Here is a 144,179-nt window from a genome sequence, read left to right as displayed (position 1 = left end):
AGCAAATCTTTTGTTCTCAATATTGCTTGTTATATTTATTATTTGTTATTATTGTATATAGTTGTATTTGGTTTAGTTCTATCTTATTTAGACAAAAGGGGGAGATGTAGGGATAAGTCCCGCCCCATAGGGGACGTGTTCGCCTCTGGGTAATGTTTACCTATAAATCTGGCAAGCGTGCTTGCAGCGCTTGCTTCTGCTTCCCTGGTCTCTGTGGGAACGGTGGTTCTGTAAGTATATTTCCCCATTAAAGCTGTATATATTTTTACAATCTGTCTGCATTCGTTTACACCGTTGCAATTTATCGAGCTTTACATTTTTCTCTGTTCTCCTCCCTACTTCTGCCCCCCTTCAATCCTCCCCCAAGGTCCCCATGCTCCCAATTTACTCAGGAGATCTTATCTTTCTCTACTTCCAATTTTCCATGTATATTAGATCTATGTAAGTCTCTCTTAGTGTCAGCATTGTTGTCTGAGTTCTCTGGGAAGCCACAATCCCTGGGAAGACCCATTTTTAAGCCAAATCCTTTGAGGATCCTTTCACCTTTAATATGGACCACATCTTGTGATGACAGCCTCTATAAAGGACATGCAAGAAGGAAACTTGCTCTCTTTGTCTACTTGCTCTTGCTCTTTTTGGAACATTTACTTCTTCATAGGCATTTAAAGCCCACTTCTTTTGGATTCTGACATGTACTGAAGACAAGCCTTGTGGACTGCACTACTACAGGATGCTTCGACCTCTTGGTAGTCATTGTTGGAATAGCTGAACCACATGCTGTGAGCCATCTAATAAATCTCTTTTTTCTATTATTTCTTTTCCTCTAGAAAATAGGGCTTTCTGTACTATTTCTTAAAAAGCAAAGCAAAACAAAACAAAAACAATAAAATGGAATTACTCTAAAAAACATAAAAATAGATTTGCCCTTAATTGGAAATAAGCAGGAACTGCTAGTAATGTTGGAGGATGATCGATTTATTTTCACTTTCGTGTCTATTTTCACATTTCTGTTTTAATAGTTAAATAATGAAAAGTAGACATTAAAAATGAGCAAGTTTGCTTTCTTTACATTTTCTCTTCATGGGTTCTGTTGTACTGATCTCTTCCCCAAATCTGGTACTTATAAAACACTGGCAAACCTGTACACCTTTCAGATGCTAATACAGAAAACTACAGTATTAAAAATTAATGCCTTGCTGTCAGACTACCATATCAATTTTATGTCACAGTCTAAGCTGGAACATCTCCAGCAGCAACTGAATGTCAATTCTATTCCATCATATATATGCTATAATATTCTGCTGATAGGATCATGAATATTAAATGAGTTGTATAGGTGAAATAAGTTTTTCTATATGTTTTTGTAGATCAAAAAGTTAATTAAAATTATTAGAATTCTCATGAGGAATATTTTGTAGATAAACAGAGGATATTTGTTATGAAAGAAAAGTAGTGCATTGCTTAACCTTGTTGCCAAAGACCTTTGGATTTTGCCTGGAACTTTTCTCTTCCTACTGATATGAGCATTTGTTGTTACTTTTCTAATGTTATTATTTATAAGGCTTAATTTTTTTTAATGTTCCACTTGCTTTCTTGGAAAAAATATCATGCAGTATGGTGTTTTTTCCTTTCTGTGTGTTACTGGATTCCATTTGCTTGTGTATTGTTGAGAACGGAACATGTAATGACAGTAGAGGTTGTATTTTTATGCAATATTAACATCTTGTTTCAGGATGAGTGTAATACCAGTGTCACAGACCATATTTGAAAATGTTGTTTTTCTTTAATTTCAGGTGTTTGTAAATAATATTGACAACTCTTTAGTTATTTGTAGCAGTGTAGGCATCTGGACATGAGTCCTTTTGGTATTAAATATTTAAATTACTTTAATTGTCACAGGCTTTGATTTTTATCATGAGTTGTATGTCTATTTGGCCTCTTAATTTCTTTTAGGTAGGTTTCAATTGTTTTATCTTTTTGATGCTCATTTTTATATAAGTTTAATTTGGTGATATACAGTTATTCATGCTTCCATTCCCCCTTTTTATTTCTATAATCTTGTTATTGGTGTCCTCTCTTGAATTACTGATTTTAATATTTTAGTCTAAGTATAGGATATTCTAAATAAGGTGCATCTTTGTTTTTTTGCTGTAAAAATGGCCCAAGTTGAGTTTTATTGTTTTGTTGCTATTGTTAGTTTTTCTACTCTCAGTTTCACTATTTTGTTAGTGATTCTGTTATTTCCTTCATATTTAGTTTGCTCTATTTCCTCTACACTTTTCAGTCTTGAGTCCTTTCTTGTTTTTGATATAAGTATAAATACTTATTAAAAAATAGTAACATAATTTTACCCTATCTCTTCTTCCCTTCAAGCCTCTCATATAAGCCTCCTTGCTGCTCTCTTTCAAATTCATGACCTCTTTTTATTAATTCTTTCTCCATACATTAAAGTATAAGTGTACACATATATTAAACCCCCAAAGTCAGTCATATATAAAATACATTTCTGAAAAAATATAACTAAATAATTTCTATGGGTGGAAAATGCAGAAATAGTCAGTGACAATGGGTTCACATTTCTTCTTTCCTTTTCCTCACTTTCTGTATCTTTTTCTACTTCCCAACTCCCTCTTCCTTTTTCTGATTTAAGAATGTAAACCACATATAAGTACTAAAATAAACAAATTTAAGCATGCAGACCCACATAGAGAATTGCATTAAAAATTTGTCATTTGGGTCGTTGGTAACTTATTTTCTGTTTTAACTTTTTGATTTAAATAAATTAAACTTTGATAGTGTGTGTTTATATCCAACCTTGAACTAGTGTTAGCAGAATACACGGTATTCTTAATCACTACCAATTATATTTTATTGCATATCTATAAGTAACACATGTTTGGTGTTGTTTGTTGTTTTAAACTTTTACATATGATACTTCCTTGGTGTCAGCTGTCTTTTCCCTTTTCTCTACATGGATATGTATCAACTGAAATATTTTCTAAGCCCTGCTAATTTCTTTGTACTGTCACATTATATTCCTTTTCCCCTAGGATACTACACTGTAGCATTATTTATTACTGTAGCATACAAGTTTTTATTCTTAAAGTGGTGTCAGACATTCTTCAGGATCTTCCATATGTATACAAGATTTTTTTTTTTGGACAATACTTCTTTTTGCTCTCTCTTTCAAGGTATATATTAATAAATGAGATATTTTGCCTTACCCTAATGTAAGGATACATGACTCATTCCACTCATGTGTGGAGGATTTTGTCTAAGTACCAGCCCATTTGGACATTAGGTGATTGTAGGCTTATGTCTAACACACGAAAGATAAGAAAATGTAGAAATTTGCTGTATGCATGCCAATTATTAAAGCTGTCAACTCCTGTTGGCAGAGGCTGCCCATTTCTTTCCCAGCTGCCCAGACCCAAAATAATCATACAGAAGCTATTTTATTACAACGCCGCTTGGCCTATTAGCTTATACTTCTTTTTGGCAAGCTCTTATATCTTAAATTAATCCATTTCTATTAATCTGTGCATCACCACATAATTGTGACCTACTGGTAAGGTTCTATCTGTCCTCCCATGTCTGTCTCCTATGGAGGCTACATGGCTTCTATCTGACTCTACCTACTTCTCTTCCTCTATCTGTTGGAACTCCCACCTTGCCCTATGGTATTCACAGCATGCAGAGGGGAATCCCACATCAATCTCTTAACATATTCACATATGCAAGTGATCTTAATGAGTTATTATAAAAAGGTAGAGATCTCAACAATAAAAGACAAAGGGCTGGAGGTGTCACCAAATAGGCAACATTTTATGGGCATGCACAAAACCCTGAGATCATCACAAGCTCAGTAAGAGTTATGAAGTGAGTTGTAATAAATTGCTACAAAAATAGTAGATTTGAAAAGACAGTGCATATGTTTATGAAAAACATCATTTAAATGAATTAATTCACCATTTGATATTATTTAGATGTTCATAGACCACATGATAGTATCCAGTCTTTACTTACTTCGCTATTAGTTTCTGATACAGGTGCAAAGAATTGTCATTTGAATTTATCAGCACCTGACTTTAAGTTGTATTACTTTTATTTGACGATTTAATCATGCTTAAAAACTTGTTAAGGTGCCAGTGTTGTGTACTCAACATCTTTTTCCTCCATTTTATAATAATGTTCTCTATCTTTTCTACCATGCTTTTTTTTTCCTTTTCATTTTGTATAGTTTTTGAAGCACCAAGCAGATCATGGTTAAAATTCACACAACTGGATTTCCATTCAGTTTTAAAAAACTTTACTGCATTAAAAATATTATCATATTAGATATCATATCTTTTAAACTGTGAATAAAAGTAGATTTATTACATTCTTATAGATGTAGATTTCTTTTCCCTTAATGCTTTCTTGATTGTTTTTCTTTGTATTCCTGTCTTTGGTTTATTTCATATAGTTTCTCTATTTTCACATTTTCTCTCTTCATTGGTTTGCTGCCAATAGGCCACTTTGTGTGCTTTTTCTTAAATAACACTTGCGATTAATCCTAATAATAAAATTCAGCATTTATATTTTCCCAAAATATTATAAAAATGTTGCAGGTTTAATGAATATCCATCAGACATTTTTACTATTGTACCAGCTGTAAACCTCTGAGCCGTTATAAGAATTTCTTACTTATTCTTCTCTGATGACATTGTGCTTCTCAGAATATGTGCCTCTTTTTGTAAGGCATGTTAATGCTTTCCATAGAAAATATGAAGTAATTTATTTTCCTAAGGGAAAAAAAATAAGCATCCCCTAATTTGAAGTACAGTTGTCATAGTTGGGAATGTATGTCTTAAATTTAATCTTCTCTTTCAATGTTGCAGCGTTTTAAATTTTTATTAATATCTAGAGTTTTAAAATTACCTTATTTTCAAATGTGTCAACTTTTTCATCTGTTTCATTTTTTACACTGGATAAATTTTATTATTAAACTCAATATATAACATTATGCTTCTTGTTAAAAAGAATCCAGGCAATATGCTTTTAAAACTCAAAAAACAGACGTCCTCTGACAAAGTCATTCCACTTCTGGGAGCACATTTTGTGTATAAATGGCTGAGTATAAACGTTTATTGCCACATCATTTATAGATTAAAAATCATAAAACAATGTGGATATTTGTGTGTTGGGAGGCCTGTATTAGAGCATTATACAGGTACTATGCTTAAAGCAGTTGTTTTCTGGTAGTTTGAATAATTTGGGGGCTGTTTGGCAATGAATGGAGACATTTTACATTTTCATAATGTAGAAAAATGGGATGAATGGGCAAAGGTCATTTGGTTAGTACAGAGTAGAGATATTTCAAAGCATTCCACACTCATAACCTAATTCTATGGTGCCCTAAAGAATAGTTCTCCACCCCAAAATGTCAATCTCACTTTTACAGTTTGGCTGTATGTTCCCAAAGGCTTGTACATTTAAGGGTTGGTTTGGAGCTCATGGTAGTTTTTTTTTTTTTTTTTTTTTTTGTTTTGTTTTTTTGTTTTTTTTGTTTTTTTTTTAGGTTAATCAGATAATGAGTACACTAACCTCCTTCCTAGATTATTTTATTGGCAAATTCCAAGGTTAAACTGTCCATAACTGGTGGGTTCACTGTGGAGAAAGTAATTCCTGGCAGGGCATGCTTTGGAGGGTTTTCTTTTCTTGGTCTCTTTTCCCCTCTCCTTTCACCTTTCACGGTTGCCTGTCACAGCCATGGCTCTTTGTCCCATCTCAGGCCACAAAGCAACGGAGTCTGAAAATTCTGATAGAAGGAGCCAAATGAATGTTTCCTTCCTGAAATGTCTTTTCTTTTTTTTCAGCAATGAAAACTGAGCGATATAATCTCTAACATGGAGAAATTCAACCTCAGGATAACAAGCAGGGATTTACGTGGAATTAGAAAATGACGGGAACCAGTAAAATGCTTCTTAAGAGTGTGTAAGCCCTGTAACAACATGGGCATAGTTGATGCTAAAGGATTACTTAGACATTGGAAATGTGGAAAGATAATCCTGGAAGTTTTTAATCTTGGTGTCATTGCCTGGGGAAGAGAGCAGTCAAAAGTCAGGTTTGAAAAAAGAACAAAATAAATTTAAAAGTGTGCACATGGTTGTATTTGTGCTTGATTTTGTGTATGTTTAGATATTGGCAACTTTAAGAATCGGTAATTGCTTTTAGTATTTAATTATATGCTTATCGGGCAGGGGAAATACTGGGATTATGAAGATATCATGATGTTACCCATCTAACTCTGGATGTAATAATAACAAATATTAAATAAAAAAATAATTAAATAAAAAATAAGAAAAATTAAAGTACATAATTTGTGGTGGTCGGGAATTGTGTTTCTCTCTCTCTCTCTCCCTATATATATATATATATATATTTCTTCTTATTGAGTTTATAAGCATTTTTTGTGGCCTATGACTTTTTATGTATACAGTATTTTTTATTTTTATTTTATTTTATTATTTTGGTGGGGGTTCAAGAGAGGGTTTCCCTGTGTACCTTTGGAATCTTTCCTGGCTGTAGGCCAGTCTGTAGACCAGGCTGACCTCAAACTCACAGAGATCCGCCTGCTTCTGCCTTCCAAGTGCTGGGATTAAAGGAATGTGCCACCACCACCTGGCATACAGCACATTTTAATAGCAGAAGTAAATCCTGTAATAATCACTAAAGACTACCCCTTTTAGTAGCTGTTTGTTTAATAACATCTCTTTTTCTCATCTCTCCATTAGTAAAAGCATTGTAGACTGACAAATATTTTGTACTTTAGCATTTTAAATAATTGCTCTTTTGTCATCTGGTGATCACGTGTCACCCACATGAAGGCTTTATAGTTTTACCTAACTAGTCATTTTGGTCAACCTGACACAGACTAGAGTCTATCAGATGGAAGTGTGTTCTTTTGTCCATGGAGCTGCTTCTTGGGGTAGGGGAGGGTAGGTGAGGGTAGGGGAGGGTAGGGGAGGGTCAATGACTCAGGTATTGGGAGACAGGCTGAAGGCAGCAAGCTCTGTTTACCCAGCTTGGGGAGGAAAAGCAACAAACAGCACTGGCACCAGGTCATCTTTTGTGGAGGCTGGAGACTGGTTTAGTTTGTCTTGCCTCATGGCTCGGCAGTTCTAGCTGGGCCCCCTTGGCAGACCTAGGTTGACTCATGAGGAAGTTACCATAGCACATGCTCAGATAGCTGGTTTAGTCTGGTTTAGGCCAGCAAGGGCTTGTTGTCTCTCAGGCCCTTGGTATCTGGCCAAATATCACCTCACAGTAGCGGCTAGATTAGGTGGAGCAGGGGATATATCTGTGAGTGATTATGTGAACGAATTAATAATTGATGTAGGAGGATCCAGTGTGCCCTTTATCTTGCCATGACTTCCCTCAGTGATGGACTGTGATCTGGCAGTATAATCCAAATCATCCCCCCTTTCCCTCAAGTTTATATCCTTAGAACCTTTATGAGTTTCTGTACTTTAAACCTGAACAAAATAGACCTTTGTAAACACTCACAGATGGATTCTTGTATTTACTTTAAGAAGATAGAAAAATATATGTGTACCTTGGAATGTGCTGTATGCATCTATCTCTATCTCTACCTATATCTATATAGTATATGTGTATATGGATCTTGCTTTAAGCAGAAACTCTTGGTCATAAGAACAGTACAAACAATAATAAATGTTAAATACATAGCACACAAGTGACAAGCTCTTTCTGTCATTATTTCAGACATCCCAACTTTATAAAAAGCATTATAATTTTCAGAAACCTTGGATGGAACCTGTTAAATTACTCAGTTAAGTCCCATAGATAATATGTTTCCAAATAGCATTTCACTTGTGAACAATATATCTGAAACCATTTGCATTTTTAATGCTTACTTAGCTATCAGCACTAGTATTTCAGAGCTAAAAGGCTGAAAGGAAATACATTCATGTTTTTATTTATGAAAATGTCATCCTGAAAATTAAGATAAAAAGATAATATCAGAGACCAAGTTAAGGAGCTACAATGGAAGATTATTAAATCAACAATTCTTCTCTATTTCTGTCATTTAAAAATCATATTAGCTTATGGATGGAGGACTTTGGAGAGACTATATACAACCATTCTGTGTCCCTCCCCCAATACCACATTTCTATTCAAAACAAGTAAACTTTTATGTTGCATGGGCAAGCAACAAAACTTTTGTATACAGATATTCTATTTCTGGAAGGAGAGAGGAATGAGAAGGAAAAAAGTTTGTCTAAAATTTGTCTGTCTGTCTTGCGGAATAACTTGTTGGCACAGCCTTCGAATATGCACAAGGCAAAGTTTAAAATTTTGGAGCTCCAATAATGTAATCCTGAAAGCAAAAATATTAGAGTTAATTTTAAAAATTTTATTAGATTTTTTTAAAAATACAAGTTCTCACTCTCTCTCCCCTCCTCCCATTCTCTCCACACACCCTCCCACACCACTCCCACCCAATCCTCAGAGAGGGTAAGGCACATTGCTTTTTGGAAGGCCCAAGGCCCTCCCAACTATATCTAGGCTAAGCAAGGTATCCATCCAAAGACAATAGGATCCCCAAAAGCCAGTACATACAGTAGGGATAAATCCTGGTGCCACTGCTAGTGGCCCCTTAGTTTGCCCCAGCAATTCAAGTAAAATTCTAAATAACCCAATTAAAAAATGGGGTACTGAACTAAATAGAGAATTCTCAACAGAAGAATCTCAAATGGCTATAAGGTACTTAAGGAAACATTCAACATCCTTAGTCATCAGGAAAATGTAAATTAAACAACTCCGAGATACCATCTTACACCTGTCAGAATGGCTAAAATCAAAAACACCAGTAACAGCTTATGCTGGAGAGAATGTGGAGTAAGGGAAACATTCATCCATTGCTGGTATGAATGCATACTTGTACAACCACTTTGGAAATCAGTATGGCAGTTTCTCAGAAAATTGGGAATCAAGCTACCTCAGGATCCAGCAATACTACTCTTGGGCTTATACCCAAAATGTGCTCAATCATACTACAAAAGCATTTGTTCAACTATGTTTATAGCAGCATTATTTGTAATAGTCAGAACCTAGAAACAACTTAGATGCCCCTTAACTGAAGAATTGATGAAGAAAATGTGGCAGATATACACATTAGAGTACTACTCAGCAATTAAAAATCAATGGCATCTTGAATTTTGCATGCAAATGGATAGAATTAGAAAACACTACTCTGAGTGAGGTAACCCAGACCCAAAAAGAGGAATATGGTAAATTTCCACTCATAAGTGAATACTAGCTATAAACAAAGGACATAGAGCCTATAGTTCATGATCCTAGAGAAGCTAAGTAATAAGGTGAATCCAAAGAAAAACATATATAGATCCATCTGGAAATTGGAAACAGACAAGATAACCTGATAAAATTGGGAGCATGGAGTTGGAGAGAAGAAGAGGAGGGGAGAAGGGAAGGGTTGAGGAGAATTTGAGGGAATGGGATACTTGAGATGGAGGAAGGACAGAGATGAGAGCAAGGAAAGAGATATCTTGATTGAGGGAGCCATTTGGGGGTTAGCAAGAAACCTGGCTCTAGAGAAATTCCTAGGAATCCACAAGGATAACTCCAGCTAAGACCCTAAGCAATAGAAGAGAGGGGACCTGATCTTGACTTGCCCTGTAGTCAGACTGATGAATATCTTAAATATCATTATAGAACCTTCATTCAGCAACTGATGGAAACAGAGGCAGAGAATCACATTGCTGCAATGGACTGAGCTCCCAAAGTCCAGTTGAAGAGTGGAAGGAATGAGAATATGAGCAAAAACTTCAAGGCCATGATGGGTTCACCCACTGAAACAGTTTACCTGAGCTAATAGGAGCTCACCAACTTCAGCTAGACTGGGAGGGAACAAGCTTAGGATCAAACTAGTCCCTCTGAATTTAGAGTTCATTTTTAATGGTTGAGTTTCATCCATTCCACAAGAACTCACTTGTTTAGATAAATTTAAATGTTGTTATGTAGTAAATAGCTCAGAGTCTAGCATATAGTAAAGAAAAACATTGCTTATTTCTGTGGAGAATTGCAATGATAAAAATATTTTATGAGTACTGTATCAAACCTGTTTCTTATTCTCAATCTTTGCAGTACAAAGCTAAAATTCTTAGTGCATTTTACCCATTTTTAAATAAATTTAAATACTCAAAAATGCAAAATGTTATCAAAATATCTTCAGTTTTAGAAGCAAACAGTAATAAAAATAACAGTTTTTGGTACTAAAGTGAACTGTCAGAGAGAACATATACAAACTTGTTAAGCCTTGTCATGCTCCATTTATTTGAAAATATTACCATAACCAGAATCTGTTGAAATAATGACACACTAAGCTCCTTTATATTTATCAATAAAATAAGGATTATTTGTTTCTTCATAGTACCCAAACCATTTGCTCCAAAAGAATTATAGTTGGGCATGATAACATTGCTTCTTTTCTAAAACAGCAGCATGTTGGCTTTCCTTAGTTACATATTAGAAATCATGAGAAAGCTTATTCTCCTTTAATCTTTGATCAAATGGACCTAATTATCACTGTGTGCAATACCAATTAGTAGAATCACTGAGACTAACTTCTACCTCTGCAAAATTGTTGGAGTACTGGTATATCTCAATAGTAGAATGAGTTCTGAGCATGTACAAGGTTCTTGGGTTGATGACCAGAAACAAATACACATTGACACACATGTGTGCAAACACATGTGCGTGTGTGCATATGTACACACACATAGCATGCATGTGCATACACACACAATACACACACACACATCCCAGGTTAATGAGAAACTTACCTAACAATAGCATATGCTAACAAGTGCTGTTGTGGATACCAAGCATGGTTTGCTTGAATTATTGCCAAACTGTCAAAAGGTATATGTAAATACATAAAATATGGCAAAACATTAAAAGAAAATGTGGTTTAATGTTTGCTCAGTATTAGCAATGGAATTTTATGTCATGAGACTTTAATGATTACTGGATCGTCTATACGGGTTTTGTTTCGTTATTAAGTTTAGTTCATTTAAAAAAAAACTCCCAGTTTACCACTTTACTAACCTAATATTTTTCAGACCATTCTTTGTTGTAACTGTATTAAATCCATCAGTGTGCTTACATATGGAACTGTCTTGAATGCCACCCAAGTTACATAGCTGCTGCAAATTGTGGACTACTCCAAAGATGCAGGAGAGTCAGCCATACAGTGCCTATCAGTTCAGCTGATAATGTTATAAGGTTTGCTCTTTTTCTTATTTTGTGGGTCTGACCTTTAACCATCCATGAATTGTGGTAGAACAAGTCACCTAAGAGTATAGTAAGAAAAATAAAAAACTACATTTGTAGAAAAAACACAAAAGCAGAGAAAATGGTTAATGCTGTATAAGCATAAGGGCTTGGTTAGATTCTTACACTCTATGTAAAAAGCTGGTCATAGTCACTTATGCCTGTAACCCCAATGCCAGCAGGGAAGTGATGGAGATAGACAGATCCCTGAGCATATTCTCATGCTCATCCAGCTATATCCATATGTTTCAAGTTAACTGAGAAATCCTGTCTTAAAAAAATGTGTGAAGTGTGAACAATGAAAAACACCTACACCTGATGTCAACCTCTGTCTTCATACACATATGAAGACATATGGAGAGAGAGAGAAAGAGAGAGAAAGAGAGAGAGAGAGAGAGAGAGAGAGAGAGAGAGAGAGAGAGAGGGGAGAGAGAGAGAGAGAGAGAGGAGAGAGAGAGAGAGAGTATTGTTTAATTAGAGTGGAATTTTGTAGTTTTTTACTGTTTGAAAGTAAACCAGTCTTTGTTAATCACTGGACCTAGTGAACTCACATGTATACATAACTTCTTTGTGTTGAATTTGGACACATTTCCAAAAATTAAGAAGTGAAATAGTCTTAGTACTATGCAAAGTAGATTTTTATTATGCACATTTTTAATCCATCTTCTATTGTACCAAATTAACTTACTCTCCTAGCCCCATATGGTTTGATGAAACAAAGATTCTTCTTTTAATTAAGTCCAAGGAAAATTTTGCCACATTCTTTGTCTCAAAAAAGAAAATAATACAGTCCTTTAACTTTAATAAGTTCTTTCAACAAATAATTATTAAGCTCCTTCTGATGAATAGGATTCTGAACATCTTGTTGTTGGGAAGATTATAGTAAATCTGTAGATCACAAACAAACTGTGAACAGGTGTGGATATTGCTGGAAAAATGGTCATTATTGCATCCTACTATACTCCATATATCTCAAACATGAAATCCAGTTCTGTGTAGAATATGCTAGTATTGGTAGGCTTAACTAAACTTTCATATTAACCAGAAAAATCACTAAGTACTTCAATTTCATTACTTTATGAGACTTATGAAAGATTCCATTCGTTAGATAATATGTATTTTTCCCATGTTGAACAGTACAAAATAGCTTTGCATATCTTATCTTAAACAAGACACTCAGAGTTAATACATAGTAAATTCTGAAATCAAAATTGGTTTTCAGGGTGTGTGTGTGTGTGTGTGTGTGTGTGTGTAAGAGAGAGAGAGAGAGAGAGAGAGAGAGAGAGAGAGAGAGAGTTCACTGTTACATTTTTATTCTAGAACATAGAAGACCAGACACCAAATGAAGAAGGCACAGCAATAGCACTGAAGTGCTTGTTTGGAAAGCATTCTTAGACACAATAATCCCCAACTGCCTTCAGAGGAGTCGGCGATTTAGATTGAGTTTAAGTGCTTTGCAACAGATTCAAGGTCTCCCCTTTCATCTTTTTAAAAAAGAAGACGAACTTTTTCACAAGCAGTCATCCTATTAGCAGAGGCTATTGTCCTATACTTGTATAAAGACAAACATCTCCCCACGGATAGACAATGAAAAGGAGGCTGGAGTTTGTTTAACCGATTAGTCAGAGTGAGGCCACTACCATTTTCTTCCTCACAGAATACCTTTGGATTATTACTTTTTACCTGATGATTTATCATGGAAAAAACAATGATATTATGGCAGGACAAAGACATAGAGGCTTCTCTGTCCATAACCAGTGTGGCCAGACACCCACTTCGTTTTCATTATTTCACAGCTGCAGTTACAGGGCAGGCAGTGGGAAGCTGGGCCATGTGCTGACTCCCTGAAGGCTTTTAATGTGACTGAGGTGTACTTTCTTCCTCAATCACAAGGGTCCTACTGAAACAGAGGGGTGGCTATTTTTGTCTAATTGGGTTAGAGTTGAGTTCCCTGTAGGTCCATAAAGAGTGGGAATCCAGACCATCAGCTTTTGAGGTAGGTTCAAATCAAAGAACATAAATGCTCGAAGCTTGCAGAGATGTTGAGTTCTTCCCAAAGGAATTAGACTCCTGTGTTTAAGATGCCCTCTTATCAACCTTACTTCACCATTCAGTTTTTCTTTTGTTAACCAATGCAAAGAAAACTGACCTTTTGTTCCTAGTTGTACCATGAGAGTAGGGTTGTCTAGTGTTTCAGATTTGTGAGCACATACTACAATTTTGTACAGTTTTGTACATTATATATTTAGACTCAAACATCACTCTCTACATCCCACTTTTAACACCTTTCTAATCTGGAAGAACCAGTTCATTTAAACTCAATTAATCATACTCTGTCTGAATTAATACTTGTTTGTGTGGATTAAATTAATGGCTACTTGAAGTCTCACTTGCCATCTTCTGTCCTTTCTCTTGCTGTCAAAGCCCAGTAGTAAGTCCTTGTAAAAAGTAAAAGGAAAGGAAAACTAACTTACCCCAGGATTCCTTGTGTGATACTGACATTTTAGGCTAACAAGGTACTGATTGTTTTGTAAGTCAAATATGAAAACTATCTCAAATGGAATTTCTAAGTGAATATGATTGTTTCAATTTTGAGGTTTGAGAAAATGATACATTTAATATTCCAGTTTATGAAGTATAATACTACAAAAGCATTTTTCAACTATGTTCATAGCAGCATTATTTGTGATGGCAAGAACCTGGAAACAACCTAGATGCTCCTCAATGGGAGAATGGATAAAGAAAGTGTGGCACATATACACATACTACTCAGCAGTAAAAAAAAAAAAATGACATCTTGAATTTTGCATGCAAATGGATGGAAATAGAAAACACTATCCTGAGTGAGATAACCCAGACCCAAAAGGATGAATATGGTATGGACTCACTCATTAGTGGACTCTAGCCGTAAACAAAGGACATTGAGCCTATAGTTCACAAGCCTAGAGAAGCCAAATAATAAGGTGAACCCAAAGAAAAACATATATAGATCCTCCTGGAAATTGGAAGCAGACAAGATAGCCAGGCAAAAGTTGGGAGCATGGGGGCAAGTGTGGGTGGGGAGAAGGGGAGAGGGGGAGAGAGAAGGGAGAAGGGAAGGATTGGGCAGAACTTAGGGGAATGGGAGGTTGGAGATGGAGGAAGTGCAGATATAGAAGCAGGGAAGAAAATATCTTCATTAAGGGAGCCATTTTAGGGTTAGCAAGAGACTTGGCTCTAGAGGGGATCTCAAGTGTCCATGGGATGTTCCCTGCTAGGTCCTTGGACAGCAGAGGAGAGGGTGTCTGATCTGGCCTTGTCCCATAGTCACACTGATGAATATCTCAAATATCACCATAGAACCTTCGTCCGGCAATGGATGGAGATAGAGACAGAGACCCATATCAGAACACTGGACTGAGCTCCCAACATCCAATTTAAGAACAGAAGGAGGGAGAAGATAAGCAAGGAAGTCAGGACGGCGAGGAGTGTGTCCACCCACTGAGAAGGTGTGACTGATCTAACGGGAGCTCACCAAGGCCAGCTGGACTGGGACTGAATGAGCATGTGATCAGATTGGACTCTCTGAATGTGGCTGATCATGGGGGCTGACTGAGAAGCCAATGATAATGACACTGGGTTTTAATTCTACTGCAAGTACTGGCTTTATGGGACTCTAGTCTATGTGGATGCACACCTTCCTAGGCCTGGATGGAAAGGGGAGGGCCTTGGACTTCCCACAGGGCAGGGTACCCTGCCCTCTCTTAAGAGGAGGCAGGGAGGGAGGAGGATGAGTAGAGGAGTGGGAGGGGAATTGGAGGAGGGGAGGAAGTAGAAATTTTTGAATGGAAAAAAATGATCAAGATCCATATAAACCAAAGTTCATCATTGTGTGATGATTAGCCCTCAGGATATTTTGTTGTTTAGGTTATATTTAATTTATATTTATATATTCAGTTTTCATCTGGTATGGCACCAGACCAGCTGGTGTATTGCTTGTATTGGTTTTCAGCTCTGTTAAATAATGTCACTCTGTTGATTGTGATAGGCCATAATGGGAACATTGGCACCATTGACACAGGCAATAATTACAAATTAGGGTGTTTATCATTGCCTCCCACCCCTCCCCCTAGAGAGCTTCTTGATGATCATCTAGTAGTTCCCTCTTTGTGGTGTCCTGTCACGTCTTAGCCTGCATCGTTATCAGTTTTCCTTTACAAATAACTTTGATCAGCCACGTTACTGGACATACAACTACATGTTAGATAGGGTTATTTTTTTCAGTGTGTATTTGTTGAGTGAAAAAATCACCATATGAAATAAAACAAAAGAATTATCTGTTTGCATCCATGAAGTTCTTTTCACAAACAGGTGCATCTTTTGTAAACTAATCATAATGTGTTATTTAAAATAACTAAAGTAAAGTTTTATATGATAAAAGAAAACATTTTTAGAGACAGCATTGAAGTCAAGTTCCAGCTGAGATACTGTGAAATTTGTAACAGTGATTGCTATTTTACAAACTTTAGTTTCTCTCTGTTGATAATATTGTCTATGGATCTATTATGAAGATTTGAGTAAATATCTGGCATGCTGTTTATATTTTGAAACAGCAACACTAATCTTCAGTTGTTGTTTTAAATAAATCACTCAAGGCAATCAGAATTTTCTAAATATGAAATGAATACTAGTTGTCAGGAGGACAGAATGTCATTTTCTTCAATGGTGTAGCTATGGATAAGTTGACCATCCTCTAGTAAATAACCTCCCAACCATGATTGACCAAGCAACTCTAATAAAACTCAGTGGGTCACACACAAAAGAAGGCATGAAAGTAGGGAAAAGATGTGGGGGAAAGAGTGAATAAGATGAGACTAGGGAATGGGAGAAAGAAAATAAATAAAAAATCAATTATATAAATATATAAAACAATCAGTCAATAATGGGTACTGTCAAACATTATATAGAGAGTGTTTCTGTTATTATCATTTTTTAAGGATTTTAACATTACATTTCTGTATATTTGAAAACAGTTTTCTGATTTTGTAAGAATCCAAATATTCATATGAGTTGCTGAGCAATTTCAATACTAAACCTGATGAAAATTATATTTGGGGTCTGAAGAAGTGGCTCAGTGGTTAAGATCATTTGTGGCTCTAGCAGAGGACCATGTTTGATTCCCATCACTGACATAGTGGCTCACAAATTTGTAACTCCTGTTTCAGTGGATCCAACACCTTCCTCTGGCCTCCTCAAGCACCTGGCATGCACATGGTACTCATACAAACATCACATATCTACAGGAAGGCAAAACACTCATACACATAAAATTAATAAATCAAAAAATACATTTATACAAAATTATATTTATTGGAGTTTTTTTTTACATTTTTCACTTTATTGGGATACAAGAGAAAATTTTATTAGTACAGATTATACTTAGTATGTTGATCTTTTCCTGGGCATGTAACATGCAGTATACTTCTCAGTGCTACAACACAGTTGCAACTCTCAATGAACCCCAGCTATTGGGAAAAACAATGCCATTGTAGTGTTTTGATCACTCTGCTAAGGTATCTATCTGGTTAGGTGTAATTAATGGATTTTCACCTCCTGATAGCTTCAACCTACAATGTATTTATTCATATGCAACCCATATAAGTAGAGGATTGTATATACTTGCTCAACTTATGACATAATTAAATTGGTTAATTTTATTATATTTACAATTTGTTTCCATTGTTGTTGTTGTTGTGTAATTTATTAGCTCTTATAAAACCTCAATGAATAAAATTTTCAACTAAGAATTAGAAATCTAGTAGATCTAGCCTACATATTTTGCTTAGAAAAATAAGATATCCTTTTAAATGTCTAGCTACAATTCATGATTATATTTTCCAAACACATTTAAACAGTTTAATAAATTTCAAAGAATTTCAAAGAATGTTTCTGTGGAGGACACCAGTAGTTATTTCCCAGCTGCTTAGCCCTGAAATAATCACACAGATTCCTTGAGAGTTTTTCATACTTCTAGTCCTACTTCATTGTTCAATGGTCTTAGGCTCTTCTTTTTTACAGGTTATCCACAGTAATTGACAACCAGACTCCAATACTATTTTAACCAAGTCTCTCGAGTCTCTAGGGATAATTCTATTACAAGTTTACCATGAGTTTAAAATGTGCTTTATTAAAAGTGAATGCACATCATATGAGACTATCACTTCTTTGAATCTTCTTAAATCTAACATTTCCACAACAGGCAATTTAACTCTTGCACAACCTTGGGGATATGTATCATTTGGCAGTTCCTCTAAAGTGACTGGACAAATTGAATTTGGTTGTTTGAAAACCTTAGGCTGTTCCTCTCTAACCATAAAATTTGATGCTGAAATTTATTCTACATTAAATTCCCTGTCTGGGTCTGAAAAAAAAATGAATCACTGCTTGGCCCATTAGCTTTAGCTTCTTATTGGCTAACTCTTATATTTTAATTTAACCTATCTCCATTAATCTGTACATCATCATAATGTTATAGCCTACCAGTAAAGTTTCAGCACATCTGTCTCTGGTGGTGGCTCCAAGACTTCTCCTTACTCCGACCATCTTTCTCCTAGCATTCAGCCTAGCTTTCCACACCTAACTAAGTTCTACCTTGCTATAGACCAAGCCAGTTCTTTTATTAACCAATGGTTTTCACAGCATACAGAGAAGAATTTTACATCATCTCCCTTTTTCTGTTCAAATAAAAAGGAAAGTTTTAACTTTAACACAGTAAAATTACATATAACAAGACACATATCAAGCAAGAATTATAGTTATAATATTTATATATATTTTATATTTTATCATAACTAAGGAAAACTGTATTACTACTATCTATTCTTCAACTCCATCAAAGATTCCAGAAGGATATACTATTACCTAAGTAAACAGATATAACTTTGTAAGCAATTTCCAAATCTCTAGAATTGCTAGAGACATCTTGCTGCCTAGACAGTCACCCAAAGTTCTTCTGTACCATTGGGGCATCCATCTTCAGCCTACAGACCCATAGCATTCAGCAGAATTTTCCATGAAATAGGAAATTTCAAAGACAGTTCCACCTATATTGGCAGTTTGTCAGTCATTTTTTTTCTGTGTCCTGCAGAATGTCTAGCAGACTCTTTCATGAAACAGGAACCCTGAAAGATTGTCTTAACTTTAGGCAAGTTCAGCAGTCATTTCTCTGTGGGTCCTGCATGTCTAGTTCATCTAACAGTCCAGGCAAGAGCAGTTTTTTTGCCCAAATTGCTAACCAGCTCTGTAAGGAGCCTCTTTGATGCCCATCTTCCTTTTGAAGTAGATTGGTGTTGCCAGGAGCAAATGTGTCTCATTGTCATGAAACATTTATAGACAATATTTGGGAATATGGGCAATACTCTCTCCAAACTGCTTCCTGATTTTTGTTGGGTGAAGTATTTTCTTTTTGAGGGGTGTTCAAGGCAACCTTTCAGGGGATCTTGGTCCATCAAACCACATTAGTCTGGAATAAATCCACAGGTAATCATCCTCTGTGGAAAAAAAAAAGAACCTCTTTTCCAAAGTCAAGATACCTTTATAATATATGTGCTGGTTTGGCTTAGCAGCCCATACAATGAAATGTCTTTCTGTACTTAGCTGCTTCACAGTCAAAAAATTCAAAGAAAACACAATAATATACATAATCCAGACTCTCTGTGAATTTTCCATTTCTTCATGGTTTATTTAATTTTATCTTTACCCCTTTAATCTATGATTGTTTGTACTCTTTAAAGACTTTGGTATATATTTATTTATTTGTTTTTTTGAGACAAGATTTCTCTATAGCTGTAGAGCTTGTCCTGGAACTAGCTCTTGTAGACCAGGTTGTCCTCAAACTCACAAAGATTCACCTGCCTCTACCTTCAAGTACTGGGATTAAAGGCATGCACCACCACCACCTAGCTTATTTTATTTTTATTTATTTATTTTTTTTTATTGAAAAAAAATTTTCCCACTTCTTCCTCCCCTCCCATTTCCCTCCCCCTCCTCCCACCCCTCTCCCAGTCCCCCCACTCCTCTTCTCCCCCCTCTCCAGTCCCAAGAGCAGTCAGGGTTCCCTGCCCTGTGGAAAGTCCAAGGTCCACCTCCCTCCATCCAGGTCTAGAAAGGTGACCATCCAAACTGTCTAGGCTCCCACAAAGCCAGAACATGAAGTAGGATCAAAACCCTGTGCCATTCTCCTTGGCCTCTCATCAGCTCTCATTGTCCGCCATGTTCAGAGAGTCCGGTTTTATCCCATGCTTTTTCAGTCACAGTCCAGCTGGCCTTGGTGAGTTCCCAATAGATCGGCCCCACTGTCTCAGTGAGTGGGTGCACCCCTCGTGGTCCTGACTTCCTTGTTCATGTTCTCCCTCCTTCTGCTCCTCATTAGAACCTTGGGAGCTCAGTCTGGTGCTCCAGTGTGGGTCTCTGTCTCTATCTCCATCCATCGCTAGATGAAGGTTCTATGGTGATATGCAAGATATTCATTAGTATGGTTATAGGATAGGTTCATTTCAGGTTCCCTATCCTCAGGTGCCCCAAGGAACTAACTGGGGACATTGCCCTGGGCACCTGGTCGCCATTCCAAGTTCAAGTCTCTTGCCAACCCTTAGGTGGCTCCCTTAACTAAGATATGAGTTTCCCTGCTCCCTTATCCAACCTTCCTTTATTCCCAATCACCCTGATTTCCCCGGTTCCCTTCATCCTCTCATTCACACTTTTCTCTCCCCATCTCCCCTCACCCCCATCCCACCCCACCCACAAGATTCCAATTTTTTGCCCAGCAATCTTGTCTATTTGCCATAGCTGGGAGGATAACTATATGTTTTTCCTTGGGTTTACCCTCTTGTTTAGCTTCTTTAGGATCACAAATTATAGACTCAGTGGCCCCTATCCATGGCTAGAAACCAATTATGAGTGAGTACATCCCATGAACTTCTTTTTGGGTCTGGGTTACCTCACTCAGGATAGTATTTTCTATTTCCATCAATTTGCATGTAAATTTCGAGAAGTCATTTTTTTTTACCGCAGAGTAGTACTCTAATGTGTATATATTCCACACTTTCTTCATCCATTCTTCCATTGAAGGACATCTAGGTTGCTTCCAGGTTCTGGTTATTACAAATAATGCTGCTATGAACATAGTTGGACAAATGCTTTTGTCATATAATAGGGCATCTCTTGGGTATATTCCCAAGAGTGCTATTGCTGGGTCCAGGGGTAGGTTGATCCCAATTTTTCTGAGAAACCGCCACACTGATTTCCAAAGTGGTTACACAAGTTTGCAGTCCCACCAGCAATGGGTGAGGGTACCCCTTTCTCCACAACCTCTCCAGCAAAGGCTATCCTTGGTGTTTTTGATTTTAGCCATTCTGACAGGTGTAAGATGATATCTCAAAGTTGTTTTGATTTGCATTTCTCTGATTGCTAAGGAGGTTGAGCATGACCTTAAGTATCTTTTGGCCATTTGAAGTTCTTCTGTTGAGAATTCTCTGTTCAGTTCAGTGCCCCGTTTTTTAATTGGGTTAATTATCCTTTTAAAGTCTAGTTTCTTGAGTTCTTTATATAGTTTGGAGATCAGACCTTTGTCTGTTGCGGGGTTGGTGAAGATCTTCTCCCAGTCAGTAGGCTGCCTTTTTGTCTTAATGACAGTGTCCTTTGCTTTACAGAAGCTTCTCAGTTTCAGGAGGTCCCATTTATTCAATGTTGCCCTTAGTGTCTGTGCTGCTGGGGTTATACATAGGAAGCGATCTCCTGTGCCCATATGTTGTAGGGTACTTCCCATTTTCTCTTCTATCAGGTTCAGTGTGTTCAGATTGATATTGAGGTCTTTGATCCATTTGGTCTTGAGTTTTGTGCATGGTGATAGATATGGGTCTATTTTCATTCTTCTACAGGTTGACTTCCAATTGTGCCAGCACCATTTGTTGAAGATGCTTTCTTTCTTCCATTGTATACTTTTAGCTCCTTTATCGAAAATCAGTTGTTCATAGGTTTGTAGGTTAAAATCCGGGTCTTCTATACGATTCCATTGGTTGACTTCTCTGTTTTTATGCCAGTACCATGCTGTTTTCATTACTGTAGCTCTGTAATAGGATTTGAAGTCAGGGATGGTAATGCCTCCAGAAGTTCCTTTATTGTAAAAGATTGTTTTGGCTATCCTGGGTTTTTTGTTTTTCCATATAAAGTTGATTATTGTCCTCTCAAGATCTGTGAAAAATTTTGATGGGACCTTGATGGGGATTGCATTGAATCTATAAATTGCCTTTGGTAGAATTGCCATTTTTACTATGTTGATCCTCCCAATCCAAGAGCAAGGGAGATCCTTCCATTTTCTGGTATCCTCTTCAATTTCTTTCTTCAATGCCTTAAAGTTCTTTTTATTTTTATTTTAATAAATAATTTACTTTGTGTTTTGAAGATCATGGGATGTACTCACTCATAATTGGTTTCTAGCTGTGGATAGGGACCAATGAGTCTATAATTTGTGATCCTAAAGAAGCTAAATAAGAGGGTGAGCCCAAGGAAAAACATATAGTTATCCTCCTGGCTATGGGAAGTAGACAAGATTGCCTGGCAAAAAAATGGAATCTTGGAGTGGGGTGGGATGGGGATAAGGGGAGATGGGGAGAGAAAAGTGTGAAGGAGAGGATGGGAGGAACTTGGGGAAATGGGATGATTGGAGATAAAGGAAGGTTGGATAGGTGAGCAGGGAAGAACATATCTTAGTTAAGGGAGCCACCTAAGGGTTGGCAAGAGACTTGAACTTGGAATGGCAACCAGGTGCCCAGGGCAATGTCCCCAGTTAGTTCCTTGGGGCACCTGAGGATAGGGAACCTGAAATGAACCTATCCTATAACCATACTGATGAATATCTTGCATATCACCATAGAACCTTCATCTAGCGATGGATGGAGATAGAGACAGAGACCCACACTGGAGCACCGGACTGAGCTCCCAAGGTCCTAACGAGGAGCAGAAGGAGGGAGAACATGAGCAAGGAAGGCAGGACCACGAGGGGTGCACCCACCCATTGAGACAGTGGGTCTGATCTATTGGGAGCTCACCAAGGCCAGCTGGACTGTGACTGAAAAAGCATGGGATAAAATCGGACTCTCTGAACATGGTGGACAATGAGAGCTGATGAGAGGCCAAGGACAATGGCATGGGGTTTTGATCCTACTTCATGTTATGGCTTTGTGGGAGCCTAGACAGTTTGGATGTTCACCTTCCTAGACCTGGATGGAGTGGGGAGGACCTTGGACTTTCCAAAGGGCAGGGAACCCTGGCTGCTTTTGGGGCTGCAGAGGGGGGAGAAGAGGAGTGGGGGGAGGGGGAGAGGGGCGGGAGGAGGGGGAGGGAAATGGGAGGCGGGGAGGAGGCAGAAATTTTTTTTCAATAAAAAATAAAAAATAAATAAATAAATAATTTACTTAACTTTTATACTCTTTTTCTTCTCTTTCCCCATGTACAATTTTAAAATACACTGTGACCCATTTAGTGGTTTTTTATGTCTGGATTTATCTTTATTGCATATCTGTAATTATTTTCTGACCAGAAAAACTTAAATTGCTAAGCCCTTCTTATGAACTTATTCTGCACCATTGGTAGGGAAAATATGGCACAGCTTGCTTTCCCCACCCAGTCCAGCATTGATGTAGGAGGGTCTTCTATATATCTGTTGCTTTCATTGGTTAATTATTAAAGAAAACTGTTTAACCTGATAGGTCAGAACATAGGTTAGTGGGGAAGACAGAACTGAATTCCGGGAAGAAGAAGGCAGTGATGCAGATGCTATAGCTCTCCTCTCTAAGATGGATGCAGATTAAGAACCTTCCCAGTAACCCACCACCTCGTGGTGCTACACACATTATTAGAAATGGGTTAATCAAGATGTGGGAGTTAGCCAGTAAGAAGCAAGAGCTAATGGGTCAAGCAGTGTTTAAAAAAATACAGTTTCCATGTAATTATTTTGGTAAAGCTAGCTGGTGGTCAGGAGCCAGGCAGTGGGATGTGGCCCACTGTTGCACACTACACAGCATGCTGGAGCTGCTCATTGCTCTGAGAACCATACATAATTCCCCAACTCTTGACACACAGCAAGTCTATGTTTCCACCAAGCAAGCCATAGCACATTGCTCACAAATCTCGTTCAAATGCTTGGTCTCCTGACAGAGCCAGAGATCATGCAAGGAGCATGACCCAGAAAGCCAGCATTTCAAAAAGGCACAGTTTTTATTTCTGCTGCCACTGAGTCAGAAAAACGTCTCTTAAAGGAGCTGCAACACACTGCCAGCAAACAGCAAGAAGCTGTGTTAACCTCTATATTTTTGTGTGGTGGCACACGCCTATAATCCCATTGCCTGGGAGGCAGAGGTAGACAGATCTCTGTGAGCTCAAGTTGTTGTAGCATATACCTATAATCCCATCACTTAAGATGCAGAGGCAGGTGGATATCTTTGAGTTCAAAGACAGCCTTGTCTATAGAAGGAGTTCCAGGATAGCCAAAGATATACAGAGAACCTGTTTCAAAAAGTAAAAGTAAAAATAAAATAGAGGTTAAAATAAAGCCACGTAAAGATGAAAAATACACAAAGAGTCTTGATACTTGTTATTATGCTCTCTTTGAATTGTTTGAATACTGAGGATGGAGCAACAGCTGCTAAAATATATTTGTTTATAAATGCTGCTGAATTAACCCGAGATAGGTATTTAGAAAATACTTTGACTTCAAAATTGAAGAGAAAGTGTATGTTACTATGGAGAAGAGATTTTTGCTTTTGTTTCCTCAGGAAATGAGAGACTTTGGATTCATTCTGAGTTAAGAAAAATCAGGTTTGATCAAGGAAGACCACCTGAGAAATATCCAGTAGGAACAGAGGGTCCATATGTTTGAGTTTTACATCCAGAACAGATTCAAGACCACTGCCTGAGATGATTAAGACTCACAGGATACTCCAGTCAGGATTTGATTATAATTCTAAATTTTCTTTAGATCCTCATAAGATTAACAGTGCCCCCAATCAGCAGGAAGTAACTTGGAAAACTATGCACACATTCCTAAAAAATGGACTATGGATGTTCTTATTAAAAAAAAAAAGAAAGAAAGAGGGGCAAGTGGTGCTGGAAAACTGTCTATATTCTGTCAATTATGTTTTAAATAAATGCTGATTGGCCAATAGTCAGGCAGGAAGTATAGGTGGTACAACCAGACAGGAAGTAAAGGCAGGTCAATGAGAACAGGAGTATTCTGGGAAGGAGCAAGCCCATTCCTCCCTAGTCCTGCCCTGACACGGAAGAAGCAAGATGTAACCTACCCTGCTGAGAAGGGTGGCTAACATAGATAAGAATAATGGGTTAATATAAGTTATAAGAGTTAATAAAAGCCTGAGATAATGTGTCAATCAGTTTCTTATTTACATAGACCTCTGTGTGATTTCTTTGTGACTAAATGGCTGTGGGACCTGGTGGGAAGACAGAAACCAGGCAGGGCAGAAACCCCATGAACATTTTTGTGTCTAAAATTCCTTTCCAAACTCTCTCAGGTTTTAGGTGAATTTTAGTTAACCACATTGGTGTCAATTTGTTGGAGAAGGCTGTTAGTTAGTTTCTGGCTGCTAACCCTAAAATAATCACACAGAAATTGTATTATTTAAATTGTAGCTTGGCCCATTACCTCTAACTTTTTATTGGGTAACTCTTACATCTTAATTTAATCCATTTCTATTAATCTGTGCATCACCATGAGATTGTGGCCTATCAGCAAAGTTTTAGTATACCTGTCTCTGGCAGTGGCTCCATAGCTTCTCCTTACCCCACCCCTTTTTCTCCTAGCATTCAGCCTAGCTTTCCACACCTAACTAAATTCTACCTTGCTATTGGCTAAGCCAGTTCCTTTATTAACCAATGGTTGTCACAGAATACAGAGGGGAATCCCACATCATGGTTCTGCAGAAAAAATATACAAAACAAGTGATAATGTAGCAATTTCATTCCAAAGCAGTTGTTCTTAAACAATAATATAAAAAATAATTACAAGTGAAGCCAGATACGTACGTACAAGTACATGTATGTATATGATACGTATGTATGCATACATTATTAGCACTTCTTCTATCAAGTTAAAATATAGGGAGGAAAAATAGAAAGGAGTAAATAAAGGAAGAGGAAGATGGATAAATGGTGTGCATTAAAAGTGGGAGAAAGAAAATAGAAAAGTATATTTTTGGAAAATTTATACATATTTTGAATGCCATTTGATATTTCAAAGTCCTAGCAGTGTTAAGCTTAACATCTTTTCACCACTTTTTTGCCTCTTGACATTTGAAAGGTAGGCTTGGATACTTAGTTAGATTTAGCTCTTGTGACACATCACCCTTATGGAAATTATGCCATAAGTCAAAATAAAAAGTCAAATCTGATTTTCTCAAGAAGCAATGATACAGTACATAACTACACCAAGTCAGCATCATAAAGCAACAGTTTCAGTGAATCCAACACTTTCTCTGGCCTCCTCAAGTACCTGGCATGCATATGGTATACATACTTACATCATATATCTACATGATGACAAAGAACCCATACATATAAAATTATCAAATCTTCTATCTTTAGTCAGCTACCTCACCTACAAAGGGGTATGAAATGATCAAACACCACAGTCACCAAGTACATGGAAGCACTGTTGGCACACAAGAGTTCCTCACTAGTCCCAAATGGAATATAATAAAGGTTTATTTATCTAGTGGTAAACTAAACAGAAGGACTAGTTATCCACAGTCCTCCATGTGTAATGGGTACTGGAACCAAATCCAGCAGCTAAGAGGCCTGAACACGCTTTACATCTGCATTTATAGTACATAAAACCACACCCGAAGTGGGCCAGTATCTTAAAGGCTATTGACTGAAGGAGTTCCCACAGCAAAGTACCACAGTCAAGTGTACTATAGGTAGTTATTATGACCTTTATTTAATGCTCTGCTATTAGTGAAAGAAGCATAAAGAAAAGTCATTAACATCCTGAGAGGCAAACACACTGAAACTCCTTTTCTTTAGCATGTGTGTCATAATATTTTCATGCATAACTACAGAATGATAAAAATTTTCCAATAGCTGTTTGACTTAAAAATGTATGTAAGATTTTATGGACCAACCTGTCATCAGTAAAGATGCACTTAAAGGTCTTTCTCATTTGTGAACAATTCTTTTTAAAATAACATGATCTTTTATTTAGTTGAAACTTAGTATTTATAGATTTGGTTTTGTTATGTAGCTCTTGCTGGTCTGGAACTTGCAGTGTGGACAAATTTGCCTTGAAATAAGAGAGATCCAACTGCCTTTGCCTCTGCTTGGTGAGTGCTGAGATGAAAAACCTGTGCCACAAATCATGGCATACTGTATGGGAACATAGATTTTTATAGATTTACATTTTTATTTTGTACCTAGATATGCTTCTTATACCTTGGATTAGCACAGCTCATTTAAAAGTACATTATTTAATTTCTGTAAGCTCCCCAAATCTTACATATTTAATTTTGGACATGAAAATTGGGGCCTTAGATATGAGAGCAAAAAGTGACTTGGGCAAGACAAGTACTTTACTTCTGACCTATAACCCCAGCAGTATCTTAACTTAATAGCAACATTTTACCTTGCTTTCTCAACTATGAATGGTGATGTGTGTCTGTAATTCCATCTCTAAAGACGACAGCGAGGAGAGGATACTGAGTTTCAGGAGAGCCAGAACAGCAGAGGGAGACTCGAATGAAGACAAATTCGCAAAACTCTTTCCTTAAACGTGTATATTTAGGAACTACTAAAAAGTTACCATATTGTATGAGTAAACCATCTGTCAATATTTTGAAGATCTAGCTTACTGCATGATTACAAAACAATGCAACCGATATTACAGAAACAAACACATCAGAAACATGTGTCAGTCAAGACATAGCCCTGATGTAGAGAACACTGTAAATATACAATGCAAATAAATATAGGGGTTCAGCAAATCAGACAATGTAAGCACTTACAAAATGAAAAAGAGACCAGAAATAGCCCAGATTGTCTTGTTTTCTTTTGTATGGTTCTAACCAAACTGCTTGGAAATGACTTAGTTTAGATGAAGCACTTATTTTGACTCACAATTTAGGAGGGTTTAGTTTATAACAGCTTGCTTCCACGTGCTTGGGTGGAGCATTGTGATAGTAGGAATGTGTAACCACAAGCAGCTAGCATCCTGACAGACAGGATAGGGATACAGGGGAGGGAGAGACAGACAGATATGGATAAGGTTCTTCCTAATACCTGCTTCCGTGACTCACTCCAGCTAGGCTTTCTCCCAAAGTTTCTATAACCTCTTCAAATAGTGCCATCCCTGGGTACCAAGGATGCAAAACATGAACCTATGGAGGACCTTTGAGGCTTAACTATAACAGATGAGCAGTAGCAAACTCAGCTACCCTACCTAGTCCCTGAGGGAGCTGCAAAAACTCTGGCAGTTAACGATTGTTCATCAGTAGTCCCAAAACAAATTACTGGGAAAGAATGTGGATCCTGTATTTGTTTGGCAATTAATAGAAACCAGAGTTCATAGAAACTCACAGACTCTAAATCAAACTATGTCCTCTGCATGTGGGCTATAGTTGTGCAGCATGGTCTATTTGAGGGGTCCCTGACAGTGGGACCTGGATCTATCCCTGGTGTATGAACTAACTTTTTGGAGCCCATTCCCTATATTGGGATGCCTTGCTCAGTCTTGATGCAGGGGAGAGGGCCTTGATCTTGCCTCAATTTAATGTGCCAGGCTATGCTGACTCCCCATAGGAGGCCTTCCTCTTTCTAAAGAGTGAATGGGATGTGGGTTGGGGAGAGATGGGGGCGATCAGGAGGAGGAAAGGGAGGGGGAACTGTGGTTGGTATGTAAAGTGAAAAAAAAATAGAAAATACTTCTGAGAGTTACATATTCAGAGAAAGTCATAGGTCATATAGATATACATGTATTTATTTATTTATTTTAATGTTGTTCCTAGAGTCAGCAGATATCTCAGTGGATGAAAGTCCTTCTTCAATTTCCTCTGATCTCTACATATACACTTGAAATGGCATGTCTGCACCCAAAAACATGCATGCAGAAGCAAAACCAAAATAAATAGATGCCATATAATGTTTTCCTTTTGAGAAGTTCTACCTTCTCTCAAATGATGGTGTCATTACTCATCATTCCTCTATGATCTATTTTCAGAGTTTTACTACCCAAATAAGAAAAATCTTTCACAGAGCCCATGAATAGCGTGAGTTCATTTATGTTCTGGTTTACAGTCATAATCACTGCACACGATATCATGACTGGAACTGCCTGTGCTGTGAAATGTGAAACCACCAGATGTTGATTGCTAGGAGATGATCTGTCTATGCTAGAGAGTTTCCAGAGTATTTCCATTATATGAGTGAAGGATGGTGTATTTGCGAGTATATGCATAATCAGAGGCTTCAAAGGCTATAACAAGCAAAGAGACATTCATGACTCAATGTTTAGTTGCTAACCCTTTTTGGGCTTTCCTGTAAGGCTATATGAATGTGATATGGAGTGAGAGTTGAGATTTTTGAACTTTTTCCTATGTGCTGGGCACTATGTGGGGATAGTAAATGTGTTCTCTAAGAGTTTATGAGGTACATATATTTAACATGATTTAATGCCTATTTTGTCTTCCTTACAAATGAATATCCCAGGTATTTTCAAACAAAATTACTCATGGCTTTATTTTTGCATTATTATTCTTTGTTTTATCTTTCCCACTTATTGCTGGTTTTATGTGCATATTTTTGTGAGAAACTTTTAAATTTTGGCAGAATAAGACAGAATCTAATGAACAAAATTTGGCTCAGAAGAGCACTGGGGATTGCACGAGATACTGAACACTTTTTGAACATAAAGTATTTCATTAACCTTAGTTCTGATTTAAAGTGCCAGACAGCAAGGACTCTCAGGATATGTTTGTGTAGGCATGCATGCACATGCACATGTACGGTTTCATTTCAGTTAAGCTCATAGAATATGTGTGTCCAGTTATATATCATTAGGACATTTGGATTGTGATCCATTACTTTTCTTCCTTTGAATAATTTATAATTTTTTCTTGCAAACTAGCATGGCTATTCTAAGAGAAACTCTGTATTTTGCATTTGCTCTATTTAGGATCCCCATTCATTTGCATATTATATTTTTACACAGTGAGATATTTACATTTAAAGGACAATTTTTTAGTGACTAAAACTGTATACATTTGTAAGTTCTCTTTACATTTTATATTGATTTCTCTGCACTTGTATTGTGTGTTTTATTATATGACACAATACATAGAAGTTGTAAGACAAGGCAGTCCTCTGAATCGCACAAGAATGTTTTAATTGTAGAAGCTTGACAGTTCTAACAATACAGCCTCTGTACTTTGATTTTTTAAAAAAATAAACGGTTATCTCTAGTTTCAAAGTAATCTTTTTTTCCCTTAGAACAATGACATTGTGGGAGTATCACCGTAGTTTCTCAACAATCCTTATCAGTGAAAAACAAGTTTGTAGGTTGCTGGGGACGGTGTACAACACTCACCGGGGACCAAAGCAGATAACAGTGGTTTCTGTGGCCTTGGAGTCTTAATGATTATTTTGTGTAACTCGAATCTGCTACAAGCTAAGGAACAAACAATGTCTGATACCTACAGGGGGTGGTTGGTAATTTTTAGAGCTGTTATTATCAGTAGAGCAATGTGACTCTAGCAATCACAGAACAATGAGACAGCATGTATAAAGTAAAGCTGATGCCTTGAGGAAATTTTCCTTTGCAAACTCAAAAGTATTTGGTAATCTACCGCTAATGTGTCTCCACGATAATATATTCATGTCTTCAACACTGAAGTTTTTGTTTTCTGCTAACGTATTCCTTCCAGCATTTACGTTTCAACCTAGCACTCAATTATATATGCATGAGTTCATGTTTTAACATCGTGTGTTTTATTCATACCCTTCTCTGCACTTGATGGAGCACTTAACCCCACAGTGTAGTATTTATCTCTGTTGAGCATTGTGTTCATACAGGTACAAGTTTAGCCCAGGACTTTCTTTTTGAACACAACGTAATTATCGGTCAGTCTCCCAGCCAGTACTGAATATATTTAACAAAAGAACCATTTAGTTCAAAGGGAAAACTTATCCAGTAGCTCTCTCTCTCTCTCTCTCTCTCTCTCTCTCTCTCTCTCTCTCCCTCTCTCTCTGTGTGTGTGTGTGTGTGTGTGTGCGTGTGTGTTTGATTACCTTGAGACTGGTGAAAGTAACACTTGAAGTAGGAGAAAGTGGCTTTGGGAGGCAAATACCCTAACATAGTCTTAGTTTAGATGATGGGTTAGCACATTAATTGATATAGTCAAAACAAATCTGTGCTCCTTTAAGTAGACTAGACCAGGATTTTCTATCAATTGATATGCTAACCCAATCCAATAGTATAATGAGTTAACTATCAAGCCTTTGGCAGTCATCCTTGGGGAAACAGTTCAAATCCAAGTTATAGCAGAAGGGTTATTTGCAAACAATTAGCTGCTGATGGTCCTCTTCCCAGACACCAGGAAACTGGGTCCATATTTGGTGAATTAAGTGACTAATATCTTATTCTTGAACTTGTGAACTCTGCCTTTCTAAACGTATGAAGGTCTATACACGTGTGTGGTGTTTTATAGAGTGATGGCGCTTTCTCCTACATGTTTTCTACATTGATCTTTTCTCTAGAAGGCAATCTGTGACACTGTTGCTTAAATTAATTCTGTGACACATGCCACTCATTTGCTCTCTCTTGATCCAAGAAAGCGCCACAGATATCTGCTAAGTTTTTGTTTTCACAGACATTGCAGTGCCAAATCTGTAGATTCTTACATGTTCTTTGACCAAATACATTTTAAACATTTTAACCACAGATTTCTAGAAGAAAACATTTTATATGTCATCACTAAAATGATACAGAAAAAGCAGGTAACCTTCCTGTGTAATTCAGAAGTATTCTCTCTCTTTTTAGTGGGGGATTGAATCTTTTGTAACCTCCTTAAACTTTTGTTACCTTAGTAATTTAAAGCGACAAGTTAAATGCTAATGCAACGGATAGGGGTGAGCAAGTGGTCAATGACTACCCTGCTCTGACTACATAATGCAGTAGAAATTGCTAAAATATGCAGGCCCCATGTAATTTTGACAGAAAACAGTTTTCTGCTGGGCTTTATATCTCCCTGGGTGATATTAAAAAGCAGGGATATTGTAAGTACCACATTTCTTAGGAAGAAACTTAAGAAACCTCAGCAACCTGGATGCACTTAGAGAAATAAAAATTGGAGCATCTGGAAAGTTCATGTTTCTGTTCTCAATGACAAATTTAGTGGTAAAATCTAATATTGAATTTTGATGATACACCACTCCATTTCCATAGTCATAGTAGATAGACACCCAAAATTTCTGTTTAGTCCTGTATCTACTAATGCAAAACCAATCCATAAAGTTTAAGCAGTTATTTATTTATATAATTGTATGCTGTGAGAGAAGAGAGTGAGCATATGCATAGTTAATGTGGCTCTTTAAGAATTCAAGTTAGTATTTGTTTCAGTAAATTTGGTGGAGCCCAAGTTGTCTTATCTGTCAAGGTGTAGTTGAGATACACGAACCTGCCAAAATCTCCCCTTGAAAAGAAATTTTGCCTTTTGATCATGTCCTTTGCATTTTTATGACTTATTCCTCAGTTTTTGAATGTCACAGATATAGCCAGATCACTGTTGAGCTATGCTGTACTTTCCACAAAGAAAAGAAAAGAGCACCTTGTTTTCTGAGTGCATTCACTACACCACATCAGGGCTCAGAGCACATCCACCTGTGTATTTGCACAGCCAATACAAAATGAGTTTTAGGAGTCTTGGTGAAATTGTGGGTGACTGTGTGTGTGTGTGTGTGTGTGAGAGAGAGAGAGAGAGAGAGACAGACAGACAGACAGACAGACAGAGACAGAGAATAGCTACTACCAAGTGTTACAAAGTTTGCAGCAGGGTTCAGAGACATTAAGAAGGCCTATTGGAGACAGAGACAGAGTGGTGATATAGAGAGAGTCACTACAGTTGTTTAAGGAGTTGAGGGTTACAGGACCGAAGTGTAGTGCTAATGCTGTCCTTGGTTTATGTGAATGAGCAAATGGATAGTAAGAAGTTTATTCAAGTAGACTATGGCAGCAGTGGGGACCAAGCAGAACTGAAGCCCTGGGGTCATTCAAAACTTCTGTGCTTGTTGATCCCCTGACAGACTTATCAGGTAATCAGATGACATTTGTTGGGGCCTTCCCTATGTCAGTGTTATATGTCTCCTTTCTTATAGGCTCTTGATGGGGGTTTTGAAATGCTTTTCTATCTAGTGTCATAATGCGGGCTAAGGTGAGTCCAGGTTTTCTAGAATAATTTTAATAATCATATGCACTTTATGATCACAATCTACTTTGCTAAGTTTATTGGTGATTCTATTTCTCTTCTAGAAGTAAGTCATTTGCCAAGTTTATGCCTCCATAGGTGGTGATACGCTTTCATTCATTGTTGAAGAGGCACCCTGCTTCTGTGTTTCCAGCCAAAATGAAACTCATAACTATAAGATGGAAATGGGCAGCACACGAGGTCCAAACACTAGATGAAGAACTCCAGGCCATTAAATGTTAATGGCTACTGAAAGAAAGAGAATCAGTCTTCCCTACGGATGAGTCTTAGGTTATCCAATCCCAAGTGGTCAACCCTAAACATATATATATATATATATATACCCTAGCTACACTAAATATGCTCAACAGGTGAGATATATGTATACATATACAAATAGATAGATAGATACATAGATAGATGATAGATATTTGTGCGTGTACTACTAACACACACATGTTTATTATTTATGTGTTTATATATATGTGTATATATATATAAATGAATGAAAACTTCAATGAGATACCTTGTATTTAAGATTTACTTTGATAGGCAACCATTTCTATATAACTTAAAATCAAGGCATTTATTTTAACAGCCAAGAGTAGTAGTAATTATTATTAGTTGTTGGAAGAGATGTTACAACTTATCACAATTGATGCTATATGTATATGTACATATATATGGTAAAAATTGATAATATATTTGTATAGTAACACAATAATTGATAAATTGAGATGGAGTTGAAGGTGTCATGGGAGGAGTTGAGAGTAAGAGAGAGAGAGTATAAATGATGTAAATACAGTATGCATAGTAAATGCAGACAATTCGCAAATAGAATGTTTTTAAAGACGGGATCATCCAAAATAAGGCAAAGCTGATAGCCATTATTTTATAAAATACGGAGTAACTTAGAGTAGGTAACAGCCTACTCTCATCACTCAACCAGACAATTATTCAGCCTGTGCTATGAATGCTGATATCATTTGTAATCAGATTTGTGGTGTAATGAATAGGGGAGAAGTGGTATAAAGTAGGTTATGCCTAATGAAGGTATACCTGAGTAACACTCTAATCTCTATTATTTCTTGGTTATGCAAACAACTTATTAATATGTTTAATATTTAATTAAATTTGATATTTAATTAAAATAATTTTGTTGTCAAAATTAAGGAAATTCATTGACATAAATTGTACTTAAGGTAAACCAGCAATTCTCTGATAGGCAGTCACTAATATGTATCTTTTTTTATATAGCATAAAATCAGAGCATTTTACCTAATAACCAAGTGTTGTATTAATTACTTTCAGTACTTTGTGGATATATCACAGGTTATCAAAAGTGATGGCAAAATCTCTAAAGCAAACGGATTAATATTCTTTATCAGGAGAGAAGGGAAAATGAAATAAGAACTAAATACAACATGATAATTTTCTTAATGATATTGGAATAGATGCTTATGTGAGCACTACAATCATTCTTTCTCTGTCTGTCTTCCTCTCATTCTACATGTGTGTGTTGTAGAATAATTGTTCTATTATAACTTACTCTCATTTAGGAGGCCAATTATTTAAATAAACACCATAAAGGAAATGAAGAGATTTACCGAGAATGAACACTGAGAAAGTAAATAAGTAGTACTCTGTGGAGAAAAAAAGAGGAATTTAATCTAGAAAAACTTGAGCCTAAGCCAGTTAACATATTTACTTTGTGCAAAACGATTTTCATAGCAATGGGAATTTGGAAGTCTCCAAGCAATTTAATTCTAACATTTTATCTTATTTCCTAATATATTTCATCTTGATAAGAGGCCAGACTTCCTTGTGATATCAAAAGATATAAATATCAATAGATAAAATTTTGCCAGAGAATATATTTTAAGTATAGAAAAAAATGGCATATTGGATATAGCATGGGATTTTGAGCCAAGCAGACTGTTCAAATTCTAGCTACCATTTAATAATAACATTGTAGCTTGGCAAATCATTTAACCTTTGTAACCCTAGATGTTTTATTTTTAAAATTAGGGGGAAATGCTACTTTACAGGAACTAAATGACAAGCAGAGTATAATGTTGTACTTTACCTTTCAATGGCTACTCATTTCCATTGAGGATAAGAGATAACTTTGGCCCTGTAATCACAGTAATGAAATAAGCAGAGCAGTACTATGGAGCTATGCCCATGGTGGCAGTAGTAGAGCCATTAATGTTCTCTAGTAGAAGGGGGCCAAAGAGCTTCCCTTAACTGCAATTCCACTAACTTCTGTCTCCTGCTTCTCAGATGCACCAGGGTAGTCTTGGAAAGTGCTCCATTTCAGAAATGGAGAGTTAGCTGAAGTTGACATAGTAACTTCCAGAAAGTCATCAGCCTTGGTGAATGGGACTTTTCAGTCCTGGGTTTGTTTTTGAGTCACCCACATTTTGCAAGCAACCTTTTCACACATGCTCCTGTAAGGAAGCTAAGTACACTCATTGTTTAAACTTGGTTAGAGTTCATTCATTGTTTCAACTTGGTTAGAGATTTACGGCACTGTAAGCTCTCTGAGTCAGTCACAAAGATCCCTATGGTTGAGGAGTAAACTTATAATGGAAACTCATATATCCTACAAAAATGTATTTTAGTTCATAGCACCTTGTATGGCAGTAGACAGGCTGATGCTATCCATTTCCACAGTATGTCCATAGGTTTCTACAATGTCAAAATGATTCATATATATTCAGATGAGCAATATAAAATAGTATTTGGTATTTTGTTCATTAATATTGAACTTAAATGTTTCTCAGTGTCTTTTTGTCCTTGATATGATTTATATCATGGATGCTAAAACTCTATTTAAAGCGGGGATAACATTTTAAGGTAGAAGTGCAAATTTCCATTTTGTTACAGACAAGGCTTGTGTGCCTAAAAGTTCTGTCATGATGTGAAGTAGAACTATTGAATAGTTTAATGCAGAGAAGTGGGAGAGCAAAATACCAAATCAATTATTGGGAGAGATTTATATGAAGTGCCATTTCTATGAAGTGACTAAAGCATCTGTCTTGAATGCTTGATTTCTAATTAGCAATGAATCTCTAGATGGAGTGAGTTATGCACAAGTTTAGATAGATAAGAGTCTTTACATAAGAAACTTTAGAATGAAAAGTTTGTCCCAGTACTCACTTCTCCATATCTAAATTGTCTTTCTCTTACTGCCAAAGTGAAGTAGACTTCACATTTTTGATCAAATTCTAATATGTAATTTTGAACTTTTATAATTATAAAGCTGTTGTTGAAGTGCTTGAGGAATCCAAGTGGAAACCTGTTAATTTATAAGCTTTTGAAATACAACCCCCCCCCAAACACTTAGTGACATTTCATTTGTATTTTAATAAATAAAGCTTGCCTGGAGATCACAGTGTAAAATAACCCCACTGGTCAGCCCTAAAGACCAGGAAGTGGTCACATACACCTTTAATCCCAGTAGCCACACTAGTTGCTATAGAAACTGGTCAGTGAATGTCTTTAATCCCAGTGGTGCATTCTTTTAATTCCAACCCTAGAGAGGAATATAAGATGGAAGGAGACAGCTCGCAGAAACAGACTTACTCTGAGATCCCTGGAAGCAAGATCACTATGTTCAGACTGAGGTTGAGGTAAGAACCAGTGGCTGGCTGCTTTGCTGGTCTTCAAATTGAACCCCAATATCTATCTCTGAGTTTTTGTTAATTGTGTTCCACACACACATTCTTAAAAAAAGAGTTTAATTGGAGTTACATTACCATTCAAAGAGAATAATGCTATTCCCAGAAACCATAGGTTGAAGGAAGTAAAAATCAATTGCCTCCTGTGGAACACCTCCCTTTAATTTGTTGGTTAGAGGTATCTTCAAGATCCCCAAAGCAGTTGTTTTTGATTGCCCACCACAGCTTGATATAAGATCCTGTTGATAGATATGAAATATTCACTGGTAACAGAGCAGTTATATCAAGTTGTTTCTGAGAAAGAGGAATACTAGCTGGACAGCTTTCGTAGTATTTAAAGGTGCTATGTAAACTGCTGGGGTGGGGGTTCCATCAATAGTCTTACCCAGCTGTAACAATAACAATGACTGACATGGTATAGATGCAATAGTGCCAAAAATGTTAAGGGGATCACAAACCACTTTCTAATTAGCTTTAAGGCCCACTCCACAGGAACAAATGTATGACTGGTAATATAAATCAGATCAAGAACAAATGCTTGGGAATCTGACAGGTTAAAAGGTAAACTTATTGCTATTGTTATGGAAATACTGTCAAACTTCCCACTACATCTTTACTCATAGATTAGTACAACTCTTAGAGATTTTTAGAAAAGTTTCTTTGTGTAGTAAATAGTTGTTAATGCATGAACTTACAACTGCTCAAAGTCTAGGAGTGCTGAGTTATTAATGGGATATAGATTTCAAACCCATGCCAAGACTCAAAGATCATGACATAAATGATAAAAGGAAGATTGTAAGAGTCAGGCGTCAGGGAGAACTGTACTGTAATAGTGTCTTCTGGACATAACAGGACCACCATATGCATGCTCACATCATCTTCAGTTGCCTGAAGAGGACCTGTTCAAGCTAAAGACAGTCAATACTGTAGCACATAGTCTGAAGGTCTTCTGAGCTCCTACTGATACTTGAGGAGCTATTGGCTTCTGAGGATGAGTTTTCATCAAGGGTGTACCCTTTGGTAGGTGGATTAGGCTCCAGCAAATGACATTACACAAACAGTGCAGGGGCAACACAAATAAGGCTCAGCATGGCGCAGCACCTCCAGGCTGCTGTGGCCTTTGTGGAGCAGGGTCACGTCTGCGTCGGCCCTGATGTGGTCACCGATCCCGCCTTTCTCGTCACTCACAGCATGGAGGACTTTGTCACTTGGGTGGACTCGTCCAAGATTAAACGGCACGTGCTGGAGTACAATGAGGAACGCGATGACTTTGATCTGGATGCCTACCTAGCTAGGATTCTCCCCGTGGCAACTACAGGTCACTGACCAGGGGATGGGAGGAATCGCCCTTTGTGTTCCGGGAAATTTTCTTCGAATTTGAACTGATAATTAAATGACTGTCTTAGGAGTCAGTGAGAAGCAGTTTTGTATTGCACTGGGGATTGTTAGCTGCTAGTGCCTTAAACTTGGTGGTGCAGAAGCAGGACGCTACCCCTTTCCTCATTTGCTTTATTGTCTTGAAATAGGACTGAACAGATGGAGAATTGGAGTTAAGTTTTTTGTTGTTTTGTTTTTATATATAAAGTGGTGCAACTTGAATGTTAAGTGTTCACTTTCTCATTTAAAGAAATCTTTAACTTATGCCAATAAATGCTTCTACCACCTTAAAAAAAAAAGAAAATATAGAACACTAAGATGGAAGGTGGGAGAGAGGTAGATGGATCTGGGAGGAGTTGGAGGAAGGATTGGGAATGAATTTGATCAAAACATATTGTAAGAAATTTTCATAGAATTAATAAAGTGTTATATAAAAAATAAAGTTAGGATACGTTGTTAGTAATGAGATGTTACTTTTCTTTCAGAAATTTAAATTCTTTCTCACACATTTATATCACACACATACAGATGCATCCTGAGAAGTGGAGAATAGAGATAATTACATTTGAATAAATATTCTTTAAAATAATTCATTTCCTACTTTAGTTTTACTTTATTAATATTCTTTATGATTCTAAGATGAGTTCTTGAAGTATACAAGGAACAAAATAACTATTAGCAGAGATTCCTATGTGGTGTATGAAACTAAACAATTGTGGAAGCCTTTGGTTCTTCATATTTTTTTCTTGATATTTATTTTCAAGTCATCTTCAACATAGAACAACAAAGTATCCAGACCACTAGCCAACTTTTCCTCAGAAAGGAAATTCCTCACTCCTCATCTTAGCACCCCCTGCCGCCCCAGTAAAGGAATTACATTGTATGTGTATTGCTACCATAACCAAAAGAGAGCATTCAGTGTGTGTGTACATATGTGTTTATATACATATGTATGTGTGTGTTATATATTTATGGTTGCTATTATTCACTGTGGCAAATACATATGATATCTATTACCTTAATTGAGAGTTCATGGCTTCTCATCAACCTTCATTGTCCGCCATGTTCAGAGAGTCCAGTTTCAACCCATGCTTATTCAGTCCCAGTCCAGCTGGCCTTGGAGAGCTCCCAATAGATCAGTTCCATTGTCACAGTGGGTGGGTGCACGCCTCGTGGTCCTGATTTCCTTGCTCATGTTCTCCCTCCTTCTGTTCCTCATTTGGAATTTAAGAGCTCAGACCGTTGCTCCAAATTGGGTCTCTGTTTCTCTCTCGATCCATCGCCAGATGTAGGTTCCCGTGCCATTCTCCTTGGCCTCTTGTCAGCTCTCATTGTCTGCCACATTCAGAGAGTCCGGTTTTATCCCATGTTTTTTCAGTAGCAGTCCAGCTGGCCTTGGTGAGCTCCCAATAGATCGGCCCCACTGTCTCAGTGGTTGGGTGCACCCCTCATGGTCCTGACTTCCTTGTTCATGTTCTCTCTCCTTCTGCTCCTCATTATAACCTTGGGAGCTCAGTCGGGTGGCACTAGGTTTCGATCCTAATACATGAACTGGCTTTGTGGGAGCTTAGCCTGTTTGGATGCTCACCTTCCTGGACCTAGTTAGAAGTGGGAGGACCTTGGTCTTCCTGTAGGGCAGGGAATTTGGACTGCTCTTCAGTATGGAGAGGGAGGGGAAATGGACTGGGGGGAGGAGAAGAGGAGTGGGGATAGGGAGGAGGGGAGCGGGGAGAGAGGGCAATATGTGGGAGGAGGGGGAGGGAAATGGGAAACGGGGAGCAGTTGGAAATTTTAATTAAAAAAGAATAAAAAAAATGAGAAAAAAAAGAGAGAGAGTTCAGTGCTCACAATAGTATTGTAGATATAGAAGTTCTTTTTATTTGAGTAAGTGAAGCTTCATGCTCTTTGAACAGCAACAGACTGTAGTAATATAATTAATAATTTTATTAATATTAGCTGTTAATAGAGTAAATGTAATTCACAGAATGTGAGAAATGACTTTGAAATCAAATATTTGTTAAGGAATTAATTTCCTATGATATCAGACTCAAAAAGACCTGCTTGCCTCCATTAAAAAAATTTGAATAACCCATCCAAAAATAAGTGATAGAATTGGACAGAAATATCTCTAAAGATGTACAATTGTCTAATCAACACAGAAAAAGATACTCTGTGTTTTTGTGAAACATGTAAAACCCAACTACAATTAGGTGTAACCTAACACCCTGTAAGAAAAATATTTTAAAACAATTGATTTGTTTTAAGCATTAGTGAAGGTTTGATGAAATTATATCCTTTGTATATTTTGACAGTGATACAAAGTCCTAATGCCCCTCTAAAAATAGTGTAGCAATTACTCAAATATTTAATAAATAAGTTTATTGCCAGAGTTGCATATGTAAGCAAAGTAAATCAAGTTCTTGTAAAGATTCTAGCATTATCAACAATACACTAACATTATCTACAACGTAGAAACAATTTAAGTGCTTATGATAACTAGTGAGCAAATTTTACCACAATTCAGACATATATTGGCAAACAAATGGATAATAACATCATCTAGTAGGGAGTATATCATACCGTGCTCTAGTCTCCAAAGGCAAAGATTGTGTGAGTCTACATACACCAAATGTAGGGACAGAAGAATTGTGGTATCAGTGGCTGGAACATAGGAACACTTAAAACTTATTGTCTCTTAAGAGGAAGAGTCTATAGCCATCACCCAGACACAGAGGGAGCAGGATGTGATGGCCTTTCCGAAAAAAGTACCAAGCCACGTGGCTAACACAGATAAGAATTATGGGCTAATAGAAGTTATAATAGTTAATAAGAAACCTGAGCTACCTGGCCAATCAGTTTATGATTAATGTAAAAAAAGTTATTGTCTCATAGTATAAAAATTCAGTTTGCAAGATAGGATGTTTTGTGGTTTAATAATGGTCACACAACAATGTAGATATATTTATTAATGGAAAGCTTTATATTGTTTATTTAGACACAGTTTTTAAAGCCCACAAAATATATTACTTCTTTTTATTTGGACTTTTATAGAGTCATAACTTTTTAATAACTTTGTATGTTATATATACTTCTCTTCAATCAACTACATATTAGTATAATTTTCATTTTAAAGTAAACCTGAGTGGTTTTTTCCATATCATTTGAATACTATCCTTGAATATTTAAAAATTTCCTTTGTCTGATATATATGTCTGAGGGGCTGAGAACAACAGGAGAACACGGACCACAGAATCAACTAAGCCGGACTCATATGGGCTCATAGAGACTGAAGCATCAACCACGGAGCCTGCATGGGTTTGCATGAGACCCTCTGCATATATACTGTGATTCTTTAGCTTCAACTTCTAAAGATGGGAATTGGGATGTCTGTCTCTTTTACCTGCTCATAAGAGCTTTTCCTCCTACTGGGCTGCCTCATCCAACCTTGAGATGAGGATATATATCTAGTCTTATTGCATCTTCCCATACTGAGTTCAATAAATATCCCTGGGAGGCCTGCTCTTTTCCAAAAAGATATAGAGGAGCAGTGGATCTGGGGGAGAAAGGAGCTGTGGGGGGCAACTAGCAGGAGGGGGTGGAGGGGAGGCTGGTGTTGGGACATTTTGTATGAAAAATATAATAAATTGTTACTTTTAAAAGAAAGTTTAAGGCAGAATTTTACATTATGTGATTCATCAGGAAAAGATGGAGTTGGTCTGAAACTAGAAAGTTCTGTGGAAATCTGAGCATATAAATTCTATAACACTGACACCAGGTTTTGATTTTAAACTGACCTTTCAAAGTCAAACTTCTCTGTCTTTGAAAATTACAGACCCATCTACAGCCATGCAATCCTGAATGTCCCCAATCTCATCGGAAAATTATAGTCCTTATAGGGTCTTAAACATTTTATTGGTCTATGATTTATACTTGCTATGGTATGTTCTATTTGCATATGGGAGCACTTTGGATTCCTAAAAGATATTATAAAAACAAATGTGTTGATTTATGAAAAGCTAGGGTGTATTTATTTCCTGGGATGTTAATTTTTGCCTTGGTTCATACATAAATATCTTTTATTTTTTTCTACATTTACCCTTCTTTGTTGTTATTGTGTATGTGTTTTATACATGCACCTATGTATGTGGGTATATGCACCTGTAGTATACCTGTGGGGTCTAAAATTGGATGCTAGCTGTTCTGCGCCATTACTCTAAGAACAATTCCCTTAAAATATTGTCTTTCATTTAACCTGGAGCTAGTTTGGCAGACAGAAGGACCCGAGAACTTCCTATCTCTACTCTCCACTTTATTGGACACATGGATGCACCTGGCCTGTGAGTGCTATTTGAGTTTAGGTCTTCATGCTTTCACAGCCAGTGTTCATATTCTGAAAGCCTTCTTATAATCCATAAATGCACTGTTTTGACTTTAATCTGCTGTACAGGATTATCCATAAATAGTAAAACCAATACTTGTATGTCAGGGAATTGACTCTGTAATGTATCTAGCTTGCGGCATGGTTTGGGTTTATCATCTAGAATCTCTGATATTCCACACTGGTCATGTGCACTTTGCAAGCCTTGAAACATTTTTTCAATTGTATCTATACACAAAATTAAATATTTAGACAATATTAAGCCAATTACACAAAAGCCATTTAAAAACACTTTTAATGGAATTTTAACTGTTGTTAGCTAAAATAGGAACAGCCAACTGTGATGGTGTTGCATGACACTGCAATTTGAGACTTCAAAAAATTTAATGAACTTTCTTTGTGTGTGTGTATGGGGGGAGGAAGCTTTGAGACAGTATTTTATTATGTTACTCTCAGTTTCTGGAGCTCACTATGTAAACCAGGTTGACTTCAAACTCAGTGATCCACCTGAGACTAAGTATGTGTCACTATATAGGCAGGGTTTTCCTATCCCACAGCCACTCTCAAATATTCACTTGGAGTCTTAATATTAATTGTAAATGCTTGGCCAATATCTCTGAATTTTTTTTAGTTACATATAAACTTATACATCTATTTGGTTTATAGCTTCTTACTTCATTTTGTACATGTCCTGCTTCCTGGGCATCTGGCTGGGAACTCCTCCGACTCCAACCTCCTTCTTCCCACCATTCTCAATTCAGCTCTCCTACCTAACACTCTCCTGTTCAGCAATTGGCCAGTCAGCTTCTATATTCAACCATTCAAAGTAATACATATTCACAGTGTACATAAGGATTATTCCACAGAACCACTACGCCTGGCTTAAAGAAACTTCAAAATAACTTAAAAGGTTTCTTCACCTATGAATTTTTTACAGTCAGTTGGTATTTAATAGACAGTCTTGAGAGATAGCCACTTTAGTTTCCTTTTTATTATGAAGGAAACCCTGAAGGATTTGACACAATTCCTTATAACTTATTTAAAAAAAATAAAATATGTAAAGAAAACTCATTATCAAATATATTATGTGAAAATGTGACCTAAGGTATCTGGAGACCCCAAGTCATTCTCTGCCCTACCTCTGATTTAGCATGCCACAGCATGATATATCTCTCAGCCCACTGGTGTTTTGTTTTTATTTTCATGAAGAATTATTAGAATTACTGACAGATTTCTGTAAAACATATGAAGTTTAATGATGATGAGCTTTATCAGTTGAGGGCCCTTACAAAACCCCTGGATTTCCAAATAATTGGTATTCATATTTTTGATTCGTCTTTTTGAAGAGTGCCCCCTCCTACATCTTGGTCTTGGTATAGAATAGATTTTCTAACATTTGTTCTGCAATCCATTGTGTCTTTGAGAATGTCTAGTTGTTTACATAAATTTGCTCACAGCTATTTGTCATGCACATTATTTTTTCTTGCTGTTTTTATACACACACATATATAATATTTTACAAGACTTTGGAAGATTGGTTTTCTGTGAGAAAGCCTGCAGTTCTGTTGTATTATGAGTCTCCACAGAAACATGACTAATAGGTTCTGTCTTGGGGGCAAGAGATAAGATGAGATGATGTGCCGCAGCAAGCAGAAAAAAGAATAAAAAAATAAGAAAGAAAAAAGTGAATTCCTTCTTGCTCCATTTTTTGGTACTTACAAACTCTCTGTGGATTTTATGGCAGTCCTCACATTGGGGCAGGTCATCTATGAAGTCTACAAATAACTGAAAGCCTCCTTGTTGACATTCTCAGAACAATAATTATTCTGGGAATCATACAGCCCAGGAACATGGATGCACAAGATCAACCACCACATTTTTTTCATTAGGATAAGCTTTTCTTTTCCTGCCTGTTTATATTACTAATTCATTGAATCTGAAACATGGATACCAGTTTTAGTGAAACAGAATGATTAGGCATTTTTAGTTTTCCCACTAATCTTTCAGAGCTATCTATTTTGTTGTTATTTCATGTTCTGGAAGGTATGGGTGGGTGATTATTTTATAAATTAACAACAGATATCACGTATAATTAAAATGGAAAGAAGAGTTAAATAGAGATAAATTATTTTAATATTTTTTAAATAACTATAAAAGTGTGAAGCTATTATAGTTACTGATAAGATGCCTTGGAAATTTGCTCGTGTGGTTTGATTCCCAGGGGCAAAATACTGGGGACAACAAATTGTAGGTTCAAAAAATTGGGCTTATTGCAGATCTTCTGTCACTAAGCTATGTCTTAATATGGGGACTAAAGCAAAGCACCCTGAGGTTTGAATGGAACCTGTAGAAGTATGAGCCTATATTTTTTCTTCTTGTAAGTGAATTGCCTGTAATATTTCAAAGTAGTGGCATTGACTAATAAAAATATGTTTTAATTGTCTATCATACATTTTGAATGATTACTACACAGTTTTACTCCCCTTTTAAAATAGTTCATTTTATCCACTTAATTTAAGAGTCTGTGTGTTACACATTTATGCCAACCACAGTACATATATGGGGTGCTAGGATGTTCTACCTTCTTTCTCATCCTAAAATCAAACTCAGGCTATCAGGCATAGCAGGAGGTACAGTTACTTGTTGAACCATCCCTCTGGCCCCATATACATACCTTTTTGTGAAGCCACATGCTCTGCCCCTGTAGATGGACTTAAGAAAGGAGAGGAAAAGCCAGTACAGGACATCTCCCTTCTCCTTCCCTGTAAGGTTTGTTTCATGAAGACTCGGATGGCAGAATAAGAGAGGAAGTGATCTGAGTACAAGAAGGGAAGATGGCAGAGAAATTTATGTCTCAAGTCTCTGTTGACACTTTGGAAAAGAATCTTGGTCCAGATTCTTCTTATTTTCCAAGGATATTATCAAACAAAGTTGGAGCACACATCAAAAACATATAAAGAAAAACAGTCTTTTAGACACAAACCAGGAGCTGTGGGAAAGGATATCAAGAGCAAATCTGCGATCTTCTGATATATTGTGGAGCTGCTTTGAGGATGTTGCTGCATTTTAGGCCAGCTGCATCACTCATCCCATCTTGCCTGTGTCTTAAATGCCACTTTTAATAATCCCTGCAGAGCTGATCTGGGGGACACAAATTCTTTTAGCCACTTTATATCATGGAAAGTTTTTCTTTCTCCTCTATCTATGGGAGATGTTTTTATTGCATACAGTAGTCTAGGTTGGCATTTGTAGTCTTTTGGAACTTGAAGTACAATGCTGTTTGGGGTTTAAAGTGTTAAGTAAGAAATTGTTATTCATGTGATTTTCACTTATATGAAACTTGATTTTCTTTAGAAACTTATCTTTGTTCAGTATATTTAGTGCTCTAATTATAATATTCGTTAGGAAGTTTTTTCTTTCTTTCTGATAATTCTTATTTGTGTTACATATGTTTATATCTATATGGGTGTGTCTTAATTTGGGGACATTTTATTCTATGATCTGTTGAAGATCTTGTTATCAATAGGGAACTCCTCTTTATTCCTATAATTCAAATATTTTGTGTTTTTTTGTAATAAAGTTTCTGTGTGTTCCTTATTTTTTTCCTTTGTGTGAGATAGATCTCACTAAGTAGTCCCAGATAAACTAAAACTCACTATGTAGAGCAGATTATCCTTGAACTCAGAAAGATCCACCTGCTCCTATTATGATAAAATCAATGTAGCCAGATCTGTTTGGTCATTTTAATTATTTTCTATTAAAATTTAAAAATTTAATTATTTGCTTTATATACTGACTGCAGTTTCCCCTCTGTTTTCTCCTCCAATTTCATCCCCCTCCTTCCTTTCTCCCTCAATCCACCCCTCCTCTATTTCTCTTTGGGAAAGCACAGGCCTCCCAGAGGTATCAGCAAAGCATGGCATATCACATTGCAATCATTCTAATCATCTTCCCTTGCATTAAGGCTGCACAAAGCAATCTAGTGTGAGGAGTAGGTTCCCAAGACTCAGTCAAAACATTAGGGACAGCCCCTGCTCCCTTTGCTAGGACTCCTGCAAATAGATCAAGCTGCATAACTCTTTCATATATGGAGAGGACTTAAGTGAGTCTCATGTAGGCCCCTGGTTGTTGGTTCAGATATTGTGTGCTACTCCTATAAGCCAGTTTAGTTGTTTCTGTTGGTTTTCTTGTGATGTTCTTGACCTCTCTAGCTCCTACAATCCTTCCTCCCTCAGTAGTATTCCCCAAGCTGGGACTAATGTTTGGCAGTGAGAATCTGTATCTGCTCCTATCAGTCACTGGTTGAAGACTTTCTGAAGACAACTGGAGTAGTCACCAATCTAATCACAGGATGGCCAGTCCAGGCTATGTATCCACTATTGCTAAATACACATATATTATGGTAGTGGTCTAATTTCTCTATTTTATCTTAAAATCCTAATGTTTTATCTTCTATTTAGTCTTTCCTACTTGTAAGGCTTTCCTTGAATAGTTTCATTGAGTTACACAGTTTTTCAATTTTTAGTCATTTAAATTTGAATTCTGTTCAGTGTCTCTATCTCTTTACTTAATTAAAATTTAAGTTCAGGAACTGACAAAATTTCATTGCTATTTCATCCAGCCATATCTTTATGTATTCTGGGGCATCACCAAAGCATTTGTTGCTACCCTTTTTAAGTTCATTGAGTTGTTTTTTTGTGTCTTCTTTAGACTCCTTGAATTCTTAGATTAAATTTTGTATTGTTATCTTGAACTATGTACCTAGAGTTCACTTAGGTAATTCTATGAAAATTTCTCTAGGCCTTGTGAATTTTAAGTAGAAATTAGTGTTTTGGAGTTACCTATCATTTCCTATCAACATGGCTAGGTATGTTCTTTCGTTTGTTCTATATTGATATGAAATCCTATAGGGTCTCTGTTGAGTTTAAATTTGACATTGTGTTGTTGTTCCCTAAGCTTGGTTGATTTTGTATTATGTATGTGGACTTAGTAGTATAATTGTTCAAATACTCGGAGTTGAGTTTGGATTAGAGGTACAAGGTGATTTGAATTTGAATTCTGTGGTAACCAAGGAAGCTTGGAACTGGAACAATTAGCTATGCCTCTCCAAACTATATTACACAAGCTATACCTGCAATGTCAGCATTGTATGGGAAGCTGGGATACTTGGTGTGAAACAATGGTCTGTATTCTCTCAATTGTATTTTAATACAATAATGGTTGGCCAGTAGCTAGGCAGGAAGTATAGGCGGGACAACCAGACAGGAAGGAGAGGCAGGTCTACAAGAACAGGAGAATTCTGGGAAGAGGAAAGCTTGGTCTGCAGTCCTTTACCCAGCTGCAGAGATAGCAAGATGTGACTGCCTCGCTGAAAAAGGTGCCGAGCCATATACGAACATATACTAGAATAATGGGCTAATATGAGTTATATGACCCAGCCACCGAACAAGCAAGATGTGACTGCCTCGTCAAAAAAAGATACCAAGTCACATGGCTAACACAGATAACAATAACGGGCTAATATAAGTTGTAAGAGATAATAAGAAGTCTGAGATACTGAGCCAATCAGTTTATAGTGAATGTAGACTTCTGTGTGATTTCTTTGGATCTTAACTACTGCAGGAACTGGGCAGGACAGAAAACTCAGTCACTAACAAGGCTACAATGGTGTATCAAGTTTGCAGATTTAAGAGAGCATAGATGGGTGAAGGTCTGGGAATCACTAGGTTGTCCCAGCAACTGAATGTGCAGCTAGAGTTAAGCCTGAATTTTGGCAATGAAATGGGTAGGTGAGAATCCATGGGAAGAAAATCACACAAGCACAACTGAGGCCAACATAGAGGTTGAAGATGGTACAGGCAGGCTAGGAACCAGAGGCTCACCAGACTGGGCCAGCACACAAATATATGAGCCAGGCTAAGTCTGCAGGTTGCCTATGGAGTGGGTGGGCCAGAGTCTGGGGAACTTACAAGATTATTTTGAGGTATAGGGTATGCAACAAGAATAAAATCTGGAGGTTGGATTAGTGTGAGAAAGCCTTGTAGTGACTGGGGCTATACTTGTCTGTCCACTTCGTATATATAAAAATCAGCATAGTTTGGCATGGAGTCTTTCATATATAATTCCAACATACAGAAGGCTGACAGAGGAGGATTCATGTGAGTTTATGGGCAACATGGGCTATAGATTGACACTATTACATAAAGGTAGAGAAACAGAGAGAGAGACACAGAGAGAGAGAGAAATGAAGAAGTATACTCATCATAGTGCTGACTTTCCTCTATTCTTTGGGATATAGTCCTCTCCCTAAGAAAGATATAAAGTATAATAGTTGTGTATTTCAATGGGAACAGGAAAACAAACTATAATAGCTATAAATTTATATACTTATTAAATGGCTGTGGAGTATATTTGGTACTGTGATAGCAATTAAATGCATTTCAACATCTATAATAATTGAAAATAGTGTCAAGGCAATCATTATGAGTAATATAAAACAAACATAAACTAAACAGAAATTGCTATTCATTATGTTTTGTGGCTTTTTCTGGTGCCAGAGGATTCTTCCCCACTGTGATAATGGTAGGAAACATCGATGTAAGCTTTAAAATATGGAGCAATTTTCAAGATATTTTCATAATTATTTCATTTCCCACACTCATTTCCAAAAATACTTTATAATACAGTAAGAGTGTAGTTGAATTAAAAAACTGGACCTTCCAAACAAGAGGTTATATGCAGTACGTTTCAATAATTCTTTCAATAACGTTTCAACACCCATTGTGTGCAAAGTTCTCTGCAAAGGTAAAAAAAATGGTGAATATGTTTGTCTTATTTTAAGGGATTATTTACTGAGAGTGGAATACTGTGAGGAAGGTTGTCCATAGAAACATGGGAGCATCATACAGGATGGATAAACCAGAAATTTAGGGAATTTTGGTTGTGAAAAATGAAACATGATGGCTTGCTCTGCCCTACAATTATCAAACAAAGACAATTCTATCATGTAAGTAAGAAACTAATAGAGATTTAATGCAAAAAATAGAAAGGGTAGTCTAGGACTCTCCATCTCTATTGTGGTTTTTGGCTTCCTTCTGGTGGACTCCATGCTTGATCCAGCTGACTGCAAAGTAGTGGCTCAGGGCAGCTTTAGATTTGCTGCCTTATCTCTATAAACGTAAAGGAAGCTTTTCATTTCTTATTCTACTAGCAGGTGCCTCTGGTTTATTGTCCTCAGATAGTGTCAAGTTATACACACATATTCATGGCAGCAGTCATTCCACTTAAGGTACACACATTGAAGCATTGTCTTCCATTGGGATTCCCACCTCTGGTTGTGACAGAGTACTGCAACTCAACCCAATCCAGATCCCAAAGCACAAGGAATGATATATATATATATATATATATATATATATATATATATATATATATATAGAGAGAGAGAGAGAGAGAGAGAGAGAGAGAGAAAGAGAGAGAGAAGGAAAGAGGCAGTCAGTGGGTGGTGAGCAGGAAAACAACAGATATTAGAGCAAACTTTACAATGACTTCTTTTCCACTTTTCTTCTCTTCTGTCTACTTCCACTCCTTCCCTCCTTTCTTCTCTCTCCCTCCCTTCTCCTGCAGTTCCCATCCATTTCCCTTTTAGTCCACTTTCTTTTCACCTACCTTATTTTTACCTCCCTCTTCCTTAATCTCTATTTCCAACTCATTTTGTGGATGGTATAATTGAGACTATAATGGCACCCATAGAAAGTCAGCCTTTATCAAGATGAAGCAATAGTGGAGCAGGTGAAGACCAAAGGAAGACCAAAAAAATTCCCTTTCTGCCACTGGAAATAACAGGGCTCTCTGTGTTTTCCGCACATTCTCAGTATTCTGTGCTGTTATCAGAGACTTTAGAATAATTGTAGTAATTATTCTTCTTGTCTGCTGCTTGAATGCTTCCCCTCTCCCTCCTATACTTCCATCTTTCTTTCCTCATTTCTTCTAGTCTATAAACAAATTTAGAGCAGCTACTTTTTGAACTCAGGACTGGACATGAAATACAAAGCCATAACACTTCCCAATAAAACAAATGGCTGTTTTATCCCAAAAGAATACCCCTGGATTCTTTTCTGTGTCTCTCTGTTTCTTTTACTTTGAGAGGATTTGAAAGAGCAAAACAATGGAAATTAACTATTCGTACCTTATTTCCACTTAAGGATTTTGCAAAAATGGCTTTTTTCTAAAATGTGTCTATAAAATGATCACCTCTTGGCCATCAACTTGTGTCACAAAAGCTAAAGTTGTGTGCTATTGAGGAGCAGATATTAAATTAAGTATAAACGACTGACTAAGAGTGTCTTACCTGTACTGGGAACTGCCTCCCTTTTGGTCAGGGTGAGCAGATCCATAGATTTTCTCTCTATCATCTTCTAGTCTGTTGGTAAATTCTCCTGAATTGTCAATAGTCTCCAGAATTTACTCTCACAAGAATACAAGAAGTGCTTGGAAATGTAAATGATTTAAGTTTTGTCTATATTTGTCTTCCCCACGAAGGAAACATTTTTACATCACATCCAAGTTTGCTAAAATATCTACAGTTAAGAAATATCTTAGGCTTTAAATTTTGCAGCCAGTTCTTGGGTGTTAGCATGGAGACATTAGATCATTCTTGGTACTTATGGCTACACAACAGAAGTAACATCTGGACAGGAAATAAATTGTTCAAAGAGATTTCGACATGTATTTTGCAATAGAAAAATTACTTGTAGTTCAAAAATATTTTATAAATAAGAAGGTTAATGTTTTTGTTTAATTGGTTATTTATTTTGCTTAATTTTAACTTACAAACGAAGGCTTTTTTTAAAAGTACATGTTAATAGTACAGCAGTCATTCTTCTATGTCAAAAGGACATCAAAGTCAACATCAATATATGATGGGATTTCACTAGGTTTCATCTTGGAGTTTTTACTATACCCTACATCTGCCATTGATTTAGGAGAGGAAAGCTAGTCATATTTCTTTAAAATTACACTCAGTATGCCAATTTTGGACATGCCAAAGGAAAGCACTCCTCTTGTGAAGCTGAAAGCCCTGGGTGGGTGAGTGGAGGATACGATGATGAACAAAGGAGGAGATGACAAGTCCCCAGCCTGTCACTGGCATACTGTCCTTGGTGGGTTTCCAGCAGACTGCCAAGCTTTTGTGATATCAGCAGTGACGTTCAGAGTTAAATCATTTCAACTATCCTTTTCTTTGTGAGTTTTAGTAGGAGTTTCCAAGACCATGGCCAAGTATAAGATCTCAGTCTGCATAGGGTAGTTGTTGCATGCATTTGGCTTCTAGTCTACTGCAATTTCTGTCGTCTAAAATATTCTCAGGGGTGCTGTTGACTTAGATACAAGGCATGTGCACATTCCCAAGAAGCTCTTCTTGATCACATCTTGTTCTAATGATATTTTGCAGCAAGGCTGTCTAAGCCTTGAGAATTTGTTAGTAACAAACAAACAAACAACAACAACAACAACAAAAAAAAAACAGGGCTCACAACCACTTGTAACTAGTGTTCCTGAGAATAAGATGCCTTCTTTTGGTCTCTGGCACCTGCATGCTGACAAATAAAATCACACAGGCACATAGTCACATTCACACACAAACACACATACACACACACACACACACACACACATATATATATATATATAAATTTACACACACATGTATATCTATATGTATGTAATTGCAAATCTATACTGTGCCAAAGAGGATTATTCATAACATTGCTTATTTTGCAGCTTTGGTGTAAAATAATAATTTCTAGATCGAAGTGTTATAAATTAGATTATTTTTCAACAATATTTGCCTCCTCCTTTTATATCATCAGGATATCAATGCACTTTCATTACTCATAACGTTGAGAGTAACTGCTATTTACTTTGCACTGAATTAAAAAAGATACAAAAATCTACAATGTTCTGTGTGATATGCTCAGGTATTTGGATGTCTGCTAATTTTCGAAATATTTCCTTACATATACATGCATGGAGTAGAGTCAATCCAGATGACTTACCAACCCAAAGACAAAACACATGCCTATTATTAAGGACTTTTGAGGCTACTGGTTGTTTTTTACACATAACTTATTTAGACATAGAGTCTAGGCATTCCTTTAGAAAGAACATAGCATAAAGTGGGTCCAGTATCATAGTACATCCATTTAAGTAAAACTTGCTTAGCTATTTAAATTCAGTAAAATGGCTATTGATTATTAAGGCTAAGATGTAATGTTGTTTAACACATAAGTATGGAATAATCTGTTCAAATACTCTATGAGTAGTTAGAAGCAAGGATCCGGATAGCTATAGAGTTTTCACTCACTAGGTTCACATAGTCTAATTACTGTCCCCTGATTGCAGTAGAGGTTAAGCCCTGAGTTTGACATGTGCTTCCCTGTACAAGTTTAAGTCACTCTAAATGATCTGAAGACCAGCAAACCCTTCAATAACGGACACTAACTAGATTTATCCACAAATTATTGCATGAGAACATGTAGAGATTTCTGTGAAGCCTGTGCCTAATCATTAAAACCTAGAAGTGTGATCTTCTTTTCAGCACCATAAAGCATTGAAAACCATTTTTAACATGATGCTATAATTCATAATCAGTAAAAGATTTCCAAGTGCGTTGGAAGCTAAAATACGCTTTCAAAAATGAAATTGGTACTCTGTTACCATTAATGAGTGCTTTGAAAGATGTAGGGAGATACTTCTCCTCATTTTCAATAATTCTTCTTGTTCATTACAGCATTTGAAGGGGTAGAGGGTGGGAAGTAAAAATACCATTTTGAAGGCACAAAAATTTTAACTAGCAGCAGATGGTGAGACTGTAAAGAAACTGCTCCTCGCATGAAACTTATGGAAATTGGCCTCTTTCTGCTCCAGTCACACATCATTTAGCTGCAGAATCAGGGGTCAGGGCAGTGCTTGCCATATGCTAACCCCGGTATATTTACCTCTCACTGGTATAGATGCTACATTTCAAAGAATCTGATTTGAGCCAAAGCATGCTGTAATTTTTATAATAACAAGCCATGGCCTTTGCTGACATTTTACTACTGCCCAATAATGAATTCTCTGGAGAGCTGGAAGCGACTTTCTTTTATATATATAAAATAAGGCTTCATCCTACTTAAATCTCTCTGTAACAACAAGAAAAAATAACTTAGCTTCCTACATGCAATCAAGTCTTACTCTCTGAGGACAAAAAAATTGAGGTTTTGTGTGTGTGTGTGTGTGTGTATGCACAGGTGTATGGATATTTATATGTTTGTATGTATTGGGGATGGGGAATTCAATGGAAAAACATTTATGATAGATATTTACAGACAATACGATTATTGTGAAAATATTTCTATAAATTCTTGGATATGCTTCCTTTGATCTTCCTGCTTGCTGGACTTTTTGGCTTGCTACATATGAAAGGAATATAGTAGAAGTGAGTCCATGTGTCTTTCAAAAATAGGTCTTAGGTTCTATCTAGTTTTCTCTTAGATTGTTTGCTTTGGAAACAAAGGTCACCATTTTGGAAGGAACTTAAATAGTCCTTAGTGAGGTCCATGTGTAAAGGAACTGAGGCCCCTTGTCAAAAGCTGCGGACGACTTGTTGCCCTTGAGTGTATATCTGCTAGGAGCTGACCCTCCTGCCTTCACCAAGCTAAGCTACACTGATCACATGACTGAACACTTTGAGCTGGAAGTTCTACGCTAGGGAATGACCAAATTCTCAGCTCACATTCATTATATGAGATCATAAAGTTCTCTTATGAGTTTAAGTTGCTAAGTCTTGTGAATGTTGTTATTCTGCAATAAATTACTAACATTGGCAAGTTATTCTGTTCATTGTCTTAATTACGATAGATACCAGTCATAGTTAGGCTTTCTATTGCTGCGATGAAACATAATGGCCAAGAAACAAGATGGGAAAGTAAGGGTTTATTTGGTTTAGATTTCCACATTGTTGCTCATCACTGAAGAAATTCAGTACAGGAAGTCAAACAGGGTAGGATCCTGGAGGCAGAAGTTGATACCGAGGCCAAGGAGAGGTACTGCATACTATCTTGCTCAGCCTGCTTTCTTAGAATCCAGGACCACCAGCCCAAGGATGGCACCACCCACCATAGTTTGGGCCTTCTCCCATTGATGCCTAATTGAGAAAATGTGTTATAACTGCATCTCTTGGAGGCATTTCATAAACTGAGGCTCCTTCCTCTTTGTTGACTCTAGTTTGTGGTAATGGTAATTGATACACAATTTGCTCAGGAGATCTTATATATGCATACCATCATTATGCATGTATAAGAGAATGTTTCAATATAGATTTCAAAAAATAAAATTTAGAGAGCTTAAAAATTATGACACAATATTGATCATTGGATTTATATATCCTTAAGAATGTAATTCACCCACAAGCTAAAGGAAACAGCATAAAAGGAACAGAAGAAATAGTGGTTAATTTTCTTAGAGAGTGCATAGGTCCTGATTGCTGCTATTTTGTTTCTCATTATCAGTATATAGCTTTGTACTCACTCTCACCTGACAGCTATGATTCCATGGTTGCTGCCAACCATAATTTGAACAAGGTTAATGAAAGAGATCTCCTCAACTGAAGAATGGATAAGGAAAATGTGGTATATTTACACAATGGAGAACTATACAGCAGAAAAAAAATAATGCCATCTTGAATTTTGCAGGAAAATGGATGGAGCTAGAAAACACAATTTTGCATGAGGTAACCCAAGCACAGAAAGGCAAGTATCACATGTACTCATTCATAAGTAGTCTTTAAACATAAAGCAAAGAAAACCTGAGCACAAATCACAATCTCAGAAAACTTAGACAACAATGAGGACCCTAAGAGAGACATACATAGATCTAATCTATATGGGAAGTAGAAAAAGACTAGAACTCCTGAGTAAATTGGGAGCATGGGGACCTTGGGGGAGGGTTGAAGGAAAAGGGAGAGGCAGGGAGGGGAGCAGAGAAAAATGTAAAGCTCAATAAAAATCAATTAAAAAAAGAAAAAATGAAAGAGACACTAGTCTTACCTTTTAATACCTTTTCAGTTCCTATGTTAGGAGGAAAACCTTTATCATGTCTTTCTCTTGTAACACAGTGGCCACCTTTGCATTATATATACTTTTTTAGTTAAACAGAAGTCTAAACAAATTGGCTATTGATATGTGCAGGAAGAATGCTTTGTAATGGAATTGCAAACTGAATGCTGATATTTCCAAATAACTAGTCATCATTTTCATTGTCTGTTCTTCTGCTAACGTAGGTTTGGGTGCATACATTACTTCATTTTCTTTTTAGTTTTGTAAACACATCCTAGTTAAGAAGGTATGTCCTCCTAGCCTCAACTAGTCATTAACGTCAGCTCAATGTTGGAGAACTACAGGTGGTTTGGAGATTTCTTCATTATTACAAGAGTCAATGATAAAATAAATAACAACAACAACAAAATATGTGCTATGCGACATTAGTATTCCATGCTGTGAAATAAGCGGGTTTGTTCCACTTGGCAGTATCCACGTTACAAGTTTAAATCATTTTCCTGTAAAAAGCTCATACTTTCTAGGGTAAGATGAATAAGTTATTCAAGAGATAGAAAATTCAATTTTCAATATCCAAAATATATTTTGATATAAATCAAATTAGTTAATCCAAACTTGTATGCTTTTTAACCTTTCATATATCTATAAATCTTCAGGGAAAGAGATAATTATAAGCCAAAATTTACATTAGCCTTTCTTCTGGTTAATAAACATGTGTTTATTAAAATGTGTACTTAAAAACTACTTAATGTGGATGTGTGTGTGCCACAGTGTTTATATGCCACATACATTCAATGCCTGTAGAGGCCATAAGAGGATATCTGGTACCATGGAGATAGAGTTGTAGGTGGTTTAGAGCCATACGATATGGTTTATGAGAACTGAACTCAAGTCCTTTGGAAGAACAGCAAGTGCTCTTAACTGCTGAGTTTCTCCTTTGCCTCTCAAATTCATACTTTATTATCAAGAAACAATCACATGCAATCACTGCAAAAAATGTATGGAACTAACATAAAGTGTAATCTTAAGTTTATATGCTTAATTAAATTACCTGATTATTGTATCTTTGTCTTAACAAAGTATGACAGATTATTAACATATTTAAATCGATTTTAAGAGAATTTGCCTAATATAAATCTAATATATTTAATGATGTCTTTCTAAAATCTTTGGCTATAATATCCAAAATAATCAACTGAGAACATCATTTCAGTTCATCAAAATATATTAAATATGCTCATAATAATTAATAAACAATCAAATATTAAAATACAATCTGTATTGTTTGAGAAATGGTGTCTTGGTTGTTTTTCTCCTAGGAAGACCAGGCTTGTTAAGCCTTAGGGATGCTCTTGTCTTTGCCTCACATCCCTGCAGAGCAACACCAGAATTACAGAAGCTTGTGTTTTGAGTACAGTTTTTATGTGGTTCTTGAGGATTACGGTCACACATGTCTATGCAAAGTGCTTTCATGCACTAAGGGGTTTCAAGAGCCCCTTAAAAATTTATTTTAAAATAAGTTTAAATAATTAATAGCTAAAAATGATGCTGAGTTCCTTTGAGCCTGGCTTATTTGATTCTGTGAGCTGTGCTCTTGTGATGTCCTCGACCCCTTTGGCTCCTACAATACTTCCTACCCCTTCTTCCACAGTGTTTTCTGAGCTCCACTGAATGTTTAGTCTCTTCATCTGCTGCTGTCAGTTACTGGATGAAGCCTCGCTGATGATGATTATGCGAGGCTCTGGTCAGTCTGTGAGTATAGCAGAATATCAGTAGAAATCATTTTATTGACTTTTTTTCTTTTTGCCAGTCATGCTTTGTTCTATCCTAGGTCCCTGGGCCCTGGTTCCTGAACATTGAGTCATTGTCAGGCGTGGGCTCCTTATCATTGTGTGAGCTCAAGTTGGACCAGTCATTGGTTGATCACTCCCGCAGTCTTTTGCTACCATCACACCTGCACATCTTGTAGTGAGGACAAACTGTAGGCTAAAGGTTTGTGGTGGTGTTGAAATCTCAGTCCCACCACAGGAAGCCTTGCCCGATTACAGAAGGTGGCCAGTTCTGGCTCTGTGTCCTCCATAACTAGGAGTCTTTGTTAGAGATGGAAGTTACAATCTGAAAGCCTGTGTGTCTGAGCTATGTCTTCTGCATACATGTTATGGTTGTTATCTTGGTTTTCTTGTGGGACTCCTAACAATGGGACTGGGTTTATCTCTGACTCTTTTGCCTGCTTTTGTAACCCACTTCGTATCACTGGGTTGCCTTGTAAACCTTGATATGAGGGTATGTGCCTTGTCTTATTGTGGATTTCTCTGAGAGGCCTGCTCTTTTCTGAAGGAAAATGGGAGAGAAATGGATCTGGGGGAGAAGGGAGGTATGGGGTAAGGACTGGAAAGAGTGGAGGTAGGGGAGGCTGTGGTTGGAATATAATGTGGAGAGAAGAATAAATAAAAATTTGTGCTGAGTTTGAGAAGAATCAAAAAAAGTTAAGGATAACTTATTCTCAGAATAGAATTAAAAATTCATAGTAAAAAGATATATTTAATTAGAACAATAACATTATATGTTGTGATATGTAATCTTTTTTGTTATTCATGAAATATTCTTACAAGTAAAGATTTAATCAATCAGTTTATAACTGTATGTAGCAGATTACCAATGACTTCTATATAAACATTTTTCCTTTTCTTGCTTCTCTTATAAGACTCTGATATACAGAGTATTAAGAAATAAATAAACAAAATGAGATGGTTTTGAGGACTAATTTATTTTTTAAGTTTTCTTAAATAGTGACCATGTTGGGGACAAATCCAAGGGGCGAAAAATCAAAGGGATGAACTTCAAATGACACGTGACTAAGAACAGCAGAGTGGGAGTAAGCATGTGGGAATGATCTATAAAGAATCACTGTCATGGAGCAGATGGAGTAAGTGGTGGCAAAGCAACAGATGGTATAGAGAATGTTGGTGAGGAAGATGGAGGGGTGATGACCAGAGTCTGTTTCTGGAAGGATTTTAATTTAGCACAATACTTTTTGAGAAACTTGATGGTATTTTGAATGATTGAAAGACAATTATCTGCACTGCATCTTGTGACCTAGCTACTGATTTCAAATACATAGAAAATTCAATTCTTATCTTTGTTAGACTATAAGCAATTTATCTTTGATTAGCTGGTTTCTAAAACAATGAGTCTAAGTACAATGCGGAAGTCACTACTTGATGAAGGATCTGAATACAACTGTTTAGTTTTCAGTTTCTAGGGAAAGGATTAGTAAGAACATTTTCTTTTTTATTTGTCTCTCTGTGTGTATATGTGTGCATGTGTGTGTATGTGTTTACCACTTGGGTATGTACCTAAAGGCCAAAAGAGAGTATTGGCTCCCCTAAGCTCCAGTTACAAGTAATGGTGAGCCCCCTGATGTGGATGGTGGGAACCAAAGTTAAGTCTTCTGTAAGAGTAGTAACCACTCTCAGCCACTGTGCCTTCTCTCTAGCCCCTGTACCAAACATTTTAAAACAAGTATTTTTAACCTGATAAAACTGGGCGTTCTTTCATGTAAACTGGTTTTTAAGTGTGCAAAATGTTTGGTTACTCACATTAATCAAGGTGACTGAAGGGTTAAATATAGAGCAGCTGGAACACTTAAACATTGATAAAAAGATTTCTCTGATGGATGTCATTATTCAGAATGAATCTTTTAGATTTTTATGTTTAATTGACCAGAAAATTTCTTCTTTGTCCTTGTGCAAAAAAAAAATGTCATTATCAAATGGCTGGAAATGACTAGGTTCTCACATTTCTATCACATGAATTTTTGTTACAGACAGATGAATAATATGGCACACATTTGGTCTTTATGTCTCATGATCCTGTCATATCTCAATTCCTAAAATATGGCTTTGACTTCATCAACATCAATGAAGTATCATTAATAGATTCTTCAGGACATATTTTTCTAATTAAGCTTTAATTTTATTTGACCTCTCAGTAAGCCTTATCTAGCTATTTCTCTTTATATTATTTCTATTTGAGTATTCTCAAGAATTCTGAAAAACAGGGTGCAAATTGGGACTCATTTTATTCTTTCTTCTCCACATGTGAACCAATGAAAAAACCAGAAATTCCAGTTAAAGAAAGAAACAGAAATTCAAGTTAATACTGTTGTTTATTAAAACATATATAACATATATTCTTCCCTTCTGTATTCATCACCAAGAGGCTCATAATGTATTTTTCTTTTAGTCAATAAACACTGCCTTTTCCATCGGTCCTCGTTCAATCTAAGGTTAATTTCTATTTTTTCTTTTCTGAACCATACCATGCCTTGCTCACTAATATTATTATATACAGTTTCCTTCAAACTTCTTTTCCTCTGCTATATTCAGAAAAGAGAACTCTTCTCTAAAGTAAGTCATCCAAGTATATATGTTTGTACATTGTTTTATTATATATGTAATACATATTTAAAGCTTATTGAGTATGCAATTCTAAAAAATTAATCAGACTAAAATGTAAAAGCTGTTATCATTTCTCATATGCTTGTAGCTTATTCTATGCATTAGTTTACCATTCCCACAGTGTATCATCCCTAAAACTTGTCTGTTTGTCCATATTGAACTCATTTTTCTCTTAGTAATGGCAACATTTCTCTTCATTAAGGACATTAGATCCATTTTTCCTTCTGTTTATCACCTCTTGCCCTTTCTTGAAGCATGCTTCCCTACTTTCCTACCCATGAACAATCTTGTAGATGGAAGGGCCCTGGAATCTCCCCTCTAACTTCCTTGACAGTGAGATTTTTATGATAGCCACATTATCTTCTAAGTTTAGCTCAATGAATTCTTTTAAGTTTACCTCATTAAGTCCCAATAAATGAAATTCAGCAGGTGCCATAGAAATGGCAGTATTCTTAGTATCAAATGATAAGATGCAACTACCTCAAAGTATGAGTTCAAACTATGTAGTCTGTAGAATGTGTCCAAAGAACAAGACATAAATGGTACATTAAGCTCTCAGCTATGGTTTTCCAAAACTCATATTTTCCATGCACTTAGCATGTCTGTCATGAGTGTGAAATTATGTAGAGGATTTGCTAAGAGTCATGGGAATTTGGCAGTGCCAATGTTGAACATGTTCATTTGTTTCTTTCTGGGATCTTACTTTAAAACCCAGCAAACTGAGAACTGAGTGAAGCATATTGTTAGAGAGAAATTCTTTAACTGAACACATGACTACTTTTGATAGTATGTCAGCGAGGAAATTATAGTTGTCCTCATCTTTCTGACATTAATACAAACAAGGGTTTTAGAAGTAGGAACTGAGGCACAGGCCATGGAAGGATGTTGCCTACTGGCTTGCTCCCCACGGCTTTCAGAGCTTGCTTCCTCATAGAACCCAGTACTACCAACCACAGTGGGCTAGAATCTCCCACATCAATCACTACTTAATAAAATACCCTATAGCCGGAGCTTATATAGGCATTTTCTCAACTGGGGTTCTCCTTTCAGTTGACTCTAGCCTGTGTCAAGTTGAAATAAAACTAGCCAGCATATATATTGAACACATAAAAATTACATGCCTATCCTCAGTGCTTACAAAACTTTATTATAAGTATTTCTCTTTAAGTTTCATGGCCACTGCTAATATTATTTATTAATCTTTCCTCAGTATACAATGCAGTGCATGACATTTAATGATACTATAAGATCATTAAATAAATAAACATAATAAAATGTGAATTTCTCAGAGCCATGGGAAGAGAATTAAGGTTTAGTAAATAAGGTTGCAAGTCAGAAATTGCTATGTATTTTCTATTATTTCATCTCCTTTTAGCTAAGGAACAAATCTGTGAAACATGGTGACTTAACTAACACTAAAATGAATATTCATCGATGCTCAGGTGGGAGCAAGCTTACTGTGCTGGGACTGATCAATGGAGATTTGAACAGCACCTGGGAAACAGAAACACACGTCTCTCTGGCTCCTGAAACAACAGGGCATCAGCTCCATCCTTTCCATATCATAGTGGTACTCTCACAGTGGGAATGACTTTATTTTGTGTTGTTTTCAAGCCAAGATCTTTTTGGCTAAGCTGTCTGACCTTGAACTTATGATTCTCCTGCTTTTGTCTGCTAGACTACAGACTTCATAGGTATGGGTCACTAAGTCTCAACTGGTATCGATTTTTGTTTCAGAATTAGTTGACCTTGTGTGTTTGCATGTGTGTGTTTGTATGTGTTCGAGTAGAGATGTGCCTGTGCTTGTATGAGTTTTAGTAAAATTAAATGGAAGTGGAGAAAGTCAAAAAATAAATTAGGAATGAAATTAACTCATATATATTAATATATTTGTAAACAATGTCTATATGTATGTGTGTAATACACATATATGTAATAGTATATGTCACCATTATAGCTATGCTAGTTTCTCGCCAAATGATAAGTGGTTCATTACAGACAGAATCAACTGCTCAGTTCTGCAGGTCAGAGTATTATTTATGTTGCTTGTACTTGAATTGTGTGGTTAATTTTCTTGATCATTAACTGGAATGCCTGACAAATACCTGGCTATCGTATTGCTTTTTGCTGAGCAGATGAGGTGGTCATTAGCATTACTGAACATGTTTTCACCTCTGTGTAATTTATTTTTGTCAAAGGGAAGATCAATTACATTTTGAAAATACTGTTCACATTGTTAAAAAACCGTCCAATCGATTCTAACAGGCAAAATGTAGATTCATTATTTTATAATATAGGCAGCAGCTGAGGTAATGATAAATGCTTTACTTGGAATAAAAACATGCATTTACTTTTTCCCCTAACCTACAAATTACTCGAACAACTCAATATTTTAGCTTGCCTCTGATACTGAAGAAGAGACTGATTTAAGGGGAATCAGTAAATTTATTCCTCGTGACTTTAAATGTACCTTTATTATATGCATTCCAAAGAAAAATTATTATCTAATCTAGAAATATATGCTGTAATCATTAAATAATGTGATGAATGCATTTCTAACTCCAATTCTGTGCAGTGTAAAACCTATAGTTGCTCAGAGTTTCTAATTCTAATTCCTGGCAGAAGACACAGAGGTGCAAGAGTATTGAGGCTGTCTATTTTATCCATAGAAGCAGATGCATGGAGAGACAGAAACGATTAAGTCAGTGGTTTGGACAGTGCTCGTGATTCCTGTTCTTAGGTTCTTAATATGTGTTATAAAGGAGATTGGGACTGTTAAGATGGCTAAAATAAATGGCATCTCCTGCCAAGATCTGACAATTTGGGGTTTGGTCTCCAAACCCACATGGTAGGAGGAATGACTTGAACTAAGTCTCACAAGTTGTTCTCTGAAAGTCACTTACTCATCATAGCACCTAGATTCAAAATAATAAACAAAAATGTAGTAATAAAAGCATATTGAGTTAAGAAGAAAAGAGAGAAGTTGTAGAAAAGGATATATAACACATTGCATTCCAGATTTCTTCCTATTTAAATGTAATTTTTTGGCAGTAAAACTGAAAGATGAAAGTTTTTGTGGTTGGACCTGCTTTTAGAAAATGACATTCAGAAAGTGGAAAACTAGTAGATGCTTAATAAGTTTTCTAAGTGAATGAATTTTATAACACGTTTTACATTGTAATGTGTAATGCGATCAGGAGGTGTCTTCTACCTTCTCTACTTACAAGCACCTGTTTGAAGCTGTCCTGTGTTTTTATGCTCTTGTGTGTATGTGTTTACTTGATGAGAACTAGGAAATGACATTTGTGAGAGGAGAGCATATGAAAAGTATCTGGTAGCAATCAATGGTTTTATTTGATCAATGCCTGTTGACATTCCAAAGATCCGTCATAAATAACCATCTGAGTATAAAGAGCTTCTTTTTACTACCTGGCATTTCAAGCAGAATGTACATGGATTCTCACATGAGCTTCAGGATCCTGGTATTACAGATAATTAGAACCTGTGGGACTTGAGACAAAACATTGAAAGGACTGGATTCTACCTTTCCTGGTATTCCCTTATTAACAGATAATACAGTCTTGATGTTGTATGGGTGAAAACATAAAATATTACAAGAGGTAGGAAATGAGATTATGACATGTCAATGGTAAAGAGAGATTGAAACTGCTAGATAGATTGTTGAGAACAAAAAAAAGTAAGTTATGAGTAGAGAAAGTCAGCGAGGTAACAGAAAAGAAATGAACTCTGAAGCGCTGAGCATAAAGTCTGTGATTTAATCTGATCCTACTACCTATGATTTTCTTGAACTTGAACTTTGGTGTAGAAACCAAATACATGGATTTGTTTTATTTGGCCTAGAAATAAAAATCCTAGCTCTCCCTAGGTGATATTGATCAAATTTATAGAGACTTCCTAGAACTGTGTTAAACAACTTAAGGTTCTCTCTGATTTCTGGCCACGGTGTAGGGAAGGAAGTTATGTTGTGATCAGTCTTTCAAAGGGAAATAACAAGGATAGAAAAAGTGCAAGCAACATACCTGTGACTCCCATCTGAAAATGGAAGAAACAAAATAAAACTCATGGAATATTCTTTGAGCTCATGCTCTTTTCCGTGTAGGATCCTGAAAGAACAAGGGGCAACTGTGGTGTTGTTTTCTATCCCTTCATGTGGTGTTTGCAGCACATGTGAGAAAGAGGGGGAAAGTGACAGTGCCACTTTGATGTATGGGTCTACAAGAAAGCTGGATATCCAGCAGTCAGTGCTAGCAGATTGAAAGAGCAGTATTGCCTTTTCCCTGGTAGATTCCCAAAGCATGAGAAGAGAGAGCCATGAAACTTTATCATTCTGGAGTCAGACAGGTTCCACCATGATCATGTTTTCACATTAAAGCATGATAGTATTTAAATCAAACTGACATTTAGTAGTAGAGCTCTCTGAGATATACTATTAAAAGGAAAAGAAATCCTACTAATCAGGCAAGGAGTAAAATTCACCTATTATAATGCCTGCCTAGCATAGAGGAAGCCCTGGTTTGATGTCTAGCATCTCAATAAAGTGGTCATGGTGATACACGTCCATTATCCCAGTACTGAGGAGGTGGAAGAAGCAACGGGATCAATTCTAAGTCAATCACTACACCATAGGGAGTTTGAGACCAGCCTTAGCTACATATGACACTTACTTAAAAACATAGCAAAACAACAAAAAACAAAAACAAAAAATAAATCTTATGAATCTTATAAAACAAATAAAGTTTAAAGCCATACTGAGACATTTCAAGGCACCCGTATCTGAGCTGCACATCTTAATCACCTATTTCATTCAGGTCTGCAACAAAAGCTCTCAGTTTTTAACTGCTTTAAGAGACAGTCTGGTAAGCAGTGAAAGCAAGTATGTTATTTGCTTGAAAGGTTTCCATCTCTCAAGGGTGTTACCATGGGCACTTACAGGCAATAAAATAGATTGAATTTGAGACACCCATACACTATGAAGTTCACTAAGTTACTAATAGATTGCTTTACCATAAAGTACTAAATGTGGAGCTGTTGGAGGAAGGCCACTTGTTGGTTCCTGGCTGCCTGGACTCCCGAAATAATGACACAGAAAGAACAAGGGCACTGGGTTTTGATCCTACTGCATGTACTGGCTTTGTGGGAGCCTAGGCTATTTGGGTGCCCACCTTTCTAGACCTGGATGGAGGGGGGAGGACCTTGGACTTCCCACAGGGCAGGGAACCCTGACTGCTCTTTGGGCTGGAGAGGGAGGGGGAGGGGAGAGAGGGAGGGGGAGGGAAATGGGAGGCCGAGGCTGGGAGGAGGCAGAAATTTTTAATAATAATAATAAAAAAGAAATGGTAAATCTATGAACCAAATTCCAGGCTTTCTCCTGACACCATGTGCAGATCATTGACTTTAGATTACCATCTTCCATAACTGAGATCTACATCTGAAACGTGACCTTGACCTCAACTATGCCATTTTCTGTGAAAAAGTCAGAAAGATGTGGAGATAATTGACACTCTTGGCAGAAATCATTCAGGGGACTACATTAAAATAACAAATGCTGTGGCAAAAAAAAAAAATTACTGCTAGGCTCATTAGCTCTAGCTTCTTATTGGCTATCTCTCACATCTTAATTTAACCCATCTCCATTAATCTGTGCATCACCAGGAGGTCGTGGCCTACCAGCAAAGTTTCAGCACCTTTGTCTCTGGTGGCAGCTCCATGGCTTCTCTCTGACTCCTCCTCCTTTCTCCCAGCATTCCCTTTTGTTTCCTTGCCTAGGTCTGTTTCCCTATAACTCTGCTATAGGCCCAAAGCAGTTCCTTTATTAACCAGTGATATTCACAACATACAGAGGGGAATCCACATCATGGTGCCACACATAAATTCTAGACAATAGGCTACTAGCTTTATCAAAAGTGGATTATGTGTCATATAATGTGAGGCATTTACAAGAAACATTATTGCATTTGTTTCAGGTGGTATATAATTAGTTTAATTGATACTGAAAAATAACTCTGCAAAGGAAGAAGTGAAAATACAATTAATGTAATATAATAATGAGTTTTCTTTACATTTAAAATTTTAATTAATTTATTTTGCACCACAACTGCAGCTCTCACTTCAGTTCCTCCCATCAAGTCCCTCTGTTTCTGTCCCCCAACACATTTCTCCTCCATTTCTGTTAAGGAAAGGTCAGGTCTCCTGTGGATATCAGCAAAACATGATATGTAACATGACAAGTGGAAGACCTGTATGACAAGAACTTCAAGTCTTTGCAGAAAAAAAAAAAACTGTACAAGACTTCAGAAGATGGAAATATCCTCCATGCTTATGGATGGGTAGAATTAACATTGTAAAAAATGGCCATCTTACCAAAAGCCATCTATAAAGTCAATGGAATTACCATTAATATCTCAAAACAATTCATAAATCCTGAAAAGAACAATACTCAACTTCATATGAAAAAAACAAAACACCCAGGATAACTAAAATGATGTTGTATAATAAAAGAACTACTGGAGATTTCACTCCCCCTGATTTCAAGCTCTACTGTGAGCTATAGTAGTAAAAAAATGCATGGTATTAGTATAAAACAGACATGTAGATCAATGGGATTGAATCAGAGACCCAGACATCAATCTACACACCTACGGACATCTGATTTTTGACATAGAGGCAAAAATTATAAAAATAAATTCATCTTTGGTTTTTCTAGAATTTTATATTCTCTAATATAAATATATAAAGTGTTTATTGAATAATAAATGACATGCTTTCCAAACGTAATATTTCATCTGGTGGTAATAGTGGTGACTATTGATTGAGAAAGAATCTTACTATGCTGTCAGGCTTGCCTCCTATTCACAAATTCTCCTGCTTCTACCTCAACATTTTGATATCACAGAAATATGCTGCTGTACATGAACCAGATACAAATTAGAGAAAATCCTTTCTTTTCTCAAATGCTTTTGCATTTGAAAACCTTTTATTTTCATGTTGGTATGGACAAGGTTATATTGCAGAAGGCAATGAGAAGCAAGACTGACTTACCAGAATTTTGTCGTAAGGGATAGCTTTTCTTGTAGACTGAAGTTTCTGTTCCACCAAGTCCCGCAGCAATTTAGTCCCAAAGAAACACACAGAGGCTTATATTAGTTATAAACTATTTGGCCTATTACCTCAGGCTTATTGTTAATAAGCTCTTATAACTTAAATTAACCCGTAACTCTTATCTATGTTTAGCCACATGGCTTGATACCTTTTCGCAGTGCAACATTTTTATCTTGCTCTCTGCATCTGGGTGGCAACTGCAAACTGAGCCTTTCTTCTTCCCAGAATTTGCCTAGTCTGATCACCCTGCCTATACTTCCTGCCTGGCTACTGGTCATTTTATTAAACCCATACCAGTGAAAAATCTTTACAGGGTACAAGGGCATTATCCAACAGCATTTTCTCTAGGAAATTTCTCCTTATTAGTGATCAGCAGAAGGAAAGGGGGAGATATGAAAGGAGAAAGTCCTTGTGGATAATTCCCCAAGGCAAATAATTTAAGTGGCCTGGAAACTTCCTTATTATTTCAATTTCCAGTTGTGTCTCTGGAAATAAAGAATATTTTGTAATCAGTTATATTGATGACACATTATTAAACTTACTTTTTAGGTCACACATGGTGATTTTGTTAATCTTTAATTTAAATGAGCTTCCTTTTTTCTTTCCTTTTTCTTTGATACTTCATGCAATTTTACCTTTATTTACAGTATATAGAGGCATATAAACAGTATCCTGCAAGCTATCTTTAAGTCAAGAGATTTTTTTAAAGCCCATGTTTCTGATGGAAGGTAAAGGAATTGGATATGCTATTGAAGGAGTAATAACTATAGCATTATTTTCCTTAAAAATGGGAATAGTTGTTAGGAAGAAAAAAAACTACACATCACATTATCTTCAACTTTTCTGTCTTCCCCTCAAATGTTTAGGTAAATAACAAGGCTGTTTAATTACTTTTCAACTTTTCCTTAATCTTGTGTTATTTGTTTATCTGGGGTGTTTATATGGTAAGTGTTCCATGTAGACATTGTTTGCTCTGTGGTGTTATCAAAAGCCAAACTTATGATATGTAACATAACAAATACTCTTTGATTTGTTAAACCAAACATTTGAACTCTTTGGAGTATGACCTTTTAAATGAAAGCATGGATATAGATTTTGAAATCCCAAAATGTAGCAGAATTGCATTATGGAAGTTATGGGTAAGGGAAAATTAAGTTTGAAAGAATGCACAAAGGGAGAATTAGATGGGGGGGGCACGTAGATGATGTTAACATTACCTGAAGTATCGAGCAGGGGCGACCCAATGAACATATTTATCCTTTATATGTATTTCACAGGAAGTGCTGAGGAGGTCAGGTGTGTACTCTCAAATGGATTTACCTTGGCTCTTCACAGCACATTTAACTACACCAGGGATAATGGATGGTCACAAATCTAGGCATAAATCTAGGACATGGGATGTTTAGGTCTGGTGTTAAGAGTGACTTCCTATAAATAAGGACTGGCTGCCCTTGAACACTTTTAGAGTATGCTTGAATCTGGTGTTAAAACTAGCAAAATTCATTGCCCGTTTCCCTTCGTGAGTGAAAAAATTTACAGTATCTCTCTTGGGCCTCTTGAGCTATGTGGAGACACACAAATCTCAGTGTTAGGGAGAGTCACGAACCAACTTTATTAGTCTTATGGGAACCAGATTCAGCTGCGTGGCTTGGGCGATTTGCTCATTTTAGAAAAGTACATGGATTTTTGCATTTAGAATATGCTATATTATCTTAATTGTGACTCTCTTAACATACTTATCACTTAATATACAGGCGTTCCTTTGCAGTTTTTATTACCTTAACTCTGTTGCTTGGATTTGAAGGATTCAATAATTAGAACAAGTTGACTAACCTTCCTCAGGGTCAATTTGAAAAACCAGCAGCAGTTTGTGAAATATTTGGATTCCTTTATGGCAGTTACCTTCTAGATTATTTATTTGTAGTAATAATAAGTAATATAATTATTCATTTTAAATAAGGTCATGTTTTCCAAAGGATTTTGTACATTAATGTATTCAATTATGGTTGCTCACATTTATGACTTCAGGCAAGATGTGGAGAAGAAGGCAGTAGAAATATAACCATGAAGAGTCATATGGTCTGTTCTGGTCAGGGAAGCCATTTGAAAATTTGCTATATATCTTACAGAAACGCATTTATGTTATCAAAACACAATGTCAGTATTCAAGACAGTCGACACTGGAATTAGTCAGACATCTATCAGCAGTAAACGGAAATGCTAAAGTTTGCCAAACTTGATTTTGTTTTTTCTTCGTTATTATCATGAGAATGAATGAATTACAAGCATGGAACTCAACACAGGGAAATTCATATAAGTTACTGTATTACTTATTTCTTATTGTAACAAAGTTATTATATAAAAGTATTTTTAAAGAAGAAAATGTTTCTTTTGGATTTTAGCATGGTTAGGAAGTCATAGTGACAGGAGCCTAAGACAGTCAAACATGTCATATCGACCCTTAGGAAGCAGAGGGAGAGACTAATTCTGGTGCTTAGATTTCATTCTGCTTTTAATCTAGCCCCAAATCATAGCTCATAGGATGATATCATCCACATTTCTGGATGGGTCTTCCCACATCAATTAACCTCCCCTATATTTATGACAAGACACTGGTCACCTATAGACCTAGCAAGTGTCAATCAATATCAAACCTTGTCTCATGCTTGGAAAAAGGCAGAGACAAGAGTATATACCATGTGCCTTAATTTATGTCAAATGCAACTACAGTGTGTCTGTGCTGTCAGAAGTCAGGGAAAAGTTACTGTTGAGAGGTATAGGATTATAGAGGGCTACTAAGGCACTGTTAGAGGACGGCTTGCAGTACAAATGGTTCTTTCCTTTACCATGGGTTCTAGAATCAAATTGGGGTCATCAAGTTTGTGCAGCACTCTTTTACCTGCTGAGCCACTTCAATTCAATGGCTCTAGATCACATGGATAAATCTTACCTATTGAAACCAGATTAGAATACAATACTGGACTAGATCACATGGTGTGTCTAATAATATCCTCAAAATAGAATTTGTAGTGTAAAACAAACTTACCTTGGGACTCCTTTTTTTTATTCTTTTATTAAATTGATGACTGGGAATTAGAGTGCCCTTGTGTAGTTTGTGTAGGTATTGTTGATATCTAGTTCTTTAGTAATTCATATCCTGAAAATGACTAATTTCTGTCATCTGGAGAAATGATGTTTGGCATTAAATGCTTTGCTTACTTTAATTTTGAATACCGTGACTGGGGTACCAGTCAGTTTTTTCAAAAAGGAAATTTGTTTCTGTTGAATTACATCTTTTCATTCTTATGTCTGACATCTTTGGTGGCAATTAGTTATGACCATTCATCAGAAGTGGCCGGGGAGAAGATGGCATAGCTTTTATAACAGAGTACAAAAGTGAGGCATGTAAAACTGGGAAGCAGTTTATCAGAAAACTGTGGGTCATCTAATTCCTCCAATCTAATGTTCTCTGAACTGAATCTACTAGATAATTATCTTCGTTTTCTCTTTGTACTCCAAACACATAGTAACTGTGAGAGAATGAAGACAGAATGCTTAGCTAATGCATTATGTATAGTGAACACTTTAGTCCCTACTTGTATTTTAATTCTTCAACCTTTCCTTCAGCTTTCTATTGCTCCCTTGCAAATCATTTTGTACATTCTTGCTAATGTTATCTTTAAAAATTTTAATGTTTCAGTGTGTGGGTGCACCCCTCGCCGTCCTGAGTTCCTTGCTCGTGCTCACTCTCCTTCTGCTCCTCCTTTGGATCGTGAGACTTCAGTCCAGTGCTCCAATGTTGGTCTCTGTCTCTGTCTTCTTTCATCGCCTGATGAAGGTTAATATTCACGGGGATGCTTATATGTTTTTCTTTGGGTTCACCTTCTTATTTAGCTTCTCTAGAGTCACGAATTATAGTCTCAATGTCCTTTATTTATGGCTAGAAACCAAATATGAGTGAGTACATCCCATGTTCCTCTTTTTGGGTCTGGCTTACCTCACTCAGGATAGTGTTTTCAATTTCCGTCCATTTGTATGCAAAATGGGGATGATCTATCGGGAACTCACCAAGGCCAGCTGGCCGGGGACTGAAAAAGCATGGGACAAAACCGGTCTCGCTGAACATAATGGACAATGAGGACTACTGAGAACTGAAGAACAATGGCAATGGGTTCTTGATCCTATTGCATGTAATGGCTTTGTGGGAGCCCAGGTAGTTTGGATGCTCACCTTAATAGACCTGGATGGAGGTGGGTGGTCCTTGGACCTCCCACAGGGCAGAGAAACCTGCTTGCTCTTTGGGCTGAGGAGGAAGGAAGACTTGATTGGGGGAGGGGGAGGGAACGGGAGGTGGTGGCGGGGAAGAGGCAGAAATCTTTAATAATTAAATTAATTAATTAATAAAAAAAACAGCAAGGAAAAAAAAACAAAAAAAACAACAACAAAAAAAATTTTAATGTTTCATGCCCCATGCCCAGCTGAAGGTGGGATGGGAGAATTTGAGAGCATAAGCCATTTTAATGGGATTTTAGTAGGTTTTAATAGTCTTTTTGTTAAATCAACACATCGAGAAAAAGAATGAATCTATCCTTAATTGTGAGTTCTGAGATACTGTGCCCCTCAAAGACTTTGGCTTTGTTTTGTTTTATTTTTCTGATTATTTTGTAAACTCGCCACTCTGTGCCAAGGTCTCCCACAGTGGTAATGAAGTAATTATCTCAGGCACGTGTTTCAGATCCGGTTCATTGTAAACACAATTGAAATTTAAATATTGAGTTGGAAAAACAATGAGATTTAAAATAACTTTTGCAAAGAAATGCAATTACTTGGTGCTGGGGAGGTGGCTCATCCCCTTGTTAAGAGAGCCTACCCTTTCAGAGGCTCTATTTCATCCCAAGCATGCACACCAAGTGTTTCACACCCATTTGTAACTCCAGCTTTAGAGTACCTGATGCCCTCTTTTGGTTTCTTCAAGCACTCACTTGCACTCTCATGTACATACCCTCACACATACACATATAAATAAAAGTAAAATAAAATGTTTTAAAAATCACATTACAATATTTCTCCATCATGTGAATTTGAACTTAAATGTGTGCAGTGAAAATTTCTCCTCACCCCAATACATATTTAGAATTTATAACACAGCCATTACCAAAAATAACAGGGTACATCCAACTTAATTACAGAATGAACCAGATGTCTTGTTCTTCACAAATAATAAGTATTCCTGCATCCTCAGATAACTCATTATTTTAGTAACACCATGTCATATTTTAGTAGCTTTTCATGTAATATTTTAAAGAGAATCTTGCTGTTTGTACCCGACACAACCTTGTCACAGGTACATAATCATTTTTTAAATATTTTTCTGTTGAGAATTTGACTTCTTTTCTATTGTAGTAATAGCTATGCAGCCTTAAAACTTGTTGTTTGCTAACTCTACATTGTGGGTGTTGAATGAGGGAATGTTTAATAATTTATACTGTCCAGTATGCAAAACCTGTCATAAAAAGTGGTATGTCGTAAATTCATAGATCTACTTTAGAGGTGAATTTTGCTCTTTTGTTGGCATCTGTCTTTCCTCTGCAGATTGATAGACACAAGTTACCATTTGCAAGTAGTGATTTTATAAGAGATTATGAGATAAGCATTGCAAATTCAGTGTATCTTGTTTTCTTTATTTTTTTTCTTTCGCTTCCACAGATTTACTTTTTTACACTCCATCTAAAAATATTTTTTGTTTAAGAAAGGAAAAAAAAATGCCTTGTGACAATTTGCATAATATGTTAATGCAGATATGCATCTAGACATCTGGATGGCATTTTAATATCTCATTCTCATTCAAGGAACTAGACCTCACACAGATGGTAGAGACAATTTTAAGAGCATTGTTGTAAACAAATAAGGCAGCCAGGAAACCAAACACACTCAGAGATAGGCTTTGCTGCCAAAGAACCTTTTTAGTGAGATGTTGTGACTACAAGATTGTACAGCCCTTATCAGTCTCTGACAAAGGAGAGGTACCAGCAGGCAATTCTGTACCACACAAATGAAAAATAAAATACTGTCAGTCACAAGTTTTTAGCTTTCAAGATTGGATAAATTTTACACACTTAGAATGCATGCCCACACATATATACACAAATACTTATTCTGTGCTAGATGTATATATGTGCGTTTAGTACACATGTGTTTTAGTTTTAGTCAGCCTATATCATTTAACAATGAATCCATCTCTGATGTCCTTGTCTCCCTGAGTTACCAGCATTCAAACCTTGGTCTGCTCAAACCACAGGATACAAGAATATTTTGTCATGGTTTAAGGGCCATACAGTCCATTATAACTGTGGTTTGATATTGTTATCTGCAAATACATTGGGCCATTTTCAAGCTCTCTCTGAATGCATGTTGTAGTTTAGATGCCTCAAGTTAAACATTCTTGTAATATAACCGTTCTTGATTGTGTTTGGTTCTATCTTAGGTCCTTGGGCTATCTAACCTCTGGATCCTGTTGCTCCAGGAAGTGCCAGGGCTGGCTTACCTCTCTCACATGAGTCTCAAGCTAAAGCAGTCAGTGGTTAACCACTCTCAAAATTTCTATGCCACCTTTACCACAGCACAGTTTGTAGGCAGTACAAATTGTAGATTAAAGGTTTTGTGCCTGGGTTTGTGTCTCCATCTCTTTACGAGGAGTCTTGCCTGGTTACATAGATTGGTCCTTAGTCCAGTTGTCATTAGAGACTCCATGGGACTGAAAGGTCCTCTGTATCTATGTTACTAGTTTGGTGTTTTATTGGGACTCCTAACAGAGGAAGTGGATCAGTTTCTGATGCTTTGCCTGTTTGGGGGACCCTTTCCTCCTGCTGGGTTGCCTTTTGAGCCTTATATGAGGGAAGGTGCTCGTCTTACTGCAATTGCCATGTGTTGTGAATATATATGGGCAGCCTGCCCTTTCCTGGAGAGAAAAGAGTAAGGATGGATGGGGTTGGAGGTGGGGAAGAGAAGTGGCAGGAGAGAGAAATTGGGAGGAGAGGAGAGAGGGAAGCTCCAATCTATCTGGATGTTAGCAATAGCATTTTTTTAAAAAATGGTATGTGCCATCAATTCCTGGCCATACTGAACAACTTTAATGTTTTTAAATCTGCCTATCATACAAGAAAAAAAATATTCACTATTAAGTTGCTTTGTTATTTGGGGCAAATTAGTCTCATTCTTTCTGTTTGTCATTCTGAGTTATAATATTCTCAGTCTCATATAGTTAATAAAAGGATTATATTCCTCAGTTTTACATCTACTTGTTAATTCATGCTTAGTAATAGAAAGTATTAAACAAAAATTAATATTTAAATTCTTTGTTTATCTTTTCTTCGCCATTTATTTATTTATTTATTTATTTGAATCTGACCATTTTATCACAAAAACATTGGACTTGCTTTATTTTGTGGTATGAATAGAATTATTTGTCTCTTGGGTGAAGCAGAAAAGTTCAAGATTCTGTAATCATAGAGTCTGAATCTTATACCTGAGACTTTTTCTTTCTAGTTGGAGAATTATGTAAATTTTCATTATTGATTTGTTTATGTAGCTAGTAGGGTATCTTCTAAATCACTATATTATCTTACCTATATGATCAAGCCTATAGAATACATGATTGGGCAATCTTAGTTTATTTGTTTTGTATGTTTTACTTCTGTTCAGTCAAAGGCTGAGATTTTGCATAACTATTCTATTTCTATCCTATACTCCATAAGCATATTTTCCCTTGTATTATTGGTTATTGTTGATTTATGTCTACTAATTTGGAACAAATTAGATTATGAATTGAGATAGTTGTTAGTCTAGACATAACTTTTAGAGTGTGAGTATTCCATTTAATGAATTTTTGTTCAGTTTGACCCTGCTGTAATGAATATTACTTGAGTCTGTGAGCTAAATAAAATCTTTCCCCCTTAAACTACTTCATAGAGTATTTTATCACAGGAAAAGAAACTATGTCACCTACACTCCCTAAAGTTTCTTCTACCTCTGCTCTGCCAATTTCATACACAGTGATGAGGTTGGAATCCTTGTAATACAATCACCCAGTTGTAATGTGGGATTTCCCTCTGTGTGCTGTGAACACCACTGGTTAATAAAGAAACTGTCTTGGGCCTGCATAGGGAATAGAGGTAGGTGGGGAAAACTAAACGAAATGCTGGGAGAAAGGAGGTGGAGGCAGAGAGAAGCCATGTAGTTCTGCTGGAGTTGGACGGAACTTTATCCGGTAAGCCACAGCCACATGGCGATACACAGATTACTAGAAATGGGTTAAATTTATTATCTAAGAGTTAGCCAATAAGAAGCTAGAGCTAATGGGCCAAGCAGTGATTTAATTAATACAGTTTCTGGGTGGTTATTTCGGAGCTGAGCAGCTAGGAACCAACAAACAGATCCTCTTTTCAACACACCTGAAGCCCTACCTTTGCATATTGTTGCATTGTCTACCAAACCTTCAGCATAGTGAGCTTGAGGAGCACTGCTAATCATAGCCATAACACTTGTATCTCTTATTAGCTGTGCACAACATCTCATGTGCCTCTAATAGTCATTTTTCTGTTGTGATCAAGTACCCCAACAAAAAACAGTTCAGGAAAGAGAATGGTTTCTTTTGATTTATTGGTTGAGGGGAAAAAGTCTACCACAGTTGAAAAGGCATGGAAACAATCAAGGAAAACACAGTAATGTGAGTAAAAATATGGCTGGTCATGTTTTCATCTACACACAGGTTAGGATTTTGGTACATACATTTCTTGTCAGCAACACGCTTCTGTCATAGAATCTATAATGAAATTCCAAACCTTCGTGTTGTATACTGCCTAAGATGTGGTTCATCATTTTTGGTACTGTTCTCTTCTTGGTAGCTGAGTATTTGGTATTAGATATGTAGATTTGATACCAAGCCTCAGATAAAGGTGACATTGTACAGTACAATCATTATATTTTCTTTTTAAAAAGATACTTAAATTATTGTATGTGGTGGGGGTGGATGGGGTGCAGTGTGCTTTGGTATGTGTGTGGGGCTCAGTTCTTTTCTTCTATATTGCGACCCTTGAGGGTTGAATTAAGGTCATCAAGCTTTGTCAGTAAGCACCTTTATCCTCTGAACCTTTTTGCTGGCCCCCTGATTGTTTTTTTTATATATAATTTCTGTATTTATTGTGTTGTTGAGTGTGAAAATTTCTTCAGTCATATTATGATAAAAATGTTTTCTCTGAAATTTTTTTTAAATTTATCTTTTTTTTAGGTTCCCTGGTGTTTTGCCTGCATGTATGTCTGTATGAGGCTTTCAGATATTCTGAAACTGGAGTTACAGACAGTTGTGAGTTAACATGTGGGTTCTGGGATTTGAACCTGGGTTTTCTGGGAGAGCTGTCAGTGCTCTTCACTACTGAGCCATTTCTCCAGCCTCTCTCTGAAATATTTTTGAAATACTCTTTTTAGCTTCCTATAATATGTGTGTGTGTGTGTGTGTGTGTGTGTGTGTGTTTGGGTGTGCACGTGCGCTTGTGTGTGTGTAGTATATTTAAATATACACTATTGTATCACAAAGTGCTGGGTCAATATATATGGATATCTGGATTTTTCTCCACTCTTATCATTTCATCATGTACAGGTGAGTGCTTCATTTGAGACGTTCAGGTTTTTGTTATATTTTTAGATGCATTTAATGTGTACATTTTATATATTCAAAATTTACTATTCATTGACTTTTACAAAACCAGCTATTATATTTTATTTGACACTTTACTTCATTTGGCAAAGATTAAGTGTCTACAATAAATCAGGCCCTCTTTTTAAAATTGAAAATTTATGAAATATTCTGATCATGGTTTCCCCTCCCCAATTTCCCAGATCCTCCTCCACCTCTTCACCTATTCAATTCAATACCTTCATTATTTCTCTTTAGAAAAGAAACAGCTAGATAAAAACAAACAAATCAGAATTAAAATGACAATAACAACAACAAAAGCACAGGAAAACACTTGCAACATAAAAACACAAAATTGGAAGCCATACTATACAAATAAAAAACTGGTAAGATTTTTTTTTAAAAAAAAGGCCCAAATCAATATAAGACAAAAAAATACCTAAAAAAATGCTATGGAATTTATTTCATCTACTTTTGACTCCTTATGCATAGTTTTCTGCACCCTGGTGGGAGAGGTTTGATGAATTTACTCCATTTAGGGCTGAGTGTTTCAAAGTCCCTCTATAGTGTTATATTATTTGTGTTTAAATAAATAAAATTTGCCTGTAGGTCAGTGCAAAGTAGCCACACTAGTCAACCACACAGGCCAGACAGTGGCTGCACAAACCCTTAATCCCAGCAGCCACACTAGTTAACTATAGAGGTTGGAAGGTGCTGCTGCATGCCTTTAATCTCAGCACTAGAGAGGGATATAAGGTGGGATGAACAATACCTTGATCTCTTTTAGTCTGAGGCTTTCTTAGAGGTGAGAGCTCTCTAGTAAGTTGGCTTTTTTGCTTTTCTGATCCTCAGGTTGAACCCCAATATTTGTCTATGGGTTTTTCTATTCTTGCAACTTTAGAACCTTCAAAGTGTAGCCTCACACCCCTGCCTAGTGTTACACATCCTAAAGATTACATAACCCCACAAAATGATTATATAAATATATTTGCAAGTAGCATCAATGAATAAAAAAGGAAGTCATGAATTTAAAAGAGAGTAGGGAGGAATTTATAGAAGGGCTCAGAAGGGGGAAAGGGAAGGTAGAAATGACATAATTATATTATAATCTCATAAATAAATAATGTTTTTAAAAAAGAAAAAAATATTACCCTTAACTAGTAACCAGGACTTCAAATACATAATGCTATAGGAAATATTTCTCCTTCAGTCCTCAACAGACCCAACCAATCACACCTTTAGATGTTGCCACATGTCCCAGAGAGTTAAAGTAAACCTCATTTGAGAGATATTGATTTAAAACCATTTAGAAATTAAAATAGAGAAAGCATTTGCAAAGCACAATATTAGCATATAATTATGCTATAATTTTCAAGATTAATTAGTGGTAGGTAAAAATGAGAGGATCTAAGGATATGTTGGAAAGGGGAATACAAACAAAGGAATTTAAAGCAATATACTACAAAGAAAACTGCTCAACCATGTTTACTCTAGCACAGATTTCAGTAGATGAGATATGGAATCAACCTATAGGGTCTATAACAGATAAATAGATAAAGTAAATGTGGCATATATTTGAAATTATCTGGTTTGCAGGAAATTAGATGGAATTATAATATTAATTGACTTAAGCCAGAGACAGGAAGAATTGCATGTATATATGTCCCAATTCACTCTGTGGTTAGAAATAGCCAAACTACAGAAAATGTGTGTGTGTGTGTGTGTGTGTGTGTTGGATGCTTTCTTGGGAGCAGAAGAGTTTCAAGGGAGACAGGGAGAATGAGAGAAGATTATGAAGGGTGAAAACAAAAATTTGTTGTATTACACATTTGAAACTGATATTCCCATTCTAAAGATATGGAAACAGAGGCTTAGTTGTCATGAAGACAGATTTGAGATTCCAACCCAGATTTACCTACTTTAAGGACTCTCTTCTGCTTCCTTCCTGAAGTAGTAAGATTTTGTATTACAGAAGGCTCCAGTTCCCGTCAGGTATTGAATCATACCATTCTTCCCCCAACCCCTTTCTCATTCTTTAAAAATGTGACAAACATTGTTTCTCAGCTTAGGCTTCATCTGCTTTTGTGAATCAGGCTTCATTGTAAGACTTAGTAAAGGGAGCCTTCACATACATTTATGTCCATTATCCAGGGGTGCATTGTTCATTATTCTTCTATCTAAGAGTTCATTGCCAAGAAAGTAATGATTATCACATAGCATATATAAGTTTTTCATATCCTAAAGAAACTGTAAGAAAAGCTGACATAGTTATAAAATATATTATGAAATATGTTTATTTATTGACAGCAGGTTAATTTTTTTTCTTGCTATCTTAAAGAACTTTTATCACCCTTATTCTTTGTCCTTTAGGAGATCCGTCACTTCCCACATTCCCATTAGGCACTGTGAGCATGCAGTTGATCTTGGTGCCCGGAGCTTTGTGAAATCGCTAAGATTCATATCTAGTTTGCTACTTTGAACTAAATGTTCTTTGCTTGTGTCCATAAGATGAAAAGTTACTCAAAGAAAAAAGGAACAGTGCTGGGTGAACCAAGAAAGGTGTGACTCTAAAAACCACGTTAGGAAATGATTAGAATCTTGTCCAGATGACACTTATCTTAATGTGTTTAAAATATTGATGCAATTATTTTTGTAATTCACAGTAAAATTCACATGTAGTGCTATAGGCCTTTAATCCTAGCTCTGAGGCTTGGTCTACATAGGGAGTACCAGTCCAGACTATATAAAGAGATCCCCCCATCTCAAAATAAATTAATGAAACAAAACTTTAAATTGCTGACCTTAGTTGTTTATTAACTAAATTAATTGAAATATTCCAACCAATATAGAAGACAGAAACCAAATATGAATATGAACTCTGTTTATTTAGTTTCTCTGAGCTTAGTCTCTCAGTATATAAAGAGATCATGAAGATGAAAGCCAGTTGAGTCCAAAAGATACCATGTTTAATTTTACATAAGTAAATAAATCTGTAATGTGATATACTATGAACAAACATTCAAATACTTCAGAAGCAAAGGTTAGGAAAGCAGTTGACATCTAATTTAACTATGACATGAACCTGGTTGAAAATTGTAATCATTAAAACAATTACTCAAAACAAAACAAAAAAACCCACAACTTTGCTATTCCTGGTACATTTTTCATTGCTGAAAACCACACATTTAAAGCACATTTCACTTATTCTTCTCTCTGTACTGGTGAAGCTTTTATGCCCACATTTACCTTTTTGTTTGCATATTTGAAAATGCCAGCAAATAGTCTGGAGAAGTATACACTATATCAGAAATTTATCGGATTCATCAAATGGCAGGTGGTTTTGAATTTTGTTTCCAAAAAGGAGACCTGAGGGGTATTTTATATTAAAGGTTTTATTCCCCTTTGGTACAAAAATGCAAATTATTTGCTTTTGCTAAAAAAAAATCCATGAAACATTTTTCCTCTTATTATTTCCCCCAGGAGTAGAATTTCACTATTATTCATAATTGTAAATGCAGTTGACATTTTGAAGTTTATGTCCATGGGACTAAGATAGTGGATATTTTGGGGATGTCAAGTGCAGGAAAATCTAGCTTTCCTTTGTTATGCATTTGAACCTATCATATGTTAACTGGATTAACACAAATGGCCATCTCAGATTTGTTACTCTTCTTTTTTGGAAAAAATAAAAGACTAGGGAGTAAAATTAAAATAAAATAAAATTATGTCATAGTTGAAAAATAAAGACAGATATGTTCAAAGAAACAATTTGTGAACTAAACCATGTTTCAACAGAATTGATTGTTAACACTGTAAAGTGGGAAATGCTTGAAAAAAGGAAGACCTTGTCCTTTCAGTTACAAATGACAGTATCCTCACAGGGTTGGGGGTTTTAATGATGTCTTGGACCTGATTATTTGTCTGGTATCGAATCAGTGAGTGTTCACACTGATAAATTACAGCCAAAGACTGGAGCATACCTTTGGAATCCATTCCAGTCTACCATGGAGGGGTAGAATTAGTACATCTGCTCTCAATAGTAAAATTCCATGCAATTAAGCCCAGAGAAAAGAAGCCTCTACATGTGGAATAGGGAAGTGAATCAGACAGACACTAAAATGTCTAATGTATCTAGCTGCCTTTGAATAATTGGTCAGCTTTTGCCACCTGTGTTCATGAGCATAGAGGTGTGTGGTGCCATCACACTTTATCTATAAACAACTGCCTAGATTGTCCAAAGAATAATTGCAACATTGTGAAAAACTACTACCCAGATTGTGCCAAGGAACGGGATGAAATGCATGGCACAGCAGTGGAGAGGAAATGGAAAGTGCATTGTTATATGAACCTCACCTAGGAAGCCATTCAGACCAGTACAATTGGCATGTAATAGATGAGCTGGTGGGGCCCATCATTCTTGCTTCCCGAACCTCATTTCCTCAGGCCCCCAAACCACACTCCAGGCAAACAGACACACAGCTGTATGTGCTTGGCAAATAGCTACACATTTTGATGTTCAGTGGCTCTCAAAAGCCACCAAATGCAATTCTAGCTTGGAAACATTTGGAAAACCGCTGCTGTTCATGTTACCTTTGTCTCTTCCTGACTGACAGTTGAAGGTGACTTTCCCTTGTACAATCCTGCCTGCCGTTAGCAATTTTCCCAAATTAAATACCATATTTTGTACTTGATAGGCACAGCTGCAGCTGGTACCAAGGGCAAATCCACCTGCGTAGTACTCTGATCATTTTTATATTGAATACTTTATTTAGAACCCAGTTTTACGAAAAAAGAAAGTGAGAGAAATTGTGAGAACCAATTTTGAGGGCAATGAATTCTTGAATGCTACTGTGCACTGAGATAAATCAAATGACTTTGCTTCCCATAGCAGTAATATAATCCCAGCTAAACATCTTACTCTTACACCTAATACGTTGCATTATCTACCTGTGTGAACTCTGCAGACATTTGTTTCTTAACTTTATCTTAAGCTGAGTCAGTACTTGTGGAAAGTGGGAGAACTCTGCCTGGAGACTGGGGTAGGTAACACTACTGGATTTCTCAGCGTCTGAACTGTTTTGTCTGTCATGTGAACACATCTGAATATATAGGTAATCTATCTTCAGGGCACCAAAAGTTGTTCAGATTAATGGCTGCAGAGATATGCATATGAACTCAACACAGAAGACAACATCATTTCAGGGAATATTAGTTTGATACTTTGAGTAACACTGCTTGAACAATAGAGCTCATGGGCAGTCACCATTTTTAAGAGTTGTGACACAAGGAACATCTCTCTGAAGAGTTCTACCAGAGCAGGGGATTCTGGGTTCAGTGAGTTGTTGTGTCTTTTATACTTTCTCTCATTGATCCTTATAATCCAAATTACATTGGCATGGAAAATAATTGAGAGGTCCTTGTTAGCACTGTGTCTCAAATCTAGCTGACCTTATATATCCAATGGCTTTCCTTTGCTTCTTCGATTTCTGTTCAACAGTCTCTTCCTGTTCTTTGTTTATGAACTTTCTCAATCTGGATTCCCTGCATTTCCTTTTGTTAGATTTCTCGGTATTTGGCGATGAAAAGTGTCTCTGAAGAAGGGAGAAAAGAAAAAAAGTATTTGAGGAGGAGAGAAATAAAATTAAATGTGCTTTGTGTTTTTAAAAATAATGTGTTTAATTTATTCTTTGAAAGTTTCATACACTGTATTTTGATTATATTCATCCTTCTCCACCAAGTCATCACAGATTTTCCCGGACTATCTAGCTTTTTGTTTCATCTTCTCTCTTCTAAACATACACACATGAATACACATGCACACAAACTCACACACAAATACATATTGACTCATCTGCCCTGGCGTATGAGCAATTTACCAGTAATCACTCTTTAAAGATAAGCTACATTCCTCTTCCAGCAGCTCTGAAACACCAATAGAGTCTCAACCATGCGTGGGATTTTATACTTATATCCCCTTTTCCATGCTGAAACTGTCATAATCCCTGTGAGCTGACATGTGTTTCCTCTTTTTGTGCCTCAAAAACACTGTCTCTTTGTAGCCGTTCCTCACTTCTAGCTCTTTAAATCTTTCCTTTTTGCCAAGATCTCTGAACCTGAGGGGAGAGATATGATGCAGACATCTTATTTATGATTTGGTATTCCAAAGTCTCTTATTCTAAGCATACTTAACATCTTGAGTGTTAATTACCATCTACTGCGAGAAGTTTCTGTGACAAGGGTTGGACACTGTAATAATGCGTGGGCATAGTAATAAGTTATTAAGAATTGTTTTATTTCTATGTCAAATTAGTAAATAATAGAAATAAGTTTAATAAGTAATAGTAGGGCCCATGTCCTATCCAGCAATAAACTCTGGATCTCAAAAGTGTGAAGTATGGATTCCACATTATGGAATGTGCCTTAAATTTAATCAAATAATCATTGGCTACTCCCATAACATTCATGCCACCATTTTACTAATGAGCGTATCTTGCCAGGCAGGTCATCGTTGTTTTTTGCAGGTTTACTGCTGGGTGAGACTGATGATAATTTTTCCCTCTGGTTGCATGAATGGCAACTTCTTACTTTATGAACACTAGCTAATCGGGATGTAACTCCCACCTGAGATCGTGTTAGATGTCTCTATGTTCATTGCCCTCAGTATGTAATATATTTAGCTGCAGGGTCTTACTCTCAAGTTATGGAAGATAACCAATAGGTTTGTGTTGCAAAGATTACATCTTTTGACTCTCCTCTTATAAGACAACTTACTCTCTGCTGTAAGAAATTTCTATTCCTGAAATATTGACTTCTCTGCTGTTCTCCAACTTCTGATAAATTACTTTCTTTCTTGAGCATTTCAGGTACTGCTTCTAAGTTTCTGTTTGCTATGTCTTTCGTACAACCCTCTGGTACCTATTTAATGAAGTTTTATTTTAGACAGTCCTCAGTTTGGCAAACTTAGTTACACCATCTTTCTTAGTCTTTGGACATCTTGAAGGAGGCACATAGTACAATTTTTACTATAATAGGATAAAAGAGCAGATTTCTAAATCTACCCTGAAAAGAGAAAATGGAGATTATAGACATGATAAGATAAAAAGGTAGATTATTGAATCTACTTTTCAAAAGCAACTACTAGTTTCAATATTTTACATTGGATGGACTTTTGTATATTGTGTACAAATTTTGTATATTTTTACAAATTTAAGATATAATTTGCTAAAATGTGGTAAATGTAGTGAATAAAATTACTAATCTTATTCAAAGTATTATACTTATATAGCTCATTTAATAATGTAATGAAAATTTCTAGTTTTTGAAAGTTATTATTACCAATTACTTAGAATAAGAAGAAAATGCAGATTAGTAATTAGTCACAATTAAATTGTAGTCATTACAATTAAACTTGTAGTCATATTAGATATGTTTTTAAGGTCAAACAGAGATAGACAGGTCATCTTCAAATACTCCAGAGATCCACGGAATATGGCATTTAAGATGTTTTAATAATGTAGGTTCTTTTTTTATTATTTCAGTGAGACATGTCTACTCCTGGCAGTACCAATCTACTTAAGAGAAGATAATGGGCATCAAAGAAGCTCAACATAGAGTTTGCCTTCTTTCTGGCATAAGTAAGCCCCTGGGCAATAAAATTCCTTTTATCCAACTGCTGACAGTATGCTGTCTTAATTGGAAAAGCAAGGCACACAAAAAAGTAACTGCAAAATCTTGTCAAGAAAAGGCAGGAGAGTCCTTCAAAAATCCTGCTTCATGAAAAGTCTGTTGAACATTCTAGGCCTTTGGGCTGAAGATGGATGCCCCAATATTGCAGAAGATTTCTGGGTAACTGTCCAGATAGCCAACTTTTTCTGTCATTTCTCATACTTTTTGGAAGTTGCTTGCTTGCACTTCCTGCTTACTCAGTTAATATTATTTCCTTCTTGGGTCTCTGAGGTAGTGGAAGACTAGATAATTATAGTTACAGTTTTTCTTGTTTATAAAACTAAGAAAAGAGATTTCACTAAGGCTACCAACCCAGAGCAGTGAGTCCCTGACCAGAGGGCAGGCCTCAAGGTCCCCGCCAGGGAAAGCGGGCCCCTGCTGCTGGGGCTGCAGTCTCTGCTGTGATCTGCTGGACCTGCTCTGCCTGCACCCTACTTCCCTTAGTCCCTGGCTCATTGGGGCATCCAGGAGTTCCTGTGTAGGTGCCGAGAAGTTTCATCGGGACGGGTGAGTGTGTGCTATCCTGGGGCAGACAGTCCCGGTAGAGAGCACAAACGCCCCTCCCCCAGCTCCTGCTGCAGGGCTTGCTCTCCTACACACCCGCCCCCACCCCCACCCCCACCCACAAACCTGCCTTGTCTGCAAGGTCCTTAGCTGTGGAACAGTTTCCTGCCATTTCACTAAGGCTACCAACCCAGAGCAGTGAGTCCCTGACCAGAGGGCAGGCCTCAAGGTCCCCGCCAGGGAAAGCGGGCCCCTGCTGCTGGGGCTGCAGTCTCTGCTGTGATCTGCTGGACCTGCTCTGCCTGCGCCCTACTTCCCTTAGTCCCTGGCTCATTGGGGCATCCAGGACTTCCTGTGTAGGTGCCGAGAAGTTTCATCGGGACGGGTGAGTGTGTGTTATCCTGGGGCGGACTGTCCCAGTAGAGAGCACAAACACTCCTCCCCCAGCTCCTGCTGCAGGGCTTGCTCTCCTACACACCCGCCCCCACCCCCACCCCCAAACCTGCCTTGTCTGCAAGGTCCTTAGCTGTGGAACAGTTTCCTGCCATTTCACTAAGGCTACCAACCCAGAGCAGTGAGTCCCTGACCAGAGGGCAGGCCTCAAGGTCCCCGCCAGGGAAAGCGGGCCCCTGCTGCTGGGGCTGCAGTCTCTGCTGTGATCTGCTGGACCTGCTCTGCCTGCGCCCTACTTCCCTTAGTCCCTGGCTCATTGGGGCATCCAGGAGTTCCTGTGTAGGTGCCGAGAAGTTTCATCGGGACGGGTGAGTGTGTGCTATCCTGGGGCGGACTGTCCCGGTAGAGAGCACAAACACCCCTTCCCCAGCTCCTGCTGCAGGGCTTGCTCTCCTACACACCCGCCCCCACCCCCACCCCCAAACCTGCCTTGTCTGCAAGGTCCTTAGCTGTGGAACAGTTTCCTGCCATTTCACTAAGGCTACCAACCCAGAGCAGTGAGTCCCTGACCAGAGGGCAGGCCTCAAGGTCCCCGCCAGGGAAAGCGGGCCCCTGCTGCTGGGGCTGCAGTCTCTGCTGTGATCTGCTGGACCTGCTCTGCCTGCGCCCTACTTCCCTTAGTCCCTGGCTCATTGGGGCATCCAGGAGTTCCTGTGTAGGTGCCGAGAAGTTTCATCGGGACGGGTGAGTGTGTGCTATCCTGGGGCGGACTGTCCCGGTAGAGAGCACAAACACCCCTTCCCCAGCTCCTGCTGCAGGGCTTGCTCTCCTACACACCCGCCCCCACCCCCACCCCCAAACCTGCCTTGTCTGCAAGGTCCTTAGCTGTGGAACAGTTTCCTGCCATTTCACTAAGGCTACCAACCCAGAGCAGTGAGTCCCTGACTAGAGGGCAGGCCTCAAGGTCCCCGCCAGGGAAAGCGGGCCCCTGCTGCTAGGGCTGCAGTCTCTGCTGTGATCTGCTGGACCTGCTCTGCCTGCGCCCTACTTCCATTAGTCCCTGGCTCATTGGGGCATCCAGGAGTTCCTGTGTAGGTGCCAAGAAGTTTCATCGGGACGGGTGAGTGTGTACTATCCTGGGGCGGACGGTCCCGGTAGAGAGCACAAACGCCCCTACACTAGGGCTACCCAACCAGAGCAGCGGGCAGGCCTCAGCAACCCCCGAAAGGGAGCGCAGACACCTCCAGCTTGTACTGCAGTGTCGCCTGTGTTCTACTGGACCCCGCCCGACCCCTTGCATTCGGCCTTCTTTACGCGGGTCATTGGAATACCACGCATCCATGTTTTGGTGTTGAGGAGTTCACCTGGAAGGGAACGGTTCCTGCCCCTACACTGAGGAGATACACCTAGAGAGTTAGTCACAGCAAAGACTGGTCCAAGACATCAGGCCTCTCCTGGCTCCATTTGAAGGAAAAGATGGGCAGGCGCCAATGCAAGAATTCCCCCAACAACTTGAAAGGCAACGTGACATCACCAGGATCCAGGAATCCCGAAATGAGAAGTCTAAACCCTAATACAGAAGAATTAGAAGAATTCGACTCAAAAGTGAATTTTATGAAAATAATAGAGGACCTTAAACAGGAGGTGAAAAACTGCCACAACCAATTAGAGATTACAAACAAAAAGGTAGAGGAAATGAATAAATATCTCAAAGATACCCAAGAAAACCAAGAGAAACAAGAAAAAGTAATCAAACAGGTAAGGGAAACGGTTCAAGACTTGAAGAACGAAGTGGAAGTAATAAAGAAAACACAAACCGAGGGAAGGATGGAGATGGAAAATTTGAATAAACGAACAGGAACTACAGAGACAAGTACCACCAACAGATTACAAGAGATAGAAGAAAGAATCTCAGACACTGAAGATACCATAGAGAAAATAAACACTCTCATCAAAGAAAACAGCATAACCAACAAATTCTCATCACAAAACATTCAGGAAATATGGGACACAATAAAAAGACCAAACCTAAGAATAATAGGGATAGAAGAAGGAGAAGAAGTACAGCTCAATGGTCCAGAAAATATATTTAATAAAATTATAGAAGAAAACTTTCCCAACCTTAAGAAAGATATTCCTTTGAAGGTCCAAGAAGCATACAGAACACCAAATCGACTGGATCAAAAAAAAACATCTCCTCGTCATATAATAATCAAAACACAAAACATACAGAATAAAGAAAGAATATTAAGAGCTGCAAAGGAAAAAGGTCAAGTTACCTATAAAGGTAAACCTATCAGACTTACACCTGATTTCTCTATGGAAACCATGAAAGCCAGAAGGTCCTGGATAGATATACTGCAGAAACTACGAGACCATGGATGCAAGCCCAGACTACTATACCCAGCCAAGCTTTCGTTCACTATAAATGGAGAAAACAAAGTTTTCCAGGATAAAAACAAATTTAAACAATACGTAGCCACAAATCCAGCCCTTCAGAAAGTAATTGAAGGAAAATCACAAACCAAGGAGTCCAACAATGCCCACAATAACTCAGACATCTAAAGACCCTTCACCAGCACAACTTGAAGAAGGGAAACACACAAACTCTACTACCAAAGGAAAGAAAGAAAGAAAGGAAAAATGACCGGAGTTAACAACCACTGGTCATTAATATCACTTAATATCAATGGACTCAACTCACCTATAAAGAGGCACAGGCTAAGAGATTGGATACGAAAACAGGATCCAACATTCTGCTGCTTACAAGAAACACACCTCAACCACAAAGACAGACATCTACTCAGAGTAAAGGGCTGGGAAAAGGTTTATCAAGCAAACGGACCTAAGAAACAAGCAGGTGTGGCCATACTAATTTCTAAGAAAGTTGACTTCAAACTAAAATCAATCAAAAGAGATGGAGATGGACATTTTTTACTCATAACAGGAACAATTCACCAGGATGAAATCTCAATCCTGAATATATATGCCCCTAATATAAAAGCACCCACTTATGTAAAAGAAACGTTACTAAAACTCAAGGCAGTCATCAAACCACACACACTAATAGTAGGAGATTTCAACACTCCTCTCTCACCAATGGACAGGTCAATCAAACAGAAACCTAACAGAGAAATAAGAGGATTAAGGGAGGTAATGAATCAAATGGACTTAACAGACATCTATAGAACATTCCACCCAAATAGGAAAGAATATACCTTCTTCTCTGCAGCTCATGGAACCTTCTCGAAAATAGACCACATACTCGGTAACAAAGCAAACTTACACAGTTACAAAAAAATATCGGTAACCACCTGTGTCTTATCAGATCACCATGGATTAAAGTTAGAATTCAACAACAATGCTATCCCCAGAAAGCCTATGAACTCATGGAAACTGGACAGTCAACTACTGAACCTCACCTGGATCAAGGAAGAAATAAAGAAAGAAATTAAAGTCTTTCTTGAATTCAATGAAAACGAAGACTCAACATACTCAAACCTATGGGACACAATGAAAGCAGTGCTAAGAGGAAAATTCATAGCATTAAGTGCCCACTTAAAGAAAACGGAGAAAGCACACATTGGAGACTTAATAGCCCACCTGAAAGCTTTAGAAAAAAAAGAAGCAGACTCACCTAGGAGAAGTAGAAGACTGGAAATAATCAAATTGAGGGCTGAAATCAACAAAATAGAAACACAGAAAACAATCCAAAGAATCAATGAAACAAAAAGCTGGTTCATGGAGAAAATCAATAAGATTGATAAACCCCTATCCAAACTAATCAAACGGCGGAGAGAGAATACGCAAATTAACAAAATCAGAAACGAAAAGGGAGACATAACCACAGACTCAGAGGAAATTCAGAGAATCATTAGATCTTACTACAAAAATCTGTATGCCACAAAATTGGAAAATGTTATAGAAATGGACACTTTTTTAGATAAGTACCATATACCAAAGTTAAACCAGGACCAGGTGAACAATCTAAATAGACCTGTTAGTCGCGAAGAATTAGAAGTTGTTATAAAAAACCTCCCCACCAAAAAAAGCCCAGGTCCAGATGGCTTCAATGCAGAATTCTACCAGAACTTCCAAGAAGACCTAATACCTATACTCCTTAATGTATTTCACAATATTGAAACAGAGAAGTCATTGCCAAATTCCTTTTATGAAGCTGAAGTTACTCTGATACCAAAACCACACAAAGACACAACCAAGAAAGAGAACTACAGGCCAATCTCACTCATGAACATCGACGCAAAAATACTCAATAAAATACTGGCAAACCGAATCCAAGAACACATCAGAAAAATTATCCATTATGATCAAGTAGGCTTCATCCCAGAGATGCAGGGCTGGTTCAACATACGAAAATCTATCAATGTAATCCATCATATAAATAAACTGAAAGAAAAAAACCATATGATCATTTCATTAGATGCTGAAAAAGCATTTGACAAAATTCAACATCCCTTTATGATAAAGGTCTTAGAGAGATTAGGAATACAAGGGTCGTTCCTAACTATAATAAAAGCTATTTATAGCAAGCCGTCAGCTAACATCAAATTAAATGGAGAGAAACTCAAAGCTATTCCACTAAAATCAGGAACACGACAAGGTTGTCCACTCTCTCCATACCTCTTTAATATAGTGCTTGAAATTCTAGCAATAGCAATAAGACAACATAAGGGGATCAAAGGGATTCAAATCGGAAAGGAAGAAGTTAAACTTTCATTATTTGCAGACGATATGATAGTGTACATAAGCGACCCCAAAAACTCCAGCAAAGAACTCCTTCAGCTGATAAACACCTTTAGTAGCGTTGCAGGATACAAGATCAATTCCAAAAAATCAGTTGCCCTCCTATACACAAAGGATAAGGAAGCAGAGATGGAAATCAGAGAAGCATCACCCTTCACGATAGCCACAAATAGCATAAAATATCTTGGGGTAACCCTAACCAAGGAAGTAAAGGATCTATTTGACAAGAACTTTAAGTCAATGAAGAAAGAAATTGAGGAGGATACCAGAAAATGGAAGGATCTCCCTTGCTCTTGGATAGGGAGGATCAACATAGTAAAAATGGCAATTCTACCAAGGGCAATTTATAGATTCAATGCAATCCCCATCAAAATCCCATCAAAATTCTTCACAGATCTTGAGAGGACAATAATCAACTTTATATGGAGAAACAAAAAACCCAGGATAGCCAAAACAATCTTATATAATAAAGGATCGTCTGGAGGCATTACCATCCCTGACCTCAAACTCTATTACAGAGCCTCAGTATTGAAAACAGTTTGGTATTGGCATAAAAACAGAGAAGTCGACCAATGGAACCAAGTAGAAGACCCTGATTTTAACCCACAAACTTATGAACACCTAATTTTTGATAAAGGAGCTAAAAGTATTCAATGGAAAAAAGAGAGCATCTTCAACAAATGGTGCTGGCAGAACTGGTTGTCAACGTGTAGAAGAATGAAAATAGATCCATATCTATCACCATGCACAAAACTCAAGTCCAAATGGATTAAAGACCTCAATATTAGTCTGAACACACTGAACCTGATAGAAGAAAAAGTTGGAAGTACTCTACAACATATGGGTACAGGAGATCACTTCCTACGTTTATCCCCAGCAGCACAGACATTAAGGGCAACATTGAATAAATGGGACCTCCTGAAACTGAGTAGCTTTTGTAAAGCAAAGGACACTGTCACTAAGACAAAAAGGCAACCCACTGACTGGGAGAAGATCTTCACCAACCCTGCAACAGACAAAGGTCTGATCACCAAAATATATAAAGAACTCAAGAAACTAAACTTTAAAATGCTAATGAACCCAATAAAAAAATGGGGCACTGATCTGAACAGAGAATTCTCAACAGAAGAAATTCAAATGGCCAAAAGACACCTAAGGTCATGCTCAACCTCCTTAGCGATAAGGGAAATGCAAATTAAAACAACTTTGAGATACCATCTTACACCTGTCAGAATGGCTAAAATCAAGAACACCAATGATAGCCTTTGCTGGAGAGGTTGTGGAGAAAGAGGCACACTCATTCATTGCTGGTGGGAATGCAAACTTGTGCAACCACTTTGGAAATCAGTGTGGCGATTTCTCAGGAAATTTGGGATCAACCTACCCCAAGATCCAGTAATACCACTATTGGGAATATACCCAAGAGATGCCACATCAAATGACAAAAGTATCTGTTCAACTATGTTCATAGCAGCATTGTTTGTAATAGCCAAAACCTGGAAACAACCTAGATGCCCTTCAATGGAGGAATGGATGAAGAAAGTGTGGAATATATACATATTAGAGTACTACTCAGCAGTAAAAAACAATGACTTCTCGAATTTTGCATGCAAATGGATGGAAATAGAAAACACTATCCTGAGTGAGGTATCCCAGACTCAAAAAGAGGAACATGGGATGTACTCACTCATAATCGGTTTCTAGCCATAAAATAAAAGACATTAAGCATATAATGTGTGATCCTATAGAAGCTAAATAAGAAAGTGAACCCAAAGAAAATCATATAGTCATCCGCATGGAGGGGGGAAGTAGATAAGATTCCAGGGCAAAAACTGGGAACTTGCGGGTGAGGTGGCATGGGGCAAAAGGGAAATGGGATGAGAAATATGAGAAGGGGAGGATGGGAGGAGCTCGGAGGATTGGGATGGTTGGGATATAGGAAGGATGGATACGGGAGCAGCGAAGTATATATCCTATCTAAGGGAGCCATCTTAGGGTTGGCAAGAGACTTGACTCTTGAGGGGTTCGCAGGTGTCCAGGAATATGTCCCCAGCTGGTACCTTGGGCAACTAAGGAGAGGGAACCTGAAATGACCCTATCCTATACTGATGAATATCTTGCATATCACCTTAGAACCTTCATCTGGCGATGGATCGAGGTAGAGACAGAGTCTCAATTGGGAGCAACGGTCTGAGCTCTTAAGGTCCAAATGAGGAGCAGAAGGAGGGAGAACATGAGCAAAAAATCAGGACCACGAGGGATGCACCCACCCACTGTGACAGTGGAACTGATTTATTGGGAGCCCACCAAGGCCAGCTGGTCTGGGACTGAATAAGCATGGGTTGATTCCGGACTCTCTGAGCATGGCGGTCAATGAAGACTGATGAGAAGCCAAGGACAATGGCACTAGGTTTCGATCCTAATACATGAACTGGCTCTGTGGGAGCTTAGCCTGTTTGGACGCTCACCTTTCTGGACGTAGATAGAAGGACCTTGGTCTTCCCGCAGGGCAGGGAATTTGGACTGCTCTTCAGTATCGAGAGGGAGGGGGAATGGAGTGGGGGGAGGAGAAGAGGAGTGGGGATAGGGGGAGGGAAGTGGGGGGAGGGCAATATTTGGGAGGAGGGGAGGGAAATGGGAAATGGGGAGCAGGTGGAAATTTTAATTAAAAAAGAATAAAAATAAATAAGTAAAAAAAAAAACTAAGAAAAGAAATTCACTAAAGAAGTATAAATTGTATGAGGTTGAGAGATATCAATAGATAATTTTGGATGGTAATGCAGGTTACGATAAAAAGGTACAAGACTTTGGACTCACCACCATAAGATAGATAATGCAGCATTCTCTCTGAATTTGTCAAATGCAAAGGGACCAGACCTTGTTGATGTACTTATTGTTATATATATTTTATATAATTATTGTACTTATTATATATAGTTTTCTTATGTTAGTTATAGCCATTTTTATATGAGACAAAAGGGGAAAATATAGTGATATTTTGTTTATTATCTAAGAAATAAAGTTCTCCTGAACATCAGAGTGCAAAGCTAGCCACACTAGTCAGCTATACAGGCCAGACCACACCTTTTATCCCAGCAGCTACACTAGTTAACCATAGAGGTCAGTTGTTGGCTGTGCACAGCTTTAATACGAGCACTAGAGAGGAATACAAGGTGGGATGAGGCAGGAATTCATTTTTTATTGTCTGAAGATTTTGCAAAGGTTAGAACTGTCTAGTGGTTGGCTGCTTTCCTTCTCTGATTTTTCAGCTTGAACCCCAATATCTCTCTCTAGGTTTTTATTAGTCATGTTAAACTCTGATGCTACATAACACTTTTATGAAGAAGCTCAGTAATAAAGGTAAATAGCCTAATTTATGTTATTAGCTATGATCAATTGATCATTCAGCCACGTAAGTTCATGTAGATATAGTCTAAGGACATTTCTTTTTAAAAATAAGCATCTCCGAACCCTGTCTGATCTTATATTATAAATAGCATTTGATAGAGCATTTGTGTGGTCTTGAAGCGTGAGTATTAAAACCTCAGAAAGAATAATTGGAGTTCAGTCTGAAGATCTTTTTTTTTTTTAAGATTTATTTATTATGTATACAACTTTCTGTCTCCATTTATACCCACACGCCAGAGGAGGGCGCCAGATCTCGTTACAGAGGGTTTGGAGCCACCATGTGGTTGCTGGGAATTGAACTCAGGACCTCTGGAAGAGCCAACAGTGCTCTTAACAAGAGCCATCTCTCCAGCCACAGACTGAAGATCTGAAAAGCAAAGCAACTAGTCACTGGCTCTTTCCTCGACTTCAGTCAGAAATAGCAATCCTGCCTCCAGGAATCTCAGAATGAGACTGTGCGTTGAGAGTTTTTTTTTCTCCCATTTTATAATCCTCTCTAGGGCTGGGATTAAAGGCATACACCACTGTGATTAAAGGCATGCACTGCCCAGTTTCTTTGGTAACTAGTGTGGCTATTGGGATTAAAGGTGCATGTCATTGTGGCTACTGGGGACTAAAAATGTGTGTTACCATTACCTGGTCTGTAAAGCTGACCAGTGGGATTGTTTTACTCTCTCATCTTCAGAGATGCTTTATTTTTAAAATACAGTTGAAATCCCACTATGTTGTCTAATTGCTTTATGTGTATCTACCCACTTATTTCCAACAGCCAATGAATCTGCTTAAGTCCACACTACAAGTAAATGGTGGAAGTAGTGTTTGGGTTCATGTGGGCAGGCCACAGGGAAGGCAGGTCATTTGACAAACAGGATTATATTGTAGGAGGAATTGATGTAGTTGATAAGCAGAGGACATAAACACACATACAAACATGCACACATACACCCCCCCCCCACACACACACAGAGAGAGAGAGACCTATAGAAAAAGAAGAGTGCTCCAAATGGGTGGAACTATCTATTACAATGGCAATATATTGCACAGAGAAAGTACAAAAAACAGCCAAAAGGAGGCACTTAAGTACAATGTTGGGAATTTTTAGACTAGGGTATGCTGTTTAAATACTTAGATCACTCAAAAGAAATAATCACAATGAGTTTTTTTTTTTTAAATCACTTAGCATTTATGAAGAGAAAGTTACACCTGCTCCAGGCAGATGAAGGTGAAAAGGGCCACTCTAAAACCAGGGGCTATTTCAGATTTGCAGTATGGCACAGTTGAAGTTCACACATGCCTCACAAACATAAAAATTCAGAGCTTATTGAAGGGTATTCAATAAGCTTTGTGTAGGGTGTTCTAAATGACTGATTAAGAGTTACTGGGCTTTTTTCGTTTGTTTGTTAATTTTTAATTAATATTTTATTTTATTTTTTAATTAATTAATTAATTTATTTATTAAAGATTTCTGCCTCCTCCCCGCCACCGCCTCCCATTTCCCTTCCCCTCCCCCAATCAAGTCCCCCTCCCTCATCAGCTCGAAGAGCAATCAGGGTTCCCTGCCCTGTGGGAAGTCCAAGGACCACCCACCTCCATCCAGGTCTAGTAAGGTGAGCATCCAAACTGCCTAGGCTCCCACAAAGCTAGTACGTGCAGTAGGATCAAAAACCCATTGCCATTGTTCTTGAGTTCTCAGTAGTCCTCATTGTCTGCTATGTTCAGCGAGTTCGGTTTTATCCCATGCTTTTTCAAACCCAGGGCAGCTAGCCTTGGTGAGTTCCCAATAGAACATCCCCATTGTCTCAGTGTGTGGGTGCACCCCTCGCGGTCCTGAGTTCCTTGCTCGTGCTCTCTCTCCTTCTGCTCCTGATTTGGACCTTGAGATTTCAGTCCGGTGCTCCAATGTGGGTCTCTGTCTTTGTCTCTTTTCATCGCCTGATGAAAGTTAATATTCAGGAGGATGCCTATATGTTTTTCTTTGGGTTCACCTTCTTATTTAGCGTCTCTAGGATCACGAATTATAGGCTCAATGTCCTTTATTTATGGCTAGAAACCAAATATGAGTGAGTACATCCCATGTTCAATTTTCTTCTGGAAGTTGCTACATGGATGAGGAGTTGATATGGAAAAACTGAGAAAAGAGTGGGATTGAGATATCATAATGTGAAATTCCCAAATAATCAATATACATTTATGCTTTTTTAAAAAAAGGAGTTACTTGTCTCTGATCTTAGAGGACAAAGAATAATGTTTTTCTGTGAAAAACTCCAGTTTCCATATGTATATATGCAAATAAATACTTGTACATGAGCTTTTAATCCTGCAAGCATTTATTTGTTTATATAGTAATGGAAATTTTAGTAGTTTGTGGTTGTTTTTATTTTTATTTTTTATTTTTTTTCTTGATCAAAGTGACTTTATTATTGAAGATAAGCAGGGTTGGTTTAATATGTCATTTACTTTGTAACAGATTGAGGGAGTATCCTTTAAAAACTCAAGTACAGAAATAGCATTTAATAAAATCAATATCCATTTTTAAATTCTTTTTTTTTATTTTTTTTTATTGAAAAAAAATTTCCGCCACCTCCCAGCCTCCCATTTCCCTCCCCCTCCTCCCCCTTCTCTCTCCCTCCACTCCTCCCCCCCTCCCTCTCCAGTCCGAAGAGCAGTCAGGGTTCCCTGCCCTGTGGAAAGTCCAAGGTCCTCCTCCCTCCATTCAGAAAGAACTGGTGATGACTGTTTGAACCTGTTCTCCCAGTTATAATCCTTCCACTCTGATCTCCCAGCACAGCTGGAAGCATCTTTTTATAGAACTCTCTCTTGGAGTTTTGCTTCTGGGGAAACAAAAATAAATAAATAAATAAATAAATAAATAAATAAATAAATAAATAGATAAAGTGGTCACTATTTTAAATGTTTCTCCTTTTCAAGTTCTTCATAGCATTCTGCTTTTAGTAAGCACCCTCACGCAGGAAAGGTCTGCTTCCTATTTAACCTCAGAAATTTCCTAAAGAAAAGAGTTGTTTCAGAATTGTACAAGTGCTATTAAAACATCTATTTGTGCTTTCCCACTTTCTTTCTTTTTCACTTCTACAAAAAGTATGTCTCCATCAAAGTGCACATTTGCAAAATGAACATAGTCCTGACAGTGGAAATAAATTTCAATGTAAATTCATATTGTTCTTCTTCACAGTAAAATGACAGCTTTTTGGAAATCAATGTGCGTAAGACTCTCCAGGGAATCTCACATCTATTATCAATTTCATGCATTGTAAGGCTTTTATTTGCATGTGTCTCACCCCCATTTTAGATTTTTTTTTTTGTCTCTCAGTATTACCCATGAACTTTGGGCTCCCAGGAGTTTATCTTAGTCTCCTCCTGCATCAACAAAATACTAATATGGGGCTATGTAATTGAAGTTTTGACATAAGCAAAAAATGTTGTAAAAAAGATAAGAGAAGAATTACATTAATAGATATTTAAAGAAAGGAAGCAGATGGCCTCTTTGTGAAGATGTTCAGATAAAGCCAAAAGATGACAGATGGTTTATACATATGTGATGTGTTGATGATGGCAACCAAAGCTGGTGGGGCAGAGTGGACAGGGTTCCAGCTTTTCATAAAATTCTGGAATTTGTACCAGAGGATGAAAACATTGCAGACTAAATGAAAATACAGTCAAACTATTAAAAATGTGGCATCCTCACTTTATCTTTTTTCACCTCTCATGTATATTTTATCATTCCATCAACAAGTACATTATTTAAAGTAAATTGTTGCAAAGGAAGGCTTCAAATATGAGGGCAACAGAACACATAGAACACAAACATCTCAGCCAGAACCCAAGTAAATCAATGTAGATGAAGGTTAGATTTTTTTCTGTAACATTTGCTCAGCTTTATTTTTATTGTTTAACAAATAAAACCCTAAAAACAGTGAGGACGTGCCAACTCATTTTCTTCTTTAAACACATGGTGCTAATTTTCCCGACTTGTAGAAAATGCAAGAATGCTTTTAGAACACAGTAGTTCCTTCTGTGTTGAAAGAAGTTATCAGGGTTACTTTTAAAGCATGATCACATTAGGCAGTTCTTGGGACATATACTTAACGAATCCACTACAATATAGGATTAGAAGTTTCTCTACCTTTCTCATAGTTTTCTTATTCCCATCTTCAGTCTCCATTCTGATGGCCAATGACAATCACATTATTATTTTTGTATATATTTATATATTTAGCACGTGTTTTCTTCTGTCATTTTCTGGTGTAGGAAGTCCTTCTGTCTATGTATTGTTTTTATTGGTTAATGAATAAATCTGTTTCAGCCAGTTGCTTAGCAGAATAGAGGTAGGCAGGAAAACTAAACTGAATGCTGGAAGAAAGAAGGCAGAGTCAGGGAGAAGTCATGGAGACAGACATGCTGGAACTTTGTTGTGGTAAAATATAAAATAATAGAAATGAGTTAACCAAAAAGATAAAAGGTAGCTAATAAGAAGGTAGAGCTAATAGGCCAAGCAGTGATTTAATTTAAACAGTTTCTGTGTAATTATTTTGGAAGTCTGGGTGGCCAGGAAATGAATGAGCAGCCTCCTCACTACAATTTTCTATGGATTTTTTTTGTGACTATGTATTCCCAAATTTGCATATATGGATTTTATTTAAGCTCTAATTTAGTATTTTGTGCATTAGCTTTTCTCCATGTCAGTTAGGCTTGTACCTAGAAATCCATCTCTTTCAGATAAACAATGGAATGCTTCATAATGTGAAAGCATTACCATCTGTTTGTAGAAGATTAGCTTCTTTCACTTTTAAAAGTTGACTACCAAGCATGTTTCCAATATACACAGACACATTTATAGTCATGTACAGAATAATTTACGGTGAATTTGCTTAAAAAATACAAAATAGGAATTTTTGCAATAAACATGGAAAGATATTTATACTTTCTGATTAACATTTTCTAACCAGAATTTTCTGAGAGCACTATAAGATCATTTTGTATAAAAAGACATCAAACCTGTTTTTTAGAGATGTATTTTTTTAATTTTTATGACATTTATTGGGCATATTTTGTAGCCTCTACTAGCCTGAAATATGAGTTGATACTCCTGCCTTAGTGTTGCCCCTGTGCTGCACTAACAGGCTCATGGAAATTCCCCTGTGAAATTTGGAGTATTTTTTTATGTTTTATTTTCTATTTAATTCTTTTCATACGATGTATTTTGATTGTGATTTTCCCTCCCCCAAGTTCTCCTAGACCCTCCATGCCAATCAAACTTCATGTTAACATTTCCCCCCCCAAAAAATAAATAAACAAAAAATCAATAAGTAAACAAAATACTAAGATGAAACAGAAAACAAACCACAGAGTGTCTTTTGTATTGGTCAGCTATTTCAAGAGGTAGTCAACCTGGTTGTTTTAAGTGTTAGTTGACAGGATATTTGGTAATGGTGACTGATAGTGAAAAGTGAGTGTAATTAGTGTTCTTACAGCATTGCCTTTGTACTGTACTTTGAGCTGGAATCTTGCAGGTCTTAGCTTTTCTCTTGTGAATGAGAGAAAGCTTCATAAGTAATGCCTCTACCTCTTACTGACAACATTGCTATCTCTTCCAGCTCCTGTCTTCTCAGACTGAATATTCTGTGTTTCTTTAGTTTTATCTCCCTAGCTGAGTCATCTCTCATTTTCATGCCTCTCTTTTGTTTGCATTGTTTTTTCTGTTTGTCTGCTTGTGTTTAGAATAATGTAGAAACATCACAGTCACAAATGCAGTAAAATAAAATCAGAACAGTTTGCAAAAGTAATCTTATATCATCTGCTCACTTACTTCAAAAATTAGGATACCAAAGAACAATTTTTAAAAGGTCATCTCTCTTTTTCCAAAACACCTACATATGTATTCATCATTACTAGATTTACTGTTCAAGGTTGTGTTTTATTTTATCTCCTTTATCATTACATCTTAGCAGAAATTTGTGAATATATTAATTGTATACAAAATAACAACACTTTAATGTTTAATAATTTAAAAACATAAATTTTTCATAATGTGATTAATAACATAAGAGATATAACCTTTAAGCAACAATAATTAAGTATGTTATCATATAATATGAGAGATAAGTTGATTTCTTTTGTTACAAATCCATGGACCTTTTTTACAAGTATGGATGATTCTAGAGCTTTTAAATCATTCATATTAAATGAGTTTAGTTATTTCCCCCAAGTAGAAAGGTTTATGACTTTTTTGTTGTTGTTTGCTCTCTTGTTTTTATAATTTTGTGTATTTGGGGTTATTGTTTTTTTAATCAGGTCTTACTGTGGAACTCTCGCTGACCTCAAATCTCAATGTTCCTTCGTCTATTTCAGAAGTGGTGGAATTGCATGACCCACTCCATCTTCTTAGGTTCTAGACTCACACTCACAAGCAACTTCTCTGAGTCAGGAACGGTGCCAATAACATTCATAGTGCATTATCATACTAAAATACCAGGAAGGTTTTTGAGAATATAACTTGGAAGGAAACTATTATTATGTAGAGCTGTATTATGTAGAGATCAAACTTCTTGTATTTGAAATTTTAAACTGCTGTAACTAGTACTTTAGGACTAGAGTAGCATGGGATTAAAGGTTAGGTTCACAGTAACAACAAAGTAGCACTACATATGGTCATACGTATTCACTCAAGAGACAGTTAGGCAGAATTACAAATGGATACTCAGTGGCTACTGTATTTCTCTCACAGTTTCTTAGCTTTCATGTAAGGGTTGGGACTTTGACATTTTCCCTGCCCTGTGGTTTACAAGAAGCTTATGTATTATCTCTTTGCCTTAATTGCTTTATTTAGAGTTCTAGTAATCAACAAAAGCAGCAAAGGCTCTTATTTGTTTGTGTGTGTTTTGTAGCAAAATAAATGTGCTCTCCTGAGCTTTAAAAAAAATGTGGTTTTCTTCAACAATTCTGAGAGAGCTGTATAACCTCTACTAATGAATAGAGCTGTATTTCCATCAAACTGACTTTGTGTAATTGTTCATTTTGTTTATATAATATCTATGTATCTTTGTTAAATAAGTGAATGTGGGTCTTCTTTATACAGAAATAATTTAATATATATTCCCAAGCTGACTTCCTTGTAAATTTTTATCACTTTATGTTTTTAGACATAGTATAGTGATATTCAATAATTATTTGTTTATACCAACATTTTCTGCATTAATGCTTTTGATTTAAAACTCTTTACCCTTGGAGAAAAAGTTAATTTGCTTAAAATATTTTATTTTATTCCAAACTTTTTCTTGCTGATTTGAATCTTAATCCTTGGATATTTTAATCACTGCCTATTTGTTTATCCCATTTACAAAATAAATATATATTTACTAAACATTTTACCATTGCTGAACTTTATTATTAATTTTTAAAAAATAGTTTATATTCTATACTTTTCATTGTTAATATAACTGATAAAACCTTCATAAAATTTCCCTTTGTTTGCTTACTTACAGCTTTTTGCATACTAATTGTTTTCTGTAATTCCATAAAGTTGTGTATGATAAAGTTTGTGTGTATGTTTATATATAACTTAAAATAATAGTACTATTATTCAGAATCTTAGTGCATTAGAGAGTTTATATAGCTCATACCTTTTATGCCCAGATCACAGAGTGCTCCCCAAAACCAACTAGGAGACTGAGTCTTGTATGTAAAAGCAAAGAGCCTATATTCTTACAGAAGTTTGCAAACTCAGACTCTCAGTGTATGCAATGTGTGATTGGAGAACCCCGAGCTCAGCTGGGGTTTGGGATTCTATAGTAGCAAGGGTAGAGATGAGGGATTTCTAAGGTTTAGGACCCCTGATTAACTGACAATTGTTTAGGGGTGTCCTGGTGAAAAGCAATGGATGTGTGCTGGCAGGTGAGCCTGTCTACAATGGTTCAAATGTTAGGAATTTCTTTTGGATGGTCTGTTCGTTGGTGGTGCCAGCTATGACAGCTGTGTGTCCTGGACCCCATGTGTGACAGGCCTGCCCTGGACCCCACATGGCTTGGGTCCCATTATGTGTGGCTAGGCTGCCCTTGGCCCCACAATACTACGTGTGTGTAAACATTCAAAAATAAAAACATGCTCAGTGGAATACAAGGCCTTTTTAATGTTTGGGGCTATCTCTCCTGAGTGGATCAGAGCCCTCAATTGAAGAACTGGCTTGTCATTCAGCCAGGATATGTATCTTCAGTCTGTTCCTTAATGACGATTCCCCTATTGTTAGTATTTTCTGCTCCTTCTGTTCGACTTATTAAAGATTCACTTGTTTTATTTTATGTGCATTAGTGTTTTGCCTGCATATCTATCTCTATCTATCTATCTATCTATCTATCTATCTATCTATCTATCTATCTATCTATCTATCTATCTATCTATCTATCTATCATCTATCGATGTACACCACATGCTTCCCTAGCATCTGCAGAAGTCAGCAGATCTCTGTAATGTAGTTGTGGTTGGTTGTGAGCCCCCACCTGGATGCTGGGAATGAAACCCAGATCCTCTATAAGCAGCAAGTATTTTTAACCAGTAAGCATCCAGGCACCAGTTGTACTTGTTAACCACAAGCTGAATCATTCTACCTTTGGAGTATGTTTCTTTTACTTGATTAAAATAAAGAGGGAATTGAACCAATTTCCCTAGTCTGCTAAAATGCACATTCTATGAATGCTTTTTCATTCCTGCTGCATCTGTGAATTCTGATGGTATTTCACACATCAGATTCTCTGTTAACTACATGTTTTTACCTTGTCATATTCTGAGTGTTCATAGCCAAGATCCTTTCCTTATCTTTCATCCACATGTTTATTTTTATTAACAGTTTAATAGAGTGATTGTTTATACCTATACTCTTAGACGTGTAGGAAACTGGGCAGAATTGAGGACAGTCGAACTACATGACAATACTGTGGCATAAAGAAAAGGAAGGAAGGGAAGGAAAGAAAAGGAGAAAGACAAGAAAAGGGAGTGGTGGGAGGGGAGTTGAGTCGGGGAGGGGAGGAGAGTGGTAGTTGTCTTGTTTGGATCTGCCTTCTCATTCTCTTTTATTTCATCAATAGTTTCCTATCTCTCACTGACAATCATTACTTTCTTTGCTATATGAATATATTTATATTACTTTTTCATACTCGTTGTTTGAGTTCCATCTTGAGTTCATAAAGTAAGAACTAACTTGTTTGAGTGTTGCATGGCTTTCAAGAGCAGCAGAATTTCTGCTTAGGAACAGTTTTCTTCTCCCCAGCACTGGCAGAGGAATGAAATGAGACATCTGTTTCTTTGCTGGTATCAGCGCATTTAGAAATTGGCAGAATTGTTTGATTGAAAATTTTCTAAATATGATCACAGTGCTTTATAGATTTTTGTCTTTATTTCTGAAGAGCATAAATATGGATTACATTTGCCCTTTAATCATGTGTTTGTGGTTCAAGTAGATTTGCCAGGACTTAGAAGGGTCTGACTACATTAGGATGTTCAGTATATTTTTTGAGGGAAGAAAGTTCAACCCTTCTTAGAAATAAAAATATTTTTTCTTCCTTGGTCATATTCTTTGCAATTTTTCTGGTTTTCGCACAAAAGAAAAGTCTACTATTTTCTCCACCAAGCTACAAAGAAGGCCATTTAAGATTAACATATAAAATGGCAATGTTAAGTACCTGACCTCATTGTTGGTACATTATTATTAGCGTTGCCCTCATTTATTTATCATCTATCTACTTATCTGAAAAGTTTCTGAACCCCTTTTTGCCTCTCCACTGACACAACAATCCAAATCCAACGAAATCAAACTAAGCTAGAAAAAGCCCATGTTTAATAAATAAAAACACCCCCAGATGAATTTCCAGCCACCCTAACCCCAGCCAGAGAGGGGAGATGAAAGTAAGACCAGAAAACCACTTTGTAGAAGGAACAGCAGGGCTGCGTCCCACCACCTGGCTAGCTTTACCCGAAATAATTACATGGAAGCTGTATTCTTTTAAACACTGCTTGGCCCATTAGCTCTAGCCTCTTACTGGCTAACTCTCACATCTTGATTAACCCATATCTAATAATCTGTGTAGCACCACGAGGTGGTGGCTTACCAGTAAGATCTTAACTTACATCCATCTTGGAGAGGAGAGGTATGCCGACTGCCCTCACTACCTTCTTCCCAGCATCCTGTTCTGTTTACTCCACCTACCTAATTTTCTGTCCAATTAAAGGGCCAAGGCAGTTTCTTTATTTAACCAATGAAATCAACACAAAACAGAAGACTCTCCCATATCACCTCTTGTCTGTTTTCTGGCGGGGGCAGTTTAAGTACCCTGTGGGAGCAGTATTGGGTATCTCTGAGGGAGGGGATCATAATTTGGCAGGCTTTCTGAGATGTAGCAGGGTATATGGGTGCCTGGGACTGGGGTGAAACTTCCACCAGAACACTATGTATGTATGTATGTATGTATGTATGTATGTATGTATTATGTATGTATCTATCTATCTATTTACATATCTATTGATTTACATATTTATCTATCTATCTATCTATCTATCTATCTATCTATCTATCTATCCATCCATCCATCCATCCATCCATCTATCTATCTATCTATCTATCTATCTATCTATCTATCTATCTATCTATCATCTGTCTATCTATCATCTATCTATCTTTATCTAGTGATATATCTATCATCTATCTATATGTATTCATGTATGTGTTACAAAACAATACTTACTTATAGTATGAATTATTTTGCAAGTCAGAGTTTAGTTTCAACCACCATTCTCAAAGCAGATACAAGGAAATAGTTATGAGTAAATTACTCCATTTCACCCATGAGTCCTCTGTTTTCCATGAAACAGGTGTCCATTTTGAGTAGGATTTCCTCTATATAATTAGCCTGAGATAGAAAAACCAATTTTACTATTCCTCATATTTTTCAATCCCCTTTTCTGTCCAAATGCTCTGTTCTATGTATTTTTAATTTGGGTCACTCCCATATCACTCACTTATTCTTTTCTTTAATCACTGACATAATTTATTGTTTTGACCCTACTTTCGAATATTTATTGATCCTGTCTCTCTTTGCTGTTTGTTAGTATTATATTTTTAGTAAGCTATACTTGGGACTTTGAATATATCTGATCATCTTTGTTGTACATCAACTCAATTATATCTTAGCCTTCTATCTCTAGACATTTCAGTTTATTATCTTCTGCACAAATCCCAGAGTACCTGCTCATTACATCATGACACCATAATCAGAGACTAAAAAATTTTCAGTGCATGATCATTATCCATTTCAGAAATGAAATAAACTTAGAATAGCAGTAGATATATAGTTATTACAGAGGTAAAATGAGAACACATTGACAATATCAACTGCTGGCAGGGATCTTGGACAATGGCATCTCTTCTTCTTTGAAGAAGGGAATATATCAGAGGAATTATTCTGAAAAAATAGTTCAGCATACTTTTATGAAGTTAGCCATATGGCTACTGTATGGCATAACAATCAAATTCCTGAGCATTTACCTTGGAGAACTAAACCTTATGTTTACATTAAAATCATGGACAAATATCCTAGCAGCTTTATTTGTAATTATAGCTATATTTAAAACCCAACAACACAACTGTCTGTCAATGAAAAATGAGCCATGATACATCGTTATAACCTAACACAATGCTGGAATTAAGATAAGAAACAATTAATATATACAACATAGAAGTATCCAAAGTGTTATGTTAAGAACAACTTAACCTTAATTTCATGATGGTAGTTAACATATGACTTGATTCTGTGACAATATCAGTATGACAAAATTCTAATGATAAGATTGAATGGGTGGTTGCTGGGTCTGTGGTTGGGGAGAGTACAATTGTATCCACGCTATAATGTCTGTTTTCTATTTTTATACTGTGGTATGCAAGTCCATTTATTTTTATTTTAATATTTTGAGTTTTTAAAATAAAATTTATGTCTTTTAAGAGGTTTATAATGATTCCCTAAGGGCAAGCATGACAAAATGCAAAGTTTTTTCAATGAATAGAATATAAATCGAAAATAATTTTACGTTCTTAGATACCAACCCTTTTTATTTGTGCAAGTGGTTGATATCTCAGCCATTCTAAATCCCTGGAAGGTATGCATGGGATGCCTGTTTGCTTCTTTCCCTTCTACTTTTCTGTCAATAAGGCTGATCTTGAGGTCAGGATTCCCCTACCTTCTATTAGAAGCTATTGTGATTATATGTATGTACAGCAATATTTGACTGCTTCTTTCCTTTCTCTCTCTCTCTCTCTCTCTCTCTCTCTCTCTCTCTCTCTCTCTCTCTGCCAGGTTTTCTGTGCATAACAGTCCTGGCTGTCCTGGAACTCACTTTGATCCACCTGACTCTGCCTCCCAAACGCTGGGATTAAAGGCATGTACCAAGCTGCCTGGCTACTTCTTTCCTCTCTTAATGTCACGTTTCGATTTATCTTTCAGTACACAGGACTAAATTTATCTTCCTTGTGTTTCTCCACAGTCAAGCATTATTGGTATCCTTGGCCTGTGATATTCAATCATATCTCTATTTGAGAATGACCACAATGCCCTGCACTTCTGTGCTTGACATTTTGTACTGAGCTCTTCTCCACCAGACTAACCAATTGGATGGATTCTACCACATCCCTGCTGTTCTAGGTCTGGTCCAGTGGAGGCAATATTGTTTCAAATAATCCATAAACCTTGAGACTGATTTCATAACTTAGGAAACAACATTAGCAGGGTTATGTTTTTATTAAGATGCTACCCTTAGACTTTGTTATTGGAAACATTCTTATTTTCTACCACCACAGTGAATATTTACTTTGTTGACATTGTTGCTTCCAACGCTGTATTTTGACCATTCTGAGGCAGAACTTCAGATGCATTTTTTAAAGTAACCTTCACAGATCTAATAAACACTAATACCATCTGTGCTTTTCTGTAGCCCAGGGAAATTCTATCTAGAGTTACAGGACATTTTGAATAGAGTTAGAAATATCTACAGTTCCCTTGGAGTCTATAACATTTTATTTTCTGGATATTATGTGTGTTGCAACTACTCCTTGCTTTTATGTGCTATTATAACCACAATTTAAAAACCATTTGTTTTATATATAAGCGCTTAGGTCAAGATCTCCAGTAGTCATTTTAGATTATGTTGATTTTATATGATGGAATCATTTTCAAAAAAGTACTGTAGTGACAACCTGACAGTGGTAATTGGCCATAGAAAACAAAAGGAGAAAAAGTGCTATGTGAATGAAGCAAATTATTGTTTATTGGATGACATAATTAGTAATAACGTGTTGATATGCTCATCAACTCTGAACTTTTATTCAATTCAGTTACCGGGAGTTTTCTCATATTATTCTTATGCTCAGTGAGCTTATGGCTGTCTTCCTTCAGTAATAGCATTTTACTTTACTGGGGACAGCACAGACTAGATGCAATAAGTGTTAGTCAAGGGAATTAATATGATTCATAAACCTTCCAGGAATATTTCAGGAAAATTCCATATTTTATATTACGAAGTTCTGCATGAACGTCTCTGGTTGCCTCGACAGTCTATTTCACTATCTTCTCTTTGCTTATTGTAATCCTCACTTCTTTCTGTTCTGCCAACAATCTGGGCTTGCACTGCTTTTGGACTTCTATTACCCGCATTGCATGTTCTGAATATAACACCTCCATCTCCATGTGGGGCTTTCCACAGTTACTCAATTCTGAGTAAAACTGTCCTTCTCTGGAAGGCTTTTCCAGATAACCTCCCGAAGGTAGCCATTTCATTGTTTGCATGCAGAGGCCATCTTGGACTAGTTCAAAGCCATTGATGGAACACATCTCTTTCCCACTTTATGGACTCTGTTGTCATGGTGGAAATCAAAATCTATCATGCTGTAAATATTTGTGGTAAAGGAAGTGGCAAACATCACATAAGCAAGGAATTTGTTTGGGGGAGTTGGTTATTAAAGAGTGAAGGGCATAGTAGTGACTATAAACTATTCATGGGTATCACTATCCATTTACTTGCTGCCATTTGACAGGCCTTTTCTTTTTACTGACATAAAGTCTCTATTTGGGTCCTTCTAATTACAATAATATATAAGCACCATGAGAGACATTTCATTGGTTTCTTTCTGTATATCATAGATATAGAAGGGAGTTTTTTTTTTTTTAAAGAATTACTTAGAGGCTAGAGAAATGCCTGTTATAAGGGACCTTCACAAAGCCTGAAGGACAGAATCTACTAGAAACTGTCCTCTGATGTCCACATGCATGACATGACACACACCCCAAGTAAATAAATATAATTTAAAACTTTTAAAAAAGAATTCCTAGTTTGACCTACTTATTCATTAGTAGTGATAGTCTCAGGGCATTTTAACAACTGTCATCCATTGCCTTTCCTGTAATACATCCATTCTTCTGTGAATGATGTCTTCAAGCAACTTATGTGCTATTATTACTTTATTTCAATTAAAGTCAAATACTTTTTTCAAGATAACTAGTTAGATCTGCTTTATCTAGCATATGAATTTCATTCAGAAGAGAGAACTTTTAAATCCTTAAATCATCCAAGCAATCTCTTCAATTCTTTCATGTCAAGGTTAATAATTAAATGTTTAATACCTCTTTAAGCTATTAAGCTAGCAATAAAAATGCAATATTTTAACCCAATTTACTCGATTAAGGAACAATCCCAGATGTTATTTAACATGAAGAATTATACTGATCTGCATATCATTAACATCTGAGTGCTAGAAAGAAAATTTCAAATATGCAAGAAGCCCATTTGACCCTTTTCAGTAACCAGATAGTATCTTTATTTCCCTTGGTGCACATCTCTCAATGTTATGCACCAGTTGCACCTGACATAGTTCCTACCATTTATTGCAAAACTGTATACTGACAGGTGTTACCCAACCAATCATCAGCTTAAATTTAAAGGAAGGTTTTAGTCACCATTCCTGACATTATTTTTCCTACTGCTTCTTGTTTGTTGGTTGATTTTTATGAACTGAATCATACTTTGGTTTGGAATCTATGATACATGTAAGATTTATTTACCATGTGTTTCTTAGTTCTATGAAGTTATGTTTAAATTAAGGAAGAAGAAACACATCCAGATAGGGAGGTGTAAACCTTTAATATGAGCAATTGGGAGACAGAGGTAGGCAGATTTCTATGAGTTCTAGGCTAGCATAGTCTATATATTGACTCTGTTATCAAAAGAAACAAACAAAGAAAAGAAAAACATTTTGTGACTGTGAAGTTTGCTCCATGGCTAAATTAATATAATGCTCTTACAGAGTACCTGATTTAAGTTCTTAGCACCAGTGCCAAGTGTCTCACAACCACCTTTTAGCAGCTGATTCCTTTGACCTCCATAGGCTCCCGAACTCATGTGCACATATTCACAGTTTGAACACAGACACACAATGAAAAACAATGCAAATAAATTTTAAAAAGAAAGCATGCTGTTCTTTGTAATAAATCTGTTCACTTTTTTTTTTCTAAAACAACGAGCATGGTCAGTAATACAGCAAAGAACATTTAAGGATATTGTTAATTCTTCCTAGGGTATCTTCTTTCATTTGAAGAGAATTAAAAAGTATAGCCATTTGTGAACATTAAGATTTAAAGAGAAACAAACATTTAATATCCTAGATTGATGTTTTCATCTCGTAATTGACTTATATACTTACTTGTATGTTAACCACCTCTAAAGGATAAATCTGTTTTTTTTTTTTTTTAAAAAAAAAAAAAAGGCATACAGTGTTGCATCCTGGTCGTCAGTGTGCTCTTATCCAAGCTGTGGGACCACTCTAAAACTCTGTCTAAATTCTGAGGTCCAGTTAAACCAAGACCTGCCTTAGCTGAACAAATAAGATTGTGATAAAAATGCCTTTCAGTTTTATTGTTCAACTCCCAATAAAGTTGTTTGTTCTTTAGTTTTAGGTACACGGTTGCTAAAATCTAGCTTTTACCTCATGCACTGGGAGCAGTGAATTTCCTTAGGAAATCATTGTTCTTTATGGCAGGTCAACCACAGCACAAACCTGCAAATATTTATAGAGCTTTTATCTAGTACTGCTCTCTGGTTGAACCTGTGGAGAAATCAAATAGGAATGAGACGTTTACCAAAAGAAGGAAGTCATCTGTTAAGAAGGGTTGGGATTTACATTGTTGATAAAGAAAGATGAGGAAGATGCACAATAAATCACATTGGACAAACATGTAAGAGGGAAGGACATGGGAGGATTTATGAAGGAAAAAATCAAGGCTAGTCGTCCTGGGTTCTATAAGAAAGCAGATTAAGCAAGCTATGGAGGCTAATGCAGTAAGTAACACTTCTCAATGGCCTCGTTACTAGCTCCTGCCTCCAGGTTCCTACCCTATTTGAGTTCCTGCCCTGACTTCCTTAGGTAATGGACTACAGTGTGGAAGTGAAAGCCAAGTAAACCCTTTCCTTCACACTTTGTTGTGGTCACGGTGTTTCATCACATTAACAAAAACCCCAGTTAGAACAGAAATATATGCCTGCTTGGAGATCAGGATCTAAGACTCCTCAGCTACGTTTCTAGTGCCATGTATGCTGTCATACACCCTGCCATAATGAAAATGTACTAAAACTTCAAGACTATAAGCAAGTTCCTAGTTAAATATCACCTTTTAAAAGTGTTGCCTTGGTCATAGTGTCTCTTTATACATACCTCTAGCAGTGGATAAGACCAGGATGATTGGTTATTACTCTGGCATGCATTACTATGTTGTTTTTGGAGGATGGTGGCAGAGCTCTGGAAGTTGGGACTAAAAATGCCATTGAGTGTTCAAAGATTGGTGAGCTTTCTGTGGAAATCTGGAAGATAAAAAAGTTGAGAGCAATGCCAATGACAAAGGCCTAGCCTTCTAAGTTCCAGAGGTAAGTTTGAGCATTGTTTAAAGACTATCCAGACTATTTTTGAGTCGGAAATCTGTTGTTCTGGTTAGTAGGGGCTGAAGAAACAGCTGTGATTGGCCCGTAAGTCCCAGAGGAAGGTGGTGTGGATTGAGGAAAGAAATACATAAGATATAAGAGACAACAGATAGAGTTGGGAGGGCATCCAGTGAATACTAGGCTCTGCCTGAAGTTTATTATTGAAAGTTCTTATATACACCCCATTCTGAAAAGGGGGAGGCAAAAGGCTTCCTGAGCATGACACAAAGAACAAACAAAGTATTATTTATTATGTATACATTATTCTGCTAGAGAAATGCAAATCAAAACAACTCTGAGATTCCATCTTACACCTATAAGAATGGCCAAGATCAAAAACAGTGATGACAACTTATGCTAGAGAGTTTGCGGGGAAAAGAGAACACTTCTGCATTGCTGGTGGGAATGCAAGCTGGTACAGCCCCTTTGGTTGTCAGTGTGGTGATTTCTCAGAAAATTAGAAAACAACCTTCCTCAAGACCCAGTGGTACCACTTTTGGTACATATCCAAAAGATGCTCAATCGTGTCACAAGGACATGTGCTCAACTATGTTCATAGAAGCATTGATTGTCATAGCCAGAACCCGGAAACAACCTAAATGCCCCTTGACCAAAGAATGGATAGAGAAAATGAGGTATATTTACACAATGAAGTACTACACAGCAGAATAAAATAACAACATCTTGAATTTTGCAGGAAAATGGATGGAACTAGAAAACATTATTTTGAGTGATGTATCCCAGACACAGAAAAACAATTATCACATGAACTCACTCATAGGTGGTTTTTAAACATAAAGTAAAGAAAATCAGCCTACAATCTACAATCCCAGAGAACTTAGACAACAATGAGGACAGTAAGAGAGACTTACATGATCTAATCCACATGGGAAGTAGAAAAAGACAAGATCTCCTGAGTAAATTGGGATCATGGGGACCTTGGAAGAGGGTGGAAGGGGGAGAGAGGAGGCAGGGGGAGCAGAGAAAAATGTAGAGCTTAATAAAAAGCAATTAAAGAAAACAAGCAAAAAACAAACAAAGTGATTTCCTCCATACATCTCCAAACATAAAATAACCACAACCTAGGTCAAAATATCCTTTTGTGTAGGCAAAACATCCTCTACCTGAACCTTAGGTCCAAATATTCCGTCCTATATCTTTGAAGGAGCAAGATTAGGTCTAAACTCTCTGAACCTAAGTCAAGGTGGAATGTATTCATTTCTGTGGGCTCCCACAGATTAACAAGAGACCAGAACCACTGAAATGAAACCATTACTTTACTGAACAATTAATGCTACTACTCAGCCAGAGCTGTGAAATTAACAGTGTTTAAGAAAACAGAATCATTAAGGTAAAATATTCTGGGAAGTCTCCTCAGTGTCAGCACACACAACCTGTAGTCCAGAGTTGGCCAATGGTGTACCTCACACTAGCAGCCAAACTTGGGTAGTTTGATGAACTATGTTTGGAAGGCATAAAGGGTCATGGAAACAACTGAGGTTTGACACTGTGGGAGATCAGAAAAGGTCATTGGTGAAGGTACACCTTCAATAATAGTTAGAAGCCCAGGATTGAGGTAGTCATGCAGAGTTTGATGCTTGGCACAACGAAGTCTAAGAAACGCTATTGGTAAAAGTTCAACCCAATTGCAGCAGACACTCAGTATTATGCAGATGCCGGTACCAAGGGGTAAACACCAAGAACAGTAGAAGCAGTGGAGTGGAGCCATCCAGAGGTTAGAAGATAATCTGTGTGTGCTGCCGAGGGTGGAGCCAGGGAAGTGACCCAAGCTGCTTATGAGAGCCCAGAAGATCCTTACTTAATTTTTAAGTGATTACTCACTTAAGGGAGTCCCAGATATTGAACATTCAATTAATTACATTGTTGGAGTTTGATTTTGCTTTGTTCAGGTTGTGGCTGCACCTTGTTTTTTTCCCTCTTGAAGTAAGAAACTACTTAACTTATTTTTGATTTCACAGAAGCCCACAGCTGATAGAATTCAAAGTTAAAAAAATTATAAAGAAAAGAGAATTTGTATTTTACAGAGACTTTGGATTTTAAAAGAAATGATATTTTTAAAGAGAAAACTTTTAAAGAGTTTGAATTATTAAGGATGTGGTGTTTTTTCAGTTTTTAAAATGTTTTATATTGTCATTTCTTTATAAATATGTGATCTTGGGGATAAACAACAGAGGAAAGGTTGAGTGATGTGTTTATCTGTCAAGTTAACAAAGGGACAGTTGTGCTGGCTAATTTAATGCCAAACTGAAGAAAGCTATGGTCATCAGAGAGGAAGGACCTTCAGCTGAGAAAATACTTCCATAAGATTGGGCTGTAGACAAGCCTATAGACAATTTTTTAATCAGTGATCGCTATGGGAGAGCCCAGTCCATTGTTGGTAGCTGCCCTGGGCACTTTGTTGCGGGTTCTATAAGAAAGAAGATTCTTCTATTTTGGGGTGTGAACCTAGCCTTTAATGACCAGGCCATCTCTCAAGCTCTGTCTTAATTGTCATCTTAGAACATTCATCCAGTAGATGAAGAGATCCACATGCAAGCACTGGGTTGAACTCCTAGAGTCCAGTCAAAGAGAGGGAGGAGTAATCATATGAACAAAAAGATCAAGCCCATGAAGGGGATACCCACAGAAACAGATGACCTGAGTCAGTGAGAGCTCACTGACTCTGGACTTAAAATTGGATAACCTACATAGGAACAAACTAGGCACTCTAAATGTGAGTGACAGTTGCATGGCTTGGGCAGTCTGTGGGGCCACTGGCAGTGGGACCAGGATTTATTCCTAGTGCATATACTGGCTTTTTGGAGCCCATTCTCTATGGAGGGATACCTTTCTCAGTCTAGATACGGGGAAGTCAGAGGGGATAGGAAGGCTTGGTCCTACCTCAAAGTGATATGCCAGAATTTGTTAATTCCCCTTGGGTAGGGGGAAGGTGGGAGGTGTGGGACCAGGAGAGGGAGTTGGAACTGGGATTGGTATGTAAAATAAAAAAAGATTGCTTTTAAAAAATAAAAATAGATGAAATTTTAAAAGAAGCAGACTAAGCAAGCCATGGAAGGCACGTTTGTAAGCAGTATCCCTCTATAACCTTTGCCATCAGGTGCCTGCCTTGTTTGAGTTCCTGATTTGACTTCCTTCAATTATGGAAGTCAAGCTAAATAAAACTTTCACCCCTGATTGCTTTGGCCATAGTGTTTCATCATAGCGATATAATGAAACCCTATCTAGGACAAATGTAGAATGCTCTAAAAGAAGTTAATTTGGAAACAAAAACACGAGGCACTCACATGACTTGGTCATGTGTGATAACCTGCCAGTATCTGGATACATTTTATAAAATTTGCTGAAAATACATACAAATTCATAATGGCTATGTTATATAAACATGTAAACATAATACAAATGTACATATTCAACACGTTTGTGTATTTGGAAAAAATAAATTATGCTTTTGAGTTAATAAATTATTGCTCTTAGAGTATTGGTAAAATTGAAGGAAAGAAGAGAGTCATATTGTGACTAATGTGTGGTTTGCTTTTATTTTGCAGTAAAGTATTACCTGTCTCATTATTACACTGACTCCTAATACTTCCTAATTCCCAAATGATATTTAATGACAAAGCCTTTAAGAAGTAATTAGGTCATGAGACTTAAGCCCTCCTTAGTAGGATTAGGGCCCTTAAATGAAGACTAGAGAGAGTTAGCCTTCTGCTTCCTCAATCAATCTCCATCATGCTGGTACTCCAGTCAGGAACTTCTAACTTCCAGAGCTCTGGGAAATAAATCCCTGTCATTTAAGCTATCACGATGTGTTCGCTTGTGCAGCTCAAGTCGAGTAGAATCACTTTCACTGTTTGTTTTTCTGATCCTGACCCTGTTTTTTTGCTTCACAAGGGTTAACAAAGACCTTCAATCACCAGAAGTTATTTATGTTCAGCTAGCCACTTTCCTGTGCAGAGCTAGTAGATTGTGCGCGGACCTCGCCTTTGTGCTCCACTATATTCAAATTTGATGATGGAAGCTGAGTTTCTACATCTACTATAGTTTTTTGTACACTTTTGATTATGTTAGTGAAATTACATATGTGTACAATATTGAACCATTTTGTGGTTTGTTTTAATGTATGGCCAACCTATTATTCTGGTATATTTTCCAATATATTTTTTTTGACTTTAGTGGTGCCATAAATTCTATAAATTTCATTTTCTTTAGACAAGAAAGAAAAGCCCACTCTTCTAGATAGAGGGCCTTCAAATTAACTCAGTTGTCACAACTGAGCATTTTTCTTATGATTCCATTAAAGGTTTCATCCTAACCTTGACTCTCAGAGAAGCAATCTGAATTTTTCTTATGATCACAAAATATATCTGTTCCCACTTTTAAGGTGAAGAAGACAGTATTCATAACTGTTTTATTGCTGTTATTGCTTTAAGAAGGGAGCAAGATCAGTCCTTAGTGAATGTGTATTGCTTGGCATGAGTATAGCTGTGTCATGGATCTAATGCCTCAGCTTTGTAAGAATGGTAAAGCTTTCCCTAGGTGTGGTTCAGAGGGACAGCAAAGCCTTCCTCTGCTTAGTGTGCAGATGTTGATAGAACATGCAGAATATGTCCTCCTTAGCACCTCTTCTACCCTCTCATGTTCATGGTCTAAAGACTGCATGCTTAAACCCTCAGGCACTGTTCCTAATGACATTGGCAAAAACACAACCATCCCTTGTTCAGCTATAAATAGTAATCATGCCTCATTATTTATCTGATGCAATAAGCCCACTCCCTTGTTCAACTGTGTGTGATAACCTTATCTTCCTCTTCACCAGTACTTTACAACCACACTGAGCTTGCAGGGTATCATGGCTTCTCCAACTGAGGGTCCACCCACCACAGCTTTTCTGTATTCATGTGTCTGTATGTTTGACCCCTATTCATTCCCTACTGCCTTAGTTAGGTCAATCCCTGGATCCATACAAGAGCATACAGCATATGGTGTTGTAATTTCTTAAAATAAACCCCGTTTTTTGCTTCACAGAGGCTAACACAGACCTTCAGTCCCTAGAAGATATTTATGTTCATCTAGCTGCTTTCCTAAGCAGAGCTGATAGATTGTGTCTTACGTTATATATATGTTATTATCTGTTCCCTTTTTTTAAAAGATGATGCAAGCCTTGCCTTAAAAGCTCGCATATTTGTGTTATCACCCCATTCTCTGATAATCCCTGAAATAAATGTTCAGTAAGGTAATGGTATTTTTTGGTTAAACTTAGAGGAGAAGCTGATACTTTATGTCATCAGAGGCAAGTCACAGCCTTCTTTCTGTCTCCTTTCTTGCTATCAACTACCAGATGTTTTTTGGACTCCTTTTTATACAAAGCTTTCTCCATAAACTGGTGATTAATTGTCTATAAGATTTTTGAAAAATGAATATTTTGAAGTCAAAAGTAAACAAATTGATTTTCAACTCAGAAAACAATTATGGCAATGGCTTGATTTTTTTGATAGATTGTTTCTTATATGTATGGTAATGAAGGTCAGGGACACAAATGACAATGTAGTTATCACTACTTCATGCTGAATTGGAGTCCTTTTCCTTCGCTTGTCTTCAATGTCAAATAGTACTCCCAACTAAATCCAGTGAGGAAATAGAAGTTGTTTGTGGGATATGAGTGGCAATTTTATTTTTAAATGATTTATTGATTTAGTTAGTTATTTGTTTGTGTGGTAGAAACTCATTCTGTAATCATGGCTGGGCTTGAACTCACCAAGCATCCCTGGGTGGTCTTGAACTCAGGTTAATCATTCCTCATTCTTTAGAATGCACTATCTCTTTTCTTACCTTCTTTATTACTAGTTAAAGTTTATTATTCTCTTATTAAACTAGGGCTTTCCATGGAACTGCTTCCTTAGAAAAATATAGGGGAACTGACACTATCTACGTCCAGATTTAAAAAACAAAAAAAACAAAAAAAACAACTATGACTTACCTTCCTACTTCCTTGGAATGTACCCAGAGTTTGGAAGATGAGGAAGCTACTTTGCAATAATCAATAATATCCTGAAGATACCATTTCTTTCGGATTGCAAGCTTTGGACTCTACATTTCTAAAATGCCATATGTTTTGCCTAGGTTGGCTCTTCACACGAAAGCTATTTTAATGTGTGTTCATTGTTTTTTAGTCAATCTTACAGAAAATGTACTTTTACCTTGAGTGCAGTTTAATATATAAAGATAAAATGTAGTACTGTTACCAAGAAATTGTCACTACTATCTGGGAAACAGAGATGCAGCATATATAAATAAAAATATTTTAGGTTATAATACCCCAAAATATCTGGACACAAGTTGGAATACTAGGATACTAAGATACAACTTGAATTGGCTGGGTCTCTTCATCTACTCTGTGAGCCTTAGGTACCAAATTCAGGTAATCAGGCTTGGCGCTAAACATCTTTATAGACCATTTTATGGGTTCTTACCTTATTTTTAAGAAAAAAATTTAAGGCCGGGCGGTGGTGGCGCACGCCTTTAATCCCAGCACTCGGGAGGCAGAGACAGGCGGATCTCTGTGAGTTCGAGACCAGCCTGGTCTACAAGAGCTAGTTCCAGGACAGACTCCAAAACCACAGAGAAACCCTGTCTCAAAAAACCAAAAAAAAAAAAAAAAAAAAAAAAAAAGAAAAAAATTTAATGTGTATCTCAGACTGGCCTTAAAGTACTGGCCTCCCGATGGAGGTGGGTCTTGTATCTATCTGTTGCTTTTATTGGTTAATTAATAAAGAAACTGCCTAGGCCCATTTGATAGACCAACCCTTAGGTGGGTGGAGTAGACAAAACAGAATGCTGGGAGAAAGAAGCCGAGTCAGACAGTCGCCATGATTCTCTCACTCCAGACAGACACAGGTTAAGATCTTTTCTGGTAAGCCAGCTCATGGTGCTACACAGAATATTAGAAATGGGTTAGATCAAAATGTAAGAGCTAGCCAATAAGAGGCTGAAACCAATGGGCCAGGCAGTGTTTAAAAGAATACACTTTCCGTGTAATTATTTCGCCGCCACTCCTATTACAATAGAGTGGCGCTCCAATGGGCATCGAAGAGGCTCCATATGGAGTTTGATAGACATTTGGGCAAGAAACTGCTCTTGCCTGGACTGTTGTATAAACTGGACACAAAGAACCTGCAGAGAAAGGACTGCTGAACTTGTCTAAAGGTGAGATGGTCTTTCGGGGTTCCTGATTCATGAAAGAGTCTGAGAGACATTCTGTAGGACACAGCAGAAAGTGACGTTTATAAACTGTCTTTGAAAATTTCCTGCTTCATGGATACTATGGGCCTGAAGGCCAAAGATGGATGCCCCAATGGTACAGAGGAACTTTAGGTGACTGTCCAGACAGCGAGATGTTTCTGTTATTTCTAGAGTTTTGGATTTCTTGTTTACTTAGGTAATATTATATCCTTCTGGAATCTTTGATGGAGTTAAAAAAATGGATAGATAGTTATAGTTTTCTATTATTATGATAAGGATAAAATAGATATAAATATTATAACTGTAATTCTTGCTTGATTACTATTTTGCTATATATAATTTTACTATGTTAAAATAAAAGCCTTCTTTTTGTTTAAACAGAAAAGGGGAAATGATGGAGGTGGGTTTTGTATCTATCTGTTGCTTTCATTGGTTAATTAATAAAGAAACTGCCTAGGCCCATTTGATAGGCCAACCCTTAGGTGGGTGGAGCAGACAAAACAGAATGCTGGGAGAAAGAAGCCGAGTTGGACAGTCGCCATGATTCTCTCACTCCAGACACAGGTTAAGATCTTTCCTGGTAAGCCAGCTTGTGGTACTACACAGAATATTAGAAATGGGTTAGATAAAAATGTAAGAGATAGCCAATAAGAGGCTGAAACCAATGGGCCAGGCAGTGTTTAAAAGAATAGAGTTTCTGTGTAATTATTTCGGGTAAATCTAACCGGGTGGTGGACGCAGCCTCGCCGCTGCTCCTATTACAACAGCCTCCCACAACCATCTTGCTGTCAAGTTGCCGAGATTACAGATACATACTATTTCGGATGATTGTAAATAATTGATGCTCTGTATTTGATATGTTATCAATCATAATGATTACTTTATACATATTGAGTATATATACCAGGAATTAGTTTCAAGTTTATTTTATGGGTAATGGTTTTCTGTCTACATATGTGCCATATAAGCGCCTGACACTGTGGGTCAGAAGAGGCCATTGGATCCCAGGGAACTGGAATTACAAATGGTTGTAAACTGCTAGATGAATGATGGGAATCTGATTCAGGTACTTCTAATTGCTCAGCCATTTTTCAGGGCTACAAAATTATTTTTGATATTATTCTTTATGTATAAGTGTGTGTGTGTGTGTGTGTGTGTGTGTGTGCTTGCATATGTGTAGGTACCCATGGGGACAGTAAGAGAATGTTACACACGCTGCAGTTAGAGTTACATTTAATTGTGTGATATGTGCCCAATATGTCTACTGAGAACCAACTTCATCCTCTGACAGAGCAACAAGGACTTTGTCCCATTGACGTCTTTCTAACGTACTACATATTAGTAATTATGCAAGAGATATGTTGCTTCTATGTGGAAGGACTTAAGAATAACTTAATTCTAATGAATGTTTTTATTTCAAATTTATTTTAATATTATATGGCCCTTAGATCAGTCAATCAAGATTTTAGAGCGAAGGGGAGAGGTACATTATTAAATAGGATGTCAAAAGCCTCATCCCATTGACAATTGTTCCTTATATAGTCACATGGGAAGGTACAATATTTAAGATTCATCACTGACATCATGTTACCAACATCCAAATGCATTAATATTGTTCTCTAACAAAATTCTGTTATATTCTCTGCATTTATGGCAATCTGTGTTGAAGGAACTGGTCTCATTAAGACAGCTCTTATATTGATAACATATAAGAGCTACTAATAAATTTCATCAACAGTGTGTCTTGAGAAGCCTTTCTGAATGAGATAATTTGTAATTTCCACTTAACTGTTTTGTGAAGATAAAAGTGTTGGGAATATGACTTTTAAAACACTTGAACATAAATTTGACTTATTAGTTTTCATAGTTTCTGCACTCATTTGCTTTATTTTCTCACAGGTAATACAATACAAAGTTGTTAATTGAGATTTAAAAAATTATGTCTGAACTAGCATAGAGGCCAATAACACATGTCTCATTTTTTGTCTTCTGTAGAACTGAGCCCAAGATTTAAGATCTTCTAGCTGCATGATTGATACATTTGAAATCAGAAATCCCCATCAAAGATTAATAAGTTTTAGGGTTGGTTTCCAGTATGACACTATTGTGAAGCAGTAGAATAATTAGGTAGAACCCAAAGGAGGTCCTTCTGGTTTTCAGGCTACATCTTGAAGTGGATAGAATATACCGGGCTCTTTCCACTTATACGTCTTTGCCATGAGGTTAGTGTCTTTGCTCCACCACATATCTCTCCTCAGCACATGTGTCCTGAAAACTGTGATCTCATAGAAAGCACTTATAATTTTATTACCTCAGATAGTTTATGGTGATAAAAAGTTATGAATCATATGACCTCATTCCAGTCTGTGACTGTTTCCCATGGGGCTGAGGATAAAATTATTTTATTTTGTTTTTGCTAGTAAGAATCAGTTTTTCTGAGAATTTCATTCTTTAAATTGTTGCTAAATCAAAAAACAAATATGTGGGGGCTGGAGAGAGGGCTCAGCGGTTAAGAACTCTGACTCTTCTTCCAGAGGTCCTGAGTTCAATTCCCAGCAAACACATTGGCTCCCAACCATCTATAATGAGATCTGGTGCCCTCTTCTGGGGTCAGGTACGCATGCAAGCAGAATACTGTATACATAATAAATAGGTAGGTAGGTAGGTAGATAGATAGATAGATAGATAGATAGATAGATAGATAGATAGATATGTAAAGCACATAACCTCGGGATTATATGAAGAAGCTCTTATTATTACAATTTTACATTTTCTATGTATAATATAGAACTTTATAAGAGTATACTCACTCATAATGTGAACCTCATTATTTTTCTGTTGGCCACCAAGGATCAAATATTTATTTCACTTATGCTTCTCGCAATACTAGTTAATAAACTTATTCCATATGGAATATTGGCTTGTAATTTCACTGTTGAATAGATTCCTCATTAAATATTGTGCAGTTGAGTTTATTGTTACAGAAAGAAGAAATGATCAGAGAGAGGTAGGATACATTTCAAACATATGCCAGTGTTTTAGCAATATTAGTTTTAGGTTTTATAAAAGGAGACTAATAAAATACATTTGAGAGATGACTTTGAATAAGGAAGTTACTCACTTTTATCACAGAGCTTATCAGATGATTGCATGCCCTGATATGTGTCCTTCTCTGCTAAAATTATCAATAAGCTACTGAACTTGGTGAGAACAGAAACTTACTTTATGCATTGCTGTATACTCAGTGCCTCCCATAACATATGACCTGAAATTGGTAATCCATATGTAAGCTGACATAATTAATATTTCTGGGATTTCGTTTCAATGCTACTTTCCCCATCTTCTGGCATCTGGAGAAGATCTGTGCTAAATGTGCAAGTGGTTTCTAACAAAGAAGACAGATCTACTTAAGTGTTCAGTGTTTCACCCCATTTACTATCTTTCACTGCTTTCTTTGCAGAACATGTTGAACAGACACTTGTCTGTCTCTAAAGGACTTCATTATTTAAAAGTCATTATATTGGCTTTATCTTTTTTATATTCAACTCTTATACAATACATCCTAACCATAGTTTTCTCTTCCTTCTCTGCTTCTAGTCACCCCCCTCCCACCTTTCTTCTTCCCTAGAACTACTTCTCTTCCATTTTCCTTCAGAAAAGAGCATCCCTCTCAGAAATATTACCAGAACATGATATAAGAAGTTATAATAACACTAGTTCCAAGACCTCATATCAGGGTTGGTCAAGGCAACTCAGAAGGAGGAAAAGGGTAGAAGACTAAGCAGAAGAGTCAGAGACATTCAAGCTCCTGCTGTTAGGAGTTCCACTAAAACAGCTGGGTAATAACCATAACATATTTGCAGAGGAACTGGCTTACACCTATGCAGCTTTAGTCTCTGTGATCCCATATGATCCCTTCTTCATTGATCCTGTGCACTTCATTCTCTTGGTGTCATTGGCCCCTCTGACTCATACAGTTCTTCCTTCCCCTCTTGTATAGGTTCCTGAGCTACAAGGGGAGGGATCAGATGAAGATTTCCAATTTGATCTCCTTCAGCCTAATTTTTGACTGTAGGTCTCTGTATCTGCCCCCATGGTTATTTAGAAAGGCTTCCTGAGGATGATTGGAAAAAGTACCAATCTATAAGTATAGAATCTTTTTATTGATGATTTTTTTTTCTATCTTAGGTCTCTGGGCTATTCAGCCTTGGGTTCCTGGTCATTTCAGACAGAGTAGGGCATGGGCTTCCTCTTTTGGCTTGAGCCTCAAATTAGAATATTTATTGGCCATTTCCACAAGTTTGGGTCTCATTGTCCCCACACATCTTTTAGACAGGACTGATTATAGGTGAATAGTTTTGTGGCTTAGTTGGTATCCCAGTCCCACCATTGGTAATTGCCTGGTTATAGAAAATGTTCAGGCTCCATATCCTCCATTACTAGGATTTCTGCTAGGGTCACCCTCCTAGGATCCTGGAGGTTTCTACTGCACTAGGTGTTCACATTGTCCCCCAAATACCTTACAATTTCAGTCATCTCTCCCTATACTCTCGCCTTCTATCCCTTTCCATTGCACCTGATCCCTTCTTGCCCAATTCTGCTTTTATCTTTTAAAGGACATATCAAGTAGATCAAAAATCTCTCCCATGGTCATTGTTGAAATAGATGTGTAGAAAAGATTGTTCCCCATTTTAATGCTTTATTAAGTATTTGTTTTTACCATTGTTGACAAATATGAACAAATAGAATTTTAAATGCTATATATTTTTAATATAGTGTTATAGACAATTACTCTGGAATTTCATGATAGAGAGAATTTGCCCTTTATTTCCTTAATGAGGAAAACAATTGAGGTTGTTAAACAATATAGATTTTTTTCAAATGGTAGGTAGAATCGGTTTTATTTTCACTACAAATCACACAGTTGTATAGTAGAAATCAGAATTACAAAAAACAACATTTCTCTATATGTGGTTTCATCTTTTTTACTAGAAGCTATCAAGCAGCAGTCTTTAATGTTAAAATTTTTTATCTTATAATCTGAGTAACATAAACTAAAATACAGAGCATATGTGATAGTACTTAGTAAATAAATAAATTAATGTTACTATATTCCAATGCATACACACTTTATCATGAATTTGTGTTTTGTGAATTTATTCCCAAAGTGATGGATGAGTTCAAAGAGACAGACTTTAGGGAATGGAATATTAATATCTGAGATCTCAAATGATTTTCTTCCTTCTCTGACAGTATTGGATGAGCTCAAACTAATGTTAGTATCAGAATCTTTGAAACATAATTTATCCTGCAGAAAAGAGAATCAATATAAACATCAATATCTTCTTTCTTAGAACTTTAATTCATTTCTATATACAAATTGTATGATCTCAATCAACTATTAAATTTCATTTATGACATCACCTATAACTTTTCTTTTTAGATTTATCATGTACACCTTCATTGGATCTTGTGACCAATGTCTCTTACATTGTTGGTTCTAAGATATACCAGTGGACATAAAAGATAAAAATTCATAATAATATGGTTTTGATGGTGAAAGTTGCCATAAGTAAATTAAAATCATTTTATACCATGTGAGAAGGTTACAAACAATATAGGAAAAAATAATTTGGTAAAGGTAGTTGAAAAGTCTAGGAGAAATAAAATAGATGTTGATTTTAATTGAGTCGTCTAATGAAGACTTATTTAAAAGGTAAAATTTGAAGAATACTTGAAAAATTTATTAAATGAGCAAGTTGTGTATTCAAGTCAGAGCCACCCAAACAGGGGGAGAAAAAGATGATAAACATGTTGAACGCATGTCATTCAGGAACAGAAGGCTGGGGAGAGGGAATCTAAGAGGAAGTGCATTGTGAGGAAACAAAACAGGTTTTGTAAGACAGAACATTAGCACAATTGTGCACCCATGGGCCAGAATTTAGTAATTGAAACTTTGATGGCTACACTGTCTCACTCATATCTACTCAACTCTGGAGTCACAGGGCCCTTTAGATTGGAGGTTTGCTCTCTGAAGGTCATGCAGTAGTTTCATTGAGAGATGGTGGAAGGTTTATGAGCTGGGGCCTTGGTGAAGGCGTTATAGTTCTCTTGATGGGTGTGTCTCAAAAGTGGGCTGTGCTGCTGCAATGTTTCCTTTCTTCTTCCTGTCTCATAAGGACTATGTTCTGTCACTGCTACTACAAGCATTTGCTTTCTTACCAGTGGTCCAAAGCTAGAGAAACTCATCTTGGGAATGCAGGCTTCAAAACAAAGAGCCATAACTCCCTTCTTCTTTCAAATTGTTTCAGGTACTTTGTGTTAACATAATATAAACTGGTGCAGAAAATTAAAAGTGATCATGTATAGTATGTAAATAAAAACGTAACTGTATTTGAATCCATGCTAATGACCTGAAAAGCATGCTGACTCCATTGTAGATCAGTGAATTATTAGTATCATTATTTGTACTTTGATGTTAAGAATAGTTTGTCAGCTTGTAAAGCGATTACTGCACATTCTTTAGGTTTTTGTCTTCAATTACTTTCCAACTAGAAAGTGGCTCTACACCTTTCTTTAAAGTTGGTTGGGCTTCTGAGTTCTTTAGCTGACATAATTTGGTCAAATATATGATTTCTAAAGCTAGGTCATTCAATTTATATCCAATATTCATTTTCACCTCCTCTTTCTCTTTTGTTAAGTTGTGACCTCGCTTTGTTTTTTGTTCATTTGTTTTGTTTTGTTTCTGTAGTGTTAACATGATGTTTCTATGCCACCAAGACTGGCCTGGAACTCTGTAACTTATAGAGTACCTCAGGCTTGCCTGGAACTCATTGTCTTTCCCCTTTCGCATGAACTATTCTATCACTCTACAAAACGCCACTGGTCACTTAAGTATCCTAATTACCCCAGGTGTGTCATAATAGAAATACCCTATGAAATGTCCCAAAGAAGACTGAGAATCCCTGACAAACCCCAGCTTTTCAGGGTCCTGCATTTGTGCAAGCTCAAACATCAAAACTCCAAGTCAGATAGCATTGGTGGTAACTTAGGCTTTGCCTCTGTCTGAACAAATTTCCTGAGTATCCAGGTCAGATTAACCCAGATAAGCCTAGTTGATTACAGAATCTTAAATCAGTAAGTTTTTATCATCTTTTAAACCCTTGATGTCAGGACACTGTTATATAACATCAAATAACTGAAATTAGCTATCTTTTTTGAACTATTGAATATTACAGATATCTACATTTTGTCAGTATTTCTTGGCCTTGGAAGAAGAGATAGAGGAATTGGGGAAACAATTCTGATACTGGAAATGGCAAATATTAGCTTACAATCTAATTGAAACAGTGAGGTCATAGAAAGGCCCAGGATTCTTTGCATATCAGCTATGGTTGTATATGCCACAGCTACTTGGGACAGATTGGCAATGCATGCTGACTATCCCTAATACCCAAGTCAGAAATCTGAAATTGTGCAAAACCAGAAAGTTGAGTACTGACAACTTGACACAAATAGAAAATTCCAAACCTTTCCTTAGATCATTGATCCCTTAAAATGCAGATTCAGTAAATTATAACTGTATTTTTCTGTTTGTAAATATATGTGAAACATAAATGAATTTATGTTTAGAATTGTGGTTCCTTTCTGAGTTATCTTATTTTCTATATGCAAATATGCTAAAAATTAAATTAAAATTGAAATTTCCGACATTGCTGGTAATAAACAATTTTGGAAAGGGCTATTCACTCTGTTGGCAAAAAAATATGGAATAGAATTCACATTTCACCCAGAAGACTGGGCATCTAACAAAATGAATGCAGTTATCATTTCCTGCGATGTAGGAGGTTTACAAAAAAGATACTGATTAAATTTTTTTTAATTCAGGATTGAATCTGTCACTAAGTGTTTTTCTTTCAAATAACAGCTAATATACCTCATGGTTAGATTCTAAAATCTTCCTAATTATTCAACTAATGGCTTGGTGAATTAAAATCACCCTTCCTTCTAGCAATGTATCAAAGATTAATTTAAATTTTAAATTTGACTCCTGTTTCTTTCGCATCATTAAGGATTAGCATTGGGTTAAAGGCCCATGATCGTGAAATATTTAGAAAAATATAAGTTGAGGAAAACAAGATAGTGTTTTCATGGATAATATAGAAGTGAATACTAAGATGTTTCAGGAAGAACTTAAAAGGAACCATTTTTTGTCTATGGTGATACTGATGGAGTTTAGAAACAAAGACAGGTTTAAAAGCAGGGTGTGGAACTGACTTTACAGAGGTTTCTTGGTACATGATGGAGTTCAAGTCCCAATTAGCTAGAGAATAAGCATAATGCCCCCATATCAGCTGATAGCCTGCCTCAACAACACTGTGTACTGTGGTCAATTGCTCACCATGATGTCATATACTTGGTCTGCAGCTTGCTCCCACTCCCTAGCGTGGCAAAGAACGTCTGCCAGTGTATCACTACATAGGGAAATGATCCAATTCAAAGTACGTGTGTCATTGTCCGCCTTGTTCAGAGAGTCCGGTTTTATCCCATGCTTTTTAAGTCACAGTCAGCTGGCCTTGGTGAGCTCCCAATACATCGGCCCCACTGTCTCAGTGGGTGGGTGCACCCCTCGTGGTCCTGACTTCCTTGTTCATGTTCTCCCTCCTTCTGCTCCTCATTAGGACCTTGGGAGCTCAGTCCGGTGAGAGCTGACGAGAGGCCAAGCATGGGGTTTTGATCCTACTTCATGTTCTGGCTTTGTGGGAGCCTAGACAGTTTGGATGTTCACCTTCCTAGACCTGGATGGAGGGGGGAGGACCTTGGACTTTCCACAGGGCAGGGAACCCTGACTGCTCCTGGGACTGGAGAGGGAGGAGAAGAGGAGTGGGGGGAGGGGGAGAGGGGCGGGAGGAGGGGGAGGGAAATGGGAGGCGGGTAGGAGGCAGAAATTTTTTTTTCAATAAAAAAAAGAAAAGAAAAAAAAGTACTTGTGTCTTAGTCTTTGGACATGTGCATGTTTATTTTTGTGAGTGTGGACATAATGGTGTGCCTGTGGATGTCAGAACAATCTCTATGTTCTTTCTCAATTTCCATCTTGTTTGAGATATGACCTTCTGGTGTTTGTTGTTACATACTCTATGCTAACTGTTCTGTAATTTTCCCAGGATTCTCCCATCTCTCCACACCATCTCCTAAAGGAGTGAAAAGATGAAAGATCAGTAGTACAGCTGACTGTCCCTGAAACAAAATACCCCGGATCCTTTTGGGGACAGAAGAAAAGGCATTTGTTGTTTGTTTTGCATTGTGTGACTTTTGAAACATTTTTCTTTCTTGTTAAATAACCTAAGAAAATCCTGTCAATATTTACTATGTGCAGGGCTATGTTTTAGACCCAGGCACGGTTGAGGATGTAGGCAAGACTGATACACACCCTTTGCTTTAAGGGAGCTCCAATCAATGAGGTTGAATCACAAATGCAGACCAGCAGAGTGGGGCTCTCACGGAACTATGTACAAACCTGAGAGAACTCCAGGAAAACGCCATGGATTAGGATTGGTTTTACTCATACAGCAATAAGATAGCATCAAAATTACAGTAGACCAAAAAAAATTAAAAAAAAAAAAAGATAAATGGTCCAGATACACAACTTCATTCCAACTCTGTATGGGTCCTGAAAATCCAAAGTCAGGTTCAGATTGGCTTGACCAGTTTTTCAAAGTTTACTCATGTCCTACACTCATCAAAGTATGTTTTCTAGGAAACAAGTAACATTTCTCATCACTTTAAGACTGAAAAATCCAAAGTGGAATCATGATAAATGTGATACTATCTGGAGTTGTTTTAAGGAATGCTGAGAAGGCTTATACAAAAGCAGGTAATGATAGATACTTTAATATTGTATGTTTTGCCAGTTGTTTCTTTGTATAATTCATTTGTGTTGTAAATATTGGATTTTAGGATATTTTCTGTTTGTTTTTCGTTAGTGACTAATATTAACATTTGACGTCCTAGTTAATATGGCTGGAGGGTGTAAGTTCTATAGATCATTTTATAGAAGCAGCTTTTAGTGTTGTTGTTTTTTTTAATTGATTTTATGTTTTCAATCACATTGATTTTTGGTCTAATTTTTATTTATTTTCTTCTGATTACTTTAGATTTAATTGTGTACGTTTGTGGCGAGTAAGCATAGATAAATTAGTTTAGTTCTCCCTTATATTCTGATACATATATTCAGTGCTGTAAATTTCCCTCTAAGCACTACTTGCAATGATTTAGGAAAAAATGTAAGCTGAATTTTAATTTATCTAAAAATATTACTGACTTATTCACCCTCCAAGAAGTCCCCTTCTTACTTTCTTTTTCTGTGTGTCTGTGTGTGTACATACACATATAAATGATATGTCTTTATATAAAATATATATCCCCAAATACATAATATACCTGCTCAGTGTGTACACTCTTACTTGTATGTAATAATTTGAATTTAATTTGAAAACATGTTTGAATTTAATATGTTTCTTATGAGTAATATATATTTGGAAATTGTTTTTTGTCCTCCCTGTGGCTATGTCTTGTAATTGGTATATTTAGATTACTGATATTTAAAATGGTTGTATATTTAGACCAATATTAACCATATTCCTTGTTTTTGTTTTGGTCATTTTTTTTCATATCCTACCTTCTGGTGTTTTGTTGCCCCTTGTAACTATAAGGGTTTTCTCTCGTTGTTAAACATTTTGTTGCCCTTTTGGCAAATCTTAATGATTGCTGCAGAGTTTTCAAGATATACTTACAATTAATTCAATTTCAGACAGTGACATAACACATCATAAAGAATAGATGCAATCATTTTCATTAAAAATGCCTCTCAGGAGCCCATGGAACAACATTGGTCCCAAGCACAGAGTATTATTGATTGGACTTTTGAGAGAAGGGAGCCCCAAGGGTCGGAGTTATGAGGCTATTGGTGTGCTTGTTCCTTCTCTCTTTTTAGAATTTCATGTATTTATAACACATTTACTTTATTTCACCCTCTCTCTCTTCTCATCCTACTCCTTCCACATTCCCTAATTCTCTTTCAAATTCATGGCTTCTTTTTTCTTTAAAAATTATTATTATATATGTGTGTATATGAATTAAAATACAAATACAACTTGCCTGGTTCATTTAGTATTACTCAAAGGTATATACTTTTATGACTATGCACTTGATATGGAATAACCAATTAGAGGCCTTATTCCTGGGGAACATTGATTCTTCTTGTCGGTCTTCTAGTTGTGTGTCACTGTCTGCAACTGGGTTTGTTTTTCCCCTATCAGGGATGCTATCTGGTATTGCCATTACTCAGGTCTTGTTTAGGCAACCATATTTTTTTTTTTTTTTTGGTTTTTCGAGACAGGGTTTCTCTGTGGCTTTGGTGCCTGTCCTGGAACTAGCTCTTGTAGACCAGGCTGGCCTTGAACTCACAGAGATCCGCCTGCCTCTGCCTCCTGAGTGCTGGGATTAAAGGCGTGTGCCACCACCGCCCGGCGGCAACCATATTGTTGATGTTGCATGGCTGCAGGTTCCCTGTCATATTTAGAAGACAATATCTAAGCTGACATCCTGGTCCTCTGGCTCTTAACAGTATTTCTGCCACCCACCACCATCTCATCTTTAATGATGCCTGATCATAGAACTATGGGTTGTATTATAGATGTGTCAGATAGGGTTAGCCACCCATGGTCAGTTATTCTCTGCATTTTGACAAGCATTTGCCTTTCTGTAATAGTCTCCATATGTTCAAACAGAAACAATTTATGTGTGGTTGTGGGATGAGGCTCTCCTTACCTGTGAGTCTAAAGACAAATACCTAGAATGCAGCTAGACTTTGTAATTTAGCAGTAATAGGTTCTCTTTTCAGTTCTATGGCCTCATCAGTAACAAGTAAATGACTCAGTATATGGTACCAGGCATGAATTCTCTCCTTTTGAGCAGTCCTTGAGCTCAGTTAGACAGCTCTTGTTTATTTCAAAACAATGGATGTGCTACTGTTGCCCTTTGGAAATATCTTGCCATGCTGTTCACCTTGTGGCTCTTGGAGTATCAGCTTTGGACATATCTTGCCATGCTGTTCACATTGTGCTTCTTGGTGTCACAGCTGGGTAGCACTTTTTATGAGTTTCTTCTCTGTGAGTTTGCCTTGTACCTTCTCATACTATGAAACCTAGTAATCAGGAAGGAATCTTCCAGGTCAGATCCAACTCAATTCCTCCAAATTCCAAGGCTGAAATACACAGTGTCTTCATCTGTAGTAACATATCCTCCAGTTCTTGGAGGCAACCAATAGACTATGATGCTTGCAAAGTTGCTTAGATTCCAAAGATGAATAGCTATCAACGGAGTTTTTTTCATGCATGATACTAGGGTTTTGTTAGATAGTCTATAGCTCTTGTTGGCTTTATTTTTTTATGCAAGCCAGGACATTAATGGGCTTTCATTCTGCATAATTTCCCCTCGAGGATGGCACCGCCATAGACCCAAAGTAGCAGGCAAATTGATCATGTACTGAAACCCTAAAACTGTGAGCCGAGATAAAAATTTCTCTTGGGAGAGGGTTGAAGGGGAGGGGAGAGGCAGTGAGGGGATCATAGAAAAATGTAGAGCTCAATAAAAATCAATTAAAAAAGAGATCACAAAAAGAGTTGATTTAATTCACTACAGTTTTAGAATAATGGAAACCTATTCCAATTGTGTAGGTTCTTTATAATAATGAAATCATTCTAATTTCTTTCTCTTGTCTTTAGGATTAGTTCCTTCATTCACTCCTCTTAGAAGTAAGTATACCTAAACATATGTTTACATGCTGTATATGCATTTATATATACATATAGCACACACACATGTATATATGAAATATTGTCAGTTACTATAATAAGCTAACATAAGCCATCTATAATACAAAGAAAATAGTTCTATTTTGTCTTCACTTAGTCCATCTTCAATGCTCTTTCTTTTCAATGCAGAACAAAATCTGAAATAACATTTTCCCTTTCTGTCTTAACATGCCTTGTAAGGTGTTATTGGCAACAAACCGCATTAATTTTATGTTTGAGGAACTTTTCCTTTTCCCTTGCTTTTAAAGGACAATTTTAGAAAGTCTAGATTGTGAATACCCTGTTTTCTTCTCTCAACACTTTAGTATTATACTCTCCATCTTTTGAATGCTGGGATTTCCAAAAAGCATGTCTTTGATCATTGAGAGGTAATTTTTTCCCCTCTTTTTTCCTATTTCCATGAGGATTCTTGTTTTTTTTTCTGTTCTGTTCTTTTCTCTTTCCTTGAATTTGGTTTTTCCTTTTTCTTGTTTAACTATCATATGTGGAGGTATATGTTTTGTGTTGACTAAAGACTTATTATGTATATGAGTATATGCATATATATATAATACATTCCTGAAAAATTCAATAAACTAAAAAATATATCTATGCATATACACATAATATATACATATACATATGTACACAAGCACACATATATACACAAATACACATAAGCATACATATATATATGCACACATACACAAACAAACACATGCACACACACACACACAAATTGTAGGTTCCATGGAGGGTTGAAGAGGATGACTTGCTGCTGGGGTTATAGGATAATGGACATGGAATCTGAGAATTGACCCCCTGGGGAAGAGCAGTAGAAGTTCTTATGTTCTGAACCAGCTCTGCAGCCATGAGGTTGAATTTTGTTGGCATTTATTCCATTTGCTGTTTTCTCAGCATCCTAGATGTGTGATTTTGCATCTCACATTGTGGCTGAGGAATTTTTAGTCATTATTACTGTTCTATCTTCTCATCCCTTGTCTAGATTTTCTCTAAGATTTTCAGTCCAGAGAGGATCAATATTTTGTGATTTTTCACAGCTTTTGAGTTTGCTTCTTGTTGACTGCTACCTTCCTGCCTTGAAGCTTTCCTTTTCACTTGTATTTTTCAGTTTTGGAAGCATTTATTCATGCACCTGTAAGCTCAGAAACGTTCCCAAACTGGTCCAAACAGTCTGTGGATGAACCTATTCAAAGAAAAGAAAAGAGGAAAAGAAAAGAAACCCTCTTTTTATTTGTGACTTTTGTCTTTGGTGTTTCGTTTGAAATTATTTTCTTGGCATTTTTATTTGCTTATGATGCCATTAGTCATTTCTTACTTTAGCTTTGAGAGTTTATCATTTTAATCATAGTTGTTTCAAATTCTATTACTGCTAAATAACAGTGGGGGCCCCCACAAAGAATAATATTTGGAAAGCATGCATGGCCACCATTGTTCTTAAGTGTTGATCTCTCCTTGTTAGAATGTTGTTGGAGCACAGCTGCTTATTTCTTGAATTCACTGTGTCAGTTATTTACAGAGTTATGAGTTTATATAAATAGAAAATATTCATAGGATCATGAAAATTTGCTTTCCTTCTGCTTTCAAAAAGCATTATTCCAGTCTTTTCTTGATTCCCTCAATTCAGAATTTACAGTGTCAGCAAGTGATCTCATTAAGGATATATAGCTGAGAGTTAATTTATTATGGAAATATATAATGAGAAAAGTTATTGTGAAGACATAATAAAATTTAGTTACTTAGTCTTAGACATTATAGGCAGCTATAAGGCAATTTATATACACTATAGTATATGCAATCTTTCATTGACTGAATTCTTAAGCTGACATGTCCGTCTGTTTTAAAGACACAAAATGCAATATTCTTTGTCCAATATTCTTTGTCCAAGTTTGAAGTTGTACCTCTGTGTTGTTTCTTTGATTGCAATGTCTGATCTTTCTTGTCAACATATTTCAGTTTTACTGCTCAATTCTTGTGGCAAAAGAAACTCCTTTTAAAATGGTATCTTTGTGTTTACATAAGATGTTCAGAAATTTTAGAGGTTTTAGAAAAATAATGTCTAATAGTCCCACAGTAGAATATTAAATATATTGTTTTAAATTAAACCAACAAAATTTAATAATTAATTAAATATCTTATCTTTATAGGTGTGTTTTGTATCTGTGTTTGTGTGTGTGTGTGTGTGTGTGTGTTTCTGTTTGTGCTAAATTTGGGGCAGAGGAAATAACTTAGTACAGTGCGTAGCATGTAGGCAACGAGGACCGGAGTTTGATTCCCAGAACCAACATGATCTAGTCTCCCTTATATTTCTGTGATGAAACCCTCTTATCCGAAGCAAGTTATGGAGGGAATGTATTATTTGGCTTACTTTCAGGTTACAATCCATCATCAGAGAAGTCAGAATAGAAATTTATGGTAGAAACCTGGAGTCAGCAACCAGAAAGGGGAGATGCTATTTTCTGGCTCATTTCTGGACTTGCCTACAGGCTGATTCTCAGCTAACATTCTTACGTAGCCTTCTACAGCAGGTTAGTTTCCACAGACCTTTATAAAAGTATCCAAAGACTAAGCTGATAAAAATAATTATTCATTTGAAGATCTTTTTTCTGTTAAGGAGATTCTATGTTGTGTTAGTTTGATGGTTAATATTAACTAGGTTACCACATATTTTTTTTTAAAAAAAAAAAAAAGTTCACTGTAGTGGTCTGTGTTTACAATCCCAGAGTTTAGAAGCAGAGATTGTAGATTCCTGGAACTCACTGGCCATTCAACCACTCCTTCTTGGCAAGTTTAGGACAAGGAGAGACACTGTTTCCAGAAACAAGATGGACAATACCTGATTAACAGCATCTAAGGCTGAACACTGACACACCATATACATGCACACACATGCACATACACCCACATAGACGCTTGTAACTATGTACAACATAAAGTTTCTCTTTCTCTCTCTCTCTCTCTCCCTTTATCTCTCTCTGTCTCTCTCTCTCACACACACGCAAACAAACACACATAAGAATACATGTTTATTGAAAAATATTTAATATTTATCATAGTATTTAGACATATTTTTAAATGATTGTAAATCTGAAGGAATTTGAGTTTCCCAGGAGCATAGCACATCCAGTTGTTAGTTGTTTTAATGTGTCTGCAGTTCACTTACACATCTGGGAAATGCAGGTGTGCTGCTTTGTAGGAGTTGGAACTGTTCATGACATTTGCTTAGTCTATATTTCCATCCTCAAAAATAGGCATCACTCTGAGATATGTATTCAGCCTTTACACCCACTGTAGAGAAAAACCAAAGGACATCGCTGATGAGGATTGTAAATCACAGAACCCTTGCAGTTGGTCCTGTTGATAGACTTCTGCTATCCTCACTTCATTATTGGACATTCTTTTCTCTGGTTCCAGATGCTACTTTCTTAACTTGAATTAAAAAACAACAGGCACAGCCTCTTTGCCAAACTCTTCACATTCGGAGATGCAAGCTCTTCAACTCAGCTTGGGAGAAGGAGATGATTGCAGCACCGATTCATTTTCTAAGCTGGTTGCTGTGGCTGTTCACTGGTAAATTGGACTTCTCCCTGTGTAATATCTGTGGGTAAGCATCGCCTCCCAATAAAAAGAAAAAAATAAACCTGAATATCTCTGGTTAGTTAGCACATGTAAAATTAAGCAATTTTGCTTGGAGCTCAATAAACGCATTTATGTGTTTGTGGCTGATGTGCAGCTGCAGAAGCACTTACATGCAGGCTCCTTTGCTTGTGGTGTGTTGGAAATGGAATTCAAGGGGAAAAGGTTGGGGGAGAGGAAGGAAGGGAGAGAGGGACAGAGAGAGAGAGAGAGAGAGAGAGAGAGAGAGCAAACTTTCAACTTCATTGATTTTAATTAAGCTAACCATAGACTGGCAAGCACTGCAAAATTCTTGAACCTGATAAGATAAAAGCCATTATAAAATAGGGACAGAACCCAATGGCTAGTCTTTAATTATCTGAAACTGACAAGACAATGGCCTGTCAAGTTAATGGAAATTATTTTCTGTAATGCCTGGATGGTAACAATTTAAAATTTTTTCAAAATGAAACCTGGTTAAGAAATGAGTTCTTCTCCATTAAATATACAGAGAAACATGAAATTTAAATGTAGTAAAATATTTTGACATGTTTCATTAATGTAGAATGATAGTTTCTTGTTTATTTTAATTCTTTTCAATTTGGATAAATCCCATATGCTTTGCCAGAAAATGAAATCTAGTACTGTGTGTCCTTATTATTATGATCTGGAGACCAATGTTATTGCTAATTGTTGACTGGTATTATTTTATGGTTAGAGATAAAAAGTAAATATCAGGAAAGGGATATATGGCTGATTAAAACTACTGGTAGAGTGGAATTAGATAAGACTCCAGTTTTCCAGTTCATCTTAGAACATTCTTCCTTGCCCATTCTTACACCACCAGCACAATTGTGAGCTAATAAGTATAATAGCCCTGAAGTGATGTGAATTTTGTACTCAGCTTTCTTTCTGAATCAAGCCCAAGTCACTGGACTAAATCATCCTGAATTGCATTAGTATGTATCCAGGAAGTTACTGATGCCAGGGAATAGTTGGACTTTTAGTCTATTTTATTTCCTGTCTCCAGTTACCTGAAATTTTCTCTATATTAACTGCTTTTTGCTTTCTATTCATTTATCCCTAATTCTAGTTAATGCATGAACCACTGCCTTAAATCTGGATGTTGAACCTAATGATGGTAACATTACAAAGATATTTAAAAACTCAGTGTTTCTGATTGATGAAACACAATTCTGAGAGTGGTAAATGATCTGTAGATTCACAACCTGTGTGAGTTTCCATCTTAACGTTCATATACTAAAGGAATATCATGTCATTAATTAAAGGGAAAATTCATTTTTTCCTGTAACGCATACTGATCCTATAGCATACTGTGCTATTGAAGGCACAGGAATTGTTTTCACTGTAATAAAAGATTGACATTTATTTGTTGTACACCGTAAAAGTGGAATATTTTCACCATTTCTCATATATGTGTTGAATATATATTTGTATATCATATTGCATATTTATAGAAATACATAGCATCTTAGCTCTAGTTATGAACTTTAAGACTACACACAGCAGACAACTGGTAAGGAGAAACAATATGCTTATGGGTGCTACTCAATGCAAATCACAGTGAAGTAAACTTTCCTTGTTTGTCCATATCTTTTACCTATGTTCATGTGGTAGGAAATCATCGCACTGATTCCCAAATGATCTTCCTTTCAAAGTTCTGAAGGTAAGTGATGAAATAATAGAATATTCAACAACAAACTATTTTTCTCTCAAATTTACCTAAATATATCAAAATAAAAATATCATTGACTTTAATTTCCAAAGAATTGCTTTGTGCTCTCAAGCTTGGTTGGTTTGTCCTGTTACAGAGTGTCCACATAGAATATATATTATAGAAACAGGAGGATGTCATTCGAGCAAATGTGTTATTTTATTTCAGTATCTATATTTCCAACATAGGGATCCTACAAGTTTCCAATCTCTGAGCTTTTATTTGTGTTCTTTGTTTAACAACAGTGAGAATTCTGGACAGTGAGAACCAGTGACACACAGGAGATGAAAAACTAATAGATAGTTATTAACCACAATATTAACCTACCAAGACGTAGAATCCCACCTACCTATCAGGCATGTGAAAAGCTGCTTATTATTTACTCTGTCCTGATAATGTAGGCAGTAAATTAAACTGTATTTCCTTAAATATATCATAAAAACAATCTTTATTTTAGGCTTAGCCTCCTGGCTATAAAAGATAAAATTGGGCTTTGCCAGTAAAGACCACAAATAAATAACACAAAGTGTAAATGAAAGACTTTCGGACCATGTTGGCAGTAGATATCCTAAAGTTTATCTTTTTGCTTTAAAAGTCACTTAACTTATGTGTGATAAATACAAACTTTTCTATGTTGTTATTCAAAATGCTGTTGGAAATGGGTTTTCCTCACTTTGTTTTGTCCAATATTCCTATCTTTTCATACTTTGCTTATCTTTGGGAAGTGTCTGTTCAACTAAAGCTCTGCTATAAGATATTTGGCAAGGACATCTTCTGTCCCTAGGTATAAAAGCAAGGCAAACACCACTATTATTTTTACCCTTCAGGAAAAACCTGTGAAAATCCTGATTTCATTTCCTTTTTATAAGATTCTCTCTTGTATTTATTAACTGCAAAGTTTGGGTCAAATCAGCATGTGTATTCTCTGTAGTTCATCAACAAAAGGATTCTTTGAAAGATTAAATTGCATAGGACTAACTTGTAAAGTGAAATTGGGCAAAATATCTAGTAAAAATGCTAGAACTTTTGATTTCTTAAAAATGCAGAAATTTAGCAATTCAAACTCATTATATTTAAGCCCATTTGTACTTCACAGAGGCCTGCTTATGATGCATATGTGTATAGAGATAAGCATGGCAAATAATCTTCATTATTCATAACTATGTCTTATCTTTATTGAAATTTTCATCAAAAGTATCAGTGAAATGAAGTATGGACTAAATATTTTTATTAGTAATAAATTAAACTAAGATTTCTTAAAAACTTTATGAATCGTTTCTAGCCAACATAAAAATATCCAAGCATCAATTTGGTATATTTTAAAATGAACATTAACTTTCTCTCTTTATGTGATTTCCACATCTCTGTTAGTATTTTTCTTTTCTACATCTGATTGGCAACAATGTAGAAAACTAAGTAATGTCTTTTTTTCTTTCTCTTTAAATATTTTATTTATTTATGTTTTAAATGTATGAGTATTTTCACTATATGAATGTAAGTGCACCACATGTGTTCCTGGTGCCAAAGTGTGTCAGATTCCCCTGGAACTGGAACTATAGACAGTTGTGAGCCAGCTGACGTAGAAGATGGGTGCCAAGGAAGCTGTGCATCATCTCTCCCTAACCCCCCATCATCCTCCTCAAACCTTCATCATCCTCCCCAACTCCTCATCATCTCTCCCAACCCTTCGTTATCTCTCCCAACCCTTCGTTATCTCTATAGCCCTTCATTATCTCCCCAACCCCTAATCATCTCCCTCAACCCCTTGTCATCTTTCCCAACCCCTTATCATCTCCATAACTCCTCATCATCTCCCCAACCCTTCATCATTTCCCCCAACCCCTAATCATCTCCCCACACCCCCTCATCATCTCCCCACACTCCCTCATCATCTCCCCCTGTTGTAATAAGAGCGGCAGGGCTGCGTCCCCAGCACCTGGCCGCCCGCATGGCTAGCTTATGTCCCGAAATAATTACATGGAAACTGTATTTTTTTAATCACTCTCTGGCCCATTAGTTTTAGCCTCTTATTGGCTAGCTCTTACATATTGATCTAACCCATTTTTAATATTCTGTGTAGTACCACGAACTGGCTTACCAGGAAAGATCTTAACCTGTGTCTGTTTGGAGTGGGAGAATTATGGCGACTCCTCACTCGGCTTTTTTTCCCAAAATTTTGTTTTGTCTACTCCACCCACTTAAGGGCTGGCCTATAAATGGGCCTAGGCAGTTTCTTTATTAATTAACCAATGAAAGCAACAGATTAATACAAGACCTACCTCCATCATTTTTTCTTTTTTTGTTTAAACAAAAAAGGCTTTTATTTTAACATAGTAAGATTATATATAGCAAAACAGTTATCGAACAAGAATTACAGTTACAATATTTATATCTATTTTATTTTTTATTATAACTAAGGAAAACTATAACTATAACTAACCATTCTTTAAGTCCATCAAAGACTTTAGAAGGATATAATATTACCTAAGCAAACAAGAGATCCAAAACTCTCGAAATGACAGAGACATCTCACTGCCTGGACAGTCACCCAAAGTTTTTTTGTACTGTTGGGGCATCCATCTTTAACCTTTAGGCCCATAGTATCCAGCAGACATTTTTATCAAGCAGGAAATTCCAAAGACAGTTTAGTCACTTTTTGCTGTGTCCTGCAGAATGTTTTGTAGACTCTTTTATGAGTCAGGAACCCCGAAAGACCATCTCACCTTTAGGCAAGTTTAGCAGTCCTCTTTCTGCGGGTTCTTTGTGTCCAGTTTATGCAACAGTCCAGGCAAGAGCAGTTTCTTGCCCAAATGGCTATTAAACTCCTTAAGGAGCCTCTTCGGTGCCCATCTTCCTCTTGAAGTAGATTGGTGCTGCCCTGAGCAGACGTGTCTCATTATCATGAAAAGCCCTAAGTTATTAAAGTTTTTTAAATGTCATATTTTGTAGTCTTTGAAAGATATGAAGAATGTCTATCTAACTGAAATATATATCTCTATATATCTAGAAAATCTAACATGACTACAAGCTTGACTATTGATGATTATCCATTAGCAACCTATGTTTTTTAATTATACATTATATTTTTAAATGAACTACACAATCACAATACCTTAATCAATATCAGAAATACATATACACATAACAAAATTGACCTTATAATCCATACCAATGTAAATTATTTATATCTATATCATATCCCCCTTTAAATGTAAAAGAACATTTATAAACCATATTTGGGAACTCCGTTGTAATAGGAGCGGCAGGGCTGCGTCCCCAGCACCTGGCCGCCGGCATGGCTAGCTTATGCCCCGAAATAATTACATGGAAACTGTATTTTTTTAATCACTGTCTGGCCCATTAGTTTTAGCCTCTCATTGGCTAGCTCTTACATATTGATCTAACCCATTTTTAATATTCTGTGTAGTACCACGAGCTGGCTTACCAGGAAAGATCTTAACCTGTGTCTGTTTGGAGTGGGAGAATTATGGCGACTCCTCACTCGGCTTTTTTTTCCCAGAATTTTGTTTTGTCTACTCCACCCACCTAAGGGCTGGCGTATAAATGGGCCTAGACAGTTTCTTTATTAATTAACCAATAAAAACAACAGATTAATACAAGACCTACCTCCATCATCCCCCAACCACTCATCATCTCCCTTCAACCCTTTATTATATCCCCCAACCACTCATCAGCTCCCCAATCCCTCATTATCACTCCAACCCCTCATCATCTCCCTCCAACCCCTTATTATGTCAACCAACCACTCATCAACTCCCCAACCACTCACCATCTCCCTCAACCCCTTATCATCTCCCCCAATCCCTTATCACATCCCCAATCCCTCATCATCTCCCCAACCCCTCATGTGGTGAGGAGTTTGTCCTTTTTTCTCTCATACCTCATTTCTAATGAACTCCTTGCTGGTGATGAGACATAACAGCTCAGTCTTAGAGTGATGGAAGCATAACGATGTAATTTAATCCCAGGAATCCACAAGGAGGAAGAGTAAAGGGAAGGCAAGAGGGGAAGGAGGAAGAAGGAACTGGGAAGCAAGGGGAGGTATGCTCCTATTCCCAGCATTAGGGAAATGAGGACAAAAGTGTCCCTGTGAACAGTCTTGTATGCTTAAGAATTTACAAGACAACAAGAGACTTTGTATAAAAAACAAAGTAAAATCTAACTGAGGAAGTTAACTTCTAAACATGTGAGAAGACAATAAATGATATGAATATATCACAATACATACAGATATAAAAAAAGAAAATAGGTTCTATTTTTTGTGGGTCAGCTAAAACTTACAAAAAGAAAATAAGAAAGCTCTTGGTCCTATCTTTTTAAGATTTTCCTGGTCCCATCTCCATTTCTGTATCCTTTGAAAGTCTTTTCACTGTGCATGGTCTACCTCATTCCCACCCTCTTAGTCTGAGTAGCTCTGTTTTATCTCTCTCTAAACCACAATAGCAGTAGCTGTCTTCCATACAAGCAATTAGGAAACAATCTCTGTGCTAACATTGTAGCTCCCCTTCACTTGCAGACAGCCCTACACACACACACACACACACACACACACACACACACACACACACTGTCATCTGAGGTTTTCCCATGAGAAAACAGAAGGCTGCTTGGGGTTTAGATCCTGTCTTCCTTTTTTAAAACATGAACTTTAGACATACCACTTGCACAAGCCTTTTCTAAAACCACGGTGCTGAACATATTCCATTCTCTGACATATAACTCCTCAGGGGATTTCAACACATGTAGACTTAAGTAAAAATTCCATAGTGCAACACCAAGGCTTTTAATTACATGAGTTCTCTCCTGTGCTTTTGCTCTCAATTTTAAGGACATTCCAGGATGTTCCTTACAATTCAGAACAACCAGGAATATGTTATCACCTGAATGTTTTACCTACAGCTCGACTATCATTGCCTGTTCTGGTCTCTCTAACTGGAAATCCTTTTACTTAACATTGCTCTTAAACTCTTCGATTTATAGAATTTTTTGCTTCCAGTTTGAGCTGATTCCTACCCTGTCTGATCCTCTTTACATCTTGTAACTTCAGTGAATTCCTTGTTGAGAGTACTTACAGCTATCATTTATGTTCTGTGGGATGTCACCTTGCTTTGTTCCTAATGGGACTAAAGATAGACTTTTTAAAAATTGCTTAAGTGGTCTTATTTTCCACAGAAATTTTAAGTCATTGTTACCTTTATATCCCTATTCACTTCCCCTATTGTAGAAAGGTAGTTAAAATTTCCCACTATGATCCTCTTTGACCAGTGTAATTCCCTCATTTAGCACATTCAGAATTCTGTGTATCTGTCTCTCTGTCTCTCTCTGTCTGTCTCTTTCTCTGTCTCTGTCTCTGTCTCTGTCTCTCTCTCTCTCTCTCTCTGTCTTTCTATGGGGGAGGTTGAAAGCGATGGTATAGAGGGTAATCTCAGATGTTGTTCCTCAGGTACTTTCTCTCTACCAACTAGCCAGTCATCCCAAGTGATCCACTTGTCCCCACCCACCCAGAGATAGGAATACAATCTCATATTGCCATGACCAGAGTAAGGACTATTTTTAACCCCCTACGTTTTTAATTTTGCCAGTGCTACTAAATTGCTGAATTCTCACATTCACAGCTACTCTTTGACTTTTCAATGATTATTTCTCTCAGTTACATTTGACTCTTTCTGTAGTATCTCCTGCCATCACCATGTTTAAATCTGAATCGCTTATGTGTCTTCCATGACTTTACTTTTCAAGCTGTTATTTAGTTCATTTTTTTCTTAGATGCATGTTTGAAAATTTCTGCTGATGATTCTTTCTCGTAGTTTTATTTTTATCTCCATTTTCTGCTTAAGCACGGTGCTTCATTAATATGGGCTGGGCAAAGTTTCAAGCTTTTAATCTTACATTTTTAATTATTCCTCACACTTTACAGCCTCAACACATTTACTATAATAAAGGGAAATCATTAATTCACTTAGAAATATGTGGGTGAAAACTACAGTTTTCTTTTTGATTAATTACCATATTCACCCTTACTGCTGTTAATTACTATGCATTCAAAAGAATATGAGTTCAGGATATGATTTTCTCCTCATTTTTTTTTTCAAAATTGACTCTCTTGGTAACCAAATAGGGCTGAAAAATTTATTTGAATTATGGTTGCCTAAAGGGAGGGGTTTTGATAAAGCACTTGCTTTGCTAACAAGGGGACCTGAATTTGATTCCATACAAAGCGGCACAGGGAAGCACACTCATGATCCCAATTTTGGAGAGAAAGAGTCAGACAGACCATGGTGGGGTCACGGTCCAAAATGCCAAGCCTGTATGGCAAGCTCTGTGCCACTGTGAGACCCTGTCTCAAAAAGGCAAAGTAGACAGCCTTTGGATACAGATTGTCTCCTCTAGCACCCAACGTGTAACACGTGAACACATACACACACCTCACATTCACATATTCACACACACATATATAGATTCAAACACACATGTATATACACATTTAATGGTAGGGCGTGTCTTTCTTTTCTGCTTACTACTCCCATCTTCAGATTTTCTTTTCACTTTCCACTGACTCTTTTTGCGAGTAGAGACATTGTTATATCACCCCTTTGAATATGTGTTTATCTTTTATGAATATGAGAAATCTTGATTTATCTTTGACTTTTAAGAAAAAAAATCATTTGAAATAAATAGTGCAGTTCCATTTTTAACCTAAACATTTTTAAATAATAACATTGTCAAAAGACAATGTTGACACACTTGGTTTCATTCATTCATTCATTTAGTTATTTATTTATTTGGTTGCTTGCATTTTATGTCCAGATAACTGATACTAATGTTGCAGTTAATAACACAAATGAAGGTACTTTTATACTTATGCAGAGATCATGTTAAGAAGGAGCTAGAATTAAAACCATGAAGTGCAGTCAGTGTTTAGAGCAACATTTAGCTTCAGGGCTATTTAGACTTACAATGTTTAGTTTAGTTTTATAGGTTGCTCCTATCATATACACATTTTCAAGCCCCTTTCCATAAATAAAAATGTTAATGTCAATGACTCAAGGTAGGTCACTTTAGAGATCACAAAGAAGTCTGAGACTTCCTCTCAATCCTTAAATAAATTCTCCAGTATTTTTAGCAACTGGATTGCCCTGTGATCTTTATCCACTGGAGGTAGTGCTTGAATTATTAATCTTAGCATAAGTGTGTTAGCTACTGCATGACCTAAGCTGATTTTGATAGTTCTTGATGTCATAGAAACCGTGAAAGTATCCTGTTTTTGTCTTCTCACATTATTGAAGTGTTGAGTGAAGGGTTACAATGAACATAAAAGATGACTTTGACCTTGGACTCCTGAATCTGTAATTATTTTACCATTTACAAGTACTTACAGATGCTCAAATGTACCAAATATAAATGGAGATTAGAATATTGATCTCAATACTTGGTGGGAGAATTTATAGGGTTAAAAAGAACTTATATAAGTGTAATAATTTAGTATGAGAACTGGTATCTACTAGGTTTTCAAGGAATGTCTATTCATTCCTTATAATACCTTTGGGAGTGGATATTAAACACACTCTTTACAGTTCTAGAAGCCATAATCCAAAACCCAGATTATAAATAATATTTTACCTGCTTTATTTTACAAAGCCATGAGAAAATCGCATACTATTCGTTAATTTACATTGTGTTCCATTAAAATAGTGTATGCAATTGCTTGTCCAAATTGGAAAGTTGGCTTTCAGAATAAAGTAGTTTACAGTTACTGATGAGATAAAGAATGTTCTATCAGCAAGATCTTTGCCTGAATTTATTTTACATCTGTATAGGAGGCTCAGATGATATAAACATAAATGTCCTTTGCTTCCTTATGATAAGGATGATAACTTATTTGGTTTGTAGTATGTAAATTAATGACCTAAGTTTCAAAAAAGTAATTCCCTTCTGGTTTCATTTATTTAAAAAATTTACCTTCATAAGAACAAGAATTTGTTTTTTAATCTTAAGCAAAATAGACTGAGGAATGGTAAACAATTTCCTTGATATGGTATGCGTTGAGATACTACTAGTCATGGTGAGATCCAATAGTTGAGTGCTATAGCTACAAAGTGGTGGTACTTTCTCCTGGACAGGATGGTCACATTGTAGAACTTCTAAAGTGCTGTTGGTTACTGCCTATGTCCTAATCAACCCCTGATGTCAGTCATCA

The sequence above is a fragment of the Chionomys nivalis genome, chromosome 1 (assembly GCF_950005125.1).
Source record: "Chionomys nivalis chromosome 1, mChiNiv1.1, whole genome shotgun sequence".
In the NCBI taxonomy this organism is placed as follows: Eukaryota; Metazoa; Chordata; class Mammalia; order Rodentia; family Cricetidae; genus Chionomys; species Chionomys nivalis.
Note: the sequence above shows the minus strand (reverse complement) of the source record.